Source organism: Momordica charantia (assembly GCF_013281855.1).
Source record: "Momordica charantia cultivar OHB3-1 chromosome 9 unlocalized genomic scaffold, Mcharantia_2.0 BLBB01000009.1, whole genome shotgun sequence".
In the NCBI taxonomy this organism is placed as follows: domain Eukaryota; kingdom Viridiplantae; phylum Streptophyta; class Magnoliopsida; order Cucurbitales; family Cucurbitaceae; genus Momordica; species Momordica charantia.
Window position 1 is genome coordinate 7,866,973 of NW_028275167.1, and position 142,554 is coordinate 8,009,526.

At 34.3% G+C, this 142,554-nt stretch overlaps 11 protein-coding genes and 1 long non-coding RNA gene across 25 annotated transcripts; 4 read left to right on the forward strand and 8 right to left on the reverse strand.

The window, feature by feature from the left end:
- Positions 1 to 29,963: 29,963 nt before the first annotated feature.
- Positions 29,964 to 32,224, reverse strand: LOC148208898 (uncharacterized). Its single transcript, XM_088117048.1, has 3 exons — positions 32,145 to 32,224; positions 31,934 to 32,025; positions 29,964 to 31,390 (listed from the first exon to the last, which is right to left on the reverse strand). The coding sequence occupies exons 1-3, from the start codon at positions 32,222 to 32,224 to the stop codon at positions 29,964 to 29,966; spliced, it is 1,599 nt and encodes a 532-aa protein (XP_087973174.1).
- Positions 32,225 to 37,318: 5,094 nt separating this feature from the next.
- On the forward strand, positions 37,319 to 37,877 carry LOC111013470 (uncharacterized). Its single transcript, XR_002601690.2, has 2 exons — positions 37,319 to 37,445; positions 37,569 to 37,877. It is a non-coding gene; the product is annotated as an uncharacterized LOC111013470 (long non-coding RNA).
- Positions 37,878 to 43,350: 5,473 nt separating this feature from the next.
- On the reverse strand, positions 43,351 to 44,726 carry CXE18 (carboxyesterase 18). Its single transcript, XM_088116826.1, has one exon. It carries the CDS (start codon positions 44,475 to 44,477, stop codon positions 43,425 to 43,427), a length of 1,053 nt encoding a protein of 350 aa, XP_087972952.1. The 5' UTR covers positions 44,478 to 44,726; the 3' UTR covers positions 43,351 to 43,424.
- A 5,599-nt stretch (positions 44,727 to 50,325) lies between these two features.
- Positions 50,326 to 58,345, reverse strand: LOC111013424 (smr (Small MutS Related) domain-containing protein). The gene is made up of 5 exons (XM_022287864.2): positions 57,990 to 58,345; positions 56,515 to 57,455; positions 54,967 to 55,370; positions 50,841 to 50,910; positions 50,326 to 50,722 (listed from the first exon to the last, which is right to left on the reverse strand). The coding sequence occupies exons 2-5, from the start codon at positions 57,273 to 57,275 to the stop codon at positions 50,662 to 50,664; spliced, it is 1,296 nt and encodes a 431-aa protein (XP_022143556.1). The 5' UTR covers positions 57,276 to 57,455; positions 57,990 to 58,345; the 3' UTR covers positions 50,326 to 50,661.
- Positions 58,346 to 62,326: 3,981 nt separating this feature from the next.
- LOC111013444 (ARM repeat superfamily protein) lies at positions 62,327 to 71,179 on the forward strand. 3 transcript variants are annotated; one of them, XM_022287885.2, is made up of 6 exons: positions 62,330 to 62,486; positions 62,627 to 62,694; positions 66,923 to 67,203; positions 67,590 to 67,706; positions 68,393 to 70,267; positions 70,667 to 71,179. In XM_022287885.2, the coding sequence occupies exons 3-6, from the start codon at positions 66,928 to 66,930 to the stop codon at positions 70,730 to 70,732; spliced, it is 2,334 nt and encodes a 777-aa protein (XP_022143577.1). In that variant the 5' UTR covers positions 62,330 to 62,486; positions 62,627 to 62,694; positions 66,923 to 66,927; the 3' UTR covers positions 70,733 to 71,179. The 3 variants fall into 3 exon arrangements, with proteins under 3 accessions (XP_022143575.1, XP_022143577.1, XP_022143578.1); XM_022287886.2 differs by having other exon boundaries at positions 66,928 to 67,203; XM_022287883.2 differs by having other exon boundaries at positions 62,327 to 62,694.
- A 2,124-nt stretch (positions 71,180 to 73,303) lies between these two features.
- LOC111013445 (P-loop containing nucleoside triphosphate hydrolases superfamily protein) lies at positions 73,304 to 83,283 on the reverse strand. Of its 7 annotated transcripts, none has more exons than XR_015787261.1 (11): positions 83,031 to 83,281; positions 80,429 to 80,702; positions 80,107 to 80,215; positions 79,941 to 80,022; positions 79,660 to 79,745; positions 76,531 to 76,634; positions 76,279 to 76,409; positions 76,014 to 76,107; positions 75,536 to 75,591; positions 74,466 to 74,582; positions 73,304 to 73,770 (listed from the first exon to the last, which is right to left on the reverse strand). XR_015787261.1 is itself a non-coding variant. In XM_022287889.2 (11 exons), the coding sequence occupies exons 3-11, from the start codon at positions 80,552 to 80,554 to the stop codon at positions 73,674 to 73,676; spliced, it is 885 nt and encodes a 294-aa protein (XP_022143581.1). In that variant the 5' UTR covers positions 80,555 to 80,702; positions 82,804 to 82,885; positions 83,031 to 83,276; the 3' UTR covers positions 73,304 to 73,673. The 7 variants fall into 7 exon arrangements, 6 of the variants coding, with proteins under 6 accessions (XP_022143581.1, XP_022143582.1, XP_022143580.1 ...); XM_022287889.2 differs by lacking the exon at positions 74,466 to 74,582 and adding an exon at positions 82,804 to 82,885 and having other exon boundaries at positions 83,031 to 83,276; XM_022287890.2 differs by lacking the exon at positions 74,466 to 74,582 and having other exon boundaries at positions 80,429 to 80,624; positions 83,031 to 83,276.
- Positions 83,284 to 88,217: 4,934 nt separating this feature from the next.
- Positions 88,218 to 89,093, reverse strand: LOC111013414 (2Fe-2S ferredoxin-like superfamily protein). Its single transcript, XM_022287845.2, has one exon. It carries the CDS (start codon positions 89,014 to 89,016, stop codon positions 88,522 to 88,524), a length of 495 nt encoding a protein of 164 aa, XP_022143537.1. The 5' UTR covers positions 89,017 to 89,093; the 3' UTR covers positions 88,218 to 88,521.
- Positions 89,094 to 90,362: 1,269 nt separating this feature from the next.
- LOC111013420 (FAD-dependent oxidoreductase family protein) lies at positions 90,363 to 100,257 on the forward strand. Of its 2 annotated transcripts, XM_022287850.2 has the most exons (9): positions 90,364 to 90,931; positions 91,007 to 91,156; positions 95,283 to 95,497; positions 95,592 to 95,656; positions 97,626 to 97,788; positions 98,398 to 98,563; positions 99,341 to 99,499; positions 99,581 to 99,669; positions 99,845 to 100,257. In XM_022287850.2, the coding sequence occupies exons 1-9, from the start codon at positions 90,544 to 90,546 to the stop codon at positions 99,935 to 99,937; spliced, it is 1,488 nt and encodes a 495-aa protein (XP_022143542.1). In that variant the 5' UTR covers positions 90,364 to 90,543; the 3' UTR covers positions 99,938 to 100,257. The 2 variants fall into 2 exon arrangements, with proteins under 2 accessions (XP_087973484.1, XP_022143542.1); XM_088117358.1 differs by lacking the exons at positions 99,341 to 99,499; positions 99,581 to 99,669; positions 99,845 to 100,257 and adding an exon at positions 99,109 to 99,170 and having other exon boundaries at positions 90,363 to 90,931.
- A 182-nt stretch (positions 100,258 to 100,439) lies between these two features.
- LOC111013426 (seed linoleate 9S-lipoxygenase-3) lies at positions 100,440 to 109,684 on the reverse strand. Of its 2 annotated transcripts, XM_022287866.2 has the most exons (9): positions 109,392 to 109,682; positions 107,561 to 107,850; positions 106,840 to 107,059; positions 106,009 to 106,347; positions 105,260 to 105,345; positions 103,480 to 103,569; positions 102,413 to 102,717; positions 101,383 to 101,646; positions 100,440 to 101,283 (listed from the first exon to the last, which is right to left on the reverse strand). In XM_022287866.2, the coding sequence occupies exons 1-9, from the start codon at positions 109,510 to 109,512 to the stop codon at positions 100,515 to 100,517; spliced, it is 2,484 nt and encodes an 827-aa protein (XP_022143558.1). In that variant the 5' UTR covers positions 109,513 to 109,682; the 3' UTR covers positions 100,440 to 100,514. The 2 variants fall into 2 exon arrangements, with proteins under 2 accessions (XP_022143558.1, XP_087973483.1); XM_088117357.1 differs by lacking the exon at positions 106,009 to 106,347 and having other exon boundaries at positions 109,392 to 109,684.
- Positions 109,685 to 113,246: 3,562 nt separating this feature from the next.
- LOC111013450 (Polynucleotidyl transferase, ribonuclease H-like superfamily protein) lies at positions 113,247 to 126,633 on the reverse strand. 3 transcript variants are annotated; one of them, XM_022287897.2, is made up of 8 exons: positions 126,203 to 126,633; positions 125,223 to 125,353; positions 122,398 to 122,589; positions 122,136 to 122,248; positions 115,963 to 116,079; positions 114,982 to 115,096; positions 114,664 to 114,879; positions 113,247 to 114,051 (listed from the first exon to the last, which is right to left on the reverse strand). In XM_022287897.2, exons 1-8 carry the CDS (start codon positions 126,517 to 126,519, stop codon positions 113,414 to 113,416), a joined length of 1,839 nt encoding a protein of 612 aa, XP_022143589.1. In that variant the 5' UTR covers positions 126,520 to 126,633; the 3' UTR covers positions 113,247 to 113,413. The 3 variants fall into 3 exon arrangements, with proteins under 3 accessions (XP_022143589.1, XP_022143588.1, XP_022143590.1); XM_022287896.2 differs by having other exon boundaries at positions 114,664 to 115,096; XM_022287898.2 differs by lacking the exon at positions 122,136 to 122,248 and having other exon boundaries at positions 114,664 to 115,096; positions 115,963 to 116,033.
- Positions 126,634 to 128,672: 2,039 nt separating this feature from the next.
- On the forward strand, positions 128,673 to 134,053 carry LOC111013465 (DNA-directed RNA polymerases II and IV subunit 5A). 2 transcript variants are annotated; one of them, XM_022287917.2, is made up of 5 exons: positions 128,673 to 128,807; positions 130,492 to 130,703; positions 130,830 to 131,009; positions 131,465 to 131,578; positions 133,680 to 134,053. In XM_022287917.2, the coding sequence occupies exons 2-5, from the start codon at positions 130,503 to 130,505 to the stop codon at positions 133,803 to 133,805; spliced, it is 621 nt and encodes a 206-aa protein (XP_022143609.1). In that variant the 5' UTR covers positions 128,673 to 128,807; positions 130,492 to 130,502; the 3' UTR covers positions 133,806 to 134,053. The 2 variants fall into 2 exon arrangements, with proteins under 2 accessions (XP_022143609.1, XP_087974176.1); XM_088118050.1 differs by lacking the exon at positions 128,673 to 128,807 and adding an exon at positions 128,856 to 129,608.
- A 1,332-nt stretch (positions 134,054 to 135,385) lies between these two features.
- Positions 135,386 to 141,764, reverse strand: LOC111013427 (serine carboxypeptidase-like 20). The gene is made up of 14 exons (XM_088117362.1): positions 141,510 to 141,764; positions 141,281 to 141,426; positions 139,806 to 139,882; positions 139,598 to 139,720; positions 139,274 to 139,376; positions 139,049 to 139,086; positions 138,177 to 138,278; positions 137,952 to 138,032; positions 137,610 to 137,846; positions 136,957 to 137,022; positions 136,743 to 136,861; positions 136,447 to 136,560; positions 135,702 to 135,747; positions 135,386 to 135,561 (listed from the first exon to the last, which is right to left on the reverse strand). The coding sequence occupies exons 1-14, from the start codon at positions 141,680 to 141,682 to the stop codon at positions 135,478 to 135,480; spliced, it is 1,509 nt and encodes a 502-aa protein (XP_087973488.1). The 5' UTR covers positions 141,683 to 141,764; the 3' UTR covers positions 135,386 to 135,477.
- Positions 141,765 to 142,554: the final 790 nt, after the last annotated feature.

A 142,554-nucleotide genomic window follows, 5' to 3' on the forward strand; every position in this document is an offset into this window, starting at 1 on the left:
CCTGACGAAGGCGACAAATGCACAATGATGTCACCAATAATGAATACTCTTGTACTGCATCATTACCCATTGTCGTGGGTCGTTGGATCGAATCCTTGTCTAGTGACTGGGGGTTACGGGACCCTCTGATCCTTTCTTTAAAATGAGGGGATTTGTGACCTAGTCGCGTCCTTCTCTCACCTCATTCCAATTTCAAATTCTGTCTTGCTTACGACACTTCCTTCTCTTCTTTACCATGACCCTTCTTCCTCCCCCTATGAGAGGCAGGCAATGCGAGCTGCCCTCGCGAGAAGGGAGGCCCTGGGTCGAGGGGCGAACACCACTCCGAGGGTCATGACGAAGCAAATTACGATGTCTCTGACCTAAGTCGATTTGGACAAGCTAAGGAGTTAGTATCACATCCCAAAGATAGCCCTGATTCCACTTCCTTCCTTGTGCGAGAGGAACGACTTCCCGCCCGCTAGTTGGGTGGGGCTTTACAAGCAGGCCTTTGAGCACAATTTGAGATTGCTGCTCCACCCTTTCGCACAACATCTATTATACGCAACATTCCTGTCCTGAGTGGAGGAACATGTAATAAAGATAAAAATAATTGGGAGAAAAGTTTCTAGGGAATTGATTTCACCTATTGAACCTACGAACCAACCACTTAATTACTCAATATTGAATAAATTATTAATCTTATAGGCCAAGAACAAGCTAATTCTCCTTATCAATTAAGAAACCAATATTCTTTTCTAGTTTCTATAACAACTAAAGGCTTTATTAAACAGGTCTTTTAATGACATCTAAAGGTCTAAATCTTCCGATCTTAAAACTCCTTAGTTATTCATCTCAATTCTAACCCTAAACCACCTCTCTCAAGCATAAGATTTCAAGACTAAGATCAATCAATCTATGGTCAGTAGATTAAAGGCATTAAGCCTAAAGATACATAAATAAAACATTCATAATCATTTAATCAAAATAATTAAACAAAATAATTAAACAAACAATTGATAAGGTTCAATGGCTACATCAATTCTTAAGCTAATAGGTTTAGCTATTCATATTCAATGTAAAACAATAAAATTCCAGTGAAAATTTCATAATAAAACTATAAGAATCAAGGGAAATGATAAGAAATTAAATTCGGCGTGCCAGTCATCCGTCTTCGAAGCGACCTCCAAGATCCGAGCCCTGAAAATCTCTTTTCTAAACCCTCCATGATCCCGGCCTTCATGATTTGAGTGAAAGTTAATGAACCACATCGAGTTGAGCATCAGTCGTAATATTATACTACTGCTTTCTAGACATGTATTCTGGTTACAACTAGATGACGATAGCTCAAGAGGATGAAGAGAAAACTACTTTCGCATGTCCCTACATGACATTTGCATCCCGGAGGATGTCATTCGGTCTTTGCAATGATTCCGCTACCTTCCAAAGATGCATGACTACAATATTCTCTTATATGGTTGAGCAAATGGTAGAAATTACGGATCACTATTCTGTTTTCGGGAAATCTTTTGAAATTTGTTTGGAAAATTTAGAAAATGTCTTTAAAAATGTGAAGAGACTAATCTTGTGCTAAATTGGGAGTGTCATTTCATGGTACGCGAAGGAATAGTTTTGGATCATCAAATTTCGGGAAAAAGAATTGAAGTCAATAGGGCAAAAATAGATTTGATTGTCAAACTATCGCTACCCACTTATGTAAAAGGTGTTAGAAGTTTTCTAGGACACGCGAGTTTTTACCCTCGTTTTATTAAAAATTTTGCACAAATTTCTAAACCCTTATGTCAATTATTAAATGTGGATTGTTTATCTAATTTTAATGAAAATTGTTTAAAAGCTTTTGAGATACTGAATGAAGCACTTAGTTTAGTGCCCATTATAATTGAACCTGACTGGAACTTGCCATTTGAACTTATGTGTGATGCCAATAATTTTGCAGTGGGTGCAATGTTAGGGCAACAAAAAGGTAAAATTTTTCATCATGTTTCAACGGTAGTTAGTTGAATTACACTTTTATTGAAAAAGAACTTCTAGCAGTGGTCACTACAAGAAATCTGAGATTCGGTGACGAAATCTTCGGCGACCAAATCAAATTTGGTCGCCGAAAGTATCTTTCGACGACCAAACCAACTTTCGTCGCCAAAGGTCTGGCTTTCGGCGACCACATAGTATTTCGTCGCCGAAAGTAGTAACTTTCGACGACTAGGTCTACTTTCATCGCCGATGCCAGCACCTTCGGCGACGATTTTATAAACTCGTCACCAAAGGCGGGACTTTCAACGACGAACAAACACCTTCGTCGCCGAACACACGTTCCAGAACCTTGGCGAAGGTTCTGGATTGACATTCGGCGACCCAATTTCCATTTAGTCGCCGAAAGTCAGGGTTTCGGCGACCACATTTCCATTTCGTCGCCGAAAGTCAGGGTTTCGGCGACCAAATTTCCATTTCGTCGTCGAAAGTCAAGGTTTCGGCGACTAAATGTCCATTTCGTCGCTGAAACTTAAAGTAGTTTCGGCGACTAAATCATCATTTGGTCGCCGAAACCCTGACTTTCGGTGACCAAATAAAGATTTGGTCGTCGAAAGTAATTTATTTCAGGTTTTGGCGGGCCTTTTCGGCGACAAAACCGGGATTTCGTCGCCAAAAGGTATATTTGAATTACCTTTCGGCTACCAAATTAGGACCTTCGGCGACCACTTTAAAGTCGTCGCCGAAAGGTGCCCCAAAAACCCTCTATTCTTCCCCATTTCTCCATTTCTCTTCTCTTTCTCTCATCTCCCCCCGCCCCCCCCCCCCCCCCCCCCCCCCCCCCCGTCCGTCGTCGAAGCTCGACCTCCAGCCGTCCGCCGCCGCCGCTCGACCTCCAGCCGTTCGCCGCCGCCTCGACCCCGCGACGTAATCTGAGGTAGACGGCGCCGCCGCCTCCGATACCCCGCGCAACCTACCGCTACCGCTGCACCGCCGTCCGCCGCTCCCAACTGCTGCCCGCCGCCGCCACCTTCTAAGGTTGTTTTTTTCACTTTATTTATGTTAATTTTTTTATATTACATTGTATTTATTTAGGTTATTTTATTTTTAAAATATTATATTTATGTATATTATTTTGCTTTTTTAATCTTGAACACAAGTTTGAGTTATTTGAAAAAAATTTGAATTATATTTGGGATATTGTGAATGTTATGTGAGAAATTGTGAATTATATTTGGGATATTGTGAATGCTATGTGAGAAATTGTGAATTATATTTGGGATATTGTGAATGCTATGGAGAAATTGTGAAGTTGATGTTTTGTAATCTTGAACAAATGCTTAAGTTATATTTTGATAATTTTTGCTCGTATTTAATTTGGACTAAGGTGATAGTTTTCAAGACCATTTTGCATTGAAATATATATTTGTTAAAAAAAAGTAGAACCAAGGTTGATTAGAAGGATATTGTTGCTACATGAATTTGATTTAGAAATTAGAGATAGAAAAGGTACAGAAACCAAGTAGCATATCATCTAACTAGGTAGAGTCTTCCATGCAGCATGATAATTTTGGAATTAAAGAACATTTCATTGATGAACATCTGTTAGCAATTTTTGAAGTCCTTTGGTATGAGGATTATACGAATCATATAGTTAGTAATATAATTCCTGATGAACCTTGGTTAAAATGTGTTAAATCCATTAAATCCTTTAAAATTTACACTTTCCAAAATTGAAAAATCGCTAAACCCCCAAATTTTCGAAACCTCCGTTCTTCTTCCTCGTTTTTCTTTCCTTCCTCCGACCGTCGGGTTTCCTTCCTCCAGACCTCCGTTCCTCTTCTCCGACCGTCGTCGTTGTCCCCCTTCCTCTCTGGCGGCTCCGCTTTTCTTTGTCGCAGATGATTTCATCTCCGGCCACCTTCACAAGAGCATTTCATTTCGTCGGTTCCTATTCTTTAGTAGTTTCTGCTTGCATTCGTCTCCGGCTGACGTCCTTCATTTTTCTCAGTTACCAGAACAGTTCATCTCCAATTTGAATGGTTTGCACTTCATCTGATAAGTTTCAATTTCTGATTTCGTTTGTTTGAAATATTGTATATGTGAGGATATATATACTATATTGATTAGATTATGATATATATTATAACTCAAGTTTTATATATCCAGATATATACCGATGGTGATTTAAAACTAAAAATCTGGTAAATATATACTGCCTACAGTATTATACTGGTGGATATAGACCGTTAGTTATTTACATCTTGACTTTTTGATGTTTCTGTTATTTTGTGGATATATACTGACAGTGATTTACATCTTAACTGCCTACAATATTATTCTGGTGGATATATATTGATAGTGATATATACTGATAGTGATTTACATACTGCCTACATACTGAAAATGTCTTATGGTACCTATCTAGCTCTAAGTATTAACTAATTTGAATTAGAGTAATAAATAAAGGAGAAAGTTGTAAGATATCGAAGTCTATATGGGATTTAGATTATATCTGAATAAATTTTATAAAAAAGTTTAGTCTATGTTATACCAAATATATTGTATACTCAATATGTTATACTTACTACTCTGTCTTATAGAATTTCATGAATATAGTGATTGAAATTCAGCTAGGATAGTTTGTACTCTTGGCCCTGAAATGAACAGTTAGTATTTTACATGTTTTATGTAGATATATATTAGTTGGATTACATTAACATGGTCAAGTACAAGTAAAATATATGTTATAATAACGAAACAACATGAACATAATTTATACCTATGTATAGAAATAGTTAAACTGTAATTTAAAAAAAGAAAATAGCATTCATTCATATCCATATTTTCTTCGATGTATAGAGAAACTGTTGTTGGATCGGTATGGCAACCTAGATGGGGGTGAATAGGGTTTAATTAACAAAATATAAACTTTTTAAAAAATGTTCCCAATTTAAACAAAAATAATACACTTTTTGAGATATGCAATTTTAACAAAGTAAGATAAAATAAATTCTAAGGCAAACAAGAGAAATTTAAAGCAAACAATCAAATTCTAAGATTAATTGCAAAAATAAATAAGAAAGAGGGTTAGAAAAATTTGACACCGGGAATTTTTATAGTGGTTCGGCACAACTGTCCTACTCCACTTCCCAAGCACCTCTTGGGTTGTAAATTGAAATTCTGATTCGTTCCACGGTAGGACTCAAACCGGTACACTGCTCTTCACAACAGCAAAGACGATCCTCTCCACGGTGAGGATCACACCGTTAGAATGAGTTAAAGATTTTGAAACATACACTTACAAACTCTCAAATAGAGTAAATATACAAATTTGAGCTCACAAAAATTTCAATCCTCACAACAATAAAATTTCTCTCACAAATAAGATGGAAAGAAAAATTTAGAACTTAAAGAGATTAGCAAATGAAAATTTTGAAGTTATGGAGGATTGAGAATAACAAAATTATTGTATATTTTTTAAGGAGAAGTTGAGTTTAAATAGAGAGAAGAAAATGGTAAAAAAATCAAGTTTAATTTTGAACCATTAGATCTTAATTATTAAAAATGAAAGGTTGAGATAATTTTCAAAAAAATTAAATTAAGAATAATATATATTAATATAATAATGATAAAATAAAATAAAATAAAATAAAAAATATATATATATACATAAAGATGTGACAGAATTATATATATATATATAATAATAATAATAATAATATATATATATATGTGTGAGAAAACGGTAAAAAATTCAAACTTTTTTGTTTTTTTTTACCGACACATGTCAGCATTTAATGCTGACATGATATATATATACATATATATATATTTTTAAACCAAAGTTACCGTTGGTAACTTTTGAAGTCTTTTCTTTTCTTTTTTTTTAATTTTTTTTTCTTTTGCAATATATATATTTTAAAAAGAAGCTTGTCATTTGTTTGTCAAGCTTACGAACTGTCCACGTCATCTTCTCAGATATTTTTCCTTCCAATTTGTTTTGATCGTAACTTCTCTGTTTGAGCTCCGATTTGGATGATCTAACAGTCGTTGGAATCGTTGTAACGAGCTCTACACGGTGGACACTTTAAAATACAAAAAATGTCAATAAATAAAATTAAGTTTGTTATCATCAAAACATTAATTAATTAATTAATTAAAATTAATTAATTTGAGATTAAGGCGAAAAAGCCAACAATCTCCCCATTTTTTATGATGACAAACTTCCAAAGAAAAAATACAATAGACATCATAGTAAATCCAAAATATCATACTTACTTAAAAAACATTCAAAGATTAATTTCTCCCCCTCAATTAATAAACCAAGAAATCATGAAACAATTTTAGAGCAAAATTTTTCTAATTTTTCTTAAACTTCTCCCCTTTTGGAATCATCAAAAAGAACAAAAAAATAATAATTAATAACATAAAAAGCTCCCCTAAAAATATGAACACAATTTTGCATAAATTATCCCCCTATCAATATGCATTTAAAAAAATAACAAATACAAAATCAAGATGCATCACAGCGAATAATACCAAGCTCAAGCCTAAATTTGCAAAAACATTCTTCATTTAAAGGCTTGGTAAAAATATCCGCTAATTGATTATTTGAGCTTACAAATTCAAGAGTGATATGACCATTTTGCACATGCTCTCTTATAAAGTGATGTCTAATATCAATATGCTTAGTCCTAGAATGATGTATAGGATTTTTAGTCAAATTTATGGCACTTGTATTATCACAAAATATAGGCTCATTTTCAAACTTTAATCCAAAATCACAAAGAGTTTGTTTCATCCAAAGAATTTGAGCACAACAACTAGCAACCGCAATATATTCCGCTTCGGTAGTTAATAAAGCAACCGAATTTTGCTTTTTACTAAACCAAGAAACTAGGGAACTACCAAGAAATTGGCAAGTCCCACTAGTACTCTTTCAGTCAAGTAAATTACCCGCAAAATCCGCATCGGAATATCCTACCAAATTAAATTCAACATTTCTAGGATACCACAAGCCTAAATCAATAATTCCAAGCAAATATTTAAAAATTCTTTTAACGGCTTGCACATGAGATTCTTTAGGACAAGATTGAAATCTAGCACAAACACATACACTAAACATAATGTCGGGTCTACTAGCGGTTAAATAAAGTAAAGAGCCAATCATACCTCGATAAGTCTTTACATCCACACATTTACCTTTCTCATCCTTGTCAAGCTTAGTGGATGTGCTCATAGGAGTTTTGACAATTTTACCTTCATTGAATTTGAACCTTTTGAACAAATCTCTTGTGTATTTATCTTGACTTATGAAGATACCATCCTTGAGTTGTTTGATTTGGAGTCCAAGGAAGAAGCTAAGTTCTCCCATCATACTCATTTCAAACTCCTTATGCATGCATTTAGAAAATTCTTCACACATAGAAGGATTAGTAGAACCAAAAATAATATCATCCACATATATTTGCACTAGAAGCATATCATTTTCTTTAGATTTAATAAAGAGAGTAGTGTCAATTTTACCTATTTTAAAACCATTCTCAATAAGAAAATTACTAAGTCTATCATACCAAGCTCTTGGAGCTTGTTTTAAACCATAAAGAGCCTTTTTCAACTTAAAAACATGATTTGGAAAACCAAAACTTTCAAATCCCGGAAGTTGTTCCACATAAACTTCTTCCATAATATAACCATTTAAAAAAGCACTTTTCACATCCATTTGGTACAAAATAAAATTCTTATAAGAAGCAAAAACAAGTAGCATTCTAATGGCTTCTAATCTAGCAACGGGTGCAAAAGTTTCCTCATAATCTATTCCTTCTTCTTGACAATAACCTTGAGCTACAAGTCTAGCTTTATTTCTAATGATATTTCCATTTTCATCCATTTTATTTCTAAAGACCCATTTAGTTCCAATTATAGAAGTATTAGAAGGCCTAGGGACTAATTCCCAAACTTTGTTTCTTTCAAATTGATTTAATTCTTCTTGCATAGCTAAAATCCAAAATTCATCACTTTCGGCATCTTTAAAATTTTTTGGTTCAATTTGAGAAACAAAAGCAATGTTATTAAACATATTAAAGGAAGAATGAGTTTTCACACCTTGTTCGGGATCACCAAAAATTAGATCCTTAGGATGGGATGGAGCATACTTCCACTCCTTAGGCATGGATGAAAAATTGTCCACCTTATTTTCGTTGATGCTCACTTCTTGCTTACTTGAAGCAATCTCTTTGCTTTTGTCACTAACAAGTAAATCTCCAAAATTTCTTTCTAAAGAATCACTACAAAAAGAATCATTAGAAACGACATTGCAAGATTCATCAAATACCACATGCATAGATTCCTCAACTATCAAAGTTCTTTTATTGAAAACTCTATAAGCTTTACTAGTAGAGGAATAACCAAGGAAAATACCAACATCCGTCTTAGAATCAAATTTTCCAAGCTTTTCTTTGTTATTCAAAATGAAACATTTGCAACCAAAAACTTTGAAGTACCCAATATTTGGAATTTTGTTATGCCAAAGTTCATAAGGAGTTTTATCTAAAGAAGGTCTAATTAAAACTCTATTTAAAACATAACAAGCGGTATTAACGGCCTCCGCCCAAAAATAAGAAGGTAAACCATACTCATGTAACATTGACCTAGCAAATTCTTGCAAAGTACGATTCTTCCTTTCAACCACACCGTTTTGTTGAGGAGTTCTTGGAGCGGAGAAGTTATGAGAAAATCCATTTTCTTCACAAAAATTTTCAAAAACATTACTATCAAATTCTCCTCTATGATCACTTCTAATTTTAGAAATCAAAAATTCTTTTTCATTTTGAACTTTTTTGGCAAAACTAGAAAAACTTTTCAAAGCATCATCCTTATGTTTTATCATCAAAACCCAAGTAAATCTTGAAAAATCATCAACTATCACAAAGGCATAATAGTTCCCTCCAAAACTAGCAATTCTAAAAGGGCCAAATAAGTCCATGTGTAATAGTTGTAGGGGTCTTGTAGTAGAGATCATATTTTTAGATTTGAAAGAAGACTTGGTTTGCTTACCCATTTGACAAGCATCACAAACTTTATCTTTTTCAAATTTAAACTTGGGAAGACCTCTAACCAAAGAATTCTTGGAAATATTTGAAATTAAGTGCATGCTAGCATGTCCTAGACTTCTATGCCATAACCAAGAATCATCATGCAAGACCGATAAACATTTATCACTAATAGGACAATCATTCAAATCAATAGTATACACATTTTCATCTCTATTTCCAACAAATAAAACTTTTCTATCACTAGCATTTTCAATGATGCAATTCTTTTTATCAAACACAAATCTAAATCCTTTATCACACAATTGACTAATACTAAGTAAATCATGCTTTAAACCATCAACCAAAAGTACATCTTCAATCAAAATAGAAGATTCATTACCTATACTACCCTTACCTATTATTTTACCTTTCTTGTTATCACCAAAGGTTACAAAACCTCCATCCTTTTTGGAGAAAGTGACAAACTTGGATTGGTCTCCCGTCATGTGCCTTGAGCAACCACTATCCAAGTACCACTTACTTTTCTTGGAAGCTTTCAAACAAACCTACAAACACAAAAATTTAAATTTGATCATTTGGTACTCATACTTGTTTGGGTCCTAGAAGGTTAGCATTAACAAACTTGGGGATCCATTTCATTTTTGCATTTTTATTGAAAGCATAAGATTTAGACAAGTAACAAGAATAAGATTTATGTCCATACTTGCCACATGAAAAACAAACAACATTATGTAATGAATTATCTTTTACAACAAATTTATGCATCCTACTTTTATTGGAGAAAATCTTTCTTGGAGCATTGTGAAACTTTGCTCTTTGAAAAAAATTTCTTCTAGTAGTTTGAGCATATTTTAATTTAAAGCACTTAGGTCTTATATGACCTTCAACACCACAATAATGACATAGAGGCACAAAGTTAATTTTAGCATGTTTAGATACAACTTTAGGAGCAACAAGCTTAGGCATATTAGGAGATGCTGTAGTTTTAGAACTTGAGAGAGTAGAGCATTCATCAATATAGCCTAAACCTCTTTTATCAACATAAGTTTTACCTACTTCAATAATCTTGTCCAACCTTTGAGCACCTATTGTTAATTTTTTAATAGAATCTTTAGCTTTATTAAGTTCCACTAAAGCATTTGATTCATTTTCCTTAAGCAATTTAATCAAATTATCTTTTTCACAACCATCATGCTCAAGAAATCTAATTTTATCAAATAATGCATTTTTCTCATCACAATCAAGAACATGCTTATCACAAGAGATATTTACAACATCATGCTCATTTTTCTTTAAGCAAGTGATTTCATCAAGTAAAGACTTATTTTCACTAGTTAAGACATTGTATTTCTTTTTAAGCATAACATATTTAGAACCAAGCTTTTCTAAATCATTTTGCATATTCTCAAAAGCTTCAAACAACTCATCATAAGAAAGGGGATCAAGAGTTACCTCATCATCTTGTTCATCCTCCTTGTCACTATGAGCCATGAAGCAAAAGTTGGCCACATCTTCATTCTCACTTTCACTTCCACTTTCATCACTATCATCCCAAGTAGCCTTCATTGCTTTCTTCTTGGATTTCTTGGATGATTTAAGAAGAGGACAATCGGTTCTAATATGACCCGATTTTTTACATCCATAACAAATTACCTCATCCTTTTTGCTCTTTTCACCTTTTGACTCTTTTTGGTTGAAGAAATGCTTCTTGAATTGTTCCTTCCTCTTGATGAAATTTTTATACTTACGTGAGAGATAGGCCACATCATCTTCATCAAGGGCATTCTCACATTCGGAGTCAACTTCCAAGGTGATGGCCTTTAATGCTATGCTCTTCTCTTTCTTTTTCTTCTCATCCTCCATGTTTTTCTTGATCTTTATCTCATGCGTCATCAACGAACCAATGAGTTCGTCCATGGAGAGAGTCTTGAGATCCTTTGCCTCTTGAATGGCGGTGACTTTAGGCTCCCATTGTTTAGGCAAGGACCATAAGAGCTTCTTTATCTTCTCAAGATTTGAATATTCTTTTCCAAGTCCTTCTAAAGCATTGACAATGTTAGTAAATCTAATAAAAATATCGGAAATAGCTTCATTTTCATCAATTTTAAACATTTCATATTGATGAACTAACATGTGTCAATCTTGTTTCTTTTACTTGACTAGTTCCTTCATGAGTAATTTCTAATTTATCCCATATATCCTTAGTGGTTTTACAAATAGACACCCTATTATACTCAACTTCATTCAAAGCACAAAACAAGCAATTAATAGCTTTAGCATTTAAAGAACATGCTTTCTTTTCAATTATAGACCATTCTTCTTTAGGCTTTACAACTCTAACACCATCAACATCTTTTGTTGGAATTTTAAATCCTTCTTCAACAACATCCCACAAATCATAGTCAATAGAAAGCAAGAAAAATTTCATTCTATTTTTCCAATAACTATAATTATTACCATTAAAGAAAGGAGACTTAGTAATAGATTGACTATCAGTAAAAGGGATGAAACCTAAAGTTGTCATAGCTCAAAAACAATTAAGTTTATCAAAGAAGAGCAACCTCGCTCTGATACCAATTGTTGGATCGGTATGGCAACCCTAGAAGGGGGGGGGGGGGGGGGGGGGGAAGTGAATAGGGTTTAATTAACAAAATATAAACTTTTTAAAAAATGTTCCCAATTTAAACAAAAATAATACACTTTTTGAGATATGCAATTTTAACAAAGTAAGATAAAATAAATTCTAAGGCAAACAAAAGAAATTTAAAGCAAACAATCAAAGTCTAAGATTAATTGCAAAAATAAATAAGAGAGAGGGTTAGAGAAAATTGACACCGGGAATTTTTATAGTGGTTCGGCACAACTGTCCTACTCCACTTCCCAAGCACCTCTTGGGTTGTAAATTGAAATTCTGACTCTTTCCACGGTAGGAGTCAAACCGGTACACTGCTCTTCACAACAGCAAAGACGATCCTCTCCACGGTGAGGATCACACCGTTACAATGAGTTGAAGATTTTGAAACACACACTTACAAACTCTCAAATAGAGTAAATATACAAATTTGAGCTCACAAAAATTTCAATCCTCACAACAATAAAATTTCTCTCACAAATAAGATGGAAAGAAAAATTGAGAACTTGGAGAGATTAGCAAATGAGAATTTTGAAGTTATGGAGGATTGAGAATAACAGAATTGTTGTATATTTTGTAAGGAGAAGTTGAGTATAAATAGAGGGAAGAAAATGGTAAAAAAATCAAGTTTAATTTTGAACCATTAGATCTTAATTATTAAAAATGAAGGGTTGAGATAATTTTCAAAAAAAATAAATTAAGAATAATATATATTAATATAATAATGATAAAATAAAATAGAATAAAAAATATATATACACACATAAAGATGTGACAGAATTTTATATATATATATATGAGAAAACCGTAAAAAATTTAAACGTTTTTTTTGACACATGTCAGCATTTAATGCTGACATGATATATATATATATATATATATATATTTAAACCAAAGTTACCGTTGGTAACTTTTGAAAGCTTTTCTTTTTTTTTTTAATTTTTTTTTCTTTTGCAATATATATATTTTAAAAAGAACCTTGTCATTTGTTTGTCAAGCTTACGAACTGTCCACGTCATCTTCTCGGGTATTTTTCCTTCCAATTTGTTTCGATCGTAACTTCTCCGTTTGAGCTCCGATTTGGATGATCTAACAGTCGTTGGAATCGTTGTAACGAGTTCTATACTGTGGACACTTTAAAATACAAAAAATGTCAATAAATAAAATTAAGTTTGTTATCATCAAAACATTAATTAATTAATTAATTAAAATTAATTAATTTGAGATTAAGGCCAAAAAGCCAACAACTGTGTTTTTCTTCTCCTTTGAATATTGGTGTCAATCAATACATGTTTTCCGTTAATTATCTTCTGTTAAATGATAAATAACACAAAAAAAATAATAATAATAATTAGACATTGGAAAACCAGTGGGAGCCATAGATGACCTCAAACACAGTAGAAATAAGACCTTGTCAAATTAATCAGCATCTAAACCTCATAAAATTGATTTCATTAAAACAAACCTTGCACTCAAACAACACAATAAAACAATGCGAACGGCAGTGCAAATATTCAAGCAATATTAGTATGAACGAAGGAATGAATGAACTATACCTGTTGAAATATTCAAGCAGTCAAATAAAAAACTAAAACTCAAAGAATGGGTATAAAGAAGAACCAAGCCAAGCAGTAGCAGAAATGAGAAGATGTTGCGCCCACAATAATTAAGATTTGGATATTTTTTAATTAATAATATTGGTAAATAAAGAAAATCAATTTTTTTGAAGGAGTAAATTAAGGTGTTGAAGGAGTGAATTAAGAGATTTGAATTGAAAATTAATATGTGGCCCACGATAATTAAATGATTATTATAATAATTTATGGAATTAAATCTTTTATATTTCAAAAAAAAAGCAAATAACTATAATAAATATAAATGCAATAATTATGGGTAAATTTGGAATTAAAATAAAATCCTACCTGCAGAAATCTAAAAGTGTAAAATTAGAAAATTTTAGACATTTATGTAAATAAGTTTCTAAAACAGTCAAGATATTATCTCTTAATTTTTCCTCATTTCAGGTGGCTATGCTTAGAGAAACAGATATTGTCTTATATGGGTCATTTTGAAAATTTATTTTGACAAATATTCAATGTTTACATATTTTACAGTTTTAGGTTTCTGGATTTTAAATTTTCGCCCCAAATCCTTTATTCTCGTGATCCCATAATTTTCTCGTTAATATTATTCTATTAAAAAAATTCAATTTATTACAAAATATTTCTTCCCTCTCACTAATACTCGCCAGAATTCGTCGCCGGATTTCATTCCATTTTTTCGCAAAATTTCAATACTATTCCGAATTTTCTTTCTTCCGCCGGATTTGCTCTCTCCTTTTCAAAACTTGATTTTTTGCTTTTTTTCAATACAAATCGGGGGTATGATTGGATATTATTTTTTTTTAAATATAGTATATATATTATACAAATCAATTATCTTCATGTTTTTTTTTTCATTAAGTTCATTTTATGTTAATGTTGTATATACATATTTATTATATATATATACACATTACTTTTAAATTCAACTAATGATAAGTGTTCTAATAGACATATTGTATATATCATTATAACTTGCATATGATGTACTATTATAAAATATATACAATAATTTATTATATGAATATGTACAATATTTTAATTTTAGTTTATATATATAGATATACATATAGATATATAAATATATATTTATATGTATTTCTTATTATGCCAATCAATTCGTTCTCTTTTTTTTTTCATTAATTTCATTTTATGTTAATGTTGTAAATACACGTACTTATTATAAGATATAATATATATACTATATGTAATTTTGAAATCAACTATTATTAGGGATCTAATGAAGGTACAGTTTATACTGGTTATAAAATATATACTGATCATCCCGATGTTCGTATATATAGGTTCCAATTGCCACACAGCCTCCCTCGTCGGCAACTGCATCATCCCGATGTTCGTTTGTGGTGGATCATGCGTCGCTCGTTTGTGGTGTAACATCACTCATTCATGGGTGTTGCGTGACTGTGGGTGTTGTGCCACGTGGAGGTAGCCGCAGATTTGGTCGTCGGATTCGTGGCTGTTGCATCGGCGCTTGAGATAGAAAGGGATTTAAAGTTGAAAATCCCAAATTTTTCCATATTTGAATTTTTCTTTTAACTGTTTATTAAATATATATTTAAGAATGCAAATTTGTAAAATCATAGAGGACTTCATCCTATACTAGCTCATTTTAAACAAAAGAGTAATCCATTTATGTAAATTGAGTCTCTATATAATCTAGTAGTGTACTTATCTCTAGCCTAAAGAAAATACCATGCTACCCAAGTCTTTTGTTAATGAACCATAAAGTCTTCTTAATTTGGTCCCACCAACATTCATTAAGAAGACTTAATATTTATCGACCAAATACTTACTTAACACGATATTTCCTTCGAAGTATAATACAATTGGTTACGTATACGAACTTATATTGATTATGCAAAAAATAAAATAAAAATGAGTTTCGCAAAACTCTACTCAGATCATTCGAGACGTCCAGTTATTGCTCATGCTTGTTATAGTCTTTCTGCAGCAGCAGTAAGAACAAGAAACTTTGTTGTACCTTCTACTAGTACGTGCGCTGATCTCCAGCAAAAAAAATTGTACAGATTTTTTCTTAAATTATTTTGATAAATTAATCATGTTATTGCTTGAAATTTTAGATGAAATCAATAAAGGACTACTATTCAATTTTCTTTCCCTATGCAGCTCCTATACGACTACTTTTGAAATTTAACACAAATTCACTTCTACAATAATCAACTTAATTAATAATAAACTATTGTGTGTGAAAGAAATTGGTGGAAAATTAAAAAAAAAATTAAGCGGCCATTTGTCGACGTTTGTTTTGTACGAATGTAAGATAGTATTCCCCTTTCCTTTTCTTTTAAAATTATCCTAGATGGATACAATGAATCTAAATGGACGAATTAATTAGTCAGAATCCTCTTGAGATTGTCTAGGTATTCTAGGATGCCCGTACGATTAGGCATTTAACTTTCATCACTTTCTCATGTTCATCAAGTTCTAATCGACTTTTTTTAGTACAAGTTCTATTTTGATCGTAGCTTTCAATCTAATTATATACAAATGTAGCATCTTTGTATTTCTCTTCTACCTCAATTTTAGTTTACTATGTTTTTAACATATACGCGGTATATAGTTTTATTTAGTTTTTTGTGTTTTTTAACTATTGGGAAATTAACGGTATCAGTATAATTTCCCCTTCCACAAAAAAATATGCAAGTACAACCACAATATGTAAATAAGGAAGAAAACTGTAAAGTATAAGAAAACGACACGATAAATTATACTGGTTCACCACTAAAGGCTACGTCCAGCCTTCCACTCACATGTGGGTAATTGTTAAGGATTGGATACAATAAACTCTTCCAAAAAATATCCCCTAGAGATTCCAACAAAAGCCTCCTAACTTCTAAGCAATCTAACACAATTAGTACAAATGAAAAACTCACAAGAATCAATATACAATTACCTCGATAATATTGATCTTGATCAACCCCAATCTCCTGTCAATACTCGAGCCGCTGTCATTGATTTGTTGTCAAAACCTGCTCAAAATCGGCTGCAAATAACCCTTTGTTTGGCTGAAAAACCCTAAAACCCAAAATTGCTTATTTATAAACTCGAAACAATGCCATGGCGCTGTCCCCGACGCCCATGGTGCTATGGACGGAGGAAATTCACGCCCACACCTCCCTTGACAGCGCCGCGGCGCTGCCTTCTCGGCCTGTGTGGCTTGCAGAGCTCACTTTCCCCTGTTTTTATCCCGCTTCGATTTCGACGCATCACGGTTTGATCCCGACTCATCCCTAGCTCGTTTCGAAATCGTTTTGGCTCCACCAATCCCAACACTAGCATATTCACCACCTATTGTTTATACCAAACATACATTCTTATTTGTTGGCTAGTGTTACACCATTTTTAATTTATATATAACATATTTTCCAAACAATTAACGCTGTCAACTAGATAGATTCCATAACCCTAAAAAAAAAGGGATTCCATTCATTTTTCTTTGAGATTTGTGGCTAGCTATGGATATTATTGTTCAATGAAGTTGTTTTTTGGGTAATATTATAATCATGGTTTGGATAACTTTTCACCTGAATTTAGGTTTTTGGCTTCATTTTGAGTTTTTATTAGTTGACTTTTGTGTGATTTTGTTGGTTAATTCATTGGTAATTTTCTAACTTTTTGGTTATTTAGATATGATAATTTGTAAGAGGGGGTTAATTTTACAAATTATTCTAAGTCTAGGATCCAATAAAATTAGCAAAATCGAGTATAGCTGAATCGGTTAAAATACTCATCTCCAACTGAAAAGGTTTTGAGTTCAAATTTTCATCCTCCTCATATGTTGACTAAACAAAGGATTGGGTAAATTTTGAAGTTTTTAAATAAAATCAACTTCACGAATTAAGCATAGAGGTAAAAATAAAATCTTCTGTTTATATTATTATTTTATAATTAAAGATAGATCTTCTAAAGCTAATACACAATCTAGGATCCCAAAAAAGTAGAGTACGTAAATTTTGAAAAAAAAAAAAAAAAAAAAACCTCCCTAGTAGCTTGACTTTTCGTTATTTACAAATAAAGTATTTCAAATAATGCTTTATAGAATTTTGTTGTAATTGATTGCCTTTTAAAGGAGGGAAAATAAGTCATATCTCATCTGCCCTCACTAAGGTTCCTTTCGTCTAAAGATACGAGATAGAAACGCTTTTTCTACTCACTACCGTTAAAAAGTTTAGAGATATTTATTTTATTTTATCTTTTTTAATATATTCATCGGAGTCTTAGTTTACTAGTTCTACTTATCAATAAGCATTTAAATTTTATCCTCTGTAAATGGACGAATTTGATGTGAATATAAAATAGTAATGGTCAGTGTGAATATAGAGTTCAACTGTAATGACATTTATTTATTTATTTCAGATCAGAAGTTAAAATCCTCATATCCCACCTTTGTTATTCTAACATATATATATATGAAAGAGTAATTTATTTTCTTCGATATATTGTGAAAATATTAAAAAAAATATAAATATCAATAAAATATCTACAAAATATCAACAATATAAATATGACCTTATATTAAATATGTGAATACTAATAAGGTTAATTTATAACTCATTTCACTAAAAAGAAAAAAAAACTTATAACTCATTCAAATTTTTGTCACTTTAAACCAACATGAAATTGAGGTTGGAATCTACATATCTGAATTAAATTTGATTACTTTTTATATTGTTATTTACAATTAAATTTTAAATATTATAATTCTTATCCAAAAAGTTAGTAGGTAATAATTGATCTTCCAAGGAGGGAAAAAGGATTACATCTCTTTGTCGCGGGTCACACAATCATTTTAAGTCAAGTGTAAGAGTCTGTTTGAGAGTGATGTAGAACGAATGATTTTGAAAAAAGAGATTTAAAAATAATAGATTTTCCAAAATCACCACCTAAGTGATACCTTAAAAATCAATTTTGTGTGATTTTATATTTTCCTAAAGTCAATTTTTTAATTTGCCAAACATGATCAATGGAAATGGAAGTGATTTGGAATGGCAAAAATGATTTTGGCATAGCCAAAGTCACCCCTAACACACCCTAAGTAAATACTAAATGGTCAATTGTAGCATAAACAAAGTCGAAATCCATAGGGATTGAGCTAAACCTGGGAAATATGTTAAAGAATACCACATAAACTAAACTTAATATCAATTAATGATACTTATGCTATTCAAAAATAGAAATTAAAAACAAAACAGCAATGTGCTTAATCGTAAGCAACAACTGTGAAACGAAATACTGGGACAAAGAGAGCTTTGGCAAAAAGATGAACGTAAAAGATGAAATGAGGGCAGGGGGGATTACAACATTCGATTACTTATTTGCATAAAACACTCTAGTAATCGAAATAGTTGGTGCTCAAACAATGGCTCTTTCCGAGATACTCAAACATGAATACCCACTACCTTCCATTGTCAAATACTCACGCATGCATTTTCACAGTTTATAGAGCATGGTTAGGTGAATCTCATTCCTAAGCATTCACAACCTACTAGAAAATAGTAGACTAATCATTAGTAGAGCTCAACACACATCTCATATACCCTTCAGGTTACATAAAAGCAAGCAAACCGAAGATGATGGCTACAAATTCAAAAGATTAAGAACAACTCTACTTATCAACTTATATTCAAATCTAAAAAATTACTGTTTACAAGATTTTCAACATGTAATGCGCCATGCGAAAAGACCTCCCGCTTCCTAAAAAAACCAATGGTCTCCATGCTTCCTTCGTCAACTCCCTCTTCAAAAATGGTATATTCACTTCCTCTATCTTTTTGGCTTTTTTTGAACAGTATTTTCCCCTTGGAATCTGTTGTGGTGGTTGAGACCTCTCACTCGATTTTAGGGCAACCCGCTATAATGGTACGTATATTGATAAATTCCGCATAAATAAAAGTTAATACGTTGCCCATATATGTTTGTCACAAGCAATGTTTCCGCATTCGACGTTCTAGCATCATAAATCCCTAGCAATTCCTGCTGCTTGGGCCAGTGAGAAGGTTGGGCCCCTTGTTCAAGTCCTGTAGTTAGTATTTAAGGGAAACACTCATCTACTTACCTTAAAGTCGGGAAGAAGTGAATTCCATCTTACGTCGTTATTTTCTCATCTCCCTAATTGGTTTTGTCCTCAAAATGGTAGGATTATTGAGTCGACAATCGGGTCACTCTCACCCATATACAAATCAAATGACGATCTCTTATAGGCAGGAGTCCATAACTCGCTCAGGGTTAAGATCAAGTTACCTGGTCATTCTATTAAATATTAGTCTATTGGCTAACGGTGTTAGAGCCAATGATAAATAATTTCGCGGTTCGATCTTATACAAACTCATTATATGGGATGCCCCCACTCGCATGTCTCCACATGAACGACATGGATAGAGTCGTTTGTAACTATTACAAAGCGAGTCATATCCATAGTGTTACCAGGATAAGGTACCCAACCTTATCCATGTACTATAGACCATTTCGTTATTACGGAAACATTATCCACTTGAATATCGAATAGACGTTGTATATTTTTTATATAATGTATATCAAAAATATATATTGTACATTAGATATATGTCATATATCAGTTATATATTTTTCCAGTTACATTAAATAACATTGGATCTTAGTTTATTAGAATACGAGTAATGCAAAGAAATAACTCTTTGTTGAAATAAATTGTTCATTAATTACAAACACACTAGCTAAGGGCATAAAACCCAACATAAATATCGTGTTAAAATTTTGAAAATAGAAACTAATATTGTCACTTTTTAAAAGTACATAGAGAAAAATTGAAAATACAAAGACCAAAATAAATGTTTTGAAAGTACACTGTTTGAGATTTTCGGTTTAAAATTAATGAAAGAGTGCAAGTGTACACCCGTCACAAGTAGTAAAACGGAATGAGTATTTCGAGTATCAATCCTCAGGGACAAATGAAGCCTTCTTCATGAAAATGATGTTGATTAGCGACTTTGCAATTAATTTTTGGTAACAAATATCAAGGATAATATTGGTTTTGGTATTTTAAGACTCAATGCAATAGAATCAGCTCAGTTACTTCGAATTAGCTAAAAATACATCCAATTTTTCCAACTAGGTGCTAGCTGCCTCTCTATATTTTTTATCGATTTTGCTTCGTCATCTTCTTATGTCTAAGTGATTTTAAAGGTATATGTTCATCCCTAATATGTCTATTAGAAAATTGAACTTAATTTAATAAAATCCAACTATAACCTTAGGTCGAGGTCCTATGTCTAGGCTACCCGAGTGAAATCTTTATGTCTACAGTATTTCTCTCCAAAGTTAAATATTAAAGTTGTAAAAATATATCAATGTTTTCAGTATTGATGCTTGGTTAAAACATTAATTGGTCAAATCAAGTTTTAACTTTTTTAAAATAACCTTAAGTGATAAAATAAGAGAAAAATACTTTTTTGCCTCATTGGATTTTTAAAAACCTTAGTTAATCATCAATAACCGGGCTTGGAGAAATAAATTTAGCTCATAACTTTAGAGGAAAACCATAATTGAACATTTATGTAAATAGATGACATGATTAAAAGATGAATAGAATTAGAACAAGTTGAAAATGGTGGAGTTGTAACCCGAATGACCCTTACTCGTTCTCTTTCAAGATTTGAGAGCAATACTTGGTCGATTCCACAAGATTTCGTGATTACAAACTTCGTAAAGAGAGGGAGAGAGATGAATACCAATGAACTTGCTGGAATTTAACTTAATACGATAAAAAAAACTTACAATTGAAAAGTAACAAGCTGAGAAATAAAGAATGAACTTGAAATAAACTAGTTTTAAAATAACAACGAAAGAACTAAAGGAAAAATGTAGTAGGCTGAGAGTAAAGTGTCTAAAGCTTGTCATATTAAAAAAAGTGTCTAAAGCTTGAAAATGATCACTTCTGATGTTGAATAGAGTGAAGGAGAATGCTAAATTTATAGAGAATTCCAAATTGGTTAGGAAGTTGAGACTTTTGTGGGGAGTCATCCTTTTAAAACCTCTTTAGGTTGGTTGGTTGTTGAATTAGCCTTCATCCTTGCATGGAAGACACGTGGAAGGGCCGAGAGAGACTTCTAAACGCACCAAAACTCGCATTTCACATTAAGGGAACTTTTGGAATTGGGCAAGGCGCCAAGCACCTGGCTCAGAATTTTCCTGCACAAAATCGTAATTTTTGTTAGAAACCAACTTTAAATGATGTAAAAATATTTCAAATGCACGTATAACCTACGATAACTCCTAAATAAAGGTTTTGGGCACTAAACCAAGCTTAAAATATAGTTTCTAGCCATAAAACGATAGAAGACAGCATCAATTTAGTTTCTTTTTACTCTTGTAAACAAGGAAATCATATAGATACCAAATTAAACTAAACCAAAAATCATATAGTACAGAGAGAAAAATACACAGTAATAGGTTTTGTTATGTATTAAAAATCACACTGAATACAAAAGAGGTTAAAGACTTATATACACTAAACAAAATAGAAATAACTAAGCCCATTAATTATTCGTTTTAACACCTCCCTCAAGCCAATGGTAGTGGGGCACAAACATTGAGCTTGTTCTTCAGATCATGGAACCGCATAGAAGACAAGGGCTTAGTGAGCATGTCGGTAATTTGAGCTATTGAATGTAAGTGTTGAACTATTATTTGGCTTGAAATTACCAAGTTTGGTACGAAATAGATGTCAATTTCAACGTGTTTGGTTCATGTTTGGTTTTGGAATGAAGCATAGAGTTGGAGCTAAGATGAACAGAGCTTAAATTGTCGCACTAGAAGACTGGATTGTGCAAAATCAGGATATGAAGCTCTCAAAATAGCGTTTTCAACCATACCAATAAGCTGCAAGGGCTAGGACACAGTATTCCACTTCTATACTTGACCTCGATATTATCGATTGCTTTTTTATCCCCATAAAATCGAATTTCCTTTCAAATAAATACAAAATCTAGACGTGGATTTTCTGTTGTCTCTATGCCCAGTCTACATCTACGTACCCTTGAAGTTGCATCAGAGAGGGTTTCATCAGTAATAGGTCATGGTCAAATGTGCCCTTTAGGTATCAGCTAAGTATTCGTTTTACCGATTGTCAGTGAGTAGTTGTAGGTGCATACATGAATTGGCATGCTTTGTTAACCCAATAGAAAATTTCAGGTCTAGTAAGAGTCACATACTGTACGGCACCCACCCCACTTCAGTATAGGTAGAGATCAACTAATAAGTCTCTCTGTCTTGCAGAATATATTGACCCACTGATAATAGGGTAGCTATGGCATTAGTCTCAAGCATTTTGACTCTTTGTAAAAGATCTATCATGTATTTGGATTGAGAGAGAAAGAGGCTATTAGGATTTGGATAAGACACTTCAATCCTTAAGAAATAGTCAAGTTTCCCCAAGTCTTTAAGAGAAAATTTATTGTGAAGTGTAGAAATCAACCCTTGAATGTTAGAGGAGGAGTTCAATCCTTAAGAAATAGTCAAGTTTCCCCAAGTCTTTAAGAGAAAATTTATTGTGAAGTGTAGAAATCAACCCTTGAATGGAGGAGTTCCCTAGTGATCACTATTCCATCAACATAGATTAAAATGTAGCAAGTATGACCATTTGTAGCTCTATAAATTAATGAGGGATCAACTTTGGAACCAAAGAAGTCAATTGTGATTATGAAAGTGCTTAACCGCTCAAACCGTGTCCTAGGGGCTTGTTTGAGTCCATAAAGAGCTTTTCGTAGTCTGCATGCCAAATGATTTGAACTCGAAGCAATAAATCCTGTTGGTTGTTCCATTAAAACTGTCTTATTTAATAATCCATATAGGAATGCATTGTTGATATCTATTTGATGGATTTCTCAGCCATTAGCTAGACCTAAAGTAAATGGAACCCTGATTGTAACTAGTTTAATAACAGGGCTGAAGGTTTCGGTGTAATCTATGTCTGCTGTCTGATGAAACCCTTTAGTCACAAGATGGACTTTGTAATGTGGTATAGATTCATCTGTGTTTCTTTTAATCTAGAAAACTCACTTGCACCCATAGTTTTCTTATTTGGTGAAGGAGATACTATGTTATTTCTCATTAGAGTTGAATGTTCTTCTCCCTAACTTTTCTTCAGTGGCTATGTTTCAAAGTCTTTTTTGCTGAGGTAGGTTCTACCTCTTTATAATCAGCCAATAAACTTTTGGTTAAAAAAATGTCATTCTTTGCATATATGTTACCATAGTATGTGTATTGAGAGGAGCTATAGGATGTGGACTAGTAGATGAGGAAGCATTTGTAGTAGGATTTGTAGGTGTAGGTGAGGTAGGGAGAGAGGTAGTAGGCATATATGGTTAGGGTTGATAGGTATGGAAAAGTATATTGAGTTAGAAATAAGAGATATGTCTGAATCATGAGAAAAAGTTGGAAATATAGGATCATAAGTAGCAAGAGGATTTGTAGGCAGATTAGGATGGATATCTACCTTAGATAGATGGGGAAGGAGAGGATGTGGGTAAATTAGTTTGACAAAGAATTGGTGACAGTAGCTGAAGATAGAGAGGATTGGGTGTTAAAATTTCATGGAGATTGGAAGGGATATAAGGTCTCATCAAAGATGACATGACGAGAAATATATAAGCGCTCATTGGAAGCAAGACACTTGAAACCCTTATAGATATTACTATAGCTTAGGAAAATACAAAAAGTGGATCTAGGTTGGAGTTTATGAGGGATATAGACAAGGATAGCACAAACAGCCAAAAGATTTTAGAAAAGAATAATTTGGTTTTTGATGAAGTAGTTTCTCGACTTACCCATTCAAAATTAAAAGATGACAATATAATTAAAAGATGACAATATATTGATTAAGTAGATAGCTATTGAGAAAGTATCATCCAAAAATTTTAGAGGCATAGAGGAGTGAGCCAAAATGGTGAGGCTAGTGCCTACTATATGACGGTGTTTCCATTTAGCAATCTCATTTTGTTGGGAGGTGTAAGGACATGATTAATGATGTTATCCTATAATTTTTCAGGTAAGGAGAGAACGTTTTGAATTCTCCACCCTCGTCTAACTAAAAACATAGAATTTGAGTATTTAGGAGCTTTTCTACTAGATATTTGAATTGGAGAAAAATATAAAAGGCTTGAGATTTGGATTTAAGAAAGTAAATCCAAGTAAACCTAGAATAAACATCAATGAATGAGATGTAGTATAACCATTTCTGGATGTTTTGTATAAGGGTCCCTAAAAATCTGATACAACAAGTTGAAAGAAAGCACTGTATATCATAATGGAGGGAGAAAATGGGAGAGAATGACTCTTGCCAATGGCGCATGCTTGACAAAAAGAAAGTTTTTTATTTATTGAAATGTTTGATGTACAATTGCTAGAACTTTGTCAATAACAGTGGAGGATATATGGCCTAATCTTTTATGTCATATATCTATGTGGGAGTTACACTCGGATATATTTGTGTTAAACAAAAAAGTAGTAGTTTGGAGAACATGATTGATAATGGAGTTGCTTTTAGAATTTGGAGATGATGTTGTCAGCTTGAATGAGTATAGTCCATCATGAATGGTTCTTTGGAGAAGAATCTTACCCGTGACCTGATCCATAATAAAACAAAGATATGGGTGAAACTCAAAATAGGGGTATACAAAAAACCCGGTAACCCGAAGAATCCACGCAACCCAACTCGAACCGTAAGGGTTGGGTTTGATTAGGTAAAAACTCGATTTGGGTTGGGTTCAATTTTTTAAAAACCAAGTGGTTCCGTTCGGTTCTCAGGTTGAGAGAGAAAATTTTCGGTTCAACCCGAACCGAACTAATTTAACATATATACATATTATCTTACACAACCCATTAAGCCCATTTCATCTCTGAAAGCCTATTTAATAGTTCTAGGGTTTTCAACTTTTCACCATTTAATAATTTTAGGGTTTTACACTTTTCACATCTTCAAATCCTTCAATTTCTTGCCTCTCACCATCGATCTCATATCTCTCCATCTCACGGTCTCTCACCTCTTACGGGCTCTCATCTCTCCAACTTTCACAATGTCAGAAACTATGGCCTCTGTCGTCGTCCGTCCTAGCCCGTGGTCATCGTCGGTCTTCTCTCATCTCACGATCTTAGTTTCATGTCGTCTCTCATCTCACGGTCTCATTTTCTTATATGAGACTAAATCTCAGATGTCATGGCTACTATCCATCTTCCTCTTATTTCACAATCTCATTCTCTCACCTCTCTCAATCTCTGGGAAATTTGAATTTGTGACCCCTCCAGTAACTGAAACTGGGATAAATGACCTCATTTTTAAAAAACCTAATTTGTGACCCCATATTCTATTAATTATGACCCCTTTCAAAATATGACATAATGAAATTACCATTGTACCCTTGTTTTAAAAAAATTCATCCCCCCTCCCCATCATTCGTCTCGGACGTTTCGTGGCACTCCCATCCCATCCCAAGTAAAACCCTAAACCCCCATCTCGGAGAATCCCCATCTCGGAGAATCCATTTCGCACTCATCCATTATTTCTGAAGATCATTCTTTCGCACTCATCTGTAAGCGTCGGATTCTTCTCGGAGGCTGCAAGGTTAGTTTATATCTTTTACAATGTAAGAAAGTTGCTGTTCTTTGTTGTATTAGCATGACCGGCGCTATCTGAAGCGACCGTATAGATTTAGGTTTAGTTTGACGTTATCATTGTAAGAGAAAAAAAAATCTCTCGAAGGCTTCAATCTCGGACTCTATCTCGTATTCAATCCCGGACCTCAGTGGTTCGGGATTGAATACTAATCACATCCAAGATTGAAGCCTTCGAGGTCCGGGACTGACTCTCATCTCGGACTTGCCCCGGTCCGGTTGGGTCCGGGATGAGGGTCGATCCCGGACACGTCGCGGTCCTGTTCGGATTCGAGATGAGATGCATGTTGAATCCAAGATTTAATCTGCCTCTCATCTCTGACCCGAACAGGACCAGGACGTGTCCGGGATCGACCTTCATCCCGGTCCGGTTCGGTCGGGGATGAAAGGCAGAATGCTATTTTGTTTAGTTTTTTTTTTTAAGTTCCTTGTCACTTTAGCTTAGTATGTATCTAATATGTTTTATTTCAACTTTGTTATGAACCTAGAATGGATTTGAGACTCATCATAGATCGTAATGACTGGTTTCCGGCCACGTTGACGAACCTTGCCCATGTTGATAAAACCAGTACTAGGATTAAGGCCAGGCTAACCCCAACCCAGTTAGACATGTTTAGGCAAACATGTTTCGGTCCTATTTTGGACATGGACGTTGTTTTCAACGGTCCATTGATCCATCACCTGTTGTTGAGAGAGGTTGAAGAGCCTAGACAGGACGTCATTAGCTTTGACTTGTTTGGGAAGAGGGTGTCTTTTAGTAAGCGAGAGTTCGACCTAATCACCGGGCTCAGTCATAGGATGAATAGGGTAGATAATCATATTCCTGGACGAAGACTTAGAGCACGTTACTTTAAAGACAGTGTTAGGGTTAAGTGTAGTGAACTGGAGAAGATTTTTTTGGAGGACGTTTTTTACGACGACGAGGATGTTGTGAACGTTGGCATAGTTTACTTCATAGAACTTGCCATGATGGGGAAGCAGAGGAAGCAGTTCATAGATACGGCCTTGTTAGGTGTTGTGGATCGGTGGGAGCCGTTCTGCAACTATGACTGGAGTTCGATGATTTTTGATAGGACGATTTGGAGTCTCAAGAACGCGCTGAAGGATAAACTGTCGGCGTACCAACAGAAGGCAACAGCGGACCCCACACACGTTGAGACTTATAGTCTGTACGGGTTTCCGTACGCATTTCAGGTTAGCGAGGTTTAAGTCAATTGTATTATTTTATACATTATTCAACTGCATCATTTGTTTGCCTTTCATGGATTCCAGGTATGGGCGTATGAGACGATCTTGACGTTGAGCCTACAGGTAGCCACGATGTTGAGCGATGACGCCATTCCTTGACTTCTCAGGTGGTCGTGCACTTATTCGCGCGGGTTTCGTGTGCTGGCGAGTGAGGTTTTCGATAACACGAGGGTAAGTAATTCTCTTTTGGCCATATGATTCATATTTGGTTTTTCATTTCGATCTAATCATAGGTTTTTTGCAGTCCAACGTTAAGGAACACTTGTTGGCGACGGATGCTGAGGAACAACACATGGTTCGTGTCATTCTTCCACCAGAAGTCCGTGTTATTCCTGATCCGCCTGCTGTACCTGATCGGGCTGTTGTACCTGATCGGGCTATTGTACCTGACCCGCCTGCCTCACCTGAACGGGCAGCTGTACCTGATCCGCCCGCTGATGTGGAAATGGGGCCTCTAGAGGATCCGGTAGTAGATGCACATGCGGTAGACGTGGCTAGACCTAGTGCAAACGACGGTGAAGGGTTACAGAAGAGGTCGAAGAAGAATAAATTCAAGAAGAGGATCAGCAGACGGTTGAAGAGACTGGATAACCGTGTCGGTGCTATTGAGGACACACTGGGTGACTTTGGAGTCGCCCTGAAAGGTATTCAGATATACCTAAAGAAACTGGCGAAGGTACTAATTTAATATGTATACAAATTTGTTTTTAATTTATTACAATAATGCTCATGGGCTAGTGTTTTGGGTGCAGGGTAAATTCCCTTATTCGAGCAAGTATTTCGGAGGTGGGGGTGGGCCCGATGATGACGGTCCATCGGATCAAAGGCCTAATGAGTCCCCGAAGCCAAATGGAGGTCGGAAGAGTATGGACGAGGACCAGAGGCCTTATGAGGACCAGAGGACGGATGAAGACCTGGAGACTAAAAAGGAACCGACGTCGGGACATGGTCCGAATAGTGTCGACGAGGATCCGAAGAGAAGGGACGATGATCTTATGATAACGGAGGAGGATGATGGTATGATAACGGATGGGGACGAGGATCCAAATCAGGTAACTCGTACTTATTTTCCTCGTCGGATTATTTATGACCTTGTCTTACATCATGTTATTTAATATCAGGACCTTACGATCGAGAGACCGCCTGATGGCTCGGAAGTGGATCATGCAGATGACCATGTACCTCAGGTGGCCGTAATTAAGGTAACCACCTTCTGTAATGCTAGTATACATCCCTGATTCACATATTGTAATGTGATTAATATTTCTTGTGCATTAGAATCTCACCGTTGGCAGGCAAGAGCCGGATGCTCAGCCAGATACACAGCCCACGAGACGACGAGTTAGGCGTTCATATAAGGACTGGGCACCCGACGCGATCGTTAAGGTAAACTTAATGTCATGCATTTTGTCAGTTGTCATTACTCGACCTTACGTGTTTATTGTGGTTTAGGTTGAACCGTACCTTGACCAGGACGAAACTGACCTTCAGCATGCCCCAACTGGCAGGGGGCTACGCAAGAGCCATTATTCGTGGAAACTGAAGGGTATATACACACCAACCGGCCGGCGTAGGATCACCGTGGACGCATATGACCCAGCATGTCCCATTCCTCCACAGCTGGACGGTCAGTTCCAGACATGGATGGATGACCAGACACCAATGGACGAACTCGGTCTACTGCAGCTGGCTTACAAGGGAAGGAATGGTATAGCGATCTACTAGACCCTACTGTCCAATTGAAGGACGAGGTAAGTACCTCTTATTCCACTATCTAGTACTACATTTGTCAATAATATTCCAATATCAACTTGTATTTCTTAAATGCAAAAGGTAGTTGATGCTCTCGTCCTATTTACGGCCAAAAAGTTGGAGAAGTGTGTACATCTGTGTCGCAAAAAGTTTACAATAGGCGACGTGCTACTTTCGGTACAGACTTTTTACCATTTTGTACTAAAAAATACTATTTTAATTATCTGTGTAAGTAATATCATTTTGTACTTCTTGTACAGACTCTACATGAAACCAGGGGTCCTGTCCACGAGAATCGAATACCCCTGGAGCCAAGAGAATACAATATTTTGGTATGTGTTCGGTAGGCAGTCGGACCAGAATGTGGCTTGGACTGATGCAGACATTGTGTACACCCCGATCAACATAGGTGGAAACCACTGGCTGATGCTCGGAATTGATCTTGTGGAAGGTGACTTAACCGTATGGGATTCACTCCAATCGGCCACTCCACTATCACTCGAGAAGGAGCTGAAGCCCATTTGTACGATCCTACCTGCGGTACTACATCATGGCGGGATATTTGCATCACGACCGGACCTGTCGGTGGTGCCATTGAGGGTGCGTCGGGTTCGCACACCCCAACAGAGTAACGCCACAAATTGCAGAATTTTCTGTGTATGCTTCTTCGAGTATGATGTTACCGGGTCAAAGCTGGACACTTTGACCCAAGATAATATTGTATTTTTTAGGCGTTAGTACGTTGTACAGATGTGGGGGCGCCGTCCCATTTTTTGAATATTTATGGAATTTCGATATTGTCTTTTGTAATTCGTATTTCATTCTCGAAGCATGATACATGAAACACGCAATAATAATACAATCCAATCCCCATAATAATAATAATAGTAGTAAAACACATAGAGTTGCAAATGCATGCATGCATGGTTGGTTTCTTGAGATACAAGTTACCTTGCCAATTTCTTTAAAATCCACTTCATACATGTTTAAAAGTAAATGAACAACAGAAGTATACATTCACATTGTGGTAAGGGGTTCGCTACATGTTTTGCGATTGTGTCCCCACGCACCACAGCGACCACACTTACGTGTTTGTCGTACCTCGCCCGTGGAAGGAATCCTAGTTGTCTTCCTCCTCCCAACTCTTGGAACAGTCTTCGGTGGAACCACCGGTATGTTGACAAACTCTGGCGAACTGTTCCATGTTGAGACGTGTCCGACTGGAAATATGAGTTCAGCATAAGCCAATATCCAGGAGTTCGTCGTATATGCCTCGTCGCACAGACTGTATGGATTTATATTTCGCATCGTCGCCGCCGCAATAGCATGAGAGCACAGAATCTTAAAGTAATCAAACTCCCGATAACTACACGTCATAGCGTTCAAATCAACAATCCCGTCAAGGTTGCCATCCCGTACCTGGAAATGGAACTGGTCAATGTTGTCTACAACGTGTCTCCGCGCACTATCTGAATATTCGGCATACATGTTTTCAGCGTAGTCGGACAATGTGGTTGATCGGGAAGCTGCAAGCGTCCGTAGATCATAGAACCAATTCTGTAACTTACCTCTAATGTGGTCAAGTAAGGCGGTAACCGGCAACTTACGGGCGTGCCTGAAGAGGGCATTTACAGACTCTGCGATATTTGTAGTCATCTGTGTGTACCTCAATTGAGTTTGGAAACAACGAGCCCAACGCTCCTTCTCAATATCGTCTAGTTTGCCACCTTCTAGTTCTAATTCGAAAATAGTACCTGGGTTCATGATTTTCAAAGCTTCACCATAAGCTGGAAATAGACCATATGACGATGCTGGATCACCTCTAATAAGCCGGAGTGCTTCTTCACTAGAACGCCATGCTCTATCATAACTTAAATTGACACCATACTCCTTCCTCATGTCTTGTATAATGTCCTTCGGTCTATACGTGCGGGAGACGTCTGTCAACTTCTCTTTCACAAGATGTCCTACCACCCAACTTTTGGCTTGCCTATGATCATGTTTTAAAGCTCCACCATAGCACGTATGGGCAGCACAATATTTTTTTATCTTGAACAAAGTGCATTCCTTTAGTTTGGTAGCTCGAAGTCTCCACGTGCAATCAGCATGAACGCACCGCAGTATATATAGCTCCGACGTCGACTTCTTTACTTTAAACTGAAAACTCTTCCGCATTGCAACTAAATGCATTTTCAAACTCAACTCCTTATTATCAAATACATCGCCCTCATTAACATCATTTGTCCCAGAAGACTGTACTATGAGTTGGAATTTCTCATCATTAGGGTCTCCGGTGAGACCATTACATCCCGGTGGCCGGACCGCTTCTTCATCCCTGCGAATCTCAGTGTGCACTTGTTCGACATCAGGCTCAAGCTCATCATCAAGCGCATCGTCATGTTCTTCGTTCCCATATTCTGCTTGAGAGTGTCCTTCTTCAGACTCTGCCAATGGGTCATATGATTCACCACTTTCATCTTCGTTATCATTTCATACTCTCGGCACATCCCAATCACACACCCTATCATCTCCTAGATTACATGGAACAACATCTGACCCCAATGTTGTTAAACCCTCTACATCATGACTTATATGCCCGTAGGAGGGGTGTGGCTGTCGGGAAGAAAAGGGGTTCGATGATGAGGAAGGAAATGAGGGTATAGGATATGTGGGTCTCTGGAATAGGGGAATACAAGCTGCGGACATAGGAATCGAGGACACGTTTTGGCCTAAATAATATGGGAAAGAAGACATGTACGTTTCATTCCCATGTACCTGCTTTGGCACATTAGATATATATATAGGCAATTCAGATACATCCTCACCAGTCAAAAAAAAAAAACGCAAGTCATCGTCATCAGTTATTTCCATCACACAAACTTTGGTTTTAAAATGATACACGCGTCTAATTATAATATCAAACTGTAGGGGGTTAATGTTACTCAATCTATACACGTGACCTAGAAATTCTCTGTACGTGATTGTACTATCCACTGTCAATCCCCTCGTACAACCGCCGACATAATCTTTTTCACTATCATTCCATTCTTCACCGAATGTTATGAAAACACGAGGCATCCTGCAAATAGATAAAACTAAGTGAGATAGGAAAATCGATCATTCAAAAATAAAATATTAAAAATTAAGAAAATAAAAAAAATGTCTCGGATGAATCTTGGACCAGTCTTGGTCCGAGACATGTCCCGGACAAATCTTGAAGCAAGACTGGTCCAAGACATGTCCCGGACTAAATATGCTTCGAGATTAGTCCAGGACATGTCTCGGACCAAGACTGGTCCGAGATACATCCGAGACAGTCCCGATATGTGATGCACCAGGATTGTTTACATTCAATCCCAGACCAGGTATAGATCCGGGATTGAAGTAATTGCAACAATCTAATTTTTTTTTTTTTTTTGTCAACAGCCAAATCTAGTAGTTGAACCTATTAATGGAAAAATATTTTAAAAAAGTTCAACAATTATAGAGTACAAAAGTTTGTGTAAAGGTAACATACCTCAAGTGAAATTGTGGGGACAATGATTTTGGATAGTGTGGGGACAAAGAAAGATCAAACACGTACGTAGTTGAGCGGATTTTGAAAACGTGATCTGTGAGTTATACATAATCTAAAATATTAACAAGTTCAAACATATGTAAAATATGGGTTTACAGTTTGGTGAAATGGTTAGGTGGAAATCATAAATGCACATTTATTAACAATGAGGGTAAATTGGTCTTTTTCCATGAATAAAATATTTAAGGGATCATAAATAAGGGGTGGAGGGGTCACAAATTAGGTTTTTTAAAAATGGGGTCATTTATCCAGTTTCAGTTATTGAAGGGGTCACAAATTCAAATTTCCCCAATCTCAGGATGTCATGGCTTCTATCCATCTCCCTCCCATCTGACAGTCTCATTCTCTCACCTCTCTCAATCTCAGGATTTTTTTTATTGAAACCTAATGATGAAAGGAAAAAAAAACAACCCGACAATCCGACCCGACCCGACCCAAAAATATAAGGGTTGGGTCCAAAAACTTGTTGCTTCCACACAACCGTGCTGACAACACGTGCAAGTATACACTAAATGTCGATTGTAGTACGAAACGAGGTCGAATCCACAGGGACTTTGGATGATATTTTAAACAGTGGTCACAAATACCAAAAGCGTAAAATAAAGAAGTATAGATGTTCTTTCGTGACTTGAACAAGTAAAGTAGAAGAACCCGCACAGAATATGAAAACGGGGAGAATACAGATATGGAAAAGTGGGGGAGATTCACATCCATTCACAAACCTATCAACCTACCCTCTAACTAACAAACATCCGTTAATGCCCAACTCGACTTGGTTCCCTTCCGAGACACCCGAACATGAAAACCCACAACTCCCGTTGCTAAGTTTCCAATGAAGCAAGTCAGCACCCATAAGCCCTCCCGGGTCAATATGGAAGCAAGCAAACAGAACAAAGTGGCCAATAATGCTCAATAAGATATTAGAAATTAATACAACTTCATTTAAAAACTAATATAGCAGTTAGAGGTTCAGTTTACAGCAGTTACAGCATGGAAATCTCCCCCGAAATGGGGTTTAGCTCATAAATGAAGAAGAAAATAAAATGGGTAAAAGAAGAAGACAACTCATCTTAGGGAAATAGCAGAAAAACTGAAGAAGAAGAAGATGACAGCTCGAAATTGCAGCAGAATATCCCCCCTGTCGTCAGCTTTCCCTTGTCGTTTCAGCTCTAAAAAACGTGCTTCCCTTGGGATCTCCCTATGGCGGCTAGGACAACACTCCCCTTTTATATCGGGTTCCAAATTTAAGGCATCCAACTGAAAATTATACAGACACGGTAAATCTTGTGTCTGGGCTATTACTGCACAGTGAATCCATGCTCCAACTCTACTTCGCTCCAACATTTATCTGCTCTACCTCGAAATTATCCTGCCCACTCTTCTCTGGATTTTTGCACTTCCTTTATGCTTAGTCTTTTGCATCCAAACATGTGCATTTACACCATAAATAAGAGCATTTAGTGCAATATTTAGCTACAGCATTCAAGACCTTGGGCTTTTAGCTTGGATTCCATATTCTACTCTTTTCTATGCTAATTGTGCATGAAAACCGACACACTTTGACAATTCCTTGTATAAAACTACCCAAATAAACACTAGAATAACTCTCTTTTGGAGAGTTATCAGTTGTCCAGTAGATTCGGTTCCATTGGGTAGAATGATTTATCAACCCGAAAATTCGGGTTGGTTCAAAAATAACCCTTAATCCAACCCAACCTATACCGTGAACACCCTTAACACAAAATATACCTTATTGTCTCTAGCAAATTGACTAACACTTAAAGAGATTTTCGGTAACATATGAAACATGAAGGAGATTTTGAAGATGAAAGATATGGTTAGAGGGTGAAGGGAGGAATACCCAGAGTGGGTAAGATTATTCATGTCATGAGTAATGTGACTAGTCGTTCTGGAATCAGGATATAAGTTGGTATATGTGCCATTTAACATTGCTCACATTTGTATCCATGAGGTGATTGATTGTATTGCAATCTCCCAGATGCTGATTAGACTTGTTTACAAGGGTAAAAAGATGTTGAATTTATAATGTTTTACTTTGTTTTGTTTAAAACTACTGTGTTTTGGCTTGTTTGTGTGCCCAATTGATGTTATATTCGTGCATATTGTTTAACTATGGTTTATTTATACAAATACTAAGTTTTAGCATCATTTAGAGTTGGAAAATTAACAAGAAAACCGAACTTTTTGTGCAGAGGTATAAAGGGAAGCGCCAGACACCTTTTCCGAGCTTATTTTCTTCCATTTTTACCCTTAATGAGACGCAAGTTCCCAAGTGTTCTGACGAGTTCTCAACTTCTATACGTGTCAAGCAAGTGTAGTATAGTGTACTTGAACAAGAATGGGTCGGTCAAAGGGATTGGAAACGAAGGGTGGAGATCGTATTTCTCACCTACCTAATTAACCAATTGCATGCTGCCCATAAATTATAGCATTCACTCAACACTTTTCATCAAGCTTCATTCCTTTCTTGATTACTTTGCAAACTTCTTTAGAGTTCTTCAATATAATTTAAGATTCCATAGTTCTTAAATTTATCTTTGCCTTAGCTTAAACTCCAAGTCAGATCTTTTTTGTAAGCAAAACTCCAGCTTATTTTTATTTCTTGCACTTTTGGAAACCTAAAATTATAAAATTCCAGCTTTGTTCTTCTTATTTTCATTCTTACGTTAAGAGAATCTTATAATCGCACATTATTGTGGAATAGAACAAGTTCTTTCTCCGAAGCTTGAAAGAGAAATGGTAAAGTTCATTTGGATCGCAAACTTTTCATTTGCAGCTTGTTCTTAATATTTCGTTTTCAAATTATGTTTTCCTTTTGCAAAACTTTTATATTCTGTTTTTACTTTAAAAATATGAGCTAAATTCATTTTCATGTCTTAGTTATAGATTATTAGCTAAATCTTTAAAACGGGACAACAAGGGTAAAAGGGGTGTTTTCTCACTTTTTCATCTCCTAAGTCATTTTTCAAAAAGTTTAAGTTTTAATTTGGTCCATTAAAGTTTGAAAAAAGTTAATACTGTGAAGGTTGGCAAGTTTTTACAACTTAAGGGATTAAATAGAGGAGAGGAAAGCTTTTAATATAAAGGTTCCGTTCAAGTAGCCCAGATATAGGACCTTGACATGTTATCACTCGAAACCAAGTTGCTCAAACTCGAGGTTGCGGCTATTTTTTAAGCTAAAACTAATTAAGGGATTTTCTAATAGATATATTAGGAATAACGTAGCACTTCGAGATCACTTATAAGAGATTAAGAAGCATAGTCGTTAAATAACAAGAGAGGCACTAGGCGCCCCGAGCTAGTCCCGACATTTTTCTAGCTAATTTAAAGTAACTTGGAGCTGGGTTTGATTTCATTTAGTTTTAAAACAACAAACCAACATTCACATCCGTTATTTGTCACCTTCAATCAATTACATCCTTTCGGATCATTACCATTTTTATTGAAAAGATTACATTAGTCCCTGAGAATCGATACTCGAAATACTCATTCCAGTTATTACTTATAATGGGTGTACAGTTGCACTCTTCCCATTTATTTCGAATTCAAAATCTCAAACAGGTAGCTACAGAATTAGGTAGATTTGGTACTCGAAAATAGCATCTATTAGCCGGCCAAATTTGTGACAAATCTGACGCTGTACCGTGTTTCTCGAATACCACTACCTTTGATTGATGGCAGAGTTGTATCTTTTGTAGTTTGCTACGGCGATATCTTTTTCTATTCTACTTTCATGGGAGAGAAGCAACAAAGTAATTTCTTGATAGGTAACTCCACCTGATTTTGTTGTAATTACAGAGATAGTTGATTCGTATTCTGAGCCTAGTCCGGAAAAAATGTGAAGAATATGACCTTCTGTTGTAACCATTTTTCCAGTAGCTTGTAAAGAATCCTCTAGATTCTTGATTTCGCGTATATAATCTTTGATGTTGGAATTACCTTTCTTGATATTTTAAAGTTTGGCCTTGATTTCCATTACTTTGGCAAGTTTTTCTTGTAGTAAACATCTGTCGAAGGCTGCTCCATATTTCTTTTGTTGTTTTGCAGTGAGGAAGATCTACAAGAATCTCCTCTAACAGAATCCAAGAGCTATGAAATTATCAGCCTGTCTTGTCTTTTCCTTTATGTTAGCCTTTGTGTAGTCATCTAATGTTCTGTGCTAGTAATGTACTGTTGTGGTATTTTAGAAGTTTCATTAATGTAACTCTCTAAACCATTGCCTTGTAATGCTGCAAGTACCTCAAATTTCCATAGTAGGAAATTGTAGTCAGTTAATTTTACGGTGGTGATTTTGTTTCTTGGATTTATCAGCAGCGTTCTTAGACTCGTTGTGACTTCAAGATTTTCTTCCACAGAACCAGCCATGTTTCTTGCATCGCCATCAGACGTTTTAGTGCTTCGATATCATCATAAAGTGTAGAGAGAAAAGGTAATGAATTTTGTCACACCGAAAATAACCAAGTCCATTTTAATCATCACTCTTAACAAAAAAAAAAAAAAAAAGATACCAATGATCAAAATAGTATTTAAACTTAATATAAATAAATACTAATTTTAACGATTTTTCGTAAAATATCAATTAGGTATCGGTATTATATCTATGAATCTAAGATCCTTGATATTTTTGTGGGATATAAAGCTTCTAAAATTTACCTAATTTCATGTGGGGTCTAGCACAACTAATTAAAGAAGACTTCACCGAATTAAGAAGACTTTATTTCGTTTAAAATATGATTTATAGTTGGCTATATATACCTCACATATCAATTATGAAATCCAACCAAAAAAAGGGAAAATGAAAAGAAAAAGGAGTTCCAATTGCAACTCAATAATTCGAGAAGTTCTTTTACTACTCATCCTTGTGTTGGCCATGATAACAAATGTAAGATCAACTCCCACAGGTATGTTTTTTCAATTAAAATTGTTGTATAAATTATTTGTTGTAACTTAATTTGTTTTGATAAATAAAAATAAATAAAAAAAGTAGAAGGAAAAAAAATCATTGTTGTCTTTTTAAATTTCAGATGAGATGTTTGGAAGATCAAATGATGTCAAATACAATCCTCAAGATTCCCCTCGAGGTCATGGAAGTCATGGAGGTGAGAGAGGGCGTGGTGGGTGAGCCACAAGGAGATTTCTTTTATCAAATACTATTTTAATCTCTGTATTCTGTACTTTTATCTTTTGTTCAATCTTAATTTTTATTTTTGTATTTTTAAACGTTCGTTTTGGTTTTTATACTTTTAACTTTTGTTTATTTTAGTCTATGTACTTTCTCGATATTGGTTTGGTATCTCTACTTTTAATTAAAAGTTATTATGTTGGTTCCTTCATTTTCATTTTGGTTAGGGGTGTTCACGGATTGGGTTGGATCGGATTAGGGAAATTTTTTGGACCAATCCGAATTTTTGGGTTGGCCAGATCAGGGAATTACAAGAACCAAATGTAATGGCCAACCTAATCCAGCCTAGTCACGATGTAGGAATTAAAAAAGACAAGTTAAGATTCATTCGGCTTCAATACTCAGCAAGAGAAAATAATTCACTCACGGGCATGTGCTAAGATAGCTTTGAAATGGGTAACAATAGGGGAACTAGGAAGTACCATGAGAGGCATAGACACGACAGCAACGAGCGATAGCCAACGGCTACGAGCGAGCCTTACTACACTACGAGCGATGGACAACAGCTACACTGAGATCGAGATGATGAGATCTATACTTAGAGTCGAGAGAGGCTGAGATTGAAAGATCACGAGTGATGAAATTGTGAAAGAGGTGAGATCTAGATTGAGATATGAGATCGAGATTCGAGATTCAAGAGAGGAAAAAGACTGAGATGAAGATCTATAGGAGAAGAGGATGAGATTGAAAGTCCGAAATGAAACCCTAAAATATAATAATAATAATATATAATTTCACTTCGGATTAAACCGATTCTTTTATCGAACTCGCGAACTAAATCGGACCTCTTGCTTCACAAAAATTGTAACACAATCCAAATGGAGCTTTTATCTAACCCAACCCAACCCAATTCTTATGGTTCGGGTTGGTCTGCTGGGATTTTTTAGATTGTCGATTTTTTTTAACACCCTACGATCAATAGGTTCAAAACATGTGAAATTTTTATATAATTTAACCATCGTTTTCTATCACAAGCACGGATGATCTATGAAATTTATAAATAATTAAAGAGATTCTCTTACAAAGATGGACTTAAGGTTTTTTTTCTTTTTTTTTTATTTATTTACTTTTTTTCTTCTTTTCCTTTTTTTTTTTTTGTGTTTGTAGACAATGATAAATATTCATTAAGAATATTATCTCAATAAAATATCTGTTAGTAATAATGGATATATACATGACAATTAACTTTCAGAGACTAGATTTGGTAGGATGTTTCATCATTATTAAAAGTCTTCTATAATTATCATTAATTTTATAAAATAAAATTATCAAACTTATTTTCAGTAATTAATAACAATATTCATAATCTATAAGTAGAGTGGACAAATTTTAATGGTCGTTTTTTTTTTTTTGGCCATCTTATTTCATGGAACATATCAAATCTATAAGTCTATTCAGAGCAAGATTTTACGAGTTCTAATAGTCAATAATTTATTGACATATTTTTTTCTTCAGTTTGAATTCATTACTATCATTTATTAGTGTTCCTTTTCTTAAATTGAAGGTAGCATTATTAAATTTTCTTCAATATGTTCATGAATTCAACATTAACACGAGAGGTGAATCAACATTTTTATTATATCACAAAATAAGATTGATAAAATATTAAAATATCAATTTTTTAATTTATTTTAAAAGAGTGAAATATTTATTTATTAATTAAAATAATCGTTATAAATATTTTATCTTTATAACTTTTTTAGATATTTTTTATTAACATTTTTATAAAATTGAGATATCTATCCACGTCAACCTTGAGTACTCCAAAAGAAAAAAAAAAGGAAAAAAATCCAATATCTTGATAGATATGCTCCAAACTTTAAAAAATTAAAATTAAAAAATTAAGAAAAAAATAACTATGGACTGACCCTCTTCAATTATTGATCAAATATAGTAGACCTTATTGTCTGATTCGTATCTCAATTCTTCCTTATTCTTGACCCTTGGCCAGTCCAGTTCAAAGAAGCGAATGTCCGAACTCGGCCTAAATCATGTCCAACCCAAAGAAATATGTCCATAGTCCAATCCATGATTCTAATTCAATAGGAACATTGGATCGGATTTGGATTAATCAATTGGAATTGGCTTGAATAAGCCCATATAATAAATTATTTTTAATTAAAATTTTATTTTTTAAATATTTTTTCAAACCAAGTTCGTAAGTTTTAAAAATCGTATTTTTATTTTATATTTTTGTACAGTTTTTTTCAAAAGGTTATCTATAAATTTTGTTAAATATCATAGTTTTACAACTTCATTTGTTTTATTTTTAAAGAAATAAATTAAATTACTATATTAATATAAAAAAAATTAGAGGAATGAGAATGACAAAAAAATAATCCTAAAAACTAATTAATTATAATTAATATATGTTTATATATATACAATATGTAATAATATTGGATTATATATATTACATCAGGTCTTTGGGTCGACCCAACGGACCGATCCAAATACAGTAGATCCATATCCAATCCAATTTTTGTATAGACTGGGTTAGATCGAGTCGGTCAAATATTGACTTTGAATTGAGCCTAAGCTAGACTTGGGTCGACCTTTGGACTTCGAACTCGATGATGAGACTGACTTATTCGTGTATAATTAAGGGGTCTTAAGGTACGTTAAAGGTATGGTGTTTAATTATGATAGCAATGTGAGTTCAAAAAAATTATGATAGGAATGCTATCAGACTTTTATGATATATGGAATCAATTCCAAAATTTTTATAATTAAAAATAAATTAATTTATTATAATTATATAATCATAATAATTTATTAATTTATGATAATTAAATAATTATTATTGAAATTATATATACATTCAAAATAAAAAAGGAAGGAAAAGAAAAGAGGCAAAGATAAAACCCATGATTTTATACTCTTCTTTATGAGAAAAGGGATGTTGGGAATAAATTATTCTTACCCATTCTCATCCCTCAAAACCTTGACAAAGTCATTTTCTTTCCCACCATCTCATAAAAAATTAATAATAATAATAAATTTAAAATTTAAAAATATAAAAAAAAAATTAAATTTCATTTTAGTCTTCAAAACTTTCTAGATTTTTCTATTTTGGTTCCTGCATTTTTTTTATATTTATTTGAATCTCATATATTTTTTACCTGAATTTTTTATTTTATTATGTTTTAATTAACTTTCAAAATATCCTTATATTTATTTTGCATTTAACCATCATTTACTAATATAGTAACGAATTTTGAGCTTTGCATATATGGCAAAATATTTTAAATTTGATTCTTTCGATTTTAGTTATTCTTATTTTACCATCGCATATCGAATCCTATATGTATACACATTTACATATTAGCTTTCATTAGCTTTCATATCAGGTGTATTAGATATATCGTTGGTATTTCAACACTCATAATCAGGTATATCGATGATTTTTTTTCCTTTAGTAATATAACAAATTAGGTATATTAGTGGTATATCAGAATTTAAATAAGTATAGAAGATAGACGATATTTAGGTTATAAAATGACAAACATTTCATCTAAAATCTATAAATAACACAACAAAATTTAATAAGATAAATTGAAACAGTAAATAGAAGTAGTATATCAGGTACGTCATTGGTATATCAATACTCATAATTAGGTATATGTCAATTGTATATCAATGGTATATCAAATTAGATATATCATTATTTGGGCTTCATTTTCATTAAGAGTATATTGGATTTTTGCTTTCTCCTACCTGCGTTGGCCTCCACATTTTGCTATTTTTTGTAAAGTTGAAAACTTGTTGCTACCTTCTCAAGCGTTCTAAATTATATAAATACTACTTTTTCATGTAAAATAAACATAATTTATATTAGAATTAATTACTAGATAATGAATTTTCTCCTCAAGGATCTTCCCCACCAGGTCAAGGATGGAGAAGACGTCCGACCCCGCTCCGTCCCATTGTCAAGGTCAAGGATGGAGAAGATATCTGATCCCGCTCCGCCTCATTGCCATCTCTAACAGTAGATGTCATGTGCCACTAGTTTAAGCTATTTTGTAGTAAAATATAACTTGGTTTTGTCGTTACTCAAAGAGAGTGTAAGGGTTTCTTTTTAGTACAATATGTAGGGGTGGAAGATCGAACTCAGTGTATAAGGTTCTTTTATGTGGTCCATTGTATTATGTTTTTGAGTGGCTATAAATAGTGAGCTACCATGTAAATGATTTTCTAATTAATAAAAAATAAGATTAAATATATAATTCAATCTTAATATTTTGATCGTTTTTCAATTTTATTCATGATTTTCAATCGAAGTTCTTGTTGTCACCAAAACGTTAACATAAGTTCATATAATGATGATGTGACGTCAAATTACACTTATTTTTAATTGAGTTGGATATACTATGTTATGAAATAGACATATTCACATCCATGAAAATGAAATACATGTCCATTTTGCGTGACAACTTAGAACATGTTATTAAAAATACTTTTATACTAACAATTTCAAAAAAGAAAATGCTTTTTCAATTCACAAATCTCATCATTAAATCTGGTCACATTAGGAGATTCGAAGAAAAATTCAATACATAACATATAAATTGGAAAGATATATACAGAGGATGTTTAGTATAAAATTTCAATCCTTTGAGATACCTATAGGAGTGCAAAATTGTTACGAGTGTATTATCTTCATTCTAGTTTATTTTTTATTTTATTTTTTTTCCTTTTTTTATTTCTTTTCTGAGTACTCATTCTTGATTCCAGTCTAGTTGATTTGAACTCTGTAATAAATTATTATTTTAGTTCTTATGATAATCTCAATATTATTTTGGTCTATATAATAATTATTATTACTTTAGCTATTTCAAGGTGTTCATATTCATTATCAATGAGAAGTTTTTTTCAGCTAACATTTTAAGTTTTGAATATATTAAAGTGTGAGTTGAATAAGAAAATATAGAAAATCGATTAGGTACTCACTCAAAAGAGGAAACATGTCACGCAAAAAACATTTAGACAACTCTGTTAGCTCTACTTTTCACTCAACTCGAACTTAAATACAAAAAAAAAAAAAAAAAATACAATTAGCAATTTTAACATTATACTTAAAACACCTCTCTCCCATGACATATATAAAAAATCTGTAATTTTGGGATTAGAATATAATTCATTACAAAGGTAAGAGTAAGAGTGAGAACTAATTAAGACCTACTACCAAAAGACATGTTATGTTATACAAGAATAGAAAAAAACTTAGATGACCTACCGTAATCAACCAATTGAAAGTTGGTCGGTTATAGACTCCAACAGTCTATGATCAGCTTGGCATTTTAAAAACCAACCCGGTGATCAGTCGATCCACTCTAAGCTAAATAAAACCAACCGACTGAAAATGATACACAAAATTATACACATACACGAAACGTGTTTTATCTTTTATAGTGTTTAGGGTACGGTTTCTTCTATTGTTTTTTTAACGCATCAAACCGACGCCGACCGACTAGTGATCACACCTAAGTCATAGGATGATATGTTGGGATAGGTTTAGCCAAACTATAGTTTCTTTAGGGAAAAAAATGTGCAAACTATGGTGACTATAATAAAATCATCGACCTAGCTATATGAATGATGGCAAACGACACATTCAGCCAAACTACTCTAAAGTGACTCTAATAAAATTTATTGAATGTTCATGTCCATGTTCATGTTCATCATCATCCATCAGTCATCACAAAATCTCATCACTTTTTACCATACAATTGGAAACGAAATCTCTAACTTGATTAATCAGCTTAGAACTTTCAGGCAATTCAGGGAAGAGATAGAAGGCATGAATCATATTGGGATACTCAATCAGATCAACTTTCTTACCTGATTCCTTCAACCATTTGTAGTATCTTCTCTGTCGATCCTTCAATGGATCGAATCCCCCAACGAACACCACCGTTTCCGGAAATTCCAACTCCGATATGTCCTCCGCGTTCGGTCCGCTCACATTCGCCGCGAAATGGTCGCGATTCGATCCTTCCGGCAGAAACGCCTTCCACAGCCAATCTGTTCTCGCCAGCGAAACTATGTATCCTGGATCCAATCTGATCTCCGATTCCGTCCGCTCCACTCCGCCGAAGAACGGCTGAATCGACACCACTCCGATTACCTTCACGAACTGGAACTGCGATCTGTGGCGGCTGAATCGCACCGCGACGTGGTGCGCCAGATTCGCTCCGGCGCTGTCTCCGGCGAGGAAGCACTTCGAGACATCGGCGTTCGGAGGAAGGAAGCCGCTGTTTCTCTGATCGAGAAATCGGAGGACATCGTAACCGTCGTCGTACTGCGAAGGAAATCGATTCTCGGGAGAGAGGCGGTAATCGACGGAAACGACGACGGCAGGGAGGCGGCGGGCGAACTGGCGGCAGACGGCGACGTAGGCGAAGGAGGCGTTGCTGAGTAAGGCGAAACCGCCGCCGTGGAAGAAGACAATCACCGGAAGTGCGTCGGTGTCGGAGTCGGAGTCGGAGTCGGAGGACGGCACGAAGACGCGAACAGAGAGCTTGCGGGAGGAATCGACGATTACATCGAAGGAGAGAACGCCATTGATAGGCTTCACCGGATTGGGAGCGGACTTGAAGTCGAGAAGGGCGAAAAAGCGACGATTGACTGTACCGTTGGGGCGAGTGGCCAGGTCGCCGATGACTGAAGAAATGGAAACAGAGAGGCGAGTCTTCCATGGCAGAGACGGCGATCTCGGCGTCGGAGAAAGAGCGGGAGAATCCTCATCCATGGTCGCAAAATCTGAAATCGATTGGTTTGTTGAACTACCGAGAAGTTTTAGCAGATGAAATGAATGATTGAAAATGAAATGGAAGGACGTTAGTGGTGGAAGAACCAATAAATGATGGCAGATGAGGAAGGTGAGCGTCTGCCATAGCCAATGACCTGTGACCTTTTTCTTTCATTTATTGGTTTCTACACAGAAACAAAAAGCCAATGAATGTTTTTGTTTTCTCTCTCTTTTTTTTCCTTTTTCTTTTTTTTCCAATTGCTCCACAAACAAGTTCATTTATTAACATATCATCTCAGTTTTTTATTTTTATTTTTTTTTTTTTTGAAAATTACATGAACTGCCCTTGAGGACTATAACAATTTATAAATAAGTCGCCTTTTAATTACCTAGAAAAAATTCCTTTTAGTACAATACGTGCAGATAGGAACTTCGAACTCACGAACTTTTGATTGACATTTTAATCAGTTGAACTATGATTAGATTGACATCTCAAGAAAATTTATAAATACTAGACAGCATGTATACTATGAAAAATTTATAATGTCTATGTGAGTACGCACTCTCTTTATTCACACTACAATATTTCCTTCATAAATAATGGATCTTACATATTCTCATATAATAGTAGCATAAAATAAATGGGAGTAGTATCCACACTATGATAGAAGGATAGGAATTTTTCCCTCTCGTGATGTTTGTTCAACTAGATAAGATATATATCCTCGATCAGAATATTGGAGGTTCGAATCCTCACTCCCCACCAAAAGAAAACGCAAGAACAACTATAAAGTCAATAACGCAACTAAACTATACAAACAGCAAAAGAAACATCACATGCATCATAAACGAGACAAAACATAACTCATTTATGAAAATAAATCTCAAGCAAACTCTATCAATATAGTCGAGAGCTAGAACAAACAATATCCCGTCAAGCAATAGCACGAGTATATATACATCACTCTTAACAAGATGTAAAATAACCAGGATTGTTAGACAAGAAGCAGTCCATGTATCTAATGCGACAAATTCACGTTATCTCACCAACAACAAAGGGGAAACACCTGATACTCAAGATAAACTTCCTACTTCTAATCAAGTTCTGAAGAGAAGTTCGATAGCAGCGGTCTCATTCCAAGGGTCAAGTCCTTCGCTCTTATACCTCCTTTCAGCAAAAGGTCAACATATCTCAGACAAAACAAAGACTATGATCCATCTCACGAACAACAACTCACATCAGCAAGAGAAAAACGATGGCTCAATACACATGAAAACTTTAGATAGGAGAACTGACCTAATTGCTTAGTTGAAGTCTCCTAGCATATAATAGTATACGATTCGACCAATGGTGAACTCTCGGTACAATATATGCTCTAACAAGGACAAACAATTCTTTAGAGAGCCGAGGGCAGGCCCAAACACCTCACTTGAAGGGGCGTAAGATTAAATCTCATAAAACCGCTAGTCTCTTTCATTTTATCCATATATACCCGCACAAAATAATGAAATTTTCGAAGTAGTCCAACAACAACTCAAAATGAGCAAGTCATGTGTCCCTAATAAAGCATTCTCTCGTAATGGTATCATAGGTTAAAGTTGGACCCAACTAAATTAATTGTTATTACGGTTACATGAAATTCGTCTCTATTTCTCTCTTGTTCATTAGTTTTGATTCTCAACCATCCATATTTCATATATATAAGGATGACGAAGATAACTTTACTACGATATCAAAATCTCCACATGCTCTATATTTCAAAGTTTTTATCCTTAAATGTAAGGGTAAAAAAAGTAGCAAAGCACATAAAATCAAACAGACCTATATTATATAATAAGGACAACAACAAACCAAACAAAAATAAACAATAACACAAGGAAAGACATAATAAAAATAAAAAAAAAATCTCTATTTACTTTAACAGAATTCTTTTTACTTTTTACTGTAACGACTAAATTGTTACAAATTTTACAATACAAACTTTTATCCTTTAATAATTAAATCGTTATAAATTTAAATTACAAAATTAAAAACTATCACATGCTAAAATTTCAAGAAAATACCATGACCAAATATGTCTTTTAACCTAGACCATTGTGCGGCTAAGATCTAATTTACAGAAAGTATCGTACGTGGTTGCTCCTACAATTATTTCGTCGGCTCAATGTGATCAATGGTTCAGATTTGATCAAAGTTTAAATGTGTGGCTAAAATTCATCTAGTGTATGAAAATTTTGGTGTGCTTCTCTAATCAACGGTCCAGATTGATGTTATTTTGTGGTCAACGGTCAGATTTATTTCTTCAGAAATTGCAAAATAATGGAAAGAAAGAAAAATAATAAGAGAATATTAAAATTGTGGCCCCTCTCCAAAGTGATGGAGACAGTGACGTATCTATAATCTTAGCGTCGAAAGAGACTTCACTTAAAATTTAGTATAAAGAAGTTATATATACATGATGGATCCCAATGTTAAATTCATAAATGAGCTGAACTATTGAGTTAATATATCATAATTGTCGAAAAAATATTAATGAAATATAAATTAGGAATTATAATAATTAAGTGTATAAAAGTAGTTCAACACATGTTAGGGGTGAGATTGACCATTAAATTTTTCATGAATTGAAGTTAGGAAAACGACATAGGTCAAACCGCTCAGGTCAAATCATTCAAGTTGGACCACCCGACCAGACTGGACTTGAGTAGAACCCAAATTCAGTTGAATCGATCCACCTGAACCAACCTAGTTGAAACTCCTTCTATACATAAGAGAGGAGACTTGAGGTGTAAGGTAGGTTTTCTCACAACTTTACCTTTTACTACTCTCAACCAAACCTTTTACTAACTTAGGCATCAGAGTATGTTAGATTTAGTGTCACACTGGTGTGTAAATTTCCAGAGTTTTCGTTGTTAGAAAACATATCCAAATTCCTACGTCAACACGTGTCAATTATATATTCGAATCCAAATTTGCATCTTTTAAAAACGGAATAACCAAATGGTTTCTAAGGGATAGTTTGGGCGGTTTGGGGCCTTGAGGAATATTTTTAAAGTCTTGGGTTCAAGTCACATGGAACGCAACTCCTCAAAAGTACTCTGATAATCACGTATGTTTCATTCAACATTAAATATACTTCTTTTATTAGAGTCGGAAGTTCAACTCTTCCCTACCTCACAATTTTTTTATTAAAAAAGAGCCTCATTTCCAATTATTCAAAATTTTCTTTTGCTACAAAATACTAGTCTCCTATCTAATTTTTGTGCTTGTAGTTAGAAATGTCATTTCGAGGCCTCAACTTTCAAATTTATTTTATTTTAGTTCTTAAACTTTTAAAATGTCTATTTTAAACTCTCAACCAATTATTTAACTGGTAAAATGTAGGGCTTCTAATGCAGCCATATATTAAAATTACATGGTTAGCTAAAATGAATTTCTTTACTGAACAAAAATTAACAGCGTAATATCGACAAATATCAAAATTTTTATCTTTTTAAAGTTTCAAAACTGAAATGAAATTTTTTTCTACAATCGAAGGAAGCAGCTGCCTCTCTCTCATGTTAGTCGTTAGCGTTAGTGACTAGTGAGGAAAAACCCACCAAGTATACAATTAGTTAGTAACCAATTAATATCTAAAACATCTGGTAAAGTTTCAATTGGTAAATTGAATCCAACGGTGCAGTTAATATGAGCTGAGCATAACACAGTGGATAAGACATTTATTATCTTCTATAAAGTTGAAAAAATATAATGTTGGTCCCTTGAGTTTTGGGTAGATATCTATTTGATCCCTGAAGTTTCAAAATTGACATTTTTTATTCTTGAGGAATGGTTTTAAATGGTCCCTAAACTACTTTGACCCCTTTAGTTGACCAATGTTAAAATGATGTGGCAGCTAAATTAATGATTGTATTTTTTTGATTTGGTAAAATATATTAATTTAATAATTTATTTTAATGCTTGGACTTCTACTTTTTTTCCAAATTATTTCCATTCTTTCATTTTCTCATTCATTAATAATTTATTTTGAAAAATATAATTACTAATACAATCAAATAGACACCTATTCTAAATCTCAATGACCAAAAGTGTATTTTTCTCGAAACTAAAAAAAAAAAAAAACTCATGTCCATTTATACTTTAAAACTTACGTGATTAAAATTTGAATAGTGGGTCAAAGCGAGCATAGTTTGGCGGTAATTGGCATATACGTCAAACTAACAGGTTAGTACACCCACTAATTTTTAGAAAGATAAAAAATAAATCGACTCTAAGTATCCTCTTTATCTTATAATTGCAATACTTATTCAAGTTTAAGATAAAAGATTTGAAACTCGCACAGATGAAATTTTTCTACTTAAACTTTTAGTACAATTGTAATGCATTAATTTAGCCATGGCCACGAATATTTTGAAATTTTATTATACTAATTAAGAGTGTGTTTATTACAAATTTTTAAGTGATTTTAAATATCTAAAATGTTTTTTAAAATATCTACTGTGTTTACTAATAAATAAAAGATATATTTTTTAATTTGGATGAGTTTAAAACCTCTTTTGAAGAATAGCTTGAAAGATATTATTTAAAAAAGAACAACTTTTAAAATAATTGACCAAAAATCACTTCCAACTTTGTGTAAGAAAAAAATAAGGAATTTATAACGGTAGCTAATATATTTGTCATATTTGTAAATATAGCAAAGGTTTTCGGGTTTTACAATTATGGCAAAATATTTAAAATCTAATTTTCGAACTTTTAATTTCATTTACCCCTTCCAAATTTTTAGGTATATCAAATCAACTATATTGATGGTATATTAAATCATATATATCATTATTATGCCAGCATTCATATCACGTATATCAGCAGCCCTCGTAATCAAGTATATTAGTGTTATTAATCCCTTCAATAACATAACAAATCAGGTATATCAATGCTATAACAACTCGTATCATGTACAGAAGACATGCGTTTAGATTATAAAAGACAAATATTTCATATAAAATTTGTAAATAACATGATATAATTCAATAATAGATCGTGAATATAATAAAGAGAAGTAATATATCAGGTACATCGTTGGTATATCAACATTCATAATCAGATATATTAATGATATATCAAATAAGGAATATCTGATCAAATATATGTTAGATATATCATAATTATATCTAGTATATCATTATTTGAGCTCTATTGAACTTTTGCTTTCTTTTGCGTAGATTGGACCTCGAATTTTGCTATTTTTACAAAATTAAAAAGTGGTGGCTACTTTTATAGTTCCTATTATTTTTTTTTTTTTACTACTTTTGCAAGCACCCCAAAAAAATATATTTTTTTTAATTGATAGAATCACTTTTAAACGTGCTAATGGAGTTAGGTGAGCTTGACATACCTTCTCATCACTTCTAAAAATACATATTTTTTCTTAAACCAGTTTCTGCAAAATAGTTCAATTTTAAATATTTGATTACATTTTCTTAAAAGTGATTATGATCACAAGTTTGTTTGGTTCATCTGAAACTAATTCTAAAAATGCTAAACCAGTCATCAAGTAATTCTATAGTGATTCCAATCACTCTTGTGGGAGAATCAACTTTCTTTCCAAAAATAAAATAAACCAAAATTTGATTACCATAACAGTTAATCCAAAACAATAACGTGAATGGCCTTCCTTGAGTTGCGTTTCAAAAGTGTTCAAAAGTCTACCGGAACGAAAAATCGTGAGTTTGAAAGCCGATTTGTGAACAAAACTACCACAATTTCTTTAAAAACCATCAATTTTTGCCTCAATTTTAGTCAAAAGAAAAAAAAAACGACCCAAACAACTTACTCACAGACTAGAAATGCTACAATACAAAGAAAATAATCCACTATTATCCCCATGAGATTATTAAATACACAAGTTCTCTGTAAACTCTGTCTGTGCTCTCTTTTCCAAGAAAGAGAACATAATAATAATACAGTTATTGGGGTTAAGAATCTATTAACCACTCATAAATCTGCTCTCCTCTACAACCTACCTTCTTCTAAGGTTCAATGTTTCATTGAATGGACAAATTCATAAATAATATTTCAATTGCTTCCACATCTAATCATATCATTAACTATTCTCTAACTAAATAACTTACATTCTCTCCAAGCCAATACTAGCAGCAATGTGTGTGCTTTGCTTTTGGCAATTCATCTATGAAACTTTGGTCGAACGCTGATCACCCCAGGCCTCGGCTGCTCAAAACGGTATCTGCAAAGTATCAAGTGGTAGAATCTATGAACATCTTTACCATTTTCGGTCAAAATCGAAACAGGAATTAGATAGTTTCGACGAAATTATTTAAGAAATTTGCATGTGGAAGAGTTACCCATTTTCACTAAGAAAACTTGTCACGGCCGTGGGTAGAGCAGCTTCTCCCCTGCTATGGTTACCTATACCTTTTCAGGAACAAACAAAACATTACGAGTCACACTCACATATTTGAATCAAAAGTAAATGCAGGGATTCATTAGTTTATGAAATATGCTAATTTAGTAACATTTAAATCTTTCCTTTCAGCTCAGTCATTTTTTTTTAATAAGAAATCGAACTTTCAATGAGAAATGAACAAATATACAAGCACATAAAAAATAGCCCAATCAAAGGACATTCCCAAAAAAAAAATGAGCTCCAATCTAAAAGAACAACACCTAACTGATAATTACAAAAAAAAAACTCTTAGAAACCAATGCCCACGGCCTCATTCAACTTATGATGAACCAATTGTAATATAATCAGTAGCACTACTCTGCATCTAGCTAAAGAGGCCCATTCAATGATACTTGCGTTCATGCACTGATAAACGTAATGGAACTATATATGCTCTAAGCTAAGCCCCCATGCAACGCACATTTAGCACAAGCTCGTGGAATAGGAATTTGATAGGATCCCGATTTTACGAAAATAGACTGAAATTGTATCATGACGTAAAAGAGAAATTACACTGGTAAAAGGCTAAAAGCCATTCTAGAAGACTCTTTCTCCTACAATTGACTAATTTCCCAAAATTCTGCCTAATCTCTGAGCTCCCCAAGTAGCACCCCAACCTACCCTAACAAACTACCAATTATGCCAGTAGTGTGCCACTATTAACATTCCTAATATAGTTCATTAATACTCTTTAACAGAATTGTCCTTTTCATTAATGCCTCAAGACAGAGAAAAGCTGAGCCATTTACCCTGAATCCTGATGCACCAGTCAAGAGGAAAGTTCTTCCACATTATATATAATACCCCAGGGGCTTTCATTACACACCAAGACATCTTTACACATGCGAGGTACATTGTAGTAGGATAGTGATAGCCGCATAAAAGAAACTTTACCAACTCACTCTTCCTCTCACATTGATATAATTTTATAGCAGCACTGAGAAAATAACTCAAAACAAAACCTCTCAACCAACAAGTCAACAGAAAAGCTAGTCCCATGCGTTGAAAAGAAAATACTTACAATAGGCCTCAAAATTGTTTCTGAAAATTAGCATACAAGATAATTTTTTATTGACAATATAGATAAGTTCTAAGCTTGGATACCTAGGGCCAGGTATCTTCGTGACATAACAGTCAACTGGAAGAACAAGTCCCTTTTTTGTATGAACAGGGAGAATGAGAATATATTAAACAACTGGAAGACTCAGTCCTACTCCACCTTTTTAGAGGCCCAAAATTTTCATATATATCATACGTTGTAGTAGTCAACAATCCTGTTATCTTCTCACAATAGTCACTTGTAGTTTGTTGATGATACTTTGTATATTTTGCTGCTGATTCCTTGACGGTCCAGCGTCTTCTTAATTTTGTTAAGAGTTTCTGATGCTGCTTCAGGCTATAAAGTATCTGGCAAGTATTTTGATTGATGGTAGTAACTGTTCCAACAGGAAACCTTCTTTTGATGATTCATTCCAGTGCGAGAAGCTGGCAAACTTATCTCAGTCCCTGTTGCTTGATAATCCTAGATCCTCTTCTTTCTGGAATGGATTGGACTTGAGTGAGTTGGGTAATTAAAAACTTTCCTTTTTCCAGAGGTCAACTGATTCTTATTTATATCCGTACTTTTAAGACTTCCTATGTATTTCCTCTCCTCTCAGTTTCTAGAGTTCCTATAAGATGCCTAGAGTTATAGGAGTTACTAGTAGATTGGTAAATATTTTTGGGGTAGGAGGTGCCTTGTTCGGAGGGTGGGGCAGATCAAGAGAACCAGAAGACTATCTCTCTCCATGAGGAGAGCGATGGTTTGGGAACTGGTAATCTATGAAGCACGGACACTCACACACTTCGAACACGTGCCTGACACGTCATTTTAAGTGTCCCCGTTTATTTTTTTTCCGGACACGACAAATATAAGAAGGGACACGGGAATAAAATTTTCTTAAAACAAAAGGCCACCAGCCCATTTGAGAAGCCCAGACCTTAACAAAAATAAAAAATAAACTTAAAAACATAAAAAAATAATAATAAAAAAAGAAGCCCTAAATTCCTACAACTACTGTTTTCTAAATCTCCCACAATGAAATGCACGAGATCCACGCCTTCGACAATTGCTTTCGCCACTGCTGCCACTTCCTCTGCGTTCGCCTCCACCTCCACCTCCGTAGCTCTGTTCGTGTTCCGCTATTTGGCTTCCCCAATTTTTTTAGTATTTCATTTATAATTCTATGTTTTATTTACATATATCCTAAAAAAATAAAAAATAACATATCTCCAACGTGTCATGTCCTAGGTTTTTAGAAATTGACGTATCGCCATCTCCTATAGTGTCCGTGTTCGTGCTTCTGAGCTGGTAATCTATGCCAAAAGAATCTTCCTCTTCTTGCGAGAGGATTGTTGTGGCATTTTTCTTTAGAGCACAATTCCTTATGGCATGCGCCATGGGATGGTGGAGAGCAAATATTTCCTGTTTCAAACAGGTGACCACTAAGTAATAAAGGTTTCATGAGAGGCAGAAGTCCATAGAATTTCATTTCAGCCTTGGTCACCATTGTGGACAATCTTTGTTTTAAGTGATATCACTCCATTAACGACCATATCTTGTTAAATTATAGTTTATTTTATTTTAAAGGTTTCCTATTTTATTTAGGTTAGGGTTGGTCTTGTTAAATTATAGTTTATTTTATTTTAAATGTTTCCTATTTTATTTAGGTTAGGGTTTTATTGTCCTAATAGGTAAGTATTTCCTTATCCTAATAGGCAAGAATTTCTTTTTAGTTTCTTCTTTGTGACTGCTATTTATATAGCCTTATATCAATCATTTGGAGTAATTAAGCAAGAATTATTTTCTTTTCTTATTATTAACATGTCTATTTATAATTACTTTTTGATCTCAGCCAAGTGGAGAAACTCTAGAAATACATCAGGATGTGTGCAGATAAACTTGAGCAACATAAACATTTAATATACATGCATATAACAAAGTGGGGAAAACTTGATAAATGAATATCTTATTCTACATCAAAAAATTGTAGACAAATCACAAAAAATCATTGTAAAAGGAGTAAAAGAATGAAAATTACACAAATAAGATGTTTCTTATCTAAAAAAAAGAAAATTACACAAATAAGAAAGAAAAGTAAAAACAATAACACCCGTGGCAATGACCTACAAAAAATAATTCAAGCAACATAAAACTAGGGCTTGCAACAATGGGTGTTCTATGTTGCTATCAGCAAGAAAGAAGAGAGAGATGAGGAGGTCACTCAACTGGGGCGATTTTTTTTTGTTTAGTAAGAAACTACGCTTTCTTTGAGAAGAATGAATAAAGATACAAAAACAAGAAGCGCATACAAAAACAGTCCTGCAAGACGGAACCCCCTAAAGAAAAGGGCTCCAATCCAAAAGAATGATGCCAAACTGATAATTACAAAAGGTTTAACTGATAATTTTTTCCTTTTTTTAAACTAGGAGTCGGAACTCTGCTCCCCTATACGGCTATACCCAGACACTCGTGCCTATCCCAAGGCCCAAATTCAGAAGACATCAAGGGTTTTTGGTATTAAGCTCACCGGAAGGTTCGAACTTAAGACCTCTAAGCCGATATGGCCAAGAGACCCAAACCCTTGCCAACAAGACTGCTCAACTGGGAGAATATTTTTATATGAAATGTCAAATATGGAATAATATGCCAAACATCTAAGACACAAGCACCTCAGGAAGGTTTGCAAGAGTGTTTATGATTGATCCCTAGATACAATAGAGAGGAAACTTAAAATAGACCACGATGTAACTTGTGCTAGTGAAAACAAAATACTGTAGAAAATGACAACCATTCCGGGCTTGATGAAGGCTAAACCCACACAAACGTATTCAGCTCTAAAGTTATCAGTTATATTGTCATACAATGACTCCATTCCCAACAAAACAAATGCAAACTGAATGGAACAAATACATTAGAAGGCAGCAAAACAAAACATATTGACAGCATAACTATAAGAAAATACAATCGTTAATACAAAACTGACCTGTTATAACTTCCAATAATCTCGGCCTATGCCTAGATGATGTCGATTCTTTGTCCAACTTTGAGTCTATACAATTCAGAGACTCAAGGGATGAAGCACGCCAGAACCCTTTCCTTTCGGTTTTCTTTGGCGACAATGATCGATTTGAGGCATTCTGAGTTTCAATTTTCAGCAAGTGTTCTTGCAAGGCTTGAACAGCCTCTGCTGCATGAAGACCATGTAAGTCCAACTTCCAGAGCCCATTCTTAATATTCCTCGTCCGTAAAATTTCATTAGCTGCCTTATCATTTAACATTTTGGCAGCTAGCCATTGTTCTTTAGCCCTTGATGAATGATACTTGGCAGAGATATGGTCCTTCCTAAGATAGGCATTAGTGGCAGCCCTTGAATGTTGAGATGCTGACCTATTGATTACAGAAAATTAAGCAAGGCGTCAACTCCTTTACCATTGCTTGCATGAGCCATCTCCCAAGAACCAAATATGTTAAACTACATCCAAGAATAGAACCAAATGCACAACACTAGCACATTTATTGAATTACTAATTTTGAAAGATGAAGGTGTAAATTTGATAACCATTTCATTTTTTGTTTTTTATTTTTGAAAATTATGCTTGTTTTTTACAATTTTATTAGTAAATTTTCACCACTCTATAGAGAGCATATTTGAATTTTTAGCCAAATTTAAAAAAACAAAACAAATTTTTGAAAACTACTCTTTTTAGTTTTCAAAATTTGGCCTAAGACTTTGTGGTGTAGGCAATTTTGAGAGAAAACTAGGATTGTATTCAAGTGTAGGAAAAGTTACAAATGACCAGCTATTTATAGGAAATATCCTAGGGATAAGGGAAGAACTAACAACTTAACTATCTAACTAACTAACTAACTCAAAGCTAACTAGAGTAGTTACTTATAGTTACGTCACTTTGAAAACGTTTATAAAAACTATATAACAAAACAAAGGAATGTATAGGCAAAAGTAATGATTCTAAGTTTAATTTTTAGAAGCAGAAAACTAAAAACGAAATGGTTATCAAACAAAGTCTAAGTCATTAGGTCAAAAATAATTGTCAACTCATTAGTTTTTAATATTTCTTCTAAATGATCACAGAATTTAGTTTGATTAAAAAGCTTCACAAATTGACCAAGATATGGACTCAATATGTCCTTAACATGTCACCTTTCTACTAATCTCAAAAGCTTGAGCCATGAAATAAAGTTGGCTTATTCAAACATATAATTTTTTTTCTCCTTAGAACTCAAGAACACATAGGTACACCTATAGAAGAGATCCTCATATGTATAAATTCTTGAAAACATTCATCTCACACGTGGTAAAAATAATCAATAAATACAGAGAACCCCATAAGTATAGTGTGGAATTACAATTTACAACAGTACAAAAGAAGTATAAAATGAAAGGAAAAGAAAGAAAACCTAAGTTAAGTTTCTAGTACAACAATTTTATCAACAATACATATTAAGGGAAACAAACCAAGTTAAAGTAGAATAACAACTCAATTATTAAGTAGACAGAAGACTTATTTACCTTATCATTGATATAGCATCTTTCCGATGGCTCAGGTAAATATCATCTTCTTCCCACTCAGGCTCAATAGGAACGGAATTTGAGCAACCAAGAGATAGTTTTGGATTCCCAACATTATGAAAGAAATTTCTTTCACAATAATTATCTTCAATCAATTTTGTATCATCTTCATCACATGCAATATTATTTTGATGCACATTCTTAATTGTGGAACTGAGGATTGGAATATTAACAGTTTTTTCTAATGGTACACTCACATTGTTCTTACCACTGCAAGATATATCATTATAGGAATGCGGTCCTAAGGTGCTCATCTCATTATTGTTCTCAAAAGTTTCATTAGAAACCATAGCTTTTAATAAAATAGAAGCCTCGTTGATGTTATTATTTACAGCTTCCATTACATCCTCAATCAAGCGAAAATCAGCCCAAGAATGGAGCTCTTTAAGCTTCCTGAGGGCTAAAAAAATTTCTTCAATCACCTTCTTTCCACCTTGAATACTAGAATCTCCAAGTACTGTCTTCTTGGCACCAGAAGTTTCGGGCAAAGTTAGAGAATCTGCAGAAGGAAGGAGTGCAGATGAGAAAGGTCTCCCTGAACGACTATCAACTCTGTGCAAATTTCCATGGGGAGGCAGAGAGGAAAGAGTAGTTGATATTGGTGGGAATGGTTCGGGTTCAATTTCATCTTGAAGCCCTCTCTTCTGTTGCTTAAGGTTAACAGCAGCCCATCCAGAGGATTTACCCCTCACCCACGACATCTTCCAATGCAAAGAACTGAAAATAAAGCATATGGAGTTGAGCACTAGCAAATTATATTTCACACTCCAGACCTAGCTCTAACCCCCTCCTATTATGAATATGTCTTGAAGTTCCGATAATCCAATGAAACTGCAACTCGAAGAGGTAGCACAGCTGGAAGAAGCAGACCAGTTCATAACCTATAGAGAGCAATTATCAACAGATGAAAAAATGTGAAATTTACAGATTATGTAGTTGGCAATAACTTTGCCACGAGTGAGAAACTTCTTTCTCTATCTTTATGTAACTGGGTATTTGTCTTGGACGGAAAATAAGTCCAAAAATTAGCCAAACAGTTGATGCTTGAAATAAAATGGCAACATGTCCAGTTCGAACACAGATCCAAACATTAACATAAAGCCACAGCCGTCGGTCAAACATCTCAAACTCAATCATCTGTAGACTTCCAAAACGAGAAACACATACCAGCAACAAGATTACAACAAAAAGAGCATATCTAGTAAAAATTAAATGTTTATCCCAAACAAATGGGGGAACAAATAGAAGGGAAGAGAAAACAAATGAACAGAAGAAAAATACCTTAATAATCGTAGCTAGAAAGCAGCATAGATCAAACATGTAACCCAACCAAAAGAAAAAGTAACAAAAGAAACTACTCATACAAAATTCATAAGAATTCCTTTCAGGTTCGACGAGAGAATTAGGGTGCAAACCTGAAGGAGCCAAGAGAATCAAAACAGTAAAAAGATTGGACTCCCAAATCAGCTAGCTATAGCTACTTCTTCTCGCTATCTCAAATCCCCAACTCCGCCGTTTGTGCCTCTCCGGAATCGATTTTGGAAGCGGAAATGCGATGAAAAGAGAGAATTGCGACATAGATTGATTTGCAGAGCGATAAAGGAAACAGAGAAATCGGAAAATCTTGTCAGGGCACAGTTCAAGTTCAACCCTACCCCACATACTCAGATTGTTGACTTCGATTTCGTATTTCTTCCAAAGCAACAACAACACAGTCAAATTTCAACGAAGGGAAATTTCTTACTTTTTCATCTGTTCCTCCAGGATTCTATTTCTCTCTAGATCTGCAAGAGGTTCTTTTCTTTTCTTTTCTTTTTTTCTTTACTTAAGAAGGAAATTAAATGCTTGTTACTTAATTTAAATATTTGTTTTAATTTTTCAAAAATATTGATTTTTGCTTTACATTTTCAAAATTTAGACAAACATTTTCATGATGGTTAAATTACAGTTTTAACTTTAATTTTTATGGAAATTATGGACTAATCTTTATGGATTAAAATATCATTTTTATCCTCTCTGATTTTAGCTTTAGTTCCTATACTTTTAAATGTCCAAATTTAACCTCGAAATTTCAAAATTACTTTTCTCATTTTAGTTTGGAGATAATTTTAATCCAACTGCAAAATAATAATAATAATAAAATTTTAATCCAACTGCAAAATAATAATAATAATTTCCTAAAAAAAAACACTAGGTGAATATGTTTCTCAAATTTTTTAGATAGAAGTTTTTTATTTTTTATTTTTTTTATGGTTGATAGAGACTAAAAATAGAAAAAAAAGTTAGATATCCGTGAGTGTCCGAGCCAACTTACGCGTACCTCTAATCTCACAAGATAACCGTCTGATCCATAAGAATTACTAATTCTTAAGGTGAGGGATTTGAACTCATTCTCTCCTAATTAACCTTAGCCCATTTGGATCGATGGATCATTCATGATGGTTAAAATAGAAAAATTCTTAAAGTACAATGACCAAAAAGATATTTTATGTGTGATTATGGTTCTCAGACTATTCTATTCTTGATTGTCCATATTAAGTAAGGGTTGCATAGTTAGAAAAATCACAACCACAACTTCCAATCTATCTTATTGTTATAGACAATTATAATCTTCTTATGAATTTTGGTTTACTTGCTTAGATATTTTTCCTAGATTGTTCTTGAATTGTATGAACCTTTTTCTAGAATAATCATGATTATGATTTCTTTATTCTTTCCAATTATATGACATATTGTTTGTTCTCTAGTTTGATGTCTTTTATGATGTGTAATATGATAAAATAGTCAACCGATTCTTGAAGGTATGCAGTTTGGTTGTTCAATAAATTGCCTTCACCTCCTAGGCAAATCTCACTCGTTAGGTGCAATTCGCCTCATTTGGAGAGAGATTTCAACCAGGCGGATGAAACAAATTGGCTGAATGCAATAGCATCTTTAGCCATTTTAATAATATAGTATTAGATTAAAATGAAAATTATATAAAAACATCCAAATATGCATGCGAAAAAACTTTAAAATTATCATATGTTTATGTGAAAAATGGGACGAGGTGAGACCTGACCAAGGTCGGACACATGGCAGACTTGACTGGTTACGTCGAAGGAAGACCTGTACAAGAGGGGCAAACTCTTCGACGCTCAAGTCAATAAACAACTCGGACTCAATATAAAGTTCGAGGAGAAATTTGATACCTGGTACGGAAATGATGCTTTCTATTTATAGGTTAGGGATCCGACAGACCTTCCGACAGGCGGTTACCTATCTCGGAGGTCAGGTCGGTCATGTTGGAGAATCCTAGTCAAACCTGGTAACAAGTCGCGCATTTCAGATAGTCTTACCAGAAAGTTTATATTGTGATGGGGCCACCTCGGCCAGTTACGAGGTGGATTGAGAAAGAGATGTTCCCAAGCTCATTCCACATCCTCCACATGGTCTTAAGATTTTCACTCAAACATCATACTTGCAAAATCATATCATGTCGCTATATTTATAAATACGACAACATGAATTGTCTGCTACTAAAATTTCATGTGTATATATATATATTTTGTTAACTTTAGATTGTCTACGAGGGATGATAAAAGTTACTCGGAGCAATATGACCTAATAAAAGAAATTTAAAATAATTTGAACGAATTTGATGGTGTCCTATTTATGTGGGTAATATTGTCAACAAGTTGATAGTTTGTTTCCTATTGCTTTCTTATTATCGACACAATTTTTAGATTAGTCCAATCCTATCTTAATAATAATGAGGCTTAGATGGAAAAAGGCTTACTTTGAGGCATTATATTGTCCAACAAAAAAGGATTGGGAAGATAATAACACTTTTTTTGCAAACCCTTACATAGACTTTTCTTCGTCTAATCAAATTCCTAGATTTTGATCCAGTATAGCTAAACGGTAATCTCTTATTTGAGGTCGGAGTTCAAACCCTCATAACCCTAATTTGTCGTAGAAGAAAAAAAAAACTCTAGATTTTGTTATTAATAAATTTTGCAAAAGTTTTTTTCATTCATTTTTAGAGGTCGTTTGTTTTTCAGGAATGTAGATGTCCAGTATCTATAGAGTGTGGAATTTCAAATGTCTGAAATTTTAGATGTCCAACATAGTCATGTTTGTTTTGTAGGAAAATTTATAAATATATCTTACATACTCATGTTTGTTTTGCGAGATTTGTTATAGATTGTTCCAAAAAAATAAAATTTTTAGAATGTTTCTAAAAAATCAAAAACAAAAAACATAAATAATTATCAAATACTTAGGTAGAAACGATAACATTTCTTAATTATCACCCGCCTTAACAATCTCCTACTTATTTTTAGTAGGACCTGTAGAGGTGGGGGATCGAATTCATCATCTATTTGTTAGAGATATATGTCAATTACCGTTGAGCTAAGCTCGTTTTGACACCTGACGATCTCCTACTTAGATCATTAGAGTCACTTTGACAAACATCATATTAATGTTAGTAAAAAATCTACGAGTCTCTATTTTACAAATCGTCGGAACCCACCATACAATCGTCAACATCTCCACAATCACCTCAATCAAAATTTTGCGACAAAGAAGAAACTTTAATATACAAAAACTTGTTTAATTTAAATTTTAAGATTGAAACTAGAAACTTCAAATTTGTTTAGTCTTTTATTTAGAGATAAAAAAGCCTAAACCATAAATAAATAAAATATTAACATGAACTTATCTCAATAGTTAAGATATCTCACTCTTTCTCCATATTTTTTGACTAAAATAATTCACTGAATTTTAAATTTATGTCTAATAATTTCCTGACCTTTAAGAAGTTTATAATATATCCCTAACTTTCAACTTTACGTCTAATAGATGCCTAAGCTTTAGAGAATTATCCAGTAAGTCTCAAAAATTTTAATTTTGTGTTTAATGGTCTTGGACTTTCAATTTTGTGTCTAATACGTTCTTTTAGAAAATTTACGAACCTGTTATATACGAAACTGAAAGTTTAGGGTCCTATTAAACACAAAATTCAATTTTATGTCTAATATATTTGTTAATTTTTAAATCTTTTAAAGTTCACATAGGCATTAGATACAAAATTAAACACATAGAGGTTTAGTGGCAGAATTCATTCGGTAACGTTCATATTTCTTGTTTGTGTTTCTTCATTTTAAGAAATATAAACTTTTGGTAACTATTCCTATTTTTTGTTTCTATTTTTAAGAAAGGTTTCCAAAATTATATAGAAATTCTAGAAACAACAACATAATCTTGTTTCTAGTTCCCATTTCTATTTTCCCCCAAGATATATTAAAAAAAAACATTACTTTGTAACTATTGACTTATAAAATGTTTAATAAATATAAGATACAAAGTTTTAATATTTAATTTAAAAAATTAATTTTTATATAAAAAATGTACTTGTTTTAACTTTATAATTTAGCAATTGGAAACAAAAAATTATTATGAAACATATTTATGTTTCATTTTTTTATATAAAAAAAAGAATAACAAGAAATAAGAAATAATTAACCAACACTATTTATTAAAAAAGAGGTAACAAAAAATAAAAAATCAAAACAAAAAAATCAAAGGAGTCCTTAGAAACTTGGAATTTTCATAGTAAATAAATTTGAAAAAGAAAGAGAAAAAAAAAAGCATTCAAGTAGAGGGGTATAGTTGCAATTTCAGAAGCGAATGCACGTTTGAGAAGGGCCAAGTGACCATCCATGTCCATTGGAAGCCATTACTTCTCATCAACCATTAAATAACTCAAAATTAGTTCTTCTCGTTTACCCTTTAATCCAATCATTATCCCAAAGAAAAAAAAAATCACATTTTCCATTTTCCCCAATTTTCCCGTTCTTTCAATCTTTCATTTTCGATTGCTCCCCTTGCTTTTTCACCTTTAGGAGACAACAAAGCTCTGAAACGAGGTAGCCCACCTGCTGCAATTCGCCATTTCTCCCTTTCTTTTCGTCTCTTACCTCAGTTTTTTTTCCCTCCATTTCGTCTCGCTGCGAGCTGCTCTAGCCAACGGATGCATGGAGTTTCTAATTTTTTAGTTTCTGTGAAGGATTTTCGTGAAATGGTTTTCCTCTTTGATCCGGTTGTGCCGTAATTCGCCTGTTTGAAGTCTCGCAGGTAAGATGGGTCTTTTTTTTTTTTTTTTCTTTTTGGTTCTTTTAATTGTGAATTGTACGTCAATTATTTACATGAATGTCTTTATGATTTTCGAATGATGTAATTTCTTGATTGGTTATGGAAATCTAGTTCCTATTTACTTCAAATACGAGCTTGTGCGCTCTTCTCATGAGTGGCGATGTGGGCTTTGTGGGTTTTAGTCTGATTTTGGAGGAGACTGGATTCTCCGTGGCTCTTCTGGTTTTCGAGAGTTTGATTGATGCCTGTGCCTTTTTGGGCTGGATTTTCGAGAAATTGTTTTGGTGAAAATGAAAAATCTCTGGTTCTGAAGTAAATGAAGGAAGGACGGTGTTACAATAAAATCTGTTTCAGTAAATGCCAATGGTTGGAATTTGGTTCTTTAGCTGACGGCTCTCTGATAGTGAGAAGATTGTATTCGTTATTTTCCAATTCTTGCTAATTTATAGGGGTTTATGTGAGGAAGGAATCGAATAATATCCTCAACATGTGCCTCCAAGGGGCAGTCCGATTGGCAAAGACTTGAGGTCTCTTAGTCATACAAGCTTAGAGGTCTCAAGTTCGAACCTTCCGATGAGCTTAACACTAAAAATTCTTGATGTTTCCCGGGTTCAAGCCTTGAAGCAGGAATGATCATCAATCTCCCTTATTGCAGTTGATAATTGGAAAAATGACGATTTCTAACATTATAGTTGGTGATATCATTGTCGAAAATAGGAAGGACTGAATAGCCATTGGTCTATTTGTCAAAGCCATTAATTCTGGAATTATAAATTTATTCAAACTATAATTAGCTTTGAAACAAACTTTTCTTGTGAACCTATAATTATAAGTTAATTCTTTGGTTCTATTATGAAATAACTCATTTCACTACAATCTGTTTGCTTAAGAGTTTGGTCTACTAGTAAATAAACTCGACTAGTTCTAGGGATCCTTGATTGTTGGTTCTACTGCTGAAGAGCTTCATTTGCAATGCCTATTCTCTTAAGTTTGGGGATGGTAGCTGGGTTTCCTTTAGGAATGATCCAATGAAGGGATGTCATTGTTTCTGAGAGAATTTTCCAGGTCCTTTATCCTTCCCAGATGGTGGACAAAATTGTAGGTTTTCTTGTAAGTGTGAAGTAAAAAAAATAAAAAAGGGACATTTATCCCTCTTTTTGCCATTCCTGACAATATCATTCTCTTTGTAAAAAGGGTTTGTAAGATCAGAGACATTTATTCTTTTTATGCAGTTTCCCATGAAAGATTTGGGTCTTGATCTTCAATTGTTGTAATTTCCAGTGGTGTCTTCCAAACAACATTCAGAAATTCTTGCTACAGTTGTTTTGTGTCAGGGCTTTGAGAAGAAACCTAGGGTTCTATGGACAAGTTCTATTTCCTGTTTGGTTGTTGGAGCTTTGGTTGGACAATAATAGGTGCATTTTTAAGGATAAGCACAAGAGTGAAGAGGAAGTTCTTGTTATCGTGCCTTCCTTTATTTCTAGATGATTAACTTTATTTAAACATTTTTAATATAAATTAATTGGAGATTCAAACTCCATGATGGCCACCTACCTATGAATTAATTTTCTATTTGTTTCCTTGGCAACCAAATGTATTTGGGTTAGGTGCGTGCTAGCTGGTCAGGACACTGTATAATAAATATATATAAATTAATTGGAGGATTTTTATAATTTTTTTTGGCTATGATAGGAGAAGTTTTTGTCCTCCTTTCTGCCTGTTTGTATTTCCATTCTTTAGACTCTTGAAGTGTAAATTGGAGGTAGATTGAATCGGGCAGTTCGACTTAGCCTGAGTGAGCAAGGGTAGGGCGAGATTTCGGCTTTGGAAATTGAGGTGAGTGGCGACCTGCACAAAGAGAGAAAAGACACTAGTGTGGTATACTTTGATACTTAAGTCAGGGTTTTTAAGCTATGTACGAGTAAAGAATAGTGAGGTGAAATTGTGTCCCCAAAATGGTTGCCACTAGGGATGGCAACGGGGTGGGGCATAGCCGGGGGGGCCATTCCCATCCCCGCCACGTTGGGGATTTTTTCGCCCATCCCCGCCCCCGTCCCCAAAATTTTGGGGGCGGGGACGGGGCGGGGATTCCCCGATCGGGGACAGGTTCCCCTATTTATAACTTTTAAATTTAATTTAAATTTTTTTTAATTAATTTTTGTTATTATTAGTATAAAAAGTGAACAAAAAGTTGCTAAATGAGGTGTTAGCTTGAGTTTTTTTTTTAAATTAAAAAGTATTTATAAAATTAATATATATTAATATTATTATATAAAAAAATAGAAAAAGTAATAAAAAATTAAACGGGGCGGGGTTGGGGATGGGGACGGGGCGGGGACGGGGCGAGGGGACCGATCCCCGTCCCAGCCTCGTCCCTGCCGGGGAACCCGATTGGGATCCCTGGTTTGACCCCGTCCCCGGTCAAACCGGGGAATCCCCGACCCTGATCGGGTCGGGTACCCGCGAGGATCAGGTCCCACGGGTATTTCTGCCATCCCTAGTTTCCACCTCCCATATTTATAGGCTTATGGGGATGGTACCTCCGTAGGCATGTGGATTTGGCCCTTTTGGTGATATGGCCGACCTAGGGTCAGCTCGGTTTGTTTTTAAGGCTGGGTGGATCTATTCCCACAAGAATTGTGAGCTCTAATAGGCTTGTCCATCTGGGGAAGGACTGCCAAAGAAGATTAAATTTTTCGTGTGGCAGTCTTACTTGGTAAAATCATTACTTGGATCGTATTCAGAAGCATTCTTCTTCCTGTTTGGGGCTGCAATGGTGTATTATTTGCAAACAAGACTCTGAGGATCTCGATCACATCTTATGACATTGCAACTTTTCCTAGAAGATTTGGAGCAGTTTTTTTGAGATTTTCGAAATTTCTTGGGTCCGTCATAGAGATTGGGGGGAACGGTGGAGGAAGTGCTGTTGTCTTCTCCTTTCTGTGAGAAAAGGAAGGTTTTTATGGCAAACTTGTTTCTTTGCGATTTTGTGGGAAATTTTGTTGGAAAGGAACAACAAAATTTTTAGGGGGTGGAGAGGGATGGCGAGGCAGTTTTGGATCTCATTAGATTTAATGTTTCTTTATGGAAATTCGTTTCGAAGTTTTTTTGTAATTATCAGTTAGATTATATTCTTTTGGATCGGAAGCCCTTCTTTAGTTAGGGCTTCCCCTGACGAGCTTTTGTTTTTGTATGCTCGTGTTTTTGTTCTCTTTTTCATTTATCTTAATGAAAAGTGCAATTTCTTGTAAAAAAAAACGTGGTAACACCATTCTAAGCTGGTTGGTTCCACATTGGGGTGGCAGTCCGAGGGCCAGTTCGGGAAAAGCCAACCTTTCCCGTTGCTCTGTCTTTGGGGTTGGCATCCCTGCCTAACCAACCTGGTGAGTTTCGGCACCTTGGTTGTCCTGAGATTAGCCCAACCTGCTTTTGGGGATGCCATGGGCTCTTGTGGTCCCATGCCTAGCTGGCAATTGGCCCGCCTTGAAGGGTCACGAGCTAGGGGGAGGTCGGCCTTCCCCTGCTACTTACCCTTGGCAGGCCTGCCTCGTGCATGCGCCTGGGATCCCTTTCTCAGGTCGGTCAGTCTCTAGCTCTACCCCCCACTTAGACATTTTTGTATCTAATAGAAAAGAAAATATTTTTTATGGTTACACTCCTCCCCATTAGGCATCTTTGATCTATTAAGATCAAATGAATTCTCAATCTTCTTCCTCCTAGAGTTTCAATGGAATCTCAACTACCCCTTCACATGCATCCAATAGTGAATAATGAGCCATCTGGATATTGCAGAAGCCCATTCTAGAAGAAAGCTTAAAGTCAGATTCTTGACAAGTTATTTTCATTAGAGGAGATTCTTGGTTCAACGATTTTTTAAATTTGCTTTGGTTGGTTTGGTTGTCTTTAATTTAAGCAATCTTCATTTTCTTCAAAGCTTCAAAAAATCAAATTCATCCAAAGTTATCTGTATTTCGGCTGCTGATATTCTCTGGAGTGTTGTTACTGCTTATTTATGAATTTTGCCTTCTTTTCTCTCCTGTTTTCTTTGTTCTCTTTCATCTTTTCTCAGTGAGAGCTTGGTTTATTATAAAAAAAATTATACATATATCGTCTTTGTGAGGAGCTTATATTTGAAACTTTGTGTGAGGAGCTTATATTTGAAACTTTGTGCTTGTCTGTCGCTCATTTTGTCACATATCCTTGAAATCAGGACAGATGGGAACAGCCTCTGTACAATGTCTGATTAACAGTATTTCCAGATTCATTCATCTAGTTTCATGCCAAACTACGAAGCCTTTGCCTCTTCCGAAGGGTTGCAGAAATCTCTCTGTTGTCCTAAAGCTTTTGAAACATTTGCTTGATGATGTCATTAGCCTCAAACTGTCTTCAGATGAGTTACTTTACAGAGAATGTGAAGCACTGGATATAGCTGTTAATGAGGCTCGGGAGTTTGTAGAAAACTGGTGTCCTAAGATGAGCAAAATTTGCAGCGTGAGTTACCTCGAGAATCAGCTTTCTTATATTCCTTTTTTTTTCTTGGTTTCTACTACTTGTAAAATTTAGTAACTTCTCTTGCATGCATTTATGGAACTGGCCAAGCATTTTCTGCTAGCGGCTTGTTTGATTTCAAGAGCAAGAAATCAAACACAATTTCTGAAACGTGTGTATAATAATTCTAATCGTATTATATGCATTTTCGATCCCATTTTGCTATCTTTTCTACAAAATGTTACCTTTTTGTAGAAAAATAAATGGAAAATTAAAACATTTTACAGTTTGAAAGTATAGTTGTATAGTTTGTCCTTTATGGCATTGAGTAGACCCTTTCATCTTATTAATTTTGAGTTAATTGTCCTTTTGTTTTGTGTGCATCTTAGGCTTTGAAATGTGATCCACTCCTCATAAAGATTCAAAACTCTTCACAAGATATTTGTGAGAGTGTTTGGAAGTTATCGGAATCAGTATCCTGTAGCTCAAGTCTAAATGCTATTCAGGTATGTACAAATATGGGAACATTTATGGCACTTTTTATTTTATTTTACTATTTTTAAAAAAGGTTAAATTACAACTCCAGTCTAAAAACTCTGAGAATTATGTCTATACTAATAATTATAAGTCTATAATTTTCAATTTTCAATGTTGTGTCTAATAGGTCTCTAAATTCTAAAAGGTATCTAGTAAGTTTCTAAACTTTCAATTTTGTATCTAATAGATAATTGAAGTTTAAAAGGTGTCTGATAAGTAAAGGATCTATTGGACACAAAATTAAAAGTTCAATGATCCAATATAGACAATTTTTGAAGTTCAAGGATCTATTAGACATAACATTGAAAAGTTGGAGGACTTTTTAAAGTTTAGAGAATTTTTTCCCCTATGAGAAACTGGCTTTCATTGGAAAAAAAAGAAAGAAATAGTATACAAGTGCATACGATAGCCCAACAAAAGGAACCAGTAAAAAAGCTAACTAGCTATACAAAAATGACGCAACCTTGAAACCTTGGAGACCGAACTTACTATTAAAATCTTTTAAAAATGACTAAGCTTTTTGGAGTAGTGAACATTTAGCTCAAACTTTTTCTCACTTAGTTTGAAATGTTAGTTCTCTTAATTTTGATGCATCTTTTGTCGCAGTATCTGGTAATTTGATAAGAGCGTCATTAACATCTGATGAACTTTTCAGAATTGTCTTGAAGGCCTTCAATCATTGAAGCAAGAAAGGATATCTGAATGTATTGAAGAGGCTCTAATTAGTCAAAGAACTGGTGTTGGCCCTAACTCTGAACATCTTTTAAAAATTGTCGAGTCGCTTCATTTGATGTCAAATCAAGAACTTCTGAAGGAGACTATAGCTGTTGAAAAGGAGAGAATTAATGCTGAACGCAATAATGCGACGGAGGACCTAGATCACATCAACCAAATTATGGATCTAATTATCCGTATACGAGATTGGATGGTTAGAAAGGACTACTTTCATGGGATAAATGGAGTCTCAGTTCCTTCGTACTTCCGCTGCCCCTTGTCATTGGAGCTGATGCTTGATCCAGTAATCGTTGCATCCGGCCAAACTTATGACAGGTCCTCCATTCAAAAGTGGATTGACAGTGGGCTGACCATTTGCCCCAACACTCATCAGACGCTCACACATACAAATCTCATTCCCAATTACACTGTTAGAGCTATGATATTGAGTTGGTGCGATGAAAACAAATTGAATATTTCCAATCTATCATCGTTGGTTCAGTTGTCTCAGCAGGATCTGAATCGAAGTGATAGCTTTCGTTATTCTTTACATGGTAGTAATTCAACTGCAAGATCATCTCCAGATGTTGAAAATAGATCTGACAAGCAAAATGGGGATGTTTTTGCTAGTTTAATTGGGGAAAAATCAAATGAGAGTAGGAGGAACGGAACAGAAAAGTTTGACCACTCTTCCCCTCAGCAGTCATATGTCTACAGCAGGAGTGTATCAGCCTCCAGTGCCTTCTCTAGCATTGATTATGTTCCATCAGCACCTAATGAGTTGATGAAGATATCAAATAAACACGAATACATAAAGGAATTATCTGGAGAAATCACATCAGAACTTCCTGCTGCATCTCATAACGAAATATCGGGATTTACATCATCATTAGGAGGTGGACAGTTACAAGCTTTCAGAACAGAAACAGGAATGGTGGAGAATGAAAACTGTAACGGTACAATGGATAACTCAATTCCAGTTCTGGAATCTGAATCTGATAACTCGACTGCAACTTTACGTGTTAAGAAATTAATTGCAGACCTCAAGAGCCAAAGAGATGAAGTTCAGATGAAAGCTGCAGAAGAATTAAGACTTCTTGCCAAGGACGATGTAGAGAACCGTATTATCATAGGTCAATGTGGGGCTATAGGCCCATTACTTTCGCTGTTATATTCTGACAGAAAGGTGATACAAGAGCATTCTGTGACAGCTCTCTTAAACCTGTCAATTAATGAAAATAATAAAGCCATGATTGCAGAAGCAGGAGCAATAGAACCACTCATTCATGTTTTGAGGACAGGAAGCCCTGCTGCTAAAGAAAATTCTGCAGCAACTTTATTCAGTCTCTCTGTATTAGAAGAATACAAGGCCAAAATTGGTCGGTCTGGTGCAGTTAAAGCCTTGGTGGATCTCTTAGGAGTGGGTACTCTGAGGGGAAAGAAAGATTCAGCTACCGCTTTATTCAACCTATCGATTTTTCATGAAAATAAGGCTCGTATAGTTCAAGCAGGAGCTGTTAAGTACCTTGTTGAGCTACTGGACACTGCTACAGGTATGGTTGACAAGGCTGCTGCACTTCTTGCTAATTTATCGACAATTTCAGAGGGTCGATTAGCAATCGGGCGGGAAGGGGGCATCCCCTTGTTGGTAGAAATTCTTGACTCTGGATCTTTGAGAGGAAAGGAAAATGCTGCATCCATTCTGTTGCAACTTTGCCTTCATAGTTCCAAGTTTTGTACTTTGGTTCTCCAAGAAGGAGCAGTTCCACCCCTTGTTGCCCTATCTCAATCTGGCACACCTAGAGCAAGAGAGAAGGTATCTATTCCTTCATTTATATATATATATATATATATATATATCAAAATTGTTTACAGAAAATGTGCTTCACTTATAATACTTCTCTCAAAAGCATCCGAAACGCGCCCTTACTTTTTGTTTATTTTGTTCATTCCATTCTGAAATCCTCTCTCCCTAGTCCCTACTAAGTTATACCGTCTATTCAAAGATTATAGTTTAGTTTAATGGTATATACTGATTAAATATGTGAAGTTATAATGAACAATCTAAAATGGTAAATGCTGGTTTCCTCCTATGTTTTTGAACTGACTTAGAACTATATAAGAAACTCGGTCATTTTATTCGATGTCAGCACAAGAATGATGCGAGTGAAGAGTCGAAAGGGAGGAGAATGATATACGTGTTTATATTTTGCAGGCGCAACAACTACTCAGCCATTTTCGGAATCAAAGAGATGTATGCACAGGGAAAGGAAAATCATAGGAAGATAACTTTCTGGATTCGTCATTACTATTGAAGGGTATTATAATCGCTATCAGTTTCTTCACAAATAATTGTGTAAAAGAGACTTAAATTCTTTAGTTATGAAATTATATCTTCAGCAGTTGCATCTTATGTTTGTGTGCATCAGGTGTTTTTTCTTTCCTCCCTAGAATTCAAAGTGAGGAATGGATTGTAAATGTAGGATTTCTGCTTCTCCATATCTTTGTTTTGTTCTGTTTTTCCATGTTTTTGTTGGAATCTAGAGTTTTAGATTCTGGATTCTGTTTTGCTTTGAGGTTGGCCAGAACATAGTATGAACAGTTCAAACTGGCAGAGGATTTAGGAGGATGTAGGCTATTGGTTCTGATATGATGAGTGTTGTACATATAATGTAGATATATTGTGGACTCCCCCCATTTAATTTTGCTATAGATTGCTATTTATTTATATGATCCATCATTTTTATGTTTTTTTTTTCTAAATATCTTAGTCTGTCTTATCCAGGAGTGTTCGAAAAATCCGATGATCCAAAAAAATATGATCAATCCAACCCAATACGTACAGTTTGGGTTGGATTATAAACTTGTTTGGGTTGAGTTCAAATAAATGAAAACTCTATGAGTTAGGTTGGTTTAAGGATTTACCTAAAATCAATTTGGTTGATCCAAACTTCTTTGCTTTTTTTGATAACTTGAAGTCGGAATTTTGCTCTCCTATACCCGCTCCAAAGCCCAGACTTGGAAGACATCAAAGATTTTTGGTATTAAGCTCATCAGAAGATTCGAATTTGAGACTTCTAAATCAGTATAATCAAGAGGCCCCAAATCCTTGCTAACTAGACTGCCCCCGGGGGCGAACCAACTTGAACTTATTATTACTTCTAAAACCGTTCCTTTTACTTATCATAAAATTATATATGGATATGGTTATTTTAATTTTATTTCATTCAATCATTCTTTCTTGATTATTTATTCTCTAACAACTTTTGAAAATGACTTTGGAGGGTAATTTTTCACTATATAAACATTGACCATCGAATCTTGATTGAAAAGGTTAGAGAATATATCAAAAAATGTTTGTGATATTTGCATTTACTTTTTTTTAATATTGTACAATATTTTTAATTGAGTAACTCGAATAATACGAACTAACTCAACCCAAATATTTTATGGTCAGAATGAATTTGATTTATTTAATAAATTTATAACTCGAACCATTAGGTTAGGTGTTAACAGTATTTCAATCGAATCGAACTCATGCCTAGTCTTTATCCCGAGAGGATAAATGAATGACAATATCTTCAACAACTCCACAAAATTTTTTGATTTGTTTCTGTTGATTATTTCTTGGTGCAAATTTCATCTCCCTTGTCAAGCTGTAGTCTTCGTAATCTTAAAACTAATTGAAAAAGCCTTTTGTAACTCTCTTAGTAGGGACCTCTATATAGACTTGTAGAGTTTTCCTTTCCAATGTTTCATATCATTAATAAAATATTCTTTTTCAAATGGAAAAAGAAAATATTAGCTGCTGCATAATGTTTACAAATTTGGTCCTATTATTTGTACAAGTTTGAATTTAGTCCTTGTAATTTTTTTAAAAGCATCAATTTAGTCCTTATAATTTAGACTTCATTTGAGTTTGGTCTATATGGTTTGGATTTAGTTTCAATTTAATCGCTATGAATTCAAATTTCAATTTAGGCCCATGATTTAATCAAAATTCACTAATCATCTTTACCGATGTCATATTAACAATTTGTTCCACATATCAGTTTTTTTTTTTTTAGGTAATTGCATCAATTGAGTGCATTAGAATTTAAGGCGTTTAACTAAAAATAGAATGAAATAAAATACCAGAGGTTGTTTCACGAATTTTTTTTAATTTTTTTTAATGTTTCACATCTATAATTATTTTAGTGACTTGATTGAGGATTTTTACATATCAAGAATAAATTTAAATCTCATTTCAACACCTAGTATTAGTATTTGTTTGTCACTGTCAAAAAATAATCATTTTAATTTTTGTTATTCTTGTGCCACTTAATATTCACTCATCCAATACCAATCTCGACTAACTTGTGGGTAGAAATCCAACACATGTCCACACCAACACGTTAATAAACACATTCAAACCACTTTATACATCCATTAAACAGTTGCCAATAGAATAACCTACAAATAAAAATAGTTATAAAATAAACTTTTGAAAAATTTAAGGTCTACAATAAAATAATCTCAAAAGTTCAAATACTAAAATGAGACTTATACTCAATTTATGAGATGATAAAATATGTTAAAACTCGTACCAAGAATCAGTTCACGTAGAAATGGATGTGCTCACATAAAAGTAAACATATAATACCAAAGGGCTCATGTTCAAGCTAAGTTTCAATAATACAATTGTGACTGTTACAAATGTATGGATTAGGTAATTTCTTGATCATCTGCCAGTACAAGGGTACAAAAAGAGGTACACCATTTACCGCTCTAGATGCTATTCGGATAGTAGTGTATCAAGGTATGCAAACAGCAGATGATAAATCAGAAACTTCTTAAAAAAATACAGAAAAACTGAAAAATAGCACGCACATATTAAACCAATATAATAAAGATCACAATAATTTCCCTCCTATTCATCTTCTTCAGTATCCATCCAACTCAACCTTTATCAAAATAGTAACTAAAATTCTTCCCATTTCTTTCTCTATTTTCAAGTTGTAAAACTCATCTTCACCAAAAACAAAAAGAGAGGAAAATGAAGTGCGGCACTTCCACACACAGAAAAAACATATATATATATATATATATATATATATATAGTTGCAACTCAAAAGATTCCAACTCTAATTTGATTTTGGTGAGAAGTACATACAAGTATCGAAGAGGCCCCCAAAAAAGACCCTCCCATCATCTCAATAGTTGAATGAAAAGGAAACGGAATTTTAGTCATCATCCTCTGGATCAAAATCCTTGATCTTGACATCTGCATCCTCACCGTACTGAATGCAGTTGTCAATTTGAGCCAAAACATATCTTATACTGTGTTTCAGAAGAACAAACAATATCATATCAGCTAACAGTAAAATCAATTCAAATGAACTGAAGAATTAATCTATAAACCAATGGTAAAAAGAAGTATGAAGTCGATGAGAGGGAGAAAGAGTTCTATCTGGAAAATTTCTTGTCATGTCATGTCATTCTATTTCCAGCCGTTTATTCAAAGGACTGGGAGACAGTCATAATAAATTTTAAGACTATAAATGTTCCACTTTGATTTCGACCAATAACAATTTTACAGCCAACTAATAGCAAGATTATATTATTGTTCTGAACCCGTAAGGGCTACAGGAACTAGTTGAATACTACTCTAAAAGAAAGAAGCACAAAAACAGCCACAACACAACACAAACTTAGTAATTCGTAGTTTTCTGAAAAGCTGATATAGACACGTCAAAGACACATTTATTAAAGGTTAAATTAAAATTTTAGTTCATGAAAGGTCAAATTTATATTTAGTCCTTCGCAAAATGCATCTACCAAAACCTCCAACTTAAAATTAAATGCATCTAACAAAACCTCTAACTTAAAATTTTATGTCTAATAGGTACCTGAACTTTAAAAGGCATCTAATAAGTCCCTAAACATTAAAAGGTATCTAATAGGTCCTTAAACTTTAAATAAGTATCTAATAGGTTCCTAACACTTGTTAGAACAATAATTTAAACATCAGGTACCTATTGTGGTAACAAGGGTTAGAAGTTCTTCTACTGAGAGCTTGTCCACAATGCAATCAATAACACACGAGACTTGATACAAAAGAAGCATCCCCACTTGACCATCTCCCGAAGCTGCTGTATTTTATATTTAAAAAGATGCTGAGACACATGGACATTTATTCATCACAAGCGATTTTACTGCTGGTTTTTTTTTCTTTTTCTCTTCTGATAATTAGGAGTTGGAGCTTTGCTCCCCTATGCCCAGGGGCACACCATGCCCACCCCAAAGCCTGAACTCGGGAGAAATCAAAGATTTTTTTTGTAAGAAGCACACCTGAAGATTCAAAATTAAAACCTCCAAGCCGGTATGACCAAGAGATCCCAAGTCCTTGCCAACAAAGCCGCCCGTGGTTTGTAGACTATTGGGCCTATTATTCTCTCTTTAGTTTTTGGTTTTGTACTTAACACATTCTTTATTTCCAACAAAAGGAGCAAAACTAAAGTAATGGGTTCCAATCAAGCTAAATCAAAAATAACAAGTAATTACAAAAATCTTTGGACCGATGCCCAAAGGGAAATGTGAAACCGAGCAAGAGCCTACACCTCCTCCTAATATAATTGTGTTTGTATTTCCCATTTTGAAAAGATGAAAAGAACTAAACCTGTACAAAATAAAAACATAGCCAAACAAGGCTAAATGGACCGACTCCAGAAAACTTCATTCCATTTATGAACATCAAACATGATCAGAAAAAAATTAAAAAAAAAATAAAAGATTAAAATTTTAGGCAATAGTGTAATTGTTGAAATGGGAACACGATCATCAAACATCCAGAAGTCTTAAATTATTTATTAAAGCAGAGGCTGTTCAGTTCACAACGGCAAACAATGTAATGATGTCCTAAAAATAAACAGCTCAAATATCATAAAGTTTACTATCAGGACGTTACTTATTTGCTCATAAAATTTCCAGTTTAACTTTAAACATCAAAATCATGAGTATCTATAATGATCTTGCTAATCAGGGTATACAACAGACAATCAAGTATTGTGGTAAACTACAAGAGTGCACACAGAAAAATGAGTACCTGCTTTCCTTCCTCAAGTCAAGTGGCACAAAGCTGACCATGTTATATTCGTCCACCTAAAATAATAAATAATCATCACAAAAGAATATAAATGGGAATGTTAATGTGCACAATAATTGAAACTTTGAAAGTATCTTGGATGGTCTTTACAAGTATAATAATAAATTATCGCCTTCCAATCTAACAGAAATATGATTGATTTATTTACACTAAAACGCAAGTACTTTCTTCAAGAAAGACAAAACCCCAGTGTCAGCCAAAACCATTAGAAGTGACTACCTACTTTTGTAGGAAATCTATTGGTTTCGTATTAAACTAATAATTATTATTATAGAAAATTTCAAAATTAAAAAAAATAAATACACTGTAGGAGACATATAAACTTAAAACGTATTCTTTTGATTATGACTGCAAACGTGACTTCTCAACCATGCACCTGAAACTTGAGTAATATAAGAGAAATATATAAATTGCTCACCAGTTCAATTAGAGCTTTATTTAGCTTTGAAAATTGTGGAGCCATACGCTGGTTCAACTCTGATAACAGAACTTGAGGCTCCGGATTTAAGAAGCTAGAGAGTTTAAAAAGTGGATATTTACAGGATTAGGCTCCGGATTTAAGAAGCTAGAGAGTTTAAAAAATGGATATTTACAGGATTAGAGCAAGTTAGAAAATTACAAACAACGAAAACAGAACAGAATGGTAATAAGTTCATGATGCAGTGGTTATAGGAGATACATACTCTTCAATATCCTTTTTGTTAGTCACAAGATCCATTTTGGAGAGGATGTTAATATGTGGTAGTTCAAGTTGAACCATTGCTGAAAGAGATGCCATACAGCCACTAATGAACTTTGTAATATCTGTCATGAACTGATAAATAGAGCATTTGCCATTATAAGTTTAAAGAATGGACCAAGGCATTGTTGGGGTGATATAAAGTTATGATCAAAAGGAGGAAGTGACAAGTAACAGGTCAGTGTAATTTACAAACCTGAGAATCAAGCAAATACACGGCACAGACATTGAAATTTTTTCGCTTTAAATGCTCCACAAAGTTTTTAAGAACTGGAACGTGGGAAAAGAGCTCTATCTGACCTACATAATAGTCAAAAGTGATAAATATTTATTACATACTTCCAGCTCAAAAAAGAAATTATATTTCACGTCAAATAGTAACTTCAGTAGGTAAGATCTGTTTCATAATAAAAACATTGCACGTCCTAGGAACATTTTCCTTCCTACCAAAGCAGAAAATGAATACACACGTGATTCATTGTATGTGAAGCAATATGAGCTCAAGTTGTTTTCTTATTTTCTTATTTTCTCTTTTCATGTTGTCAGTACATGTTACCTATAGATACATCATGTGAAAATTTCCAATAAACTATCTGCTGTAATCTTTTCCATTGAGGTTAAAAATGAACAGATTATTTATTATAGGTGTAAGCGCTTCAGTGCAATGCTCACAAAGAAAGCTCTTTCACATGTACATTCAAGCAGTCAGTCATGGTTGGCTTATTTGTGGAACGTTAACCTAAGAATAGCTTGGTCTCCATCTTGAAGACAATTCGACCTCTCTATATTTTGGAGCAACCAGTCTTTGATAAAATGTGAGGGTTGGAAGAGAAGTTTTTCTTGGAGGAGAGACCAACGTTAATCACTTCTCTTTTTCGAAATCTTTCTTGAACTTCAAAACAAAAACCTATGAATTCGCTGTGGAAATTTGGGACAACTTCTTGGAGGTCCAGATGGCTTGCAACAGGTTATGCAAGGGAGGAGATCTAATTCCATTGTCCATTTTGAGAGGGATTGATCTTTGGAACGTAGATTTCTTTGTGATCTTTATAAAATATCTGATTCAGAGGAATAGGAGGGTCTGTAGAGATGTGGAGAGCCCTCAGTTTGGGCCATGGCTAGGTTCAAGCCTCCATTTGGGTCTCAGCTACTGATTACACTTGTCCCTCATTATATTGAATTAGAGCTATTTTTGTAGTTGTGTAGTTTTTTGGCCAGGCCTTTTGGTTTTTGATCTTTGCTCCTTTTGTCTTGGGCTTTCCTTTCTTGAATTGCCCTTGTGTATCCTTTTATTTCTTCTGAATGAAAGTTGGTTTTCTCATTAAAAAAAATAATAATAATAAAGAGGATTGAATGAATTACAAACAATTTTTGGAGAAGAATAACTTGGAGTTGGAATACCCTGGGTCAGGCGCACCTGACCCAAGACTCAAATCTAGGAGATACCAAAGATTTTTAGTATTAATCTCATCGAAAGATTCGAACTCGAAACCTCTAAGCTAGTATAATCAAGAGACTCTAAGCCCTTACTAACTAGGCTGCCCCTTGGTTTTTTTTCTTCGATCCTTTCGTGTTGGCTTTCCTTTTTTTGAATTGCCCTTGTGTATCCTTTTATTTCTTCTGAATGAAAGTTACTAAAAAAAATTACTAATAAAGAGCATTGAATGAATTACAAACAAACAATTTTTGGAGAAGAGTAATAAATAAACAAGGTGCATTTGGTTTATTTATTTTGTTTTTTTTGATAACCGGGAGTCAGAGCTTTGCTCCACTATACTCCATGGGCACTGGCACCCACCCCAAAACCCAAACTCGAGAGACATCAATGATTTTTGGTATTAATCTCATCCAAAGATTCAAACTTGAGATCTCTAATTTGGTATGACCAAGAGATCACATGTCCTTGCCAATAGGGTCACCCCTTGGGCTTAAGAGTGCATTTGGTTGATGATCTGAAAATAGAAATCTAAAAACAAGAGTTTCGATGAGAAAACATAGTTTTATTTTTTATTTCATGTTTTCAGTGTTTGGTAATGGATTTGGAAATTGAATCTCAATTTAAAAAATTGTTCAAAGTGTGTTTAGTAATATATTTGTAAACTAGTAGTAGTTGCCAACTAAATACTTATTACACTTCTTAAATAAATTTGAAAAATAAAAACTTAGTACAATCTAAAATATTATTAATTAATCTATTAACATATACGTTATAAATTTCGTACAACTATTATTTTACACTATTATGTAATCTATAATATATTATGTTTTATCTGTTCTAATTTTAACAAAAATGAAATCGGTTTATAACATGAAGAGGATATTTATCAAAATTTGTATCTTTTTTAATATAATTTTGCATTTTAAAATTTCAAATTTAAAATTGAAAACATAATGTTGTTTTCGGAATTTTCACCAATTGGATCACAATTTAGGTCACATAATCCAAAAACAGTTTTCAAAAACAAATCTTCCAAACAGATATTCACTGAATTCATTTGATTTAGTGAATCTGAAAAATAAGAGATAGAATCTAGATTGCATATCAAACAGACCTAAGATTTCATGAATAAATGAATTATAAGCAAGAATCCTTTGGGGCCAAACTTGATCAAGCTACAATTTCCAGATTTTGGTGTGAGAGAAACAAGAGGATTTTCGACAACAAATGTGCTCGATAAGAAGAAACCTTTGAGCTAACTGAAGTAATGTGGCTTCTTGGTGTGTTCTCTCCAATTTTTTGTGCAAAGTTATACCATCACTAAGTTAAACTCTAATTAGAAGAATTTTGATAGCTTTGCACTGTTTTTTTTTTTTTGGAGGGAGTTTCTAGTTTAGTTTGATCAGATAAAAGTTTACTATCTTGTAATTTTAAAGGTTGTAACAAATGTTAGTTAGTAGTTGGGAGGTTTTTTTAGTTTATTTCGTATGTTGTAAAAGGTTGACAAATGATAACTTCTCAGATCTCAATAAAATTTTTTGTTTCCATGTACAAAAAACTATTTAAAAATTAGAAGTATGAATGTGAAAGGTTTTTTATTTTGTTAGGTTTCTAGAATTCCATTGTACCAAACAGAAAATCAAAGGTATGAAACCTAAAATAACCTCCTAAGCAAGAGAATTCCTTACACGTCTTAACAAGAAACTAGCTAGAATGACACCGGAGGTCTGGAATCTAAAAACTGAAACTCAAAGTAGTAAGGGAAGTAGGGAACTATATAAGCATACTTTTTCAAGATATCTTCATCCTCAACAAATTGCAATTGTATTATGGGAATTTGTCTCTGTATCTTAAACATGCACACACACACTAGAGAGTGATGCAAACCTGGGCAGTCAAAAACTAAATAATCATCATCCATGTAATTGTCTAACTCTTCTGTCAACCAATCATCTAGATTTTCTTCAAGATGTCTAAAAATAAGATTAAGGTTATTCATAAAGTTTTAAATAAGCACACATGCATATTCTTCAAATTGTTGCACACAACTTCAGAAATAAAGAGAGCATGTTCACTCATTGAATGAACCAAACAGAAACACGAGGAAGAGAGAAAAACTGCATCCCACAACTTCAGAGATAAAAAAGGGCATAATCACTTAAGGATACTCCATGCAATATAGAAGGCCACCATTAGGACCAAGTCCAAGCTCCTCCATAACATCATCCAATGAAATGAGCTCCCTAATATCTGTAAGCATGCAATATAAATCACTTAAGTTTGGTGAATGAATCATTTGAATTCACAAGATCATCAAATGCAATGTCCACCTACCCATGGCTATAGGATAGTCAAAATGTTCGGCAGCAGGGTCAAGATTCACAACATGCATAGTTCGACCAACAGTCTCACAATGTTGGTGCAAGCTAGAGCAGTAAGTTGACTGATTCAGGTAAAAATTTCACTGAAGTTAGTCAGAATTGATTAACATTTTAGTGACCAAAAATGATTTCTTGCAGCTGAGATTGGAGACTTTTGTAAAATTGAGATGGTTCACAGTTGAAATCAGATAGTCAATATGGAAATAGCTACTATTTTCTGGGATAGACAACCAAAACCAAATTTTCATAAGAAACAACTACCAATTATTAAGCACCTGAGAATGGAATGTTATGGTTTTGGATTCAGTTATGAGCATATAAACAAACAATACTCCAACGGCAAAACTATAGCAGACCTTTCCACTGCCAGCAGGGCCAATAACTAGTTGTGCATATCCCATGGCAGCTTTCGAGTTGTATCACTAATTCAAAGCAGACAAAGACAGGAGATGATCCGCAATGACGCAATAACTGCAACAACAATATATGCAGAACACCAGACACCCACCGCGAATAGCAAATTCAATAAGTCAGAGTGGCCCATAAACACTGTAAGAGAGAAGCAACTTTGGTAAAAATAAAATAAAATATCATGTACTAAATATGGAAAAGGAAAAAGAAAATTTGCAGCTTCAGTTCTTGAAAAGACAGAATACTATCATAACAAAAATATTTGTGCCTCAAGTAAACTGTGGTACCTGGAAATTGAAAAGAGAGAAAGAAAAAAAGAATGGAAAGAAACACAAAAACCAGAGATTCTACAAAACCAGAAGCATCCAGACAAAGCCAACCATCCGTTCTAAACCTAGTAGCAGTTCAATTGCCAAAAAGGTTCGTCAAAGAAAAGATGTTTGAGCCAACATGTGACTTGTGAGCTAATAATTAGCATCTGTCTCTGACCAAGAGATCAAGAGATCATGAGTTCGAATGCTCCCACCCCACTTGTAGTACTAAAAACAAATCGTCGCAAAAAGTTAAAATAAAAAATAAAAATAGAAAAATAGAAAAGATGTTTGAAAAGAGATCAATCAGCTAAAGAATTAAGTCTTCCTACATTTTGTTAACTCTCTTCTTTCTGAAGTTACATGGTAATCACCATAATTGTTGAATATTTAAACAGACACAAGTTCTAGTGCATAAGAGTTTAGTCGACATTTTACGATACATCAGTTCATCCATCATCGCCCACTGATGTTGTTACCTATCATTTATTATACTATATACAAACATAATGCATAAAACAATAAATAAGAATCCATAGAATTGGCAACTAAAAGACAGAGCAAAAGTGTTGTGGGGGAAATGCAGTTCACGGTATTTTGTGGGGAATTTGGAGAGTGAAATTGTGGGTCTTCAATGACATGACATCTCTCTCCCCTTTGATTCCTTTTGGGAGAGTATTCATACTTCTTCTTTCTTGTGGTGTTTAAACCATAATAAATTCTTTTTTGGTAATTATAGCATAGCTATGCTCCGCAAGATTGGAAAGTTGTATTAGTCTATAACCTTTGGGAGGCCTTCTCATCCCCTGCCGTTATTTTGTCCTTTGTGTGATTAATACAAGTTCTTTCTGTTTCTTATTAAAAAAAATAATAATAAAATTGGTAACAACTGAAAATATGGTTTCAAGAATCTCAAGCTAAACAAGAAACCAACAAAGTGGGTAAAAAAAACAGCAACCAGTTCCTTCTGATAGGTGAAGTTAACAATTTTTATCAATAAATTTCCCAACAATGACAACTAATGAGCTCCCTCACCTAAAAAGCACGGACACGGACACAACACAACAAGATACATCGATATGTCAATTTCTAAAAAACTAAGAGTCTAGAACACACACACTGACACTGGGATACATTATTTATTTATTTTAGGATATATGTAAATTTAACATAAAAATGCTAAATGTACTTCACTCCACTAAAAAGCATTAATGTCAAGGCAATTTAATGGGTTGAAGATGTACTCCACTAAAAAGCATAAAAATGCTAAATGTAATCCACTAGAAAATCCTAAAGAAGGATTTCAATTTGATTATTGTTACTTTAGTTTAATTCATCCGAATTTGAGGGATACAAAAAGAGTAAGAATAGAACTTATTTAATTTAGCTCACACTAACACTGGGAGAAGAGTCTGGCCCAAAACAAACAAGATTGTCTCGGAAGCGACAAAGGCAGGCGATGGCAGCAGCTGCGGTAGCGGGTAAAACGCAGAGTGTTTTCATGTGGGTAGCCTTCTTCATCCGTGGTCACTAGGTAGCTTTTTCTATGGCTTTTTTTGTTTAATTATTTTAAGTTTTAGTTTTTTATGTTTTGTCTTTTAGATTTTAGCAGGGCTTCACATTGTACTTCCATGACGAGACAAGAGATGGCCTAAGGGGATCAACAAAAAAGCAACACTGACCCAAAAAAAATCGCACCCAAACTTTGAACTGTCCTTCGTGTTTGTATTTCTGTAATTAAAGCAAGTTTCTGCAACTGTGTCTTTAAATGCAAAGCCCTAACCTAACAATGGGAACCAATATTCCACAGAATGAAGAATTCTTAATAAGTTTCAGTTCAGTCAAATAACAACAATAAATTGCAAGCCGCCACAAAAACACGAGTCAACAAAAACAATCGACCAAAATCACAGGAAAAAATCATTTACCCGCTGAACAAACTGGGTTTATTTCCTGCTTCACAAAACTGTACGACGACTAAAACCCTTCAAATCCCAGCTTCAACACAAGCTCGAAGGACGAAATAGAATAACAAAATTTGGAAACAAAGAGAAATGAAATGACAATCCAATCATCAAAATCAGAGAAAGCAAAAGGAGTGGAAGAAAATAAAAAAGAATCTTCAATTTTGAAGGAAAATTAAATGAAAACTTACCAGAAAAAAACAGGAGAAGATTAAAACCCTTGAATCTTCGGGTATTGGAGATTGATCATAAGGTCAGATTGGAGCGAAAAACGGGTAATTACAGAAAGGAGAGTGGGAGAGAAATAGCAAGACAGCTAACGAAAGAGAGAAATTTGTGCTTCGATTTCAACGCGGAAAGGGAACGACTTGAGAGAGAGAGTAAATATATGAACTGACACAAGAACAGAAAGAACAACTGCCCAAATATTTGAAAGAAAATAACAAAATTGACAATAACCCAAAATCATTGAGATTTTTTTCCCCTTATTTTGTTTCACATTATAATTCTTTTACAGGTGGATTGTAACATCGACTTTTAGAACAGTAATAAATATTCAACTTTCAACTTTTAAAGACTTGGTAAGTATCATTTTCATGCTAGCTTAGTAGTAATTGGTAATATATTTCAAATCAAGAGGTCGTGAGTTTGACCATCCACCCTCACATATTATACTAAAAAAAATAAGTATCGTATTCATGATGCTATATTCAAATTCCCAGAATAATAAATATTTGAAATAAATATGTGTGTATATGTATATACACGTGAATTAACATTTTTTCTTTACAACGTGGAGTCAAAACTTTGCTTCCCTATACCCAAAGACACATGCACCCGCCTCAGGACACATACCGACTATTCACGCATAGTTCAATAAGTTCAGTGTCAATCTGATTTTTTTTTTTTTTCGAAAAAGAAACTATTTCATTGATATATGAAATATGATTACAAAAGGCCCAAGTTGGACTACAGAAATGCTTTCCAATTAGATAAAAGGGAGGCAAAACTATAGTGATGAAAGAGAGGTGAGCATTTAGACCAAGATACAACAAAAAAAAAACTATGGAATCGAAAAGAAGATGTGTCGAGCTCCTTATCTTGGAAGATTCGTTGATTTATTTCCAACCAAACCGTCAAATAATGGCAATTCAGGTAAAAAAGGCAATTCGATGCCTATGAAATTGGATGTCCCAACTATAGATTGGTAGATCAAGCTGGTGGTACAATCCCCGCTCAGTAATTATTGAATTAATAAAAAAAAAGTTGTCCAACCCCACCGCCATGATTGTGTTTGTTATATTCTATCTATAAACTTTAAAAAAATTTCATTAATTGTCTAACTTTACTTTAGCGTCGGTATGGTACAATATCAAGGAAAAATTTTGACTTCTTAAAATTAAGGAGGAAGTTACCCCTTGAACCCATTAAATATTTGACATCTAAGAAAAATAAATACATAAGTTAAAAAAAGTAAAAATAAATAATGGGTTATTAAATCCAAAATTTTTTTCCTAACATAAATAGATGAGTTTAGTGAAATAAAGGCAATTTGGATAAGAAAAATTTGCTTTATGCCAACAAAACTCTGGTCCGTCCACCCTCGTAAAATAATACTCTTCATCGCAACAATGTTATCAATCTAAATATAGCTCAATTAAGATATAATATAGTTTTTTTTTGCGACATAAAGGTTGAAATTTTGATTTGATGAGATTGATGTATTTTTAAATTGTATTAGATTAGTATATAATTGTAATCAATTGATGATAAATTGGAAAGCTTAAATTTGTCCCATTGTTAAAAAAAAATTTAAACTTGATATTCTTTATTAAAATGATAATTAATTTTAAATTGAGTGACATTTAAATTTCAAATCGAGTTGATTAGCCTAAAGGAAAATTGAAACCCTTTTTCTTCAACTTCAAGCACTTGAAGTTGATAGTACAACTTTTGATATAGTATTGATACAAATATAGTCCTTCAAAAACTTAAATGTTATTCTGAGTATGTCTAAAAAATGTTATTATAACGACAATAATTCATTCAAAACGAGTCTAAAAAAAAAAAGAAAAAAAAATCATTCAAAGTGATATGGTTGCACATAAGTTAATTTTACCCTTTTTTTACTTGAAAAAATGTGTCCATCTACTCAACTACGTTTGAATTGACACATGTTATTCTATTTGAGATAAACAATAATGATTGATTTATTTATTCTATGGACAATAAACCTCCCAGTTCCTTCTTTATATCAATGGAAGCAAGGAATTTTAGGACGGATTGGTAAACCAAGACGATAAGTTTGGCTCATGCTCTGAGTAACAACACAGAATAATCCGAACATAGATTAATAGTCAATATATCAGGCTCTTAAAGACCAAATTCTAGAAAAACTATCCAACCACCGGACCCTACAACACTTGCAGGAATTACTAATTTCAAAGGTAGATGGTCATTATGGGGTTTGAACTCATTCCCTTTTAATTAACTCTAGTCCCTTTAGATCAATGAGTCATCTATGATGGTTGCTACAAAAAGATTCTATTATATCCTATAATCCTCACAAACATCGAAAGTCTTTTGCAGCCTTGGATGACTTGGAAAACCGAGAGTTTACCCGATAAGCTTCCTTCCCCAGCTTGTTATAGTATTAACACAAAGTGGCACACTTTTAATTACTTAGTAGTTTCTCAGGGTGGGGCGGTCATCAATAGAGGGAGTTATTGTTGTTGTAATTCATCTTCGATATTGCAGTATAGTTTCGAGATCCTAATAGATAGTGATGGACTTCCTTTTGAGAGGACTAGAATGATATGGATGAAAAGCAAGAAAAATGATACAAATGAAATGGTATCTAAAATTGAGCATTTAAAATAAACATGATGCACAGAGAAAGGAAGGTTTCCAAATTTGTTTGGCTTTCTTCATGGATAACAATTTTGTGAGCATGCCATCCCAACTTACATCTCAATTCTCAATTAACCTTACATATATTAAATCTAACCACACCTCTTTAACCTCCATAAAATTACCATTAGAGGTCGTACACTTTCTTTTCTAACCACATTTCGGTCGTACCGCAAGTGATGGACCGACCAAAAACCAAGTAATGAAATCAATCAAGCTCCAAAGGAAGCCCCATGAAATGGAGCAAAGGCTTACCACAAAGTTCTGCAACAAGGGCATTGGATGAGCATGTGATCGAAATATCTTCAACATTTTTCCACAGGATAGGCACCAGTTATGCAAAAGGAAAGCTTAAAGATATCAGGAATGTAATCTGTCAGAAGTACTGATTTTCGTGAAAGAAGACCAATATTCAAATTCGACGGGATGTTTGTGTTTCTAATCCACAGCTGTGATTATATTAGGAATGGGCTTTTGGTCAACAATCAGAAGCTCAAAGAGAATTTAGCTGAAAATTTCCCCAGGCGTTCAAGGTCACAACAAATTAAAGACCCTATATATCATTTGATAAAAAACTCACCAACTTGAAGAGATTAGACCATTCTAAATCTTTCCTAGCATTGAAGTTCCTTGACTTTTTCCACTTTTCCGAGCAGGACACAGATCATCTCATTGAAAAATAAAATATAAAAACTAGTAGGTTTAGCCAAAAGACTTGCAAAGGGACTCTTTGATTGATTGTTCATGCTATAAAGAGGAAGAATGATTATAAAAAGAACACTACGATATAATTTGGTGTCCATGAAGAAAAAAAGAATTAGCAAACACAAAACTAACTCAACCTTTCTCAGCACTCTCTCCACGCCCATCAAACACTCTACATTTCCCATCTAACCATGTAAACTATAACATATTTTGCTTATTTTGGTTCCAATCCAGATCCTTGTTTGCAAGTCCCTTTGGCTTCGAGGGATTTCTCATCCCCTCCTCTTCTAGTCCTTTATAAAATATTTTATCAGCATCTTGTCCAGAAAAAAAAACCCAAAAAAAAAGAAAAAAGCAAAAACAAAAACAAACCAAGTTCTAGGACATAGAACAGGGCAACAAATGGTGCCTAATAGCTTCTTCCAAATATAACTAACAAAAGGAACCTAAGAATGATCATTCTACACCTACACTTGCTTCACACATTGGTTTGGAGAAAGAGCTATCAGGAGTCTTTAGCTTAAACTTTATCGTCAGTGCAAAGTTCACCAAAGAGAACCAACAATATGAAACTTTTTAGTTAATTTACAGTCAAATCTTCAAACCCAAACTTCAAGAATCATGGTTCCACACATCTTGAATCGAGTCTTGGTGGTTGCATGCAAGCCATACAACCTCAGGAAAGTTAAGGAAGAAATCTATGTTACCCACCCAAAATCTTCCCAAAATCTAATGTTAGAGCCAAACCAGCCATAGAGAATAAACATTTTAGATTACAATGACCTCTGGACATTAATCTCCAAGGATATTTAGTACTTCTGTAATAATTTGATTAATAAACCAAACCAACCAAAATAATCTTTACTATATTTGCTGAAATGATCCAACACGGAACAGCCTTTAATTCTAAGGGAACCTGCAATATCATTTAGCAGCTAAGCAATTTTTCTTCAAAAGATTTCCCATATAAAAATCCTCGTGATCTTGTAACAATGATACAATATTCTTTCTTTAAAGCAACTATTAAATACCAACATGGCGTGAGAGTTTAAGCCAATGGGCATTTCATAAATACCAGCCGATGAAGTTTCTCAGATTACTATTGCAGGAGCTATAATGTAAAAAGACACAAATTCCTATTAAAAAAAATACACAAACAAGTTACCTTCTAATTGCTCTAATGTTTGCAATCGTAACTTCTATATACCTCGACCAATCTCAAATAACAACAATCTACCCATACAGACATCGGGAACTCTTGAGATATTTATTACCTTAGATAGGAACATCGGGTTTTACAACTATCCCCTAGTTCATCGACCAACCCATAGTGGTTTGTTGCTTCTAACATTTTTTTTTTAATGAGAAACAATACTTTCATTGAGAATAATGAAAAATATATAAGAGCTACAAAAAAACCTACAAAAGGGCATCCAAAAAAACAGCCCTAAAAGAGGAGATCTCCTACAGAAAAGGACTCCAATCCAAAAGAAAGAAGTGTTAAATCTAACGATATCCCAAACATAGTCCACAGATTTCTCCACCCCTAAACAATGTATGATTCCTCTCCAACCAAATACCTCATAACATAGCTAGAAAGCCAGCCTGCCATAAAAAGCAACCCCAGTCACGAAAATGTTGCTTCTAACATTTTTATTCCCTCCTTTCATAGTAATGCATTATGGGCAATTCGAAGACAAAAATCAGGGGCATAACACTTCTTGTGAAGGGGAACAATCATACCTATGAGGATTCCTCCAACAAAAACGAAGAAATTTTCATATTATGGGTATCTAACAAATGCTTGCCAGTTTGTTTTACATTCTCCAAATGTTTATATCCATTGTAACAAAGTGGTACAGAAAATCCGAATGCACAAAAAATATTCGATTAACCAGGCTTACAACAGTACAACTAGAAGCATCAAAACGACGCAATTAGAGAAAAATCTTTTGCAAAGACGACAAGTCATCCAAATGTACCACCTCAAGGTACAAATTATTAAACAACCAAACAGCTAAAATAAGCCGATGAACAAAGATTCAACGATCCAAAAACGAGTAAAAATTAAGGAATGTCCCAAGGTTTGGGCTCGGGAACCGCAACGACCATACCTTGAAGGTCGGGAGTGAGAACAACCTGGCAGCCGAGCCTCGAGTGCTTGTTCAAAACCCTAACCCTAGAGCTTCTCTTGAGCACGTACTCCTCGTCATAGGACCGCGGCGGAAGCTTCTCTAGCCACTCCTCAGCGATGCTAACCTCGCATTCCGCCGAACAGGCGTCGATCTCTTCCAAGCGATGGGAATCAGGATCAATCAGCCCCCGATTTGCAAGCGCCTTCAAAAGGGTCTGGCCGGTCAAGCCGACGACCTCCCTCCTCGTGCCCTCCGGATCAATCGCGAATAGCTTCACGATGCGATCCGATACCTTTCTGGAGGACGAGGAAGATTCCGGCGAGGCGGCGACGGCGGACGCCGACCATCTTGAGAAAATGGATTTGGAGTAGCTGATCGCCGGCAGACGGTTGAATTGGCGAAGCCTGTGTAGGTTTGCTACTGCCATTGTTTGGGGGATTTTGATGGGCCGATGAGGGGAGAGAGAATATAAATGCTTCTGGTCACCGTTTTCACTGCGGGCACTCGCGTTGGGGGTAATTTGGGTACATAAAATAGTTTTTGGTTATTTTGGTGTTTTTTCAATTTGGTACCTGATGTTTGAAAATTTATAAATTAATCCTTCATGTTTTAACTTCTTTCTAGCGACCGTTAGTCGAACTGTTTTTTAATTCTGCGATAGATAATTCTAAAACATTTTTTGTTTTCAGGTTTTAAATTTGAAAAATTAGGAACTTTGATAACTATTTTTCATTTTTTATTTTTTATTAAAAAAATGAACTTGTTTATTACTGATTCAATTTTCTAATTTTCTAATTTTCATGGTAATGTTGAACTTTTTCGAAGCTTTCTAACTCTGAATTTTATTCCAACCATGACTTTTCTATCTAAAAAAATTTCTCTCCCTCTCAAATTTTTATCTCTACACTATTTATTATCATCCTTCTAAAATTTTAATCTCTATATTTTTTTATTTTAACATAATATTTTGCTCCCTCTAAAAAATTAATATATTCTTAAATTTATCTCCCTATCAAATTTCGTATTTTATAATTTTTTCTTTTATTTCTAATATATTTTTCTTCTAGCAAATATTTACAACTTAGTTTGTCTATTTTTTTGTTTCAACTTCCTTTCACTGTGATTTTTCTTTCTTTTTTATTTATTTTTTCTCTAATAAATATATATGACTAATCCTTTTCACTATAATTTTCTTTCTTTTTCTAATTTTTTGTTTGTCTTTTGCTCCAACTTTCCTTCCTTTCTCTCAAATTTGTTCTTTTTGTTTTAACTTTTTTCTCACTAAATTTTTATCCACTGAAATTTATCTTTCAAGAAGTTTTATTTTATCCATCTAAGTTTTTATTTTCAGGTCTCCACATCAATGATGACAAAAATCTGTGTAAAGTGAGGTTGCCGCTCCAAAAGCTGGGAATGCATTTCTCTCTGTCTCAACATCACTCCAAGAAAATTCCTATCTTCAAACAAGGATTCCTCGACTTGGACCTCAATTCTCAAAACAAGACAATGAGGTGGAGAACGAGGACTACAAATTTCTGTGAGGACGGAATGAAGAAAGCCTTTGGACTTTTGCACTGTATGTTATCATCTATCAATTTTTATCTCTCTAATATATCTAACTGTCTAACATTATAAATATACTATTACAAGTTATAAACTAATTTAATTTATATTAGAATGACAACACGTAAAATATAATATTCCATAAATTACGTAACATTGTAAAATAATTATTTATTTTTAAATAGAGAGTATTTTTTCAAAAAGCTCCTTAGAAAACCCATATTTTTTAGACACGTGATTTCTAGCGGAAGCAGGGCGAGCTCGCGAATCCCGAAGCACGTCCATGGAGGAGATGTAATCAATCGAAGAAGACGATGAATTCATTCTTAAACAAATCCACATCCAGCAATTTTCCAAGCGAGGAGTTTCAGTATCGCTGAATAGCAACCCCATGATTTCTGCTTCTCCATTACATCCCTGCCCAGTCCCAATTCCCTCTGTCAGGACTGGCGCAGCTTCGTGTTCGAGCAGACATTTCTGCAACTTCGGATTCAATCCAAAATGGGCGCCGTCTATTCCTTTTCCATGGAGAAAATCGGTCGATAAGAGCTGTGGTCACGATTACAGGTTCCGACCCGCGAGATTCTGTGCTTTGAAAGATGGGAATTCTTCGTCTTCGTCTTCAACTTCTCGCAATCGTAATGCTTTCGAGTTTGACGTCGTGATCATTGGGGCGGGGATTATTGGGTTAACCATTGCCCGGCAGTTTCTAATCGGGTCGGATTTGTCCGTCGCCGTCGTGGATAAGGCCGTTCCTTGCTCTGGAGCCACCGGCGCAGGTGAGGAAGTTCAGTAGGAACTGTTGATCTTGTTCAGTGTTTTTCAAATTGAAATGTATTCGATTGGACTTTCAGGGCAGGGCTATTTATGGATGGTTCACAAATCCCCTGGCAGTGACATTTGGGAACTTGCTTTGAGAAGCCACAGGCTATGGGAGGGACTGGCTGAGACCCTGCGTGATCAAGGCTTGAATCCCTCGGAAGAATTGGGTTGGAAGAAGACAGGTACATGATATGGAGAAACCAATTCTTCGTATAGATGTTCTGTTTTTGCTTTCTTTCATTTGTTTTCACAATTGCGAGTAACTTTGACTTCTACATCTTTTACCTTCTGTTAAATAATATTTTGGCAAGTTTGCTAAAGAAGTTTCTTGAATTGAAGCCACTAGATCAAGTGTTTCCATAAAAATATCTCTAGAAGCCATTAGGTTAAGTAGTTTGCCAAACTTGCTCAGTAAACTTTTCCTTTAGGAGTTACTAGACTGCAAAATGTGGCAAGATTGTCACCACAAAATCAACATCTTATCCAAGGCCAAGATGTGACATATTTGTAGCCGTAGAAATTTGCTTGATGAGCAAGTATGGTTGGGCTACACCCATACTTGACCACCCATCCCAAAATTCCCAATTCCAAAATTCCCAATTCCAAATGAGCTAATGTGTGAGTGTGAAGCTCGGTGAGATAAAGATAGAGAGAGTTTCTTCTTATGAGAGATTTTGTTCACCGTAAGAGAGAGTTTGTAACTCCTATTTTATTGAGTGGAATTCTTCTATCCTTTTCTTGAGGTTTTTACCCTAATTCGTTTAGGAGTTTTCCACGTAAAATTAATGTGTCATTTTCTTCTTCTTTCCTTTCTACTTTTTCTCAATCCATTTTAACTGCAATCCTACTCCATTCGGTCCAATCCTTTTCTCAACACGGGGCGTCGGAGCTTGGTTTTGGGTGTTAATATCTACTTATAGTATGCTTTGTGGTTGCCACTAAGAGTGGATCCTCCACATCAGAAAATAAGTTAGATATCTTTCACCTTTACCGAAAGGCGCAGAGGATTGCATACAGTTCGTGATAGAAGTAATGACAGTAAAGTTTGAGATTAAGAAGTTCAACCGGACTATCTAATCGTTAGATGAAGGCTATCTTGAGAAAAGATAATTGCCTTGCAGCCATCAGTGAGGGCCAGTGGAAGTCATAGATGACAATTGGAACGAGATGAATAGGAATGCTATTGCAAGTCTTCATCTAGCACTAGCAGATAAAGTATTGTCAAGCATAGAGGAGAAGAAAACGGTAAAGGAGAAGAAAACTGTAAAGGAGATTTGAGATTATCTCATAAAGTTGTACGAGGCCAAGTCACTTCACAACAAGATTTTCTTCAAGATGAGATTGTATGCTCTTCAGATGTCAGAATCTACTTTAATGACAGAGTACATCAACACGTTGAATACTCTATTTTCTCAACTCACATCATTGGGTCGTAAAATAGAGCAAAATGAATGTGCTGAACTTCTACTACAAAGTCTTCATGATTCATATGATCAACTTGTCATCAACCTGACAAATATTGTTCTCATCGACTATCTAAACTTTGAGGATATTGGAGTTGCTGTCCTAGAAGAGGAAAATCGGCACAAGAACCAAGTAGATAAGTTGGTGAGTTCAAAACAAGGAGAGGCTCTAGCGGTGACAAAAGGCAGATCAACAGAATGTGGCTCAAGTGGGAACTAAAATCAATGAAGGGCAAAATCAAGAAGTAAGAAGAACATAAAGTGCTACAAATGTGGTTAAAAGGGTCACATGAGGAAAACTTATTGAAATCTAAATAAGAAAAATTCCAATCCTCAGGGAAATGTAGCAAACACCTCAAAAGAAGGTGATTTTTTGTCTTGTGGAATAGCGACAACTGTTGAAGGCAGGAATAGTTCAGCTGATGTGTGGTTCATCAACTCAGGAGTCACTTATCATATGACCTCTCAACGAGAATGGTTCCATTATTATGAACCAGTCTCTGGAGGATCTGACAGCTATAATGATCATGCTTTAAAAATTATCGATATTGGAACTATCAAGTTGAAATTCCACGACAATATAGTTTGCACAATTCAACAAGTGCGATATGTAAAAGGCTTGACAAAGAACCTACTCTCAGTAGGTCAGCTAGATGATCTTGATTGTAAAGTGATCGTTGAGAAATGAATCATGAAGGTGATTCAAGGTGCTCTTACACTTGTGAAGGGAAAAAAGGTTGCTACAAACTTGTATATGTTGGAGGGAGATACTTTGCAAGAAGGTGAAGCATCTATTGCCTCGAGAAGTCAAAGTGAAAAGCTCTCGATGACCTGGTATAAAAACTTGGACACACGTCCGAACAAGGAATGAAGGTTCTTGCAAAGATATCTACTTTCAGGGCTCATTAAAATATCTCTATCCTTTTGTGAGCATTGTGTTACAAGTAAGCATCACAGGTTAAAGTTCAATACATCAAATTCTAGAAGCAAAGAGATTCTAGAATTGGTTCACTCTGATGTATCCACTTGTCATCGATGGGTGGGGGGACAAAATCACTAAGGGTGTGGGAGAGTTTCATCCATTCTTCAAACTCTTCATCCTTTAGAGGTCTACTGGAGTTGTAGTCCCATGAAGAGATGGATTTGGTCCAATAAAGCATTGGGAATTGGTTGGCTAAGGTCCCTTATAGGATCCATCTATCATTCCAAAAGCTGCAAAGACTTTGATCCCCCATCCCACACCTTGCAAAGCACAAACTCCTTGATGAAATGAGAGATGGAGAATGGCAGTCCATGGACCTTTGTAAATGGAGGCACCATTTTTGGGCCATGCAGCAGATGAAGTTCCCATGTATTTGGCCAAGATGAGCTTCCTCCAAAGGTGCTGTTGTTCATTAATGAAACGCCATACCCATTTGGACAGCAGAGCTCGATTCTTAAGCTTGATGTTACCAACTCTAAGGCCTCCTTCGGTGAGGGGAAGCTGTACCCTCTTCCAATTAATGTGGTGTGGGTTGCCAACAATCCTTCTTCAGATGACCTTTCTTGCCACAATGGTAGCACTTCATATTCTTCTTACTTTTTGATTTTGCCCTTCCTTGATTTTGGCTCCCACTTGAGCCACGTTCTGTTGATCTGCCTCTTGTCACCGCAAGAGTTTCTCCTTGTTGTGAACTCGCCAACTTATCTTCTTTGTTCTTGCGCTAATTTCCCTCTTATAGGACAGCAACTCTAATATCCTCAAAGTTTAGATAGTCGGTGAGAACATTATTTGTCAGGTTGATGACAAGTTGATCATACGAATTAGAAAACTTTGAAGTAGAAGTTCAACACGTTCATTTGGCTCTATTTTACAACCCAATGATGTGAGTTGAGAAAATAAAGTATTCAACGTGTTGATGTGCTCTGTCATTGGAGTAGGTTCTGTCTTAGGAAAATCTTGTTGTGAAGTGACTTGGCCTCGGTGCAACTTTATGAGATGATCCCAAATCTCCTTTGTAGTTTTCTTCTCCTCTATGCTCGACAATACTTTATCTGCTAGTGTCAGATGAAGATTTGCAATAGCATTCCCGTCCATCTCTTTCCACTTGTCATCTGTGACTTTTGTTGGTCTCTCATTGATGGCTGCAAGGCAATTATCTTTTCTCAATATAGCCTTCATCTTCAACTCCCACAACGAGAAGTTAGTCCCGTTGAACTTCTCAATCTCGAACTTTGTTGTCATTACTTCTATCACGAACTGTATGCAATCCTCTGCGCCTTTCAATAAAGGTGAAAGATATCTAACTTATTTTCTGATGTGGAGGATCCGCTTCTAGTGGCAACCACCAAGGGTACGATAAGTAAATATTAACACCCAAAACTAGACTCTGACACCACGTGTTGAGAAAAGGATTGGACCGAGCAAGGTAGGATCACGGGTAAAATGGATTGAAAAGAAGTAGAAAGGAAAGAATAAGAAAAGGACACAGTTGACCGTACAACTTGATTATTCAAACCTCATGCTTAAAAGACAGTATCAGCCATATGCTTGATTGCATATATAGAACTGTTGTGTGATTAAAATGAAGGGTAAAGACTGGTAAATTAAGTGTTTCTTCTAGGAAACTTTCTGGTTATGTTGTGTATAAGAAGGAAAATGATTAGCTCATATGACCACAAAATCTATGAAACCAGGTCAGTAATTATCTTATACAAATTCATAGAGTACATTTGTGCCCACAGACAGAACTTAAACTTGTAATGCGTTTTTCCTTGAAAATTATGTGGTCTTACACGAATGATTGAATACGGATAATGTATAGTTTTTTTTTTTAATTTATTATTGTTATTGTTTTTGTTTTAGGGAGCTTGTTAATCGGTAGAACACCTGAAGAGCTTGACATATTAAAGAGGAAGGTAAAGCAGCTTTCTGAGGTTGGACTGGAAGCTGAGTTCTTGTCTGGTGTTGATTTGCTCTCCATGGAACCAGCTCTTTCGGTTGGGGACAATTGTGGGGCCGCCTTTGTCCCCAATGATTGCCAATTGGATGCTCATCGTACTGTTGCATTTATTGAAAAGGTTTTTTCTGAAAGTATTAATTCCGTTCTACCTATCCATTTATGTTAGCTACTATATACTAACACCAATCACTGATAGATATGGTAACATGTAGGCTAACAGACATTTTAAAGGAAGATATGCAGAGTTCTATCATCATCCTGTTACAGGCTTATTAAGGTTAGTTTTTCTTAGCCAGTTTGCCCGTACACAGATGTTAACAACAAGAACAAGAAATATACAAGAACAAGAAATATCAGTAGTTCCGATGAACCACAGGTTACTTGATGTTTGACTACAATAATAAATATGTATATCGTAAATCATACTTCGTTTAACAAATTGATAAATAGTGACAAATAATTTATCAAAATTAATTTATTATTATTATTATTATTTTGTATGTGAATTCTTTCTTTTCAAAAAATGTTTCTACAATACAACCCTTGGAGTTTTTAACGCTACAAGGTTTCTGAAATAAGAATAAGGCCATTAACCTGATTAAATTTTGAGGCAAGATGACTTTGAGAAAATTAGTGAAAGACAGAGGAGGGAGGCAATTTGAGTAGGGGTAAAAAAATATTAAATAATTCAATAAATTCTTCAGTTTAACCCCCGGATGTAGTCAAGATATCATGAGTTCAAACCATTAAAATCCTACGGCGGCTATTATTATAAGAAATTTCTTACTGTTAAAGATTTGGAAAAGGCAACTATTAACAAATTGAGAATGAACGTTCACCTTTCCTATGATAATGGAACTAGTCTGCTTGATTTGTACTATCACTTCATTTCAACTGTTACTATGAACACTTTCTTGCATTTTATATTTGCGATTTTTTAATATTAAATTTAGATAATAGAATCATAAATGTTTGAAACATCCACTTTTTAATATTCATAACCATTTCAAATAGGAAGCAGTAAAGATGCATTTTCTGGCATGTGTTGACTGTTGAGCCAGTTGGCTTTGGTGCTGCAGTTCTGTTACGTAGTTATGCCTTTTAGAGAAGAAACGGATGTTATGCAAAGAAGAAATTGATTTGAATAGGATTTCCTTGATAAGGAAAAGGAATATCATGAAAATTAAGCAAATGAATGACAGAAGCATGCTAGTTGCTGACCAAAATACTCAAGTACGTCGATATGTCTTTTGTGCATGAATTGTTCTAAATGAATTATAGTTTTTTTAAACAAGAAATGAAGGTGAAAAGGAACAATAATGTTAAAAGGAAACGAGCTCCAAAAAGGAGTGAAAAGAAATTGAGAAGGAAAATACAAAGCTCAAATAAATCTTACCAATCTTCAAAAGATCGAGGCTGCAAAGAAGAGCAAAGAAATATCAAAGGCCGTCAAATTGTAAAACCATGAGCCACCAAAGATATTATAGATAACGCTCCCAGAGATCAGTTCAACCCTCTTGAAAGGAAATTTCGTACTCTCATGCAAAAGTGAAGAATCAAGTTAGGTTTTATTCTTTTGGGTTGGAGCCTGTTTCTACATGGTTAGAGTTTGGATTCCTTTTGAGGGGTTGGTTTTTTCTTATGCCCTTATGTTTCTCAATGAAAGTTTGGTTTTTCATCGATTAAAGAAAAAAGAAAAAGAAAAAAAGAAACGAGAAAGATGTTAGATTTCATAGAAGTCAGTAGAAGCTTTATTGAAAGAAGAGTTATGATTCGAAAAAAGAACCGGCCCAAAATCACTTAGATCTTTGAAAAGATCATTAATATTACTTTCCAATTCGGAATTAGTACTACTAATACTAACTACTATGTCATCACTAAAATCCAAGAATTTTTCCACTTCTGGGTCCATTTGATAGCTTCATCACTTAATGAGTTAATAATACCACAAGAAAGATGCATTCCCTTTAAAGCATCTTGAAAAGGACCAAAATAATCTGAATTATTATCAAACAAAACCAAGTCCTGGTTGTTAGAGGACAATGATTTCGTTATTGAGTTGCACGTTGAGACTTCTTCACCCAATACTTCTACAAGATTTTAATCAACGTCGAGGATTAATTTTAAGAAGAGTGATCCCTACATCTATGAAATATTGAAATAGATCTTCCTTATCCCTGCTATTGTGAGTTTCGCAATTACCATTGTCTTCAGATGAAAATAACTTTAGTTCTTCACATGATCAGATCTGGAAGCAATGGGAAGATAGAGGCTGTTCAGACGTCCAAGACTACGTTGCACAGTAAGAAGGCCATTGTTTTGGCAGCTGGTTGTTGGAGTGGGACTTTGCTGCGTGATGTGCTTGGTGAAGAAAAGACTGTTTTGGATGTTCCCATCATGCCAAGAAAGGTGTGAATCCATGAACATGACGGACCTTTTCTTTGAGATGTTTTTATGCATCGTACTGATCCGCCTGTTTTTCATTAATCCTTGGCATTATTTATTTACTCTATAGATATGAGGAGTCAATTGATGATAGAACCTGAAATGTTCGCTTTAAACAAAATATGGAGAATATGCTTTTTGCAATAATGCAATCTTTTAATTAGAAGAATTTCTCAAATTTAACTAGCATTGTAATTACTGGTTTTTGATTAGTAAAGTGTAACCTCACATGTCCACAAGATTATGAATGTGCTAGGGATGGACAATATCCAGGACGCAGAGTGTTGGAAGAAACAAGCATTATTTTCCTCCTCAGTTTCTGAGAATTGATCTTCTTGGTTACACAGCATTAACTAGTTCCCTTTCTTGTGATTCGTTCCAGTAAATAGTTGCTTCTGCTGTGAATTAGGTGTTGTGTTAGCTTGGTATATATTTATTTATATTTTCTATTATAGGTAGGTTCTCTTCATATTAATTACCTGGAAGTAATTTATGAGCAAGGATGCTTTCTCTGAAATACTTTCCATCTCCTCAAAAGTTTGGTCAGGACTAACTCTCTTATTTTCATGGCAGGGTCACTTGCTTGTCATTGAGAATTTTAATTCCCTTCATTTGAATCATGGTTTGATGGAGGTGGGCTATGTCAATCATCAAACTTTAACTTCGGCTGAAGGTCTTGAGCAGACCTCATCCATTTCAATGACTGCCACTATGGATGTTCAAGGGAATCTTGTACTTGGTAAAATAACTCTGTGACCGCCACTTTAGTATACTAAATTTTTTTCACCATATTCTTATTCTTTCATTGTTTCCTAACTCCATTTCCTTTTATCCATCCATGCATATGTTTGTTCTAATGTGTCATGACCGTGCCACATAAGCTGATACAGGATGACTGACATATCCTATTTTATGTTATTTTGCTTGGAATGTAACAATTAAAATCCTGATAACATGTAAAGAATAAGTGTTATTTCTATGATGATGAATGATTGCACAAAAACTTTGCATCTTCTATGAATGGTTTGACTGGAGAGGAATGCCTGTATGTTTGAGGACGAGAATAGAAGTCAAGATGATTTGGAGTTCATTAACTTTCGAGCATCTAGATGGTGTGCCAAGGAAGAAAATAAGCGTAAACAAAGGCTACTTTCAAATAAACTAAATTTTGTGACTGAACTCAATCTCGTTTGACAGAAGATGCTGACAAGGTCATTTTTCTTCAATTATAACTTTAAATATTTGCATCGAATATATACCTGACATAATTTGAGTATAAAAAAGGAAAGATTAGATACTCGAAGGCAGCTAGCTATACACAATCAGATAAATATTGAAAAAGGAAAGGGAAATGGGAGGAAAGACAAAGGGAACATGGGAGCTAGCCCTAGAAGGAAATCCAAACTCCCAGTGGTAACACCCCCCGACATACAAAATTAATCTATTTCTCAAACTTTGCTTTGAATTTATCATCAGAAATTTGAAAGCTTCCTTCAAATTGGTCAACTTATTTCAGGGAGCAGCCGTGAGTTTGCTGGTTTCAACACTGAAGTGGATGAATCTATAATTAATCGTATATGGGGTAGAGCTTCAGAATTCTTTCCTATGATGAAAGAAGTGTCTCTCTCAGATCTCAAAAGCAACAGTAAAGTGAGAGTAGGTCTACGACCATACAGTGAGTATCATGTCACTTATAATAGTTTCAACTGTTGAATTATTAGGATTTGGATTTCCTTATATGAGTTTATACCCACAGCGCTTGGTGGAAAGCCAGTGATTGGACCTATTCCTGGTTTGTCAAATGTGTTCCTTGCATCTGGCCATGAAGGTGGAGGACTTTCAATGGTAACACACACTCTCTCTATCTTTGAAAACCACTGATACTCCCCAACCACCCTTCTAATGATTATAGAGAACTATAAAAAATCGTGGTTCTATCGAGCAAGTTAAAACCAAAACCCACCCGTATTTATTTATTTTTGTTGATTCTATTATTTGACCTATTTTAATTAACATCCAGGCACCGGGGACTGCAGAAATGGTTGGTGATATGGTGCTGGGAAATTCTTGGAAAATTGATCCCGTTCCTTTCTCGGCACGAGGACGATGTTAATAACTGCTTACAACTTACGATCCAATAATGGTATTCTTGGTGGCTTCTGTATTCATGTATACTAACCTTCTTTCCCCCTTCCAAAGAGGCAACTTGTAGTTGTCAATGAAGGTCAACAATATCATAGCAACCCAGTAGTTCGTTATTTTTGTTTTCCGCACCTTGAGTTTCAGTATCTGTAGGCTCATTTGTTCTGAGGAAATTCTGGAACTTGTGGGCCTCGATGCATAAAATTCCGTGATCTTTTCAATTTACTTTGTGAGTTGTAACTCATTCACTGAGGTTAGAAATGAGAATGCAATGCACGACAATTATTGCTAGCTTTTCCTGATTTTGTGAGAAACTTATTACATGTTTGGAACAGGGAAACTAAATTACCTTCTTGGCTGCACTTGATGAAGCTATCAACAAGACTTGGTATCATAGGTCGATTTATTTTTGAAGGGTCTGTCATAACATGGAGTAAGTAGGCAGCAGAATTTTCATATTTAGATCTGGGGGATAGATTAAAGAATGCTCTTGCCCATATTTGTGATTGAACATTTTATTGTTACGAATAGAATTTCATGAAACCACATCAAATAGATATGCTGTTTGGAATTCCCTTTCCTGTGATCCCTCCTTTTGGACTAAAATTTGATGTATCAGGGAACAAAAGTTTGTACGGGATCTTTGCAGGTCCGCTTCTGTTCTTGCGCATGGGATCTTTGTTTCTCTCAGCTATTCTCTTTTCTATATTTTTAAGTTCTTTGCTGAACTCACTGAAGTAATGCTTGACCATTGCATTATCTGTCCAGTTGGATGACGACTTCCTTCCCAGGTACAATTCGTCCTTGGTGTGGTTTGAAAGGACCTTCGTCAATGAAATGGCAACCGCAGTTTCGAACTTTCCAGGTAACATCTCGAGATAGTATTTGTCTGGATTGCTCAAGAGTTCAGCATATTCAACGGTTCCTTCACTGGGAATGAAATTGTGGCATAGTGTGGGACGACTAAGAGGGTAGCTGGCATATGCATATTGCCCTGTGTTCACTGCAGCATGGAGTCCAGTTGCTGTCCATATGAGAGTTGTTAAAGCCTCTACTAAATCCGAGAGTGTGGTCATTTCGTACCACCCTGACTCGTTGGACTTGTCGCCGTGACCAACATTTCTGATCTCAGACCACCAAGCTTGGAGTTCCTCATCAGAACGTACGGAGTCATCTTCTCCATAGAATATTGAACAGAAACTCTTCACCCAGGTCTTGATTGCAGTCCATATCTCAAGTCCATCTTCTGCATATGGATAGTCAGGGAAGATGAGCCGAACTCCCGTCGGGTTTCTTGGATCTCTTACAGCCATATTTCTAAAGAACCAAAGTAATATTGGCACATGTTTGTTATCATGTTGAGCTCAAGCAAGAAAAATGGAAGAGAGAAAAGGAAAGCAATGTAACTGTGGTTACCTTTTCAGCAGGTCTGCCGGGAGGCCCTGTTCGTCAAACCGCCACTCTTTGTAAAGCTCGGAAGATAGTTCCATGGAGAACTTACCAGAAAACAATATCTTCTCAAAGATTCCATCAGGTTTCAACATGAAGCTCCTGTATAGTGAGTTGATATGCATGGTGTCTTTGAAATGAGGATTCAGCAGTCTGTAGATGGGATGCATCACACTTAACTGTCTGCGGGTGGCAATGATGAATGGCTCAACTACTGCATGGGTATGCAACCTAAAAGGGAATAACAATTTACAAAGCATTCCAATCCTATAGTCTTACAAGTTTCATTATCTTAGATTCATCCATCATGTCTCAAATTTTTCTTATGGTAAAATACATCCTTGAGTTTTATGATAAGTTTTTATTTGGTCACTAAGTTTCAAAAAATGAGGTCCCTAACTTTAAAAAATAGTTCTAAAAGGTCTTTGGAGTCAAATTTTTGTTTTAAACACTAAATGAAATGTTGATGTGGAAATTTGAGGTATTATGTGGCATTTGATGATGTATTTATTTTAAATGAGTTAGACATTTGTGCTTTTTCTAAATAAAAAATAAGAAAAACCAAATCACTTTGATTTATGAAAATCTAGGTTATGGGTTTAATCAACAACATTTTACTTGGGCTTTCCTGCTTCTTCCTTGTTTCTAGCTTTTTCAATTAAAAAAAGTACAAATGGCACGTAATTTGAAATAAATACATCAACAAATACCACATAATACCTCAAATTTCCACGTCAGTATGACTCTGAGACCTTTTAAAATAATTTTCTAAAAGTTAAGGAACAAATTATCACTTTTTAAAACTTAGAGATCAAATAAAAACTTAACTTATCCTCAAACTCAAGTATTAAAATTGTATTTTACCAATTCTCTTATATGACACATTTTATTTGAAAGCGGTAGAGAAAGGTGATGATCTACATTCGAGAAAAAGGATAATGTCTCTTAATATTGATACCGAACTCTTCAATTTATGAAAATAGGTGACGGGTCTCACCAATGGCTGACGAGTTGATGGTATACGGAGTCGTTGGCCGCAACATGAGCTCGGGCAAGGTGCCACATTGCAGCTTCCATGCCCTCAGCCGCTGGCAGGTAAACCCAACTGATCTCTTCTCCTTCAGCTTCAGAGTAGGGTAAAGAAAGTTCAATAGCCAAAGGCTTTAGAGTAGAATCAGTCCTTAAGAAGAGTAGGGTTCGAGATGCATAGGCAAATACATTGCCACTGTTGTTTATTCTATTCAGAAATGGCATTAGGTAGTCATGATGATCCAACAGCAATATCCTTCGATCCTCTATTGCCTATAACATTTCAAAACATTAAAGATACTCAATATTACCATATGATTCTTTCTTCCTCCCTCTTTTTGTTATTATATTGGTAGATTTAAATAATATTTTGGTCGGGGTACTTTTCGCTTTAGTTCATTTTGGTAATTGTACTTTCATTTTTGTCCCTGCACTTTTAACTTTGGTTCATTTTAGTCACTGTATTTTTAAAATGTTAGTTTTGGTCCCTGTATACTTTTAAAAAGTGACCATTTTGGCCCCTTAATTTTATTTTTAATCTCATTTTTTTCTATAATAATTTCAACACAACACTACATTTAATATATATCTTGAAATGTAATCATAAATTTATATTAAATGAGTTTCGATATGTGTAGAATTTGTGTTAACATCTTGAAAATATAGACCAAAATAGTCATTTTTTTAAAAGTACAGGAACTAAAACGAACATTTTAAAAGTACACGGATTAAGATGAACTAAAGTTGAAGTACATGGACCAAAATGAACCATTTGAAAATATAGAGGTCAAAATGAACTAAAGTTAAAAGTACGTGGACCAAAGCAGTATTTTAACTTTTTACGTTTTTATTTTTATTTAATTTTAAATTATTAATCTAAATGAAGCTAGAGTCAATATTTATAGCATTTGTACTCTAATTAAACCCCTATTCTCATTTTTCTATATTAAAATTTGACACTGTGCATTTGGGATCTTACACTTGCATGGACAATTATTACCTGTTTGATTTGGTCAATGGTTGACATATTTTTACCTGTTGAAGGGTAAGACCGTCAAGACTGTGCTCAATATCCGACTCTTTTATTGTACTAACCACTTTGGTTTTGCTTTCTGGTGGAAATTTCTGTCAAACATTTTCAAAGTAATTACAATATTATCATAACACTTATTAAAAAAAATAAATAAATAAAATTAAAACACAGCTTGTCCCACTATTTTCGCTAAAGTAATACTGTAATTTTTAATATTTAATTTGTAATGATTTGGTCTTTGTATTTTTAAATTGGTAATAATTTAGTTCCTGAACTTTAGTAAGTAATAATTTAGGACCCGATAACTATTTCATTTTTTATTTTTGGTTTTTGAAGAACAAGTTTGTTTCATAACCCATTCAATTTCCTGTTTTTTTTATAATTATTTTTGAAATCCTTAGTAAATTAAAAAAAAAAATGTAAGAAAAACAGATTTGTGTTTTTCAAAATCTTATTTTTTTTCTTCTAATGCTCAATCTTTTTTTCTTTCACATATTTCTCTCTAATAATTTTTTTACCTAAGTTCCTCTCTCTCTCTCAAATTTTCATCAATGAAATATTTTTCTCCCTCTCAAAAATTTTCATATATATTTTTCAAAACGTTCTCATCCTCATTCTCAAATTTCACATCTTATAATTTTTCTCTTCTTTCTATTCTATTTTTTCTCTCACAAATATATCTTCCACATTTTTCTATCTAAATTTTGTCTTCGTTCAATTTTCTTTCATTTATAACTTTTATTTCTATATTTTATGTAACAAATATATTTTAAATTTTTTTTATCCAAATTTTGTTCTCACTCTAATTTTCTCTCTTTCAAGGTTTTTTTTCTCAACTTTACTCTCTAGAATTTTTTTTTTACTTTAACTTTTCCCTCGCTCATTTTTTTATAACTTTTTCTCTAACTCTCTAAGTTTACCCTCTCTTAAATTTCTCTTTCAAAAGGTTTTTTTCTCTCTCTCTAAACTTTTATTTTTATGTCTCTACATTAGAGATGACGAAAATTCTCATAGGGTGAGTTCCCACTCTAAGAACAGAAAATGCATTTCTCACCATGTCCAATCTTCAATTCCATTTTTTAAATAATTATATATATTTTATCAACTTTTTTACTAAATTATGAATAAACATTAAATATTTTTTTAAACTAATTATTACACTAGTAAATAATAATTTTGAGTAAAATAATATAGATTATATATCTTTATTACTTTTTATTTTTTAAATTCTAAAAAATAATTATAATTAATCATTAAACCAATAATTTTTATCGTGAAGATCCTCGTCCTCAAATGATGATTTTTGAACCTAGGCCTCGATTTCCAAAATCGAAAAATGGGTTGGAGATGAGAATTACATAGACTTTTTTATCTATATCGTTAATAGAATGCTAACATATCACTTCACCGACAATCGAATAATAGTGCAGGAACATAAACTCAGAATCACTTTTATCCATAATTTTGACATGCTTGGCTTGACTACTTGACCGGATTGCTAGTCCTCGATCTAATCCAAACTCTAAATTGTATTCATCTATTTATTTGTAATTAATTCAACTAGCTATTAGATCATGATATATCGTCTAAATTTTATCTAATAAAGTGTCACGTTAATATATAGTTAATCAATCCTAATGATAGAGACTCGAGATAAGTATGGATATAATTAAACCTTTTTAGAGTCAAAAGAGTATGCAGATGCAATATTTAATGTATAGAGTGATTTTTAAAATTTTTTTTTATAATTTATTAATCGATAAACATAGGTAGTTTACGTACGTGTAAGCATGTGATTCGCACGGGATTAGTTCCTGCAAGCATTTGTCGTGCAAATTCATCATCATCCATCCATGCCCATTCATTTTCTGTGGTAAAAAAAAAAAAAAAAAACTTATTTATATTAACACCTATATTTGATAATATCTTCCAACAATTTCCAAGTAATTAAAAAGAATCATGCAGTTAATCCAGTTTTATAGGTCCATAAGTACAAAATGTTAAAAATGGATATTATCGGTAGTTTATGAGATGATTACTTATTCTAAAAACTAAAACAACTAAAAAACAAAGTAGTTGTCAAAAATACATTTTTATTTTCAAAATATAGTTAATATGTTTGAAATTAGGAATTTAGCACTAAACATTTTTTTAAAATGAAATGCATAGAATAAAATCAAATGAGTTCTTAGAACATGATTAATAACATTTTTATTGCTATTTATTTTTTATTTCTATTTGTTTTGAAGCATTCATTTGACAATGTTTCTTATTTCCTATATTTTCTTAGAAATACTTCTATAACTATGCACAAATTTTGCAAACAAAAATGTTTATATATATATATATATATATATATATATTCTCACATGAATATTTTATATTTTAGGAAGACATTTTAGAGAATAAGAAACTCATCACGAAATATATATGTTTCCTTTAGACGAGAGAAGAGAAACAGTAACAAACAAGGAACGTTATCGAACAAACTTAGATTTTCAATAAATAGCAAAGGAAGAAGAAAACTTTACCTCTAAGAAGTTGAGGAAGTGGATACATGAAGGGATGTTTTTGAGAGAGAATTTGTTGGAAAAGTTGTTGTGGGAGAAATTTTTTGAGTTTTTGTTTGGTCCATTGGTCTGCTTGGGCCAAGTTGTTGGGCTTTTGGGCCCAAAACAAATTATGCAATTCAACAAAAGACTTGAAATGGGCCGTGGATTGTGGTTGGTGGTTTAGGGCTTTTAGGGTTGGAAAGAGGAATTGAAGGGCAGCTTCCACTGAGTTTGAAGCCAATTCTATTATTTTGGTGTGCCTCATTCTCTCATCTGGTGCCACATTTGTCTCTGATTCTATTTTCCAATTTGAACAATCTAACCATATCACCAAAAAAAGGAAAAAATAAAAAGTCACCTTTTAAGCCAAATGTTAAAAATTTTGCTAGATTGGGAAGAACGGTGTGCTCCCGACTGTTCTGATTTCATGCTTATGGTGACTTTGATGTGATTTTTAAAAGGGTGAAAGTGTGTTTGATCCACCAATTCACGGTGTTTAGTTATATAGTCAAAAGTAGCCTTTAAATACATTTAGAATAAACATTAAGGACCTCGTTTGATAACCGTTTTGGTTTTGGTTTTCTATTTTTTAAAATTAAGCTTGTTAACCCTACTTTCACCTATGTATTTCTTTATTGTTTTTAAGAGATGTGAAAACATACCAAGGAACTCATGATCAAACAAGCATGCCTTTGAAAAACAAAAAACCCAAATAGTTATGAAACAAGGCCTAAATTAGATTAATAACAATTTTGTGCTGCTTGATTAAATTCAAAGGACAAGAGAACGAGAGAGAAGATAAATTTGTACCAGCATTAGAAGGAGGTTGACCAGTTCTTCCTCGACGAGGATATGGAAGCAATCCACCTGGTTGAGAACGCTCTTGGGAATTCCCAATATCGTCGTAGCAATCATAGTCGTAAATTCTATCCCATTCTTTTCTTTCTCCTTTACTATCTCCCCTTAGCTTTGCTAGCTCCTCCTTTCTCAGCTCCACAAGGGGTTTTGGTGTTTGGCTTGGAACATAACTCTAATCCCAAACACACAAAACCAACACTCGTTATATATGCAACACATATGAACAACTAGTAGTGAATCTCATCACAAAAATTCATTTCTAAAGAATAGCTTAAAAACCATTTTTCACCATTTCAAAATTATCTCGAACAACACTTATAATTACCGTAAACTTTATTTGATAATGACCTTAATTCTTTAATGGACAAAATATACTGTTATTTCTTCATTTATATGTCTCAACTTTGATCATGGTATCTATTTAGTTCTTACATTTTTTAAAAAAATTTAATAAAACCACCCAACTTTAAATTGAGATTCATATAATCACTACGGTTAACCTCACTAATTCACTAATTAAATGATGACTAATTCAAGATGAAGTCTCAGAAATAAGACAGAAAGAAGCGACTGAACTAGACAAAATAGAACGACACAGGCTAGCAACCGTCGCTTAATTTCGTCTACTAATTATCCATTTCGTTTCCTTAACCCAATGTAAAAGATTACTCACAGTGTTTGAGAAGAAAAGGCAGTGAGTGAAAGTGAGGTTTGTAGGATAAACCCAAGAGTTGCATTCAAAGTGGATGATTTGGGGATGGTTTGGAGTTTGAAGAAAAGCTGATTTGATGAAGAATTTGTGCTTATGCTGATTTGTTACCACAAGAGCTCCTGGAATTCCAAATCCACTTTCAACTTTCAACTTTATTTTGTAGGAAGTGCTTTTTGAACCATCACTGCCCTTTTTCTTGGTTTTCCACCCTTCTAACTTTGCCTTCTCACTCAACCTTCCTTTGCCCGTTTCTGTTCGACGAAGAATCATAATGAAAATCAATCGAAATAAGATAGGTATGAATCGGATGAGTACGTTGTTTTTAGGTTTCGTTTGATATCATTTCTAGTTTTTTATTTTCAATTTTTTAGAAACATATGGATAGTTGATAATTGTTCATGTTTCTCATCTGCCATGTTTAAGAAAAGTTTCAAAATTACAACAACATAAGTCTCTTGTTTTTTTATTAATGTTTTCATATTTTCTAAAATATAGATGAAAACATTATTTTTCAAAGAGATAAAAGCATTTTTTTTCCATAAATGCATAATAAACATAAAAAATAAAATAATTTGAAAAATTAAATTTCATATACAGCTAAGAACAATAAACGATTTTATTTTGTTTTTCAATAAAAAGAAAAAGAAAACATAATTCTATTTTTTTTTAATTAAAAAAGAAGATCCGGGAAACAAGGAGCTTACTAAATCCGTTTTTTAACAAACTACAAAATTTAAAAAAGAAAGAAAAACTCAACCGATCAAAAGTATCGTTTTTACCACTTTTTAAGTTAAAAAGAATTTAATTAGACGAAAGGGTTATATACTTCCAACTTTAGTTCATTTTAATCTATATATTTTCAAAATGTTCAGTTTGGTCTATGTACTTTTAACAATCGATCATTTTGGTCTTAATTTTATTTTTTAAACTTATTTTTTCTATCACAATTTTAACGTGATACTACATTCAATATATTTCTTGAAATGTAACCATAACTTTATGTTAAATGATTTTTTTCGTTATGTGTAAACTTTATGTTAAAATTTTGAAAATAAAGACCAAAATGGTTGCCTTTTAAAATTACACGGACCAAAACGAACATTTTAAAAGTATAAAAATTAAATTGAACAAAAGTTGAAAATATAAGGATAAAATATACATTTAAAGATATGACTAAAATGAACAAAAAGGTAAAAATATAGAGATCAAAATACTATTTTAACCTAGTTTCTAATAATTCTATCCATCTAATATTTAATCAGTTAATGTCATTGTCAACTAGCTCAACAATAATTCGCACGTATCTTTGTCAATATAATACTCATATGGCAGGAATTTGTTTTTTTTTTTTTTTTTTTAAGGAAATGCATTAAAATTAAGCCAGGTTCATCTTAGAAAAAAAATTAAATTATAAAGAATTTGTAGATTAAATTATAAAGAATTTGTTTGGCACAAAATTTTAAGTTCATGAACTATTTGAATTTTATTTTATACGTTAGAAAAAGAGAATTGACAATAGATGCAAACAAAAGAATAAGATTTTGCAAATATGACAATTTTGTTCTGCGTAAATTTATCTTTTTTCTTATCCATTTAACCATCCACCCTTTTCCCATTTTCCATTTTCCACCCGACAATCAAATGGAAATCCAGCTCAAATCACCTGGTTTAAACGAAACGAGAATCTATAAAGACTTAACTCTAACCTGAACATGATTCAATCGGCTAAGTAAGTAAGTTATTTATGAAATTTTGAGATAGAAAGAAAGCGAAAAAGAAGAAGAAGACTGACTTGGATCAAGTTGAGTTTGACTGTAAATGTGGAGAGAGAGGGATTTTGCAGGGCCAGATTTGCCAAAATCATGAACCACCACCACCACTCCCTTCATCGCAGACCTCTGATCCGTCGCCATTGTTACGTTTCTTCCACACGCCCGCCAGGTGCTCGTCGAAATGCCTCTGTGAAGATCGATCGCCAAAATCAAGAAAATCAACCAGGCAAGTACTTGTTGTTGTTCAATGGAGGATTGCGTGCGGATTCTTTTCTTTCTTTTCTCATCGTTTCGGCAATGGAATCTGATCCTTTCCCTCTTCTTCTTCTTGCTTTGGGTGCGTTCATTCTAGTTCATGAGAGAGTGCAAGTCAAGTCTGATGTTGGTTAGAAAAGAGATTGATTCATGAGATGTTTTTGAGTAAAATTAAAAGTAAAGTTGTGAGCGTTATCTCAAAGCGAACAATATTATATATGCCTACCCTTTTAACGTTTCAAAATAATAAACCCGAAGAAGATTTGAAAACTAGAAAGCACCATTGATAATAATAACACTGGAAAATAGCAAAAAAATAATAAAAAAAATATGACAGTTTATAAAAAGTAAAATTTGAGAGAAAATCTATAGAAAAGAGTGATAGATTTATTCCTAGAAATAAACGAGGGGCATTTCACTTGATGCATGACTCATCTCAAAAAGTGAACCCACAAAAATTTCTCATTCAATTTTCGAAACGAGGTCGTAGATCAAATTTGACGAAATTGAAATTCTAAAAGTAAAATTGACTTTTCTGACTACGTTATATATTATATTTGAGTTCAAGTTTGATTGAGACTATGCTATTTTTGTAAAATTTCAACTTTGTATTACAGTTAAAAATACACCTTATTGTCCTATACTCAGTCTCTTGAGGTGTGAGGTTAAGGTTCAAATTCCCGTATCTCTAATTTACTGTATTAGAAAAAAAAATACCCAAACTAATTTTATCAAATTTTTTTTAATAAAATACTAATTTTATCAAATTGAACAACTTAGAATTTATCCCTTTTTTTAGTACAACTTAGAATTTATCCTTAAACAAGTTAGTATTTGCAACTTTTAATAACCCCTCTAAATTCATAGTATAAATTGATCCAAAAAAAGAAAAGAAAGATAAAACTACTTCCGTCAATTAACTCCGTTACTGTGCAACAGTTCACACCGTTAAACAAGCGAAATTCCAATAATACCCCCACTGTTCTCAATGGAAAAAACCCTAATTGGCCTCGCTCTCCTATATAAGAAATTCACCGTCAAATTCCCAATGCCAAATCAATGGCTCCTCGGCGCTTCCTTCCGTTCCAAATTCTCTTCCAAAAAATGATTTTTGCCGATCGAATCTTGTTCTTCGTTTGCTCCAATGCTCTCATTCTACTTTGTTGTTGTTGTTTTTTTTTTTTTTTTGAAATCTTCAATCGACGGAGAAATCGCAGCGAAAAATAATTCGAAAAGCAAGTTCAGCTTCTTGACTGGATCGTCCCATCGATCCAGCCAAAAATTTACTCAAACCTTGCGATATGGAAGTCGACAGCATCACTCGTCTGAGATTCTTCTTCTGGATTCTCAGGCCCTTCCAATTGCTGGTAAATTTCTATTTTAACCGATTCTGCTGTTTACTTCGCAAAACTGAAAGAAAATCGTTCTGTTTCTTTTTCCTCTTTTTGTGTTTTTTTCTCGAGAAAGCAAACGCACTCTGTCCCATAACTGATTATTCAACTCAATGTTTTGTGGCAATTTCTTCGTTTGCGAAATGAAATCGATTCCGACTATAACTCGCCGGGATGATCTTCTGATTCAATGGTCATAATAGGCACATCGTCGGCTCACATTTACGCCTGATTTTTTTGTTTACTTATCAATTCTGTTCGATTTTCTTTCGTTTTCTTCCATTTTGCAGCAATGAATCTGCTGTTCTTCCGTTTCGTGTTTTCAAATTGGTGGAATCTGCTTTCGATTTAGTACTCTTTCCGTGAAGAGGAATTTTTTTGGTGTATTTAAGAGCGTTGATTTTGATAAAACAGAGTGATAGAAAAATGAGATTAAATATAAAATTGAAGGGGCAAAACAAACATCGAGCATTTATTTTACAACGTAGCTGACCAAAACGAACATTGCAACATTTTGACTATGAACTTAAAATTTAACTATTTTTTTTTCTTTTTATAACAAATTATGTGATTTTGATTTGTTTCAAACTGTTATAAACTTTTTTCAAATGTTTGGGGCTTGGTGGGTAGTTTTCCAATTATTGATTGACTGAAAATTGTTTCTAATTCAGTCATAGTATATATTTGAAAGCATTTGAAATTTTAAAATGGTAGAATTACAAAGGATAAAAATTTTGATAAATATAATCTTTCACAATGTAAAATTTTCATCAAATGGAGATTGAACTACTAATGGATTATGAGGAGCAGGTGAACGAGAACTTGTGAGAATTATATAAAAAAGGATAAAAACTTTGACAAAATATATTACTTTACATTATAGATTCATTTACATTATTATAGATTCATTTTATGTTTGTTAAAATTAAAACATTTAAAATATAATGTATTTTAAATTATATAACTTTGTAAAATAATAATAATACAAAATTCATAAAAAAAATGTGAATAAGTTAATTAACATAAATTTAGATTGAACTAAAATAATTACTTTTTATTTATATAATATATTGAACAATGAAAATAAAGAATAGATTTTGGTTTTCATTTGTTTTCTGATTAGCAACCTCAATTTAATTAAGGTTGAGGATGAATGAAACTAATCATTAGTCCAAATCTAATTGCATGAGCGTGCAGTGACTAGAACTCATGAATGAAATACAGACTAAAATATTTTCATAAAATTGATTATTTATTAATGAATATTTGACATTTCAACATTGACATTTAGTATTTGGTGTAAATGGAATGATTTGAAGCTCTTTTTTTTCGTAACAAAGCCGCAATTAAAAAACTTTCCAAAGCTACAATTCTGACACGAGATGATAGACACCAAGAGAGATTTCACGCAAGCTTTGATGCTAATTAGGGTTCAAGCTTTAACAACTTAGTTCTTGAATCTAATTAATTAAAAACATTTAACACAATAATAACAGAATGTACATCGAGAAGTTGCAAACTTTAAAAAATTCCCCTTCAACTAAATCCCAAAAATTAGAATATGTCATCTTCAATGGAAAGAAAGATCAAGAATATAAACTTTGCTTGTAAAGAAGCATTTTCTTATGAATAAGATTTGGAAGTTTGAGTAGCTATGTTCGCCTCCTATGAGACTAGCTATTCTGTTGGGTGGTTTCTTTTTATTTTTCTATTCAGTTTGTTTGGTTCCTTACGAATGGTTGGTCATAAATTTGGAGAACTTTGGTAGTAAATCTGAGAGGAGGAAAATGGAGAGCTCTGTGTGTAGAGTAACAAAATTTTCCTTGTGAGGTGGGATTTTATCAGAGCAAGACTAGAAGGACATCTAGTATGGGACATAGTGTCGTCTCTCCACATGTGTGGCTTAACTTTCGCCCTAGCAGCATTTTTTTTAAAGTTTGCCTTTATATATATATATATATATATAATTCTAACATATCATCAATTAGTTCTAAGAAAGCAGTTACTAGGGGAAGAGTTTATGTTCTTACAATAAAATCTCAATAATCATGCTATATATGATATTTTCACTCATGTGTAAAATAATCTATAAGATTTACATAATAAACCATATCAATGGTGTTATCCTATGCTAATGAGAAAACAAATACAAAGTTAATTTTGAAACCCAAATTATTGGACATGAGGGCATCTTCTACCACCTAATGCACAAAAATATGTACAACATAATGGAAAGGAAAGTATTTCAGCATCATAACTTACAAATTCTGAGTAATGGGCCAAAACTTCAAGGTTTATCATGGGTGCCAAATATCAGTTAGTAAATAGAAAGAATTCCACTCCACTAGTCCCTAAGCTATCTGAATTTTGGCAACCCAACCATGTCTAGAACAGTCTCAAAGATCATTCAAATTAATCAAAGAATTATTAGAGTAATAGATGTCTAACCGAGCGGTTTCGCAATCAGCTTCCGAAGTGGCTCTCTCCAGGGACTCAGCTAAATCTGCTTCCCAATGACCCAACCTACAGACTCTCTTGTAAGTTTCGTAACTTGCTGCTCTTAGGCCTTCTGATACCATATCTTTTAGAGATCCCAGAATGCCATCGCTGTGTATCGCATCAAGGAAAGTTTCAGATAAGCCAGGTTGCCAGAAAACAAGAATGGCGCACTTCTTGCCCACGAACCGTACATCGAACTCTTCACATAAAACTTCGTGGGATCCTTGGAGTGCCGCTTTCAGCAACCCGGCGGTCATCCCGTCTCTAAATCCCCACAAGAAAACCAACTGCCCACAGCTCACTTTTCTAACGTTCCTTGTCGAGATCTTTACGTCCTCACCCTCGTCCTCAGGCTCTTGGTTGCAGGGAGGGAATGAAGCAAAAACATTTGCACACCCTTCAAGATTTGAGGCCAAGGGCTTCTCGTTGAATTGGACACCACTGAGATCAATTTTAAGTACAGAGCAGACTTTTGTAAACAAATGGCATAACTTTATAGCATTATGCCCATGAAACTTGCGCTCATTTCCTGTACCTGCAACATGATGCAATATGGTTAAGCAGTAATACTTAATAAGAGATCACAATGATGATCAGAGCTCTTAGAGATGCAGGGTTCACTATGGTGCAAAAGTTCAATGGAACCTTGATGTAAAGCAAAATAGCAAGCCTTAGGTGGGAACCCGATACGTGAAAAACACAAGTAATTCACTTGAAAAAAGAGTACAGATGTAATGAAATAGGATTTTTTTTTTTTTTGTATATTAAATAACTGTAAAGCAAACGATAAATTTCTTTGCACTCGTCGGTAAGACAAAATACGATTCTAAAAACAGCTAAAGCAAACCAAAAGGCCAAGTAAAGGGCGGCAGTTAAGAAATGAATGAAAACATAGAAAAAGTATTAGGTGCTTGTTTGAGTGAGAGCACTTAACTTAGCACCAGGCAAGCGACTGGACAGGTGTGGTGCCTATGTCCTCGTCGGCATGCATTTATTAAAACAATGTAAGTAAATGGTGATGCAAACTTAAGGCTTATAGATATGATGTTATAGAAATATGGTAACAAGTCCCTGTTATCTCTCTCTCACACACACACAGGAAAAGTGTGGTTTGTACTGAATCAGGTAGATGAACAAGGTGACAGACCTTCAACAGGAATATCCAAGTCAACAGGTGCAAAATAGTGATTCTTCAAGTAGGAAAGAGCTGAAGATATACTGGTCGGTTTATTGAGGCCACTAATATTTCTCATCAGATGCTGGACATCAAGCACTTGTGGGAAAACTGAATGCAATGAATCAGAAAACTCATCTATCCTAGGAGGTAGGGGGGCAAGGAATTTTGAGTGAATAAATGTAAAATCTGCATGCAAAAGAAAAGCATTAGAAGAAAAACTAGAGAGCAAAAGAAAAAGAAAAAAAACCAAGAGACCAACCAATAATAAAGAATATATCAGATAAACACCATTAAGAGAACCGTAGGAGACAATAGGTTTCTGTGAAGCAGAAATCATATCTATCACCTCTCGAAAACCACGAAATCTCTTGTTTTCCTCCTCTTCAAGATTTTGAAGCTCCTTCTGCATACAAAATAGTTCACAAGATATACAGAGCTGAACGACACATTCTAGCAAATCCATTCGAAGTTTGGCAATACTCCCTAATCCCTCGCCCCTCGGACTAATACATCGAACCACTAGTTCTCAATTTTGAAAATTAAGTCCTCCCTTATAAATTTTCTGATTCCACCGTTTCTTCATTTTTGTTCAAAAAAAATGCAAGCAACATGGAAAATCCATTGGGCACATCTTTGTATCTTGTAAACTGGCCACCGAGTTATGGAACAAACTCCTCATCAGTTTTGGATGGTCGGTAGCTCTTCCAAAGGATATCACCCAATTATTAGCTTATATACACTCACTGGTCATCCTTTCAAAAAGGAAAAGCTTTGTCTTTGGCTCCATTTTGTCTGGGCTTTATTATGGACGGTTTGGCTTGAATGGAATCGTCGCATTTTCCAAGGAAGAGAGCTCACAACGAAACTTCTTTTTGATTCTATAGTTGGTTTGGTTGTATCTTAGTGTAAATGCTCTCCTCTCTTTAAACACTATAGTTTTGTATCTCTCTTATCTAATTGGAGAGCTTTTTTGTAGCCATCCTATGGATCTCTCCCCTTTTCTGTACTCATATTTCATATTATCAATGAAATAGTTTCTTTTCAAAAAAAAAAAAAAAATTTGTTCAAGACATAAGTATTTGTTTAATTATGCCAATGCGAAGGTCAGGTGAAAATAACGAAAGAACCAACTGAAGTAGGTAAATTTTTACAAAGAGCTAAAGAATCAATAATTTTAGAAACTTAGAATGGTGCATTTGGATCAATAAAATGTATTCTCTATAAACCCCATTTCCTAATATGAAAATCTGGCGAAATATTTACTAGTACCTCAAGCAGAATCTTGTCATCTTTTGAGCTTGTCAAAATGGCACGAATTGCTTGAGTTCCTCCGCCCTTTGCTGGAATTACGACAGGAACTAAGTCATCAGAAAAGTCACTCAACAGCTACAGAAAATGCAGAAAAGAATATTAGTCTAAATTTGAACTCCCTCTGCAGAAAAAGCAATATCATAGAGAAATGCATTGTATTGTACGAAGCAATAGGCTAAATCATTACCACATTAAAAAGGATAGTACTAAGAATAAATTTGAATACCTTTTTTCACTCTTAAATAAATCATTTCACATCATATTTTTTGCTTAGTTCACTGTTATTTAATTACTGTCATAATTTATAAGTTCAGAGGCAAGTTCATGGTTCTCTCTCCCACACCCTTCCTGTTTGCTTCCCATCATTTCCCCTTCTCTCTCAAGTTTTTTTTTTTTTCCAATGGGTCGAGGTCTTTGTTAGGAAATATTAGTAAGGACATGTCAAGGGTACTATTAGGATATTAAGAGGGCATGATTTTTATTAGACATTAGTTAAGGGAGTTGGTTAATAAAGAGTGGTTATAAATAGAGTGGGTGAAAGGAGTTGAAGAGAGGTAGAATTTTGGAGGTTAATTTTGGAAGACCTTGGCCCTTCCGAAGTGCTTGAGTTATGTAATTTGTCTTTAACACACATATATATATTTTATCATTTTCTGGTTCCTCTCAGTCTTCTCATATCTGTTTTAATAACAAATTGTTTAATTAGACTAGCTTATCATGTGTATTATATGGTGCAACCTAAAACCAAGAATTCTTAACCTAGGGTGTTTTATCATTATTCACAAAAAAGGAAAAAAAAGCCCAAATACATGAGATTTGATCCTCCAAAGAATTTAAACCAGCCACGTAAAATAACAAATTAACCAACTAAAACTAGTTATAGCACATATTACTAGTCCCAGAACTATAAAAAAAGTTTCAATTCCATCATTGAACTTTAAATTGTGATTCTATGTAGATTGTAGTCTCAATCATTAGCACCATTAACTAAATGATGGTGTGTGGCATAACATGGCAAACAAGTCACAATAAATGATTGCTTGACAAAATAAAGGGACATGGCCAAAAAAGATTTGATATGTTGCTTCGAAAAGGTTATGTTGCACGTGTCACATTATTTGTCCAACTATCCAGTTCATTTGCATTTTTCCACCACATCATGTCAAATTAGCCAAAGTTTAATCAATAAGCATGTCACATTACCACTTCATTAACAGTTTTAACAACAAAAAAGAAATGGAATCACAAAGTTCAGGGATGTAATGGAAACTTTTTAAAGTTAAAAATTATATAGACAATCATAAAAGTTCAAGGATGTAAGGGAAACTTTTTAAAGTTAACAAATTAAATATACAATAGTTCAGGTAATAAATTTGTAATTTTACTATAAATCAAATATAATAACACACATGATGTGGAAATGTAAATGTGCAATACACATGTTAAGTTACTAATTGTTAGAGTATATATTAGTATATTTTATATTCTTGTATTAATATTAATTTGTCATTTACCTTCTCCTTATAGGATTAGGTCAACCTTGTATATTTGTCTATATATATAGACTTTAATAATGAGAATACATAATATTGGATTCTCTCCAACCTTAGTCTCTACATGGACGGAGCAAAAAGTGGAGTCTTGGTCAGAGCAAGCCGCCCTATTCTATTACCAGACATAATTGGGAGAAACTCATCCGAAACTCGAGCTAGAAACGCCTCATTTCGTTTCGTTCCCGTTCTTCATTTCCGGGTCTCCTGTCGAAGGAGAAAGGCCTTCGCATTCCTAATCCGGTGGGGGGGGCCCCATTAGGGTTTTCGTGCCCATTAGGGTTTTGCGCCCATTAGGGTTTTGTGCCCATTAGGGTTTTGTGCCTTAGGGTTTTGGTTCATTGCTATCCAACACCACCACCGCTGCCGCCGACCATCGCCGCTGCCGCCGCCGCCACCGTTTGCTGATTTGCCAGTTATTTTTCCAATTGCTATTCGTGGGTTTCATCTCGCCGTCCTTCGCACCTTCGTCGTGGTGCGCTTCTGTGACCGCCAATCGCCTTTACTCCTCTGGTTGTCGTGGAGGAGCACTTGGGGTTTCTGGTTTCAGAAAACACCTAATCCGGTTTGGTTCCAACCGTTTGATTCATCTGTTTTGTTTGGTTCGAGTGGTTTGGTCTGGTTCTGTCGTTTTGTTCAAATAAGTTCGCTTGTTTGTTATGGCTGAGAAGAAATCAATCGTAACTTCTGAGGTGATCCCAATGATATCAAAAATCACAGAACACAAGTTGAATGGATCAAACTATTCTTCATGGAAAATCAATGTTCGTCTTTTTTTGCGAAGTATTGATATGGACGATCACATAACTGAGGATCCGCCTAAGGATGAGAGCAAGAAAGCTTGGTTGCGGGATGATGCTCGACTGGTTCTGCAGATCAAGAATTCGATCGAGGATGACATTATTGGCTTGGTCAATGAATGTGAGTATGTTAAAGAGTTACTTAAATATTTAGAATTCCTTTATTCTGGAAAAGGAAATGTTAGTCGAATATTTGAAATCTGCAAGCGCTTCTACCAACCTGAGTTTGGTGACCAATCTCTTACAAATTACTTTATGGAACACAAACGAATTTACGCAGAGTTTAATGCATTGCTCCCAGATAGTAATGATGCAAAAGTTCGGCTTGCCCAACACGAACAACTAGCAGTTATCAGTTTTCTTCTTGGTCTTCCACCTAGATTTGATGTGGCCAAAGACCAATTACTCTCTGGTTTGGAAATTCCAGCTTTGGAGGAGGCATACACTCGAGTACTTCGAGTTGAGAAGTCACAACCCGTCTTGTCATCTCAGTCTAATAGTGCTTTGGTTGGACATAGTACAAATGCAAACAGAGGTAATACCTACCAAGGGAATTCCACGACTTCGAACGCTCAACGTTCTAGTGCTCCAAAGTCAAATTCAGGAGATATTATTTTTTGCAATTATTGCCATAAGCCTGGTCATACAAAACGAGAATGTAGAAAGCTATTGAATAGAGGTCAGAAAACACAGTCTGCCCATGTTGCATCTACTCCTGATAATGCTGGCAAGTTAGTTACAATTCCTGCGAAAGAATTTGCTAAGTTCCAACAGTATCAAGAGTCATTGACGGCATCGTCCTCTAATCTGATTACCGCCATCGCTGAGTCAGGTAACACCAGTAAATGTCTTATTTCCTCCACATCAAAATGGGTCATTGACTCTGGTGCGACAAATCATATGTCAGGTAACCCTAACTTATTTGCTAATTTCTCCCCATCTGCATCTTTGCTTGATGTTACCATAGCAAATGGCACAACTTCTCCTGTTCTTGGCTCTGGCACAGTTCATCTTTCCACATCCCTTTCACTAACATCTGTTTTAAATTTACCACAATTTTCTTTTAATTTGATCTCTGTTAGTAAACTCACTCGTGATCTTAATTGTTGTCTCTTATTCTTCCCTGGTTATTGCCTATTTCAGGATCTTACGACGAAGAAGACTATTGGTAAAGGGCGTGAATCCAATGGCCTCTACACGTTTGATACACAAATACCTACAGCCACTGTTTGCACTCGAGTGCCAACTCCTTTCGAAGAACATTGTCGTTTGGGTCATCCATCTCTCCCCATGTTAAAGAGTCTTCGGCCTCAATTTCATAGCTTGCATTCTTTAGATTGTGAGTCATGTCAATTTGCTAAGTTTCATCGTCTTAGTTTGTATCCTAGAGTCAATAAACGAGCTACTACCTTGTTTGAATTAGTTCATTCTGATGTTTGGGGTCCGTGTCTTATTGAGTCCAAAGGTGGGTTTCGGTACTTTGTTACCTTTGTCGATGATTTTTCCCGTGTAACTTGGTTATATTTAATGAAACATCGTTCTGAGTTACTTTCTCATTTTCGTAACTTTCATGCTGAAATTCGAACTCAATTTGGTGGCTCTCTTAAAGTTCTACGAAGTGATAATGCTAAATAATATTTTTCTGGAGCTCTTGGCTCTTATTTGAGTGAATATGGTATTCTTCACCAATCCTCTTGTGTCGATACTCCGTCTCAAAATGGAGTTGCAGAAAGAAAAAATAGACATCTTCTCGAAACAGCAAGGGCCTTAATGTTTCAAATGCATGTTCCAAAATATTTTTGGGCCGATGCTATTTCGACGGCTTGCTTCCTAATTAATCGCATGCCTTCATCAGTTCTTAAGGGTGAAATACCTTATCGTACTCTATGTCCTATGCAACCTTTATTTCCTATTAAACCTAAAATATTTGGTTGCACATGTTTTGTTCGTGATGTTCGCCCTCAGCTCACCAAATTGGACCCTAAGTCCTTGAAATGCATTTTCCTTGGTTATTCTCGTGTTCAAAAAGGGTATCGATGTTATTGTCCTAATCTCAATAGATATCTTGTCTCTCCCGATGTTACATTCTTTGAAAATACTCTTTTTTCATCATCTTTGAGTACCAGTCAGGGGGAGAGTTCACAAGAAGATGATGACTTTCTTGTATATTTCATTGTCTCTCCTTCCACTGAAGAGCTTCCTAGCAATACATCTTCCTATGTGCCTGATCCTTCTCTTCCCACCATTACTCAAGTTTATTCTCGTCGGCAACCTCCTACGGACTCATGCCCTATACCAGCAGCTTCTTCGTCCGAGGATTCAGGAATAAGTGATGACCTTCCAATTGCTCTTAGAAAAGGTAAGCGTAAATGTACTTATCCTGTTCTTCTTTTGTCTCATATAACCATTTGTCCTCACCTACTTGTTCGTTTCTTGCATCCCTTGAGTCTGTATCTGTTCCTAAAATTGTTCATGAAGCTTTGTCTCATCCTGGTTGGCGGGCTGCTATGTTGGAGGAGATGACTGTCTTAGATGACAATGGTACTTGGGATTTAGTGTCTCTTCCTACAGAAAAAAAACCTATCGGTTGTAAATGGGTGTTTGCTGTTAAAGTTCATCCTGATGGATCCATTGCCCGTTTGAAAGCTCGCCTTGTTGCTAAAGGATACGCGCAGACTTATGGAATTGATTATAGTGATACTTTTTCTCCGGTTGCTAAATTGACTTCTGTTAGGTTATTCATTTCCTTGGCATCTATTCACCATTGGCCGTTACATCAGCTTGATATTAAAAATGCCTTCCTCCATGGTGATCTTCAAGAGGAAGTGTGTATGGAGCAACCACCAGGTTTTGTTGCTCAGGGGGAGAATGGAAAGGTATGTCGTCTTCGTAAATCCTTATATGGGTTGAAACAAAGTCCACAAGCATGGTTTGGAAAATTCAGTCAGGTGGTTGAGAACTTTGGAATGAAGAAGAGTAAGTCGGACCATTCTGTCTTCTATAAACAAACTGAGTCTGGTGTTATCTTACTGGTTGTATGTGTTGATGATATTGTGATTACTGGTAATGATTCATCAGGCATCCTATCACTCAAAACTTTCCTTCATAGTCAATTTCATACGAAGGATTTGGGAGTGCTGAAATATTTCTTAGGAATTGAGGTAATAAGGAGCAAAAAGGGGATTCTCTTATCACAGAGGAAATATGTACTTGACCTGTTAACTGAAACAGGAAAGTTAGCTGCTAAGCCGCGTAGTACCCCAATGATACCTAATTTACAACTTACAAAGGAAGGGGAGTTGTTGAAAGATCCTGAGAAGTATAGGAGATTAGTAGGGAAGTTGAATTATCTTACGGTTACGAGGCCAGACATAGCTTATCCAGTTAGTATTATGAGTCAGTTTATGGGTTCTCCTACGACTGACCATTGGATCGCATTGGAACATATTTGTCTATTTATATAGACTATAATAATGAGAATACATAATATTGGATTCTCTCCAACCTTAGTCTCTACACTAATAATAAAAATGCAAATAAAAAAGATTAATGATCTATAATTTTATCTTGATGCAAGAAAAATACTTGGGATCCATATTTATAATCTTTTAGCAACTGCTCAGCAAAAATGCACTTTTGTATGTACGATGATTATAGTTTTGCTCTAAAAGGAGACATTTCTGGGAGGATACATTTCCATATTATGCACATGATAATTTACTATAGTTTAAAAACATGCAATACACGTTAAAGTACTCATAAGTTGAGAAGAGCAAGGTACCTCTAATACAAGTAGAACTTGACGTTCACTACAAACATCTATAGTCATGGATGGTCTTGATCCATACTGCTCACTACCAATGATGAGCTTTTTCAAAGAACTTAGCAGAGCGTCTATATAATGGAAACACTACCTTTACTATTTCAGGAGACAATGAAATAAAATATATATATATATATATACTTAAAAAAGAAGAGAGGAAAAAGGAAAGAAAAAACCATGAAGAAATTGTGTTAGCAAGCAAAATAAATCAGTAACTTACCATTTGTTTTTGTGCTTGAATTACATGCATCTTTCCAGTTCTTAACCCGTGATTTAACCCGTTGAATGAAAACTGAATCAGCAATTGACTGTCTAGAAGAAGATTTCAAAACGTAAGTACTAGTTGTCGGAGTTGGACAGCCCATTCGAACTTTTGCTATAGACTCTTGAGCTCTAGATAAATAAGAAATGCCTGAAACAACAGGAGGACAAATATAATTACAAGTGAAACTACAGTATCAGATGATAGATTTAGCATATACAAAATTCATGCTGATAGAAAATTAACAGAAATAAACATATCTTCAGCAATCCACCAACAAAAATTGGGAGGTGGTTGGAGTTCTATTGTATAATTACTATATGAGCCATATGAATCTCAAAACAATGAGGCATATGTCCCTTATAGATATAAGGAGAGGTGATTTTTGGGAAGAGTCGGGTGGCCTTTTCAGCATTTGTGAACTTAGCTGGTCTTTAGCTGGTGAGTTTTACTCTGGAGAAATCTTCGAGGAGTCAAGTTTACTGAAGAGTGTATACTTTTTTATCCTCCCCTCGTGAATGTCAGATTTACTTTATCCAATTTGTGTATTAATGCAGTTTCTTGTCGGTTAGATGGATTTTTTCCTTTAAAGGGTGGACAAAATATTTTTGGGGGTATCAAGCAGTACGACAGTCCCAGAGTCGGTTCTAACCATCAACAAGTCAGCTTCTAAGTCAGGGATATTAAATGGGGTCCTTGTCCAAGTTTGAAAACATGTGGCACATCCTTATTTTAAGTTTTCCTTGCTCAACTAATGGTCAGATGATGTAGTTGGGAGGTTGGAGGCATTTACACTTACGAAAAGATTGAAGTCCTTCAAATTCACACCTAAAAGCCGGAACCTGAGGGTCTTCAAGGGTTCTTTTTTTCCCCTAAATTAAAAGACGATATTATTAATAAGATAAAACACTTTAGATGACTTGAATTCTATGGGATTTTGAGACTTGTTCAAACAGAAAAGATGGACTAGAAACAAATATCCAGTGAAGTGGGTTACTGAAGGTAATTGCGACACATCTTACTTTTATAGGGTTGCTAATTCTAGGAGACTAAGGAACTTGATTTCTTCTCTTGATCTGGAGAACAGGAACATCATTTCAAGGATAGAGAGATCAATAATGAATTTGGATTTTTTTCTTTCCTTTGGATGCCCCTCAAATTCTTGTTGTGCTCTTGTTGACAAGTTGGATGGCACCCAATAAGAGTTGAAGATAGGAAGTTTTTAGAACAACATTTCACTTTAGAAGAATAAGGAAAGTGTTTAGTTGTGATGGAGGAGAGCGTTGGTAACTTCTCTATGGTGTTCTTCTAGGAGAATTAGGGCATCTTCCAACAGAAATCACGCTCTGATGTTTTAATGAATTTTATAAGAGAAGTTTGGTAGACATTTCTATGAATGAACCTTTCATTTGTATACTTCCTAAAATGACTAGACTAGGGCACACAAAATTAAGGACTTCAAACCTATCAGTTTGTTTACAATCCTTAACAAGATCATCTCCAAGACATGGGGTTGAAATGAGAAACATCCTTTCTTGTACCATTTCTCCTTGGCCAAGGGGCATTTGTAGCAAACACATTTTGGACCAAGTCTTGGTTGCAAATGAGACCTTCGAAGAATGTCAAATTAGAAAGAACAAAGTATTGTCTTTTAGATAGATTTTGGAAAGGCCAATGATCATGTGGATCAAGAATTATGGATATGGTTATTTGCAAGAAAAGGTTTTAGCTTCAAATGGAGAACTTGGGTAGGAAACTGTCTATGCTTGACAACTTCTCCATCTTGCCTAATAATAGAATGATCAAAGGGGAAAATATTTGTAAGCAGGGGGATATTAAATAGGACACCTTGCTTTCTCCTGTTATAATGGATGTCCTCAATCCACTATTGCTGGGAGGAATAGAGAGGGTTTGACCAAGGGATTCGAGATCAGAAGGGATGGTATCCATCTCTCTCATTTGCAGTTTGCCGACAACTTTGTCTTCTTTTATCGAGAAATGAGTCTTATATTAACTTAACTAGTACTTTACATATTTTTTAGTTGATGTGGGGGGCTCAAAGTGAATGAGGAGTATTCCTAAGTGAGAATTAATTGTCAGGTGTCGCAAGGCTAAAATTAGGAGGTAAGCTAACCAATTTAGGCGTGGGGTTATGTCTTTATTTTTGTGTATTTAGGCATGCCTTTGGGTCATAATCCTAAAGCCTTTTCCATTTGGGAATTGAGCATTGATAAAGTTCAGAAAATGCTTTCATCTTGGAAGAAAACCATCTCTGCCAAGGGATAAACTAACACTAATTCCACCGGCGAGACCTGGGAAGGCAACCCGATTGGGAGTCAGAGGATCCATAGTACCTGCAGCCCCACGGACTTCATATTCATCATTTTAGAAAGCGGGGGGAAGGGATCTCTTTTCTGCAACGGAAAAAAACGGAGCTGATTTGACTCGGCACAACCTAACGATGCATCCAATACCAATGATCTGTCTATGCTTAGCAGAATTCTCCACTATTTCTCATCTCCTTCCAAAATTCTGGGTTGGTTAAAGAAGAAGTTGGATAAGCTTAGAGAAACTTCTTGTGTAAAGGGGTTGAGAAGGAAGTGGGTCTCTGGTAACTTAGGTCTTATGTCTCAAAATCTTGCAACGAAGGTGGTTTAGGAATTGGAAATCTGGGTTGTAAAATTATTGTCCTCCTCTATAAATAGTTATGGTGTCTCTCACAATCTCAAGCCTTGTGACCGGTCAGTGTGAAACCAAAGTAAATAGTCCATAATAAGGCTTACCATCATATATGCAAGCATCAAAATCAAAACCTTCACGAGCCATGGATGTTAGATGTGAAACTTGACATGAGAAACTGTAAGAAGGCATCCCAATGTTCAGTTCATCTCTGGGGAACAAATGAAAATTGTACCTACACCATAGAAGGAAACAGAGCCAATCAGTAACATCACTGACAAACGTCAAATGGAAAGCTAGAGTTCTTATCTCACAGCCATACTTCAAGGGCAAAAAGATACAAATTACAGGTGGTACTATCGTAGCCTAAGATGCAAGTAAAAAAAGAAAGCATACATTATGCATATACAAGTTCAGCAATCAAATTTGTATCAGATACAAACAGATAAAAGAGATTTCAGGTTTAAACGTCAAACCATAAGCAAAAAGCATTATCAATAAGTGAAGGATGGTGCAAAATGTTTACTTAGACGGACTCCAGGTTGCATAGAAATAAACATTGTTGTTAGGGACAATGGACCCTCCAAATTTCTAGCAGATTGGGCAAAATCCTCTTAACTTCCCCTTATCTAGTTAATGTGGGACTTTGATCGCATCCACAACAATCTTCCTCTCATACAAAATACCACCAAACCTCCCTTAAATAGTCAACAAGCCAACTCCTCTTCTCCCAAGCACACTACCTGTCCGATGGAGCTCAACCATAGATTACACCATAACTACACCTTCGAGGATTAAGTTTCACCCAAAAGGATTTAGTCCAATTGAGATATTGTCTCTCTCTTATATACTATGATATTCTCCTCATTTAGGCGGACTTTGATAGCATTCCCAACTATTGTTTAGTTCCATTTTTCACGTTCTCTCTCAACATCAGCTATATGTCAATAAACAACCAAATCTATTGCAAGGGCAGAAAATTTAACCAACACTAAAGAGTTCTAAATCCCCCATCCCCCATCCCTGCCCCAGCGTACAAAACTCCAAACATCCAAACATGAAGAGAAGCGGCGGTGGCACTCACGGATGAGCGATAAGCTTGGATTCCCGGACAGAAAAGGGGCAGAGAGCGAATTGGAGGATCTGAAACTTCTCGGCGGCGTACTTGGCCTTGCAATAGGCGGTGTGGGAGGTGTCAAAGGGCTGAAGGCGGTGCCAAGGGAACGAAGAAGAACCCGTCTTCTGGAGAGAGAGAGCGATGAAGTCGGAGGCGGAGATGTGGCCGTCCAGGTCCCCCAAGCAGCCATGGAAGTCGGATTTGCGAACTTGACGAACGCTCCATTGATTGAAGGTACTGTAGAGGCGTCTGTGGAAGTGGAGAGATGAGGAACGAGAAGCCATAGTTTCCCGTTAAGCTTTCATTCAAATCATACCGGAAAAAATGGAAACGCCGATATGGAAATGCAAATGGAAACGCCGAAGGGAAACTGTCCATTTCACCCCAAAAAATTTGGAACTTCATAAATTATGGCTTCTCTCAAATACTAACATTATTTTCAAATCAATTTTTTTTAATTTTTGAAAAATATTCGAATCAAAATTTTATCCAAGCAGCCCACGTTCGAAATGTTGATGTCCATGGAAATGTCGAGATACCGATTTTACGGATATGTCGACGGACTTGTCGATGGATATTTCAGAAAAAAAATACGAAAATTGTGAATATTGATACAAAGTTTTTGAATTAGTAAATAAGACTTTAATGGTAGCTTAATTAGTTCGTAATTATTCAATTTTGATCATCATATCTAAATATATCAATAATATACTTATAAAAATATCGTTGCGATAACGTCAGAACAAAATCATGTATATGCTTACATATAAATTATTTGAATTAGTAAATTAAAGTTATTGTTATCTATAATTTCTAATCAAATCTAATATTTAGTTACATAATTAAACAAGATACGTGAAATAGGTGTAAAATTTGAAAAATAAAATTTATTATATACAAATAGCGGTAATATAATTTAACTAATACTAAAGACGATCTGTTATTTTAATTCAAATAAACACATAATATTGAGCCAAATTTGAATGGACAAACCTCAATTTATTTTAAAAAAAATTTGATTCTCTTCCGTCCAGATTTACTTATTTTGTTTTTTTTATAAGAGATAAAAGAGATGGAAACAAACTTTGGTAAAAAAGAAAAAAAAAAGCGATTTCAAATTATTTAAGAAACAAAATCAATTCCTACGTTATCTTACCCAAAAAAAAAACTATACATATATTTTCAAATTATTTAATCGAAATATCTATCGACACCACCAGTGACTAGTGAGCATATCTTTTCAAATTATTTTAAAAAATCAATTTATAGATTATAAGTAAAAAAAAAGGCATTTATTCGACATGTCGACATTTCCTCGACATTTCTTCGACATTGAAGAAAAAACGACATCTCTCTCGTGTCGATGTCGAAGTGCTCGACACATCGACATGTCGACGTGTCGCTCGAAATTTGAAACACTATGTGTAACTTGCGACATGTCAATGCCTCGTTCAAAATTTGAAACACTGCATGTAACTTGATGTGTACCAATATTTACTCTAAACTTTTAATTTCATTTTGCAATTTAAAATTGGAACAATTGTTGCAATTTTTACTTTATAAGAAGTCTTCATTTGAAAGATGAAAAAGACCTGCCTTAAACTTATTTCTAAGTTTCTTTTTTACAAATTATTGAGTGAAATAGAAAAATTGAACACAAGGCAAAATAATTCTATGGTTAAGACATGTGTTATTTTCCTTGAAATTAGGAAATTTGAAATTTCTTCCCCACATTGCTTGAACTAAAAATGATCACTAACAGCATCTCAAATTCTTTGACATGGTTTGGACTTTGGAGGATAAAGGTGTACACGAAAACCCTAATCCAAGTAACTCGACTCAAACCAAGTTAGATAAGAACTTGTTTGAGTTGGGTTAAGATTTTTAATAACCAATAAATTCGATTTGGTTGGGTGTTCATAAATTTTTATTTTCATTTATATTTAGAATTTTAAAGTTTTCGTATCATAAACTGTCTCTCACCTCTTTATCTCTTACTCTCACGATTTCATATTGAGAAATGGTTGCCTCTCACACTCATCTCTCTCTCAGATCTCGCTATCATTCATCCGTCGTTCGTCTATCTTTCATCTTTCCTCCATTGCCACTGAATTTTAATACAAAAAAGTAACATCAAAAGTTAATTCATCACATTTCATTTACAAGAGAAAGTATTACATTAGAAAAATACTTAGCCATTTAAAAATAAAAAATAATTTTATCTTTAACACCGTCAAAAACTAATTATTTAAAAAATATATATTTTTATAATTATCTACTTTCATTGTTAAATATTTTTCATCATAACAGGTATCTTGAGATTTGAATTATTGGGCCGAGTTGCTTCACCGGTAGGAAAACCATTGGGGTTGGTTCAAAAATCGACCCGACTCAACCCAGTCCGTGAACCGCCCACCGGGCCAATGGTTGAAATATTGCATCTTTTGGGCGAAGAAGTGGAGCGTGTTCCTCTCCTTAGTATATTTTGGGCAATCACGCGCGGTTCTCGCTCCATCTCTCTCAGTCGCGAGCCTTCCACAAAACCGCCGCCAATATCTCTCGTCGTCGTACGGTGAGTCAACTCCAAAATCCCCACTCTCTCTATCCATTACTTTGTTTATGTTTTGAGAATTTATGAACTGGGTCTGGTTTCTGGTTGCTGGGTTTAGTTATTTTTCTAGTTTTTGGTTGCGGGTTTTGGCTCTGGATTTTATGTTCCTCTCTTTTTGGTTTTTGTAATCTGTTATGCACTCCAGCAAGACAATTTTTTTGGTTTCGCTTTATGGTGTTGGTTGAAAATATAGTTTAGGGTGGCTACAATCTCTGGAGATAGTTAGAGTTAGAGTTGTATTGTTTTTGAAGTTCTAAAAATTAATTTTGTAATGTTAATGGTGATATAGATTTTAGTTTACGTGTGTTTTGAATTTACTGTTATCTGCAATATCGATAGGTCAAGGTAACTGTCAACTTTACTGGCTTATTAACTTTAGCCTTGATGAAGGGTTGAATGCTTTTCACAAAATCTAGACACTTTTATTTCAGTGAAAATTATTTCACCCATCTTCTTCACCTAAATCTTTAAGCAAAATTAGAATGGTTCAAGATGACATTAAGCTTAGTTGGAATAACAAGGGGCTTGGGGATTGAAGGAAAGGGTTGTTGTCAGTCAAGGACTCAAGAAGCTCATCAAATTTGTTGATTCTAACATTGTTGTTTTGCAAGAGTTTGAATTTTCTTTGGTGAATAGGAGATGTTCAATATCTATTTGGAGATTTTATGGGTGGATTGAGCTTGTATTGATTCCATTGGTTTCTTGGGTGGGATTATCATGCTTTGGGATGAGGACTTCCTTACTAAGAAGTGGAACAAAGAGGTGATTGCAAATTCTATTCAAATTAGGACTGAAAAGTAGAGGATTAACTCCACATAACAGGAGTAGAGAAGCTTGCGAGAAATAGTTGGTTGGAAATTATTACTAAGGACGAACAAAGGTGGATGCCAAAATGTTAACTTAAGTGGTTGAATGATGACAACGGAAATTTGCAAGGATAGCACCTTCTAGCTATGAGCGATTAAGCTCTGATACAAGAAATATAGGCTAAAGCAATGAGCATTGGAATTGTTCTTTGTCATTACTCGCATAATATCAAACCCACTATTTATAGAGCACAAGTGTTTTGCTGGCTATAAATTTCTATCCATGTGAAGTACAATAGCTGACCACAGAAGAAAATTCTGTTATAATAGGACTAATTACTAGACTATAAGTCTTTAAATACATCTATTGAGAACCTCCAACACTCTGTAGAAACCAATATACACATATTACATATATTCTTAAGAAACAATAGAGCCAAAATCGGTTGGCTGAGTGGTAAAAGTATTATATTTAATCTTAGATATCTTTTAGTCTATGAGCCCAAACCATGGTGGTAATTTAAGTATATAAAATTTCAGATGCAAAATCATCCTGGTTAAGCAATTGTCTCATAGGATTGGTTAAGGTGTATGTAAGTTGATCCAAACACCGATAGTTATTAAAAATAAAGGGTTTGTGTCTCTGCATGATTTTGTGTTTGTGCATATGCCATTGATTCACACTTACATGGCTCTTGTCTTTGATTCTGAAATTCCTGTATGCAACATAATTAATCAGTTTAGTGTTTATATGAAAGAATTTTACCCTTTTTTTATATTCTCTGTGTACCTTTTTGGAGCGTAGTTATTGAATATTGAATTTTTTAACAATGCATTAGCCACAAACAAGATGGTGCTATCAGAGGAGGAAATTACCAGGCTTTTCAGAATTCGAAAAACTGTGTTACAAATGCTAAAAGACCGAAGCTATTTTGTTGGAGACTTTGAGATTGACATGTCAAGAGAGCAATTTAAGCATAAATATGGTGAAAACATGAAAAGAGAAGATATTGTTATCAATAAAGCCAGGAGAAATGATAGCTCTGATCAGGTATTGTCTGATGCAAAGGGATATTCATTAGTATTCTCATTGTTATTCAGCAACAGGAGCATACAAGTTTCTTGTTAATTCTCCTATTTGTTTTCTTCTTCTTATAGTGTCTTTTCTTCTGTCTAGATATATGTTTTCTTTCCAGAAGAACAGAAGGTTGGGGTAAAGACGATGAAAACTTATACCAATCGCATGAAATCGGAGAATGTCTTTAGAGCAATATTGGTCGTCCAACAAAATTTGACTCCCTTCGCTCGTACTTGTATAAGTGAAATATCTTCTAAATTCCACCTGGAAGTTTTCCAGGTGAAAATATTTCTTTAAAATATTTCATGGAGTATTTTAATTATTTACTTAGTTTATAAAAACAACACCTGTTGAAGTAAAAGTAGATTCACCATTCACCAGTAATTTGAGGAAAATCATTGGAACCTTCCTACTCCAAAAACTACTAATCATGTCATGCTCTCTCCCTGTAGTCCTTATTTTGCACATTACTAATGAGAATTAAAAATATGGGGGGTTGCTGGATACTTTGGTTGAAGAACAATATTATTAGTTATCGTGAATATATTGAAGCCCTCCCTGAGTTTGCTCTAAACTTTCCGCTGAAGTTAAATGACTGAGATAGTTGTTCAATTGCTCCCACTTTTCTGAGCCTTAGATATAGAGGTTCTGGCTTGATTTCCAATCCTTGCTCCAACTTTTCTTAGTCTACAATAATCTTTTGTTCTTTTTCCTGTTTTCACTTGTCGATGCAGGAAGCTGAATTGCTAGTTAACATTAAAGATCACGTTCTTGTTCCCGAGCACCAGTTACTTACCAATGAAGAGAAGAAGACCCTGCTGGAGAGATATACCGTGAAAGAAACACAGGTCAGTATTAATTCTTTGGAAAATATGACATTTTGAGATTGCATCTTAGGAGCTATATTGTAATGTGATGTTCAATTCTGTTGTGTGTTTCAGATCCCATTAGATTACATACATTATTTACTGTGACTTAACCATATTTTGGTATCTTGTCTTCTGCTCCATTAAGTTTTCTTGGGAACAAAGTGGATCTATTGAGGTTGAAGTATATAAACCACAAGAAATTCGTTCATAATTATAGCCTCATTATGATTGTTAACAATTGGAAAGCTATCATTGTTTAGTGTTTGGGAGAGGGTGACCTCTGCCCTTAGGCTGCTTCCTCTTTTTGTGATTAATACATTTTTCGTTTCTTAAAAAAAAAAAAAAAATCCATTGAGGTTGAAGTTGATCTAGGATTCTAGCCTTCTAGGTGTAGGAGTTATAGAATACATTGTTAAGTTTTGGCATTCTAAGTTGAAGAAGCATCTCTTGTGAGTATATTCTAACATGTTCTTTATGCTAAAACTTCTTCATCAGTCAACTTCGCAACTTATTTTTGGCAGCCTATGTGAAGTTTCTTGATAATGTTTTATTCGTTTCATTGATTTTGCCCCATGTACCAAATTTGGAGATTTTTTTAGGTCCTATATATTTTTTTGTTCCACTGAGGTATTGTGTAGGTCTTACTCGTTGTATCATGTTCCTGGTCCTTCCCACTGATCTTAGAAGAAGTTTTGTCCACCCAAAGTTAGACCACAAGGCAAAAAGAGGTTTAAGTTATAAGGTCTCGTTTGATAGCGATTTAGTTTTTAGTTTTTAGTTTTTTGAAAATTATGTTGGTTTGCCTACTATTACAGTTTTCATGGTATGTTTTCACATTTTTTAAAAATACATTTGAATAAAAAATCTAAATACAAAAACAAGTGTTCGAAAACTACTCTTTTTTTTTTAGTTTTAAAATATAGATATATTTTTAAAAACTAGGTAGCAAAATAAAGAAGTACATAGGTGGAAGAAATGTTTACAAGCTTAAATTTTTAAAGTAGAAAATAAAAAATAAAATTTTTATCAAATAGAAAATTTCTTGTTTTCAGTGTTTTCGGACGTGTGTTTGGTACAAATTTGGAATTTGAATCTCAATTTAAAAAATTCTTCAACGTGTGTTTAGTAATATATATGTAAACTAGTGATAGTTACCAATTAAATATTTTATTCAATTGAAAATAGTATTACTTAATTTATTTAACATTTTTGTTATAAATTTTGTGAAATTATTATCTTACAATATTATATAATTTATAATATATTATGTTTTACATGTTTTAATTTTAAAAAAATAAACAAGTTTAAACATGGAATAGTATATTTATGAATGTTTTTATCGTAATCCTGCATTTTAAAGTTTCAAATTTAAAATCTGGAAACACTAAAGAAAATGTTTGTTTTCAGAATTTCCATAGTTTGGATCATAAAAACTAGATTTTGGGGTCAAGGGAATCGGACCCCGGCTTCGCCCGAAGCATGCTACGGAACGAGCCTTGTCTACGAAGCAAGTTCAGTCAGCGCATAAATCGTCCGCGAGTGTAGTTGACTAGTAGTACCATTAGCCTAAACGCTCCGTATCCTTCGCGGCCGCCAATAGTTCTAATTCCTTCGCTATTGGAACTATGACTCCCGCTCCGTAAACTACGCTCGCTGCCTCCCGGGTCTCGTCTCAAGCTGTGGTATAGACGGAGTTTCCTGCCTCCCGTCACAAATCCAGAAAAGGGTAGCTGAGAAAACCATTTTAAAAAATAAATCTGCCAAAGGCCCTAAGTTTTCAACTATGAGTTTGACTTTAGGATCTGCATAGCATCTCTAAAGTTAGCTCCAAAAGACAGAAACTGCTTTAAATTATTAACTTTCCAAGTAGAGAGTCAGAATCTAGGATCTCGTAGAATATATAATTCTTACCATTGCAGCACGTCTTAGGTTATCATCACTATCACTTAGTTATACAAATCACATTGAGCATTTTGTCGCCCTTACTGTCTCACCTATCCGTTTGGTGTGTGGATACGTATTTGCATTTCTTGTGCCAAATCAGTCAAAATCTTATGTGATTTTGCATGTTTTGTGTTAGCTACCGCGCATACAGGTGACCGACCCGGTTGCAAGATATTACGGGCTAAAGCGTGGGCAAGTTGTGAAGATCATCAGGCCAAGTGAGACGGCAGGAAGATATGTAACTTACAGATATGTTGTTTGAGTATAATTATTATTTTGCAACTGAAGAAGAAGATGTGATATATAAAATAATACACATTGAAGTTATTTTTCTAGCCTTAATTGGAGTTTCTAGTTGTGATATCTGAGTTGAGCTGAGGAAGAATTTGGGAACTTTTGTATTGTATTTGGGATTTAGAGGGAACCTTCATAGCATTAATAGTGGTTGTGTACTCAAAAAAGTAGTGTTGTACACTAGTTGATTTTTATGAAAATTATATTACATTGGAAGATTTTTTTTTTTTTTTTTTGTACAACATGTGGGGTGGAGGAGAGATAAGTGTCTTAATCACTTATTATGCTCGATTTGGCCATTGGAAGATTTCATTGTTCTTCATTAAAAGGTTTTTTTTTTGTAAGTTGACCCTATTGGGTGTGCATTTTTTTTTTCTCTAAACGAGCCATCTTTTGAGAAAATCACCGACTGCTGAACTAAAACTATAAAAGAGAGGGTTTTAACTCGTAACTTGGGTTTGGCGTCAAGAAAGTTTGAGAAATGATTTTAAATTCCGTGATTTGAAATCCAATAATTGATTTTAAATTTCTTATCTTGTTTGGAACGATAATGATTTGAAATGAAATAAGTTAAATTTCTTTTGTTCGTATGTTTGTTGGAATGAAAAGAAAATAAAAATCTTACTGATTTGGTCTTTTAATCTAAATTTATCATTTAGAAATTAAAATATGACAAAGTTAAATTTATAATTTACTTTGAAATTAAATTAAAATACGACAAAGTTAAATTTATAATTTACTTTGAAATTCTATGAAATTCTTCCAAATCCGACCATTTTGATCCGGATTTTTTTTTAACATAAAAACTGGTGAGATATCAAATGGGGCATATTTAAGTTAGCCCTTATTGACCATTAGATCATACCATGATGATTGCCTTTTATATATATAGCAATTGTAATAAGTACCCTACTTTAGTGGTGGCCTACTTTAGCGGTGGCCGGTACAATTTACCCTATTTTTTTACTTATAAAATCTAGTAAAACTTATTATATTTATTAATGCCTCTTTTTATATATATGTATATATATATCATTATACTTATTATATATATATATATATTATTTAATTTTTTTTGAGGCTTATACCTCACCTTTTCTTTCTCTAACAAAAACAAAAAAATCCTTTTTTTTTATTGGAAAAAAAACAAAACAAAAAATCTTTTAAGACCATGAAAATGTTTCAAAACCACATAGCTAAATATAGCCGCATGCATTATTTTTGTCCATAAATGAAGTTTTTGAATTTTGACAAAATGTTGATGTAGATATCTATAAAAAAAAAATCATAAAAAATCAAAAAGTGTTTAAATTATTAGAATGAACAAATAAACACATCAATCTAAATAAGTTAAAAATTCTTATTATTAATATTATATTTATATTAGTAATATTTTATTAATATTTTTTATATTTTGTCAAATATTTTCAAATATTATGAAAATACCGATTAACTCTTTATGTCAATGTCAAATTCATAGACTTATAAAAATATGGATGAAAAGGTCAGAATGTCGATAGTAATTTAATAATCTCGACGATAGATAGATGTAAAATACTAAGAACAATTTGTTCTTACCATTATTTATCTTTTCCCAACTTAGTAGATTTGCAAGAGTTCGATTACAAGTCTATCTATTTTCATATTGGTTTTCCAGCTAAAAATCGACGGTAGAAATCCAAAGCTTCACGTGGTTTGTACTCAGGTACGGTATGTCCGGATCCCTGCACCAAAACCAATGTACAAATTATCATCGAAAAGATAAAATAGGCTCAACTAGTTAAGGCAGACATCCTTGACAAAGTTTGAATCAACAATGCTATATGTTGAACTAAAAAAGGAGAGAATTTTTTTTGTCACTTGCCTTAACGGTTAGAAAAGTGAGACCATTCTCATAGCCTCGTACATACCTGCAACTCGCAAAGGTAGAATTCATCTTTTAATAAAGGCTAAAAGTGTAAAACACTAATTCCAGAGTGTCTAAAAGTTGCTCTACACATTTTTTCTCACTAATTACTAGTCACGTACACTTAGGACCCGTTTGATAACGATTCCATTTCTTCATTTTCAATAAAGAAAAATGAGTTGCATGACCCAATAACTATAAATTCAAATATGATAAAACAATATATTTATTCATGTTTTAGGGAAAATAAGAAATAGGAACGAGAAAGAAAAACTTGTTTTGGCTGTTTCCATATTTTCTATATAGTTTTATGTTCCAGAAAAAAAAAAAAAAAACAAGAAACATACATAATTGCAAAATGCTTAGAATTCTTTAAAAAATTGGAAACAAGAAACGGAAATATTATCAAAGGGTCCTTTTTAACTTTTTGATATAAAAAAAAACCTCTAGTGGATGTATTCTCAATTTAAGAAAAGAGAACATTTTCACGAACACATCCTAAAATCTCTTGTAACTGGTTATAAGCCTTATTCCATCTTTGTTATAACATATTTACATGCAAGTTTTTATCACCATTCATAACAGACTTTCAGCCTCAAAAACTTTTCACATGCCTATAATGTTTTGCAGATTAAATTTAAAAAACATGAAATATGAAGGTGTAGAAAACCAGAAAACAAAGGTGACAAAATGACAATGGTACCCGACAACTTGATCGTTGGATAGCCAAGGCCTCCATTCATCGATGGTCTTGTACCCGATTGAATGAACCCATGCTTCGCTCCCGGTGTACGGAACACACATATCATGATCGCCACTGCTCGGAAAATAAAAATGCAACTAAGTTTCAAAAACTTAAGTTAATGAGTTACCGTAGATTTAAACTAGGGAATGAAGTACAACTCCGTACTCTTCTTTACTTCCTTGCACTTTTTTATGAGTACTCGTATTGATTTATTTTTATTATATTTAATAAAGCGCTCGACGTCGATATCGTACCTGTAAATAAGAGCTGGATATCCTTTCAAGGTAAGGTTTTTGTGGTATGGGATCATGCTCCCAGCATCATGGTTGAAGTTAATTTTATCAGTGCACAGCTCCCAGTTACCGGCCAAACTCTATTGCCATTGATAAGAAGAAGAAGAAGAAAAAACATTACAAATTGCTGAATTTTAAGGGGGTTTTAGATATAGGGAAGCATTGATAACCTCACCATGTCAGCATGGATTGCTTTCCTCACAGCTTCATTGTTCAACCATGCTGTTGCAACCTCGTCACTCTGTAAATTATACATGAATATTAGGAGGCATAAAATGAGGTAAAAGGGGTTGGAATTAATTTAATAAAATTTAATAATTTATTCATATGTGGTAACAAATCAAAGAGCAATCATATATGGACTATTAACGAGCATATTGAGTGGTCTTGATTATGAATCCATGACTTCTCATTTAGTGGTGTGGCTACTCGTTAATATTACAGGATTATGGTTCTCAATATACTTTGTACTTAGCTTCCTATTTGCTAATTGCCTCTAGATTGCATAGTTGAGGGAGACCAAAACAACAACTTCTTGCAGGTTATAATCAATCTATCTTATCATTGCAGGTAATTGTAATCTCCTTGTAGATTTTGATTTTCTTCCAATACTGAGATAATTTTATTGCTCTATCAGGGCCCGATTACCTCAATCATGAATAAACAAAATACAATAAACCAAATATCTTGTTCCTTTTTTGTCAATGTATTTGTTCCATACTACTCACAAATCCAAGCACATGAAAACCACAAAAGCTACGACAAAACAGAGTAAACACACAATGCACCATCAATCAAAATCCAAAAAGCTTAGGAGCTGAAACTTACAGTGCATGGAACCTCCACGCTTTCAAGGAGTTGTGGCCAAGTTGGAACAATGCCAGCTCTCACAGGAGCTCTAAGGGGCCAGGCACGTCCAAACATCCTCTTCCTCACCGCGAGAGGCCTCTCGGTCTCACCGAGCTCTCGAAAGCTGCTCGGCATCCTAATATTTATGGTCTTTATCGTGTCGGGGGCATGGTAGCATGGTTCCAAAATATTGTATATGTTTAAGCCATCAACCAGCTGAGATAAATGTGATACATTATAAAGTGAGTTCAAGAACATCATCTATCCAATTTGGTTACAGCACAAATGAAATTTAGTTTCTAAAAACCAGCTTTCCATCACCTCATCAACTTTGTCAAGCTTGCTCTCACAGGCATTGTCATGGGGATCATAGTAGTTTCCTTTGCAGGCCTCTTCAACTTGCTGCATTGGCACTATATATCAAGAATTTGGAGGAAAAAGCACTATTTTCTATACTTCAATTCATATCAGCGGTTGTGCAATTTCAGGAAAATCTTGTTCAAGGCAAAGAATGAAACTACACTTTAAAGTAAGGAATAAACCCACCTGAAACAGCTCATCAGAGATCAGGCCCATCCCATGTGCAAATGGAACAAGAGCATTTCCATCAAACACATCATCTGCAACTCCATTTCCTACCAAATAACCCTGCAAACCAAGTCACTCTTTTAGATGCATTAAAAGAAAAAATGGGTTAAGTCATCACTCTAGTTGCTATAGTTTTAAGCTTGATTTGAATTTGCGTCTTTGTTGTTTCAAAAAGACATCTATGCTATTCTATTCTAATAGTTTTTTTTACATGACATGTTTTTTTAGACGTAGTAGAGAGATGATGAGGTGGCATTCTCATCTGCTGTGTAGGAGTTTATATTTGGTAACAAATTAGGTGCGCATCTCCAAGAACTCTAATCTCCAAAACTCACTCTTTTTCAGCGCAACCTTTTCTAATTTAACCTCCACACATATGTTATGCTCAACGTTAGCCCATCATCTCTCTTCCATGTCTGAAGAAAAGGTGTCATGCAAACGAACTATTAAGATAACAACAAAGTACTTCCAGAAGTTTAACCAAACCATAGGGACCATGGAACTTGATAAACCATAGAGAGACCAAATCAGCTCAAGAACATCAGGACTGAAATAGTAATTTACCCAAAAATTTAAGGCTCTAGTTGGTTCATGATCCAATTTGCTATTTATGTTTCAAAAAAGCAAGATCTTGGGGAAAAATCAGCAGACTTAATAGCTTAGTTCTTAAAACATTAAAATGATGAATCTGAAATCAAACATGCTTTCAAATACGACAGACACAGTTCTATTCTCTGTATCCTTTATTTTTCAAAAACACAATAAAAAACCAAACGTGCCTAAATTTTAAGTGCCAAATAGATCAGATTGAATAAGTTTGATATATGCACCTTCAAGTTCAGAGTGGGCTTTACACCAGCTTCTAGTCCTGTAAAATAAGAGATTGCAAGTTAGTATGGAAGATTAAAGCACACAAAACTAAGAAAATAAGTCCTTTTTTTTTTATATCCATAAGTATTTAGCTAGCTTACGTGCACCCCAACTAATCTACTAATCTTCCGGATAAAACACTCGACCCTACTACATTTAGTTGCCAAAGAAAAGAAAATAAGTACCTTTTACAACTTCACTGACAAGAGTCGGCACATACACTCCTGCATAGGACTCTCCAGCAATGTAAAAGGGGTTGGCCTGAAACTCTGGGTACAACTTAAACCACTGCCCACAGAACAACACAATGTAAATACCACATCACTGTATAATTTAGGTAAATTTTTCATTTTTAAAAATTAAGAAGAGTTACAAACCTATTCCAGTATCTTTTTTCAATTAAGTAGAAACGAGAAGAAACAACAAACAAATTCTTTTGTTCTTTTCTTAAAATCTGTTAAAAAAGAGATTCTGAAATTTTCAGAAACACTACCAAACAGAACCAGTACCTCAAGAAGGAATTTATGTGAATCAGAAGCAGTCTTCAGATCACCAGTAGTATAATCAGATTCATCGTTTGAGTAAGACAGACCAACGCCAGCAGGTGAATCCAAATATATAATGTTGGAGACCTATAACACACAAACAAACCAACCAACCATTGAGAGCTCAAAATCCCAAAAAAGAAAAGGAAAATCAAATAAAACCGAACCGAACCTTCGACCAGCTGTATGGATTAAGATGAAGCTTCGGAAGGCCATCGGTTGTGTTTGCTGCTTCAAAGTTGAATGGGCCTTCACAATCACAAACAAAGGTTAAATATTTACCAATATAGCAACTGGATTTTAAAAATATGACCAAAATATTGAAAATTGTTTTTTCAGTTATTCTGATTTTACTTTTTTAGATTTTTATATTGTTCTAAGTAGGTTCGAATTTCATATTTTGCTTTGAAAAAGTGGTTGCTATTTTGGTAAGCACTATACAGACATACATATATTTTAAGAACATGTGGAGTGGAGATTTAAATTTCATAGATCTATTAAATTTTATTTTTCAATTTTGTGTCTAATAAGTACGTAGATTTTAAAAACGCATTCCAAATTATTGACCTGAGACAAAATTAAAGTTTAATAACTAAACTTATAGATTAAGTTAGATCCAAAAAGTTCAATTGGATCCCTATATTTTAGTTGAATCTCCAAAAATGTCAAGTTTTTTTTGGGCAAATTTGTAATACTGCATAGTTATAGGTTAAAATACAATTTTTAGTTTCTGTACCGTCTAAAATTAACCAACCTCTAAAAAACTTTTAAAATTAGACTAAATTAAAATCAAACATAAACAGTTAAAATGATAATTTAGCATTGCATGGAGCAGTAAGACACTGTTTTTCAAGAATGTAGAATATAAGGGCATTTGCGATAATATTTTATAGGCAAATATAAGAGGCATCTACGTCTCGAGAATATTAAATTTAGACGTATATTAAATTTATATAATGTTTCAAAAATGTCCTTAGGAATATTTATATAATTATACATTAATTTAATATAATTTGTTAATTTATTTTTATTAATTTAATATTTTATTTTTATATCAATGTGTATATATTAATTTTTATATTTTATGTTGCAGAACAAATTAATTCATATTAATATAAGATTTTTTTAAAAAAAATAATATAAAATTCTCAATATCAATATTTTTTCTCTAAAAAAACACCATTAAATACTTGAACAAAATTTAAAAAATAATGAATTGTGTTAAAAGAAAAAGTTGCTAAGGAGCCGTCAAGTATTTTTCAAAAAAAAATATATATATATATACGAAAAAAATAGAAACTAGCAATAATACGGGATTCGTTTTTATTAAAATAAAAAGCAATAATACGGAAATCTTAGAAACTAGCAAAATATCGTGAGAATTCAGACATCCGGCCATCTACAATCTTAAATTCTCATGAAGCAAACCGCCTTTAACGTGTTAATTTCACCATCCCAATTTCAAATGGACATATTTAACTAAAAAGAAAATTGGCAAGAGACGGTTCAGAAAGAAGATGGTTCCGGTTCGATTCGGTTCATTTCAGTTCCTTCAGGCCAAAACAAAGATAATAGAAAAGGGGGAAAAATCAAGCAGAAGCCGAGCAATTAATGAATATGAATGAGTCAAAGAAAGCAATGCCCTACCATGTTCGTAAACGAAGCCATCGAAGCTGGAGCAACCAGGGCCGCCATTGAGCCACAGAACCACCGGATCTTCCACCGGATTCCTCTCCGATTGAACAAAGTAGTAGAACAGATTCCTCCCATGGCTTTTATCGATCTCCACATACCTTCAAAATTCCGCAAATCGGAACCACAAATCAACCTCAGACATAAAAGGAAAAAAAAAAGAATTATGCAGACGAATCCGTACCCGGAGTAGTGCTTGGAAGGGAAGGAGCCAGAGAAGCCAGGGAGGCGCGCAACGAGAGCGGATTCGGGAGCCGATTGAGCCACTAGGAAGCAGAAGCAGGCGAAGACAGAAATTGAAACGTGCGAGAGAAACAGAAAGCCGTTGAGGCCCAATGAGCGCCGAGATTCCGCCATGGCCGTCCCCTTCGGAGCTCCAACTTCTAAGTTCTAAGAGAGTTTTCTATTGGTCTGCAAATGCGCGGAATAACTGACGCTTGTGATTGGCTTTTATACTCGACCACCGCCATTTTTTGTGTGCCTTCATTAAATATTTTTATTAAACAAAAAAGAAAAAAAGAAGGTAAATATCTTTTAGTACGGTACTTAAATGGATATCCAACCTAGCTTTGCACCAGCTAACTTCACCATGCTCCGTACTTTTATGGATATTATTTAAATAGTATTAAAATGGATCTCGGGTATTGTTTAATAAAAAGTAAATGATATTGAAATTTTGCCTATAAACAATAAAAATGAAAATTTTTCACTCTTTTAATATTTATTTTTTAAAATGTGACAATTTTAATTTTCTTTTCAAATATGGCGTGAATTTGATTTTTTTTATGTGTTTTACTTTACATTTGAGTTTGATTTTTATATGAATTATCTTGTTTTTGCAAAATTTTAAACTATTTATTATATATGTAAATACAAATTTACCTTATGTGATGAGAGAATTATAAAACTAGTACAATTTATATATATAGCATTACATTTAAAGAGTAATAATTTTTTATAGAAATATATTTGTTTTTTGCCCTTTAGTATAATTTTCAATTATAATATTATTAAAACAATATAATTAAAAACGGTAAGATGAACCTAACATTTAAAAATAAAGTAAATTCGAAAGGAGTAAAAAGGAAAATCAAATTTTCTCTCAAGTTATTTGTTTATTTTTTAGTTCAATTCAAACTCCGATCTATTTGGATTTATTTGGATTTTCAACCATTGATCTATATTCAGATTGACAATTAATTATAATTTATAAATATTTATTAAGAATA

What these genes read in the sequence shown, in the direction of transcription:
- LOC111013465 (XM_022287917.2), top strand. Translation starts at nt 130,503, where the DNA reads ATGGTGCTATCAGAGGAGGAAATTACCAGGCTTTTCAGAATTCGAAAA. An exon ending in GAAATGATAGCTCTGATCAG is followed by an intron (nt 130,704 to 130,829) that starts GTATTGTCTGAT and finishes TCTTCTGTCTAG; the next exon opens with ATATATGTTTTCTTTCCAGA. An exon ending in ATACCGTGAAAGAAACACAG is followed by an intron (nt 131,579 to 133,679) that starts GTCAGTATTAAT and finishes GTTTTGTGTTAG; the next exon opens with CTACCGCGCATACAGGTGAC.
- LOC148208898 (XM_088117048.1), bottom strand. Translation starts at nt 32,224, where the DNA reads ATGTCCTGGACTAATCTCGAAGCATATTTAGTCCGGGACATGTCTTGG. An exon ending in TCAAGATTTGTCCGGGACAT is followed by an intron (nt 32,026 to 32,144) that starts GTCTCGGACCAA and finishes ATCTATTTGCAG; the next exon opens with GATGCCTCGTGTTTTCATAA. An exon ending in GAGGGGATTGACAGTGGATA is followed by an intron (nt 31,391 to 31,933) that starts GTACAATCACGT and finishes ACCCATTGGCAG; the next exon opens with AGTCTGAAGAAGGACACTCT.
- LOC111013426 (XM_022287866.2), bottom strand. Translation starts at nt 109,512, where the DNA reads ATGGCGACGGATCAGAGGTCTGCGATGAAGGGAGTGGTGGTGGTGGTT. An exon ending in GCCTTTTCTTCTCAAACACT is followed by an intron (nt 107,060 to 107,560) that starts GTGAGTAATCTT and finishes GTTTGGGATTAG; the next exon opens with AGTTATGTTCCAAGCCAAAC. An exon ending in ACTTCCTCAACTTCTTAGAG is followed by an intron (nt 105,346 to 106,008) that starts GTAAAGTTTTCT and finishes TTTTTACCACAG; the next exon opens with AAAATGAATGGGCATGGATG.
- LOC111013420 (XM_022287850.2), top strand. Translation starts at nt 90,544, where the DNA reads ATGATTTCTGCTTCTCCATTACATCCCTGCCCAGTCCCAATTCCCTCT. An exon ending in CCTGTTACAGGCTTATTAAG is followed by an intron (nt 95,657 to 97,625) that starts GTTAGTTTTTCT and finishes TCACATGATCAG; the next exon opens with ATCTGGAAGCAATGGGAAGA. An exon ending in AGTAGGTCTACGACCATACA is followed by an intron (nt 99,500 to 99,580) that starts GTGAGTATCATG and finishes TTATACCCACAG; the next exon opens with CGCTTGGTGGAAAGCCAGTG.
- CXE18 (XM_088116826.1), bottom strand. Translation starts at nt 44,477, where the DNA reads ATGGATGAGGATTCTCCCGCTCTTTCTCCGACGCCGAGATCGCCGTCT.
- LOC111013444 (XM_022287883.2), top strand. Translation starts at nt 66,928, where the DNA reads ATGGGAACAGCCTCTGTACAATGTCTGATTAACAGTATTTCCAGATTC. An exon ending in CAAGTCTAAATGCTATTCAG is followed by an intron (nt 67,707 to 68,392) that starts GTATGTACAAAT and finishes TGAACTTTTCAG; the next exon opens with AATTGTCTTGAAGGCCTTCA. An exon ending in CACCTAGAGCAAGAGAGAAG is followed by an intron (nt 70,268 to 70,666) that starts GTATCTATTCCT and finishes TATATTTTGCAG; the next exon opens with GCGCAACAACTACTCAGCCA.
- LOC111013427 (XM_088117362.1), bottom strand. Translation starts at nt 141,682, where the DNA reads ATGGCGGAATCTCGGCGCTCATTGGGCCTCAACGGCTTTCTGTTTCTC. An exon ending in ATCCATACAGCTGGTCGAAG is followed by an intron (nt 139,721 to 139,805) that starts GTTCGGTTCGGT and finishes TGTGTGTTATAG; the next exon opens with GTCTCCAACATTATATATTT. An exon ending in AAGCAATCCATGCTGACATG is followed by an intron (nt 136,862 to 136,956) that starts GTGAGGTTATCA and finishes CAATGGCAATAG; the next exon opens with AGTTTGGCCGGTAACTGGGA.
- LOC111013445 (XM_022287890.2), bottom strand. Translation starts at nt 80,554, where the DNA reads ATGGGATATGCACAACTAGTTATTGGCCCTGCTGGCAGTGGAAAGGTC. An exon ending in TGACTATCCTATAGCCATGG is followed by an intron (nt 80,023 to 80,106) that starts GTAGGTGGACAT and finishes GCATGCTTACAG; the next exon opens with ATATTAGGGAGCTCATTTCA. An exon ending in AACAAAAAGGATATTGAAGA is followed by an intron (nt 76,108 to 76,278) that starts GTATGTATCTCC and finishes TAAACTCTCTAG; the next exon opens with CTTCTTAAATCCGGAGCCTC.
- LOC111013450 (XM_022287896.2), bottom strand. Translation starts at nt 126,519, where the DNA reads ATGGCTTCTCGTTCCTCATCTCTCCACTTCCACAGACGCCTCTACAGT. An exon ending in TCCAAGCTTATCGCTCATCC is followed by an intron (nt 125,354 to 126,202) that starts GTGAGTGCCACC and finishes TCTATGGTGTAG; the next exon opens with GTACAATTTTCATTTGTTCC. An exon ending in CTTGGATATTCCTGTTGAAG is followed by an intron (nt 114,052 to 114,663) that starts GTCTGTCACCTT and finishes ATCATGTTGCAG; the next exon opens with GTACAGGAAATGAGCGCAAG.
- LOC111013414 (XM_022287845.2), bottom strand. Translation starts at nt 89,016, where the DNA reads ATGGCAGTAGCAAACCTACACAGGCTTCGCCAATTCAACCGTCTGCCG.
- LOC111013424 (XM_022287864.2), bottom strand. Translation starts at nt 57,275, where the DNA reads ATGTCGTGGGTGAGGGGTAAATCCTCTGGATGGGCTGCTGTTAACCTT. An exon ending in GATGCTATATCAATGATAAG is followed by an intron (nt 55,371 to 56,514) that starts GTAAATAAGTCT and finishes TGTAATCAATAG; the next exon opens with GTCAGCATCTCAACATTCAA. An exon ending in ATTATTGGAAGTTATAACAG is followed by an intron (nt 50,911 to 54,966) that starts GTCAGTTTTGTA and finishes GTTCCTGAAAAG; the next exon opens with GTATAGGTAACCATAGCAGG.